Source organism: Leucopleurus acutus, assembly GCF_964270905.1.
Source record: "Leucopleurus acutus genome assembly, chromosome: 1".
Taxonomy (NCBI): Eukaryota; Metazoa; Chordata; class Mammalia; order Artiodactyla; family Delphinidae; genus Leucopleurus; species Leucopleurus acutus.
The window spans coordinates 200,170,430-200,314,608 of record NC_139142.1 but is presented as its reverse complement, the minus strand read 5'-3'; the positions used below and the strand labels follow the sequence as shown (position 1 = coordinate 200,314,608).

The 144,179-nt window shown below is 41.7% G+C and overlaps 1 protein-coding gene across 4 annotated transcripts; it reads right to left on the bottom strand.

Moving 5' to 3' along the window:
• Positions 1-48,136: 48,136 nt before the first annotated feature.
• Positions 48,137-142,289, bottom strand: EPC1 (enhancer of polycomb homolog 1). Of its 4 annotated transcripts, XM_082841355.1 has the most exons (15): positions 114,774-115,172; positions 76,536-76,695; positions 65,755-65,900; positions 65,143-65,349; positions 64,619-64,767; positions 63,553-63,712; positions 62,372-62,548; positions 62,195-62,284; positions 61,965-62,113; positions 60,024-60,376; positions 52,101-52,219; positions 51,934-52,020; positions 50,956-51,097; positions 50,483-50,846; positions 48,137-48,472 (listed from the first exon to the last, which is right to left on the bottom strand). In XM_082841355.1, the coding sequence occupies exons 1-15, from the start codon at positions 114,924-114,926 to the stop codon at positions 48,400-48,402; spliced, it is 2,529 nt and encodes an 842-aa protein (XP_082697481.1). In that variant the 5' UTR covers positions 114,927-115,172; the 3' UTR covers positions 48,137-48,399. The 4 variants fall into 4 exon arrangements, with proteins under 4 accessions (XP_082697481.1, XP_082697479.1, XP_082697478.1 ...); XM_082841353.1 differs by lacking the exons at positions 51,934-52,020; positions 114,774-115,172 and adding an exon at positions 142,044-142,289; XM_082841352.1 differs by lacking the exon at positions 51,934-52,020.
• Positions 142,290-144,179: the final 1,890 nt, after the last annotated feature.

Here is a 144,179-nt window from a genome sequence, read left to right as displayed (position 1 = left end):
AACATGGTTAATCATTAGAGAAATGTAAATCAAAACTACAATGAGGTATCACCTCACACCGGTCAGAACGGCCATCATCAAAAAATCTACAAACAATAAATGCTGGAGAGGGTGTGGAGAAAAGGGAACCCTCTTGCACTCTTGGTGGGAATGTAAATTTGTACAACCACTATGGAGAACAGTATGGAGGGCCCTTAAGAAAACTAAAAATAGAGCTACCATATGATCCAGCAATCCCACTCCTGGGCATATATCCTGAAAAGACAAAAACTCTAATGTGAATATTATATCACTTATATGTGGAATCTAAAACAACTCATACAAATAACTTATTTAAAAAATAGAAATAGACTCACAGACATAGAAAACAAACTTATGGTTGGTTACCAAAGGGGAAAGGGGAGGGGAAGGATAAATTAGGAGTTTGGGATTAACAGACACACACTACCATATAAAATAGATAAACAACAAGGACCTACTGTATAGCACAGGGAACTATACTCAATATCTTGTAATAACCTATAATGGAAAAGAATCTGAAAAAGAATATATATATATATATATATATATATATATATATATATATATATAACTGAATCACTGTTCTGTATACCTGAAACTAACACAACGTTGTAAATCAACTATACTTTTAAAAAAGAAGTACTAAGAGTGTAAATTGTGATGATGATGTAGCAGTAACCATCATACATGGCACTTTATTTTTTCAAAGTCCTGAGGTATTATAGCATTCCCCTCCTTCTTTAACCCCAGGAAGAATCAGCCCCGTCTTATGTGTCCTAAGAGGACATATCTCTAGCTGGGAGGAAGGAGCGAGGGCACTGAAGTTAAATGAGGTCCTGAGTTTGCATCCTGACTGTCACTGAGCAGTTGTGGGGCCCTGAGCAAAATATTTCATCCTCTGAGCCTTGGTTTAATTATTTGTAAATATAATCATAAAATTTATCTGAAAGAGTCATCCTGAGGACTATATGAGATCTCAAGTGAGAAGTTAAGCTTTCAGCAAATACTTGGTGGGAGAATTAACTACACTGTCATAATTCATGGGTCACATGCCTCAACAGCAGTGTAACCTTCCTGTCAGTGATGGAACAGATCTCACTCATCTGTGTACACCCGGCACCCCGCCAGAGCCCCACCCATTACAGTGCTGAATAAATGTTACTGAATAAATGAATGAATAAGTCATGTAGCTTATGTTGCTTCTAGGACCACTGGGCTGACCAGTGTTGTCAAGAGCTCTGCTGGGCTGGAGGGGCTCTTCCCTGGCGGTCCAGTGGTTAGGATTCCAGGCTTCCACTGCAGCGAGCTCGGGGTCCATCCCTGGTCGGGGAACTAAGGTCCCGCATGAGAGAGCTCTGCTGAGCTGGAGAGAGCTGGAGAGAGCTGGACTGCCAGGTGTCTTTTGGAGCAACCGATTAGGACTGAAAGTAACAGTGAAAGTCAGAGTCAAGGCTTTGATTAATCGCTGCCATAGTAGAAGCAGGAGGCTGGGTTGGAGAGTGAGCTGGGGCCGCCTGTTCCATCTTCCCCTGAACAGCACCAAGCAAGGGTCAAGATTAGCAGCACAGGGCTTCCCTGGTGGCGCGGTGGTTGAGAGTCCGCCTGCCGATGCAGGGGACGCGGGTTCGTGCCCCAGTCCGGGAAGATCCCGCATGCCGCGGAGCGGCTGGGCCCGTGAGCCATGGCCGCTGAGCCTGCACGTCCGGAGCCTGTGCTCCGCAAAGGGAGAGGCCACAACAGTGAGAGGCCCACGTACTGCAAAAATAAATAAATAAATAAAAATTAAAAAGCGCAGAGTGTGAGGACCCATCCTGCCCCTCCTCCTCATGCCCGCACTACCACCTGGTAACCACTCCCTTGGTCAGTAGGTCTGGGGACCCTGGGGACAGGCTGTTGCCAAGCCCAGTGTACACGTTCATGAGTGTAGCTCAAAGTTCATTTTAAGCTTGTGGGTTAGGAAGGCACTGGGACTCTTTCTCTGATGTCAGGACGCTTTGTGATGGTATCTTTATCCCTTCTGTCTGTGTGATCTCAGTGGAAAGCTTTCAGGTCCAAGAACTAGGGTTGCCAGGTAAAATACAGGCTACCCTGTTAAACTGCAATTTCAGATTAAAGAACAAGTAATTTTTTAGTATGCCCCAAATACTGCATGGGACATACTTATACTAAAAACTAATAGATATTTTAAAGTCTGCCAACCCTATAAGTGGCAGACATTAAAAATTAGAGTTTTCCAGAGCAAGCAGTACTGACCAGGAAATTATGAGGTGGTGAGGTAGATTTGATCTGGCCTCCCTTTTCTGGGACCAGTGCCCTTTTGATACCAAATCTGGTATCAGGAAAGGACCTCATATCAAGTATTCACACTTCACTGGGAACTGTCAGCAGGCGTGTCTGCCTCTTCAATGTTCTAATGTGGAGCGAAGGACACTGCCTCCTGTTAAAAGTGAAGTGGGGCATCACTGAGCAGGGGGTGATAGATCTTCGGTCTGAGTTCCTTCCCAAGGCAGCAGGTGGGGGGAAGACGTGGACTTTCAGAGTCAGATGGTCTTCAGATCCTGGCCTGTTGCTTCCTGCTTTACGATTTGCAGTCAGTTACTTCTCAGTGCATTTATTCTCACCTATAGTACATTTACCTTCAGGGTTATCGTGACGATTGATTGAGTCTATACATGTGAAGTATCTGGCACATAGTAGATGCTCAGTAAATATTATTTATCTTTTTTTCCCCCTGAGCTCTGACCCTGTAGCCATGTGCTTATTCTATGTACTGGCAAAGATGACCATGTCTATCTGAGGCCATCTGTAGGTACCTATCTAAAATGCTAACCTGGAATGTTATTCAGCCATAAAAAAGAACAAAATAATGCCATTGACAGCAACCTGGAAGGACCTAGAGATCGTCATACTGAGTGAAGTAAGTCAGACAGAGAAAGACAAATATCATATGATATCATTTATACGTGGAATCTAAAAAAATGGTACAAATGAACTTATTTACAAGACAGAAATAGAGTCACAGATGTAGAAAACAAACTTATGGTTACCGAGGGGATGGGGGGGAGGGATAAATTGGGAGATTGGGATTGACATATACACACTACTCTATATAAAATACATAACTAATAAGGATCTACTGTATAGCACAGGGAACTCTTACTCAATACTCTGCAATGCCGTATATGGGAAAAGAATCTAAAAAAGAGTGGATATATGTATATGTATACCGGATCCACTTTGTTGTACAGCAGAAATTAACACAACATTGTAAATCAACTATACTCCAATAAAAATTAAAAAAAATAATAAAAAGCTAACGTGGGGGGCTTCCCTGGTGGCGCAGTGGTTGAGAGTCCGCCTGCTGATGCAGGGGACACGGGTTCGTGCCCCGGTCCGGGAAGATCCCGCATGCCGCGGAGCAACTAAGCCCACGTGCCACAACTACTGAAGCTGGTGCACCTAGAGCCCATGCTCCGCAACAAAAGAAGCCACCGCAATGAGAAGCCCACGCACCGCAACAAAGAGTAGCCCCCGCTCGCCGCAACGAAAGCCCGCGAGTAGCAATGAAGACCCAACGCAGCCATAAATAAATAAATACATAAGTAAATAAATAAATTTTTAAAAAAGAAAAGAAATATTATCTTTTTCAAAAATAAATGGTAACCTGTAGGGTTAAAGACCACGTATAGAATTACATAAAAGGGACCACTCTTCCCCAAATAATACATTTCTACAAACCATCTATTGGACACTTACTATAAGAACGGTAGAAAACACTTATAAAGGACATATTATGTGCTTAGGATGGTTCTAGATGCTTCACACACATTAACTCATTGGATACCCAAAACAGCTCTATGAGGAGATGCTATTGCTATCATTTGCACCCCATTTTGGATGAGGAAACTGAAAGGTCGAGTCACTAACTCTACTCACCTGCCTAGTAAATGGTAGAGACAGATTTTTGATGCAGGTAATTGGAACGAGCATTCCCACCATGAGCTACCTCTTTCTACTGCTTTCTGTGGGCCAGATCTCTGATCCACGTCCCTTCTCTCATTTAAAACCCATGAAGCAGAGGTTCCTAAAATCTTTCCCAATTTACAGTTTGACCAGCTGCTGGTTAGTGGCAGAGCCCATCTCTGAGAACAATCAAGAAGATGGTACGTATGTATTCAGAACCCTTGGAATCTTAATATTGTTATATCTGATACTGTTGAATTGTGGATGTTTCATCCTAGAGATGGTGAACCTCCCAGAACTGACACAGTTAGGTGCTCTCATGTGTCAGGACATCGTCTGTTCAAGAACGTTCCCCTGGGGCCTCAGAAAACCTCCATCCAACCCCTGGGAAGGGCTGCCTTTCTGGGCTTTTCTCTGACGCCTTCTTCTCAGAACACAGGGTGATCAGCTGTGTGCCCAGAAATAGGATCCCAGGACAGAGGTTTTGTCCAAATCCTCTGATGCAGCACTCTGGTTTTTTTTTTGGTGACAAGTGAATCAGGTTTCCATTAAAAACACTGATGCCGAGAGAGAGGAAAAAAAAAACCTCCGACATCATTTTGGAGGGTGATTCTTTGTCTGAATTCTGGAACCCGGAATGGAAAATTGGCAGCTCGGCCTGAAAGATGAGAGTGTGTCAGGCAGCTGCAAGGCTAGGAGATAAAAACCACAAAACGGGGAGCAACTCGCTTAATCTGAACTTGGATGGGTGGGTGGAGGAGGGGTGGCAAGAAGTAAGCGCCACGTTAGAATCCAGGTCTCAGCCTCCCAGGGTGGTAATCGTGTTGCCTAATCATGACATCACTCAAGTCATTCTCACGCCTTTGGCCCACTTTGGAAATTACTTAGCAATGGGCGCTGAAGCCAAGTTGGAAAGAAATTACCGTATGACTCAGACAGTTCATCTCTGTTTTGATAACAACAGCAAATCATTGGAACTTAGCTTCTATTTGGTATGAAAATATCCTAATGCATCGCAAAGTGTTCCTGAATCTACCCCCTGCCTCTAGAAAGTGCCAGTTGTGTACAGGTGAAAAAGCAGATTCGCGTGCATTGGGGGAGAATAGCTAGGATTCCGCTTCAGCAGAAAGCCTTGGGGAGGAAGCTGAGAATGCAGCCTCTGGCATCAGATCCGCATTTGAATATGGGCTCTCCACCCCAGTGCCCTCCTCTGCAGGTGGCAATAATCATATGACCCACTTCGAAGGGCTGCTGGAGTGATCCAACGAGATGAAAATTTCTGGCTCGGTAGGCATACAGAAAAGGCAGGCAATCGTTATTTATACTTCTGTTTGCAAACACATAGTTCAGAGCCAAAAAAAAAAAAAAACCAACCCCAAAAAAACAAAAAAGAAGAGGAAGTCGTTGATCCTGCCGGTTATAATTTCATGCGGGTAGGGGGGTTTATAGCTACCTCTTCACAATGAAGCCCTGAACACCTGGGAGTTTCTGGAAAGCGTGTCGAACCCTCCAGCCAAGTCATTTAATAGGAGTATTGTATACCCGGCCTCCCCTTAGAGGCTGTGGGATCTACGGTCCAGGGGCATCTTCTTTCTCTGATACAAGTAACTGTGAGATGCAAGAATTAAACTCACACCAGGTGGCCGTCACCGTGTTTCCTCCAGTGACACAGGCTCACATCACTCCACCCTCTCCCCTCTGCTCTCTTCCTTTTATTGTTATTTCTCTGCCTGTTTATCCATCTGACTTGGCTCTCAGCTTTGTGTTATCTGAAGACTGGTCCATGAAGCAAAAACAGTTTCCTATGGTTTTCACCTTGTCTTTCCTCTAACCAGAAATTAAATCATTCACCTTTATTGTCTGCCTACAACTTGCTTGGGTTTCTGAATTCCAAAAGAGAATTCACAAAAATCCTTCAAAGCTCCAAGGAACTCTTTTGACTCTTATCTCAAATACCTCCCTGAGAGCTGGATGGGTTCCTGTCCTGGGCCTGAAGGACCTTTGACCTGGAGCCATTTGCCAGCCCTGCTGCTTCCTTTCCCATTTCTGATATTTACCCTCCTACCTCTTTTGTGCCCTGTTTTATGTCTTTTGTGGTCTTTCTCTCTGCGATACTATGATTTCTAAAAATATATATATTTGGTCATTCAGAGGACAAAAATATGTTTTTCATCTATGTTTGGTCTTCGGCCACAGTTCCTAGTTTACAGCTCCTCAAACCCTTGGAATTTCCTGTGTTGAGAGTGATAAACGTGTCATGTGAATGAGGTGATGTTTAGAAGCATCTAAGTGGGGACTTGTTGCCAGGAGAACCAACCCTGTGATTAGACGGTTGGAACTTTCCCTGATTTCCAGGGAGGGGAGAGGGGCTGGAGGTTGAATCAATCACCAGTGGCCAATGATTTAGTCAATTATGACTAATGTAATGATGCCTCCATTAAAAAAAAAAACACACAACAAAACCCAAAGACAGTTTTCTGGCTCTTATTTTTTGGAGAGCTTCCACATGGGGAAATCAGAGCACCTCCACGTGCCACCGTGCTGGCCTCACACTCCACCAGGACAGGAGCTCTTTTGTTCAGGACCTCACCCTATGGATCTCTTCATCTGGCTGTTGACTAGTATCCTTCAACATCCTTTTATAATAAATCAGTAATCTAGGCAGTAAATGGGTTTTCCTGAGTTCCGTGAGCCATTCTAGCAAATTAATTGAACCCAAAGAGGGGGTCGGGGGAACCTCTGATTTATAACCAGTGAGTTAGAAGTACAGGTAACAACCCAAGCTTGCGACAGCATCTGTAATAGAGGGTGGTCCTGTGGGACTGAGCCCCTTACCTGTGAAATCCGATTCTGTCCCAGGGTAGATGGTGTCAGAATTGAGTTGCATTCTCAGACAAGCTGCTGGCATCCACGAATTGCTTGCTGGTGTGGGTAAGCCTCCAGACACACGGAATTAGGTCCAGGAACCCTATTTACTCTCCTTTCAAAACCTTACCATCCCCTCACTTCTATAATCCCTGTAAGACAACTGGATACTCTGTAGTGGACATCTAATATATTTGCCACCCAGCATTTCTCCCTTCTGCTAACAGCATTTCCCTCCCATTTGGTGGGTGGGGAAGGGGAGGGGCAGGCTGTCAGTCACAATAGCCCACCTCCTGACCACAGTAATGGGCCCAGGATGGGCATGTGAAAGGACAGGTCAGACACGGTCCTTTCCTGGGGTGTTGCATTTATGTAGATAAATAGATAGGTAGATAGGTAGATGGGTAGGTAGATAGACAGGTAGGTAGGTAGCTAGATCGATTAGATAGATTAGATAGATAGATAGATAGAGATGGCTAACTAGATAGGTAGATAGAGACAGATGATAGATAGGTATAGATAGGTAGATAGAGATAGATGATAGATAGATATAGATAGGTAGATAGATAGGTATAGATGGCTAGCTAGATAGGTAGATAGATAGATAGATATAGATGGCTAGCTAGATAGAGATAGAGATAGATGATAGACAGAGATAGATGATAGATAGAGATAGATGATAGATAGACAGATATAGATAGGTAGATAGATAGAGATGACAGAGATAAATGATAGAGATAGATGATAGATATATAGATAGAGATAGGTAGATAGATAGGTAAAGATAATAGATAGATAGAGAGAGAGAGAGAGAGAGAGAGAGAGAGACACAGACAGACAGACAGACAGACAGACCGAACCCCTTGTCTCTTGGATCCACAGCTCTAAGATGGTTACTCTTTAGTCATGTCCCTTGAAGGAAGGCTGGCTACTACAGGATAAAATGAGACCACTTCACAGAGAGAAGAAAAACTAAGATGAAGTTATGTGAGCTAGTAAATTTCTGGTTTGCTTAAACTGGCTGGATTCAGATTTCTGTCACTTACAGCCCCAAAAGTCCTGATTAAGATATAACCTTCTCACGAATTTGAGCTATTTGTAGTGAGGTGGATGGACCTAGAGTCTGTCATACAGAGTGAAGTAAGTCAGAAAGAGAAAAACAAATACCGTATGCTAACACATATATATGGAATCTAAAGAAAAAAAAAAAGGTTCTGATGAACCTAGGGGCAGGACAGGAATAAAGATGCAGACATAGAGAATGGACTTGAGGACACAGGGAGGGAGAAGGGTAAGCTGGGATGAAATGAGAGAGTAGCATTGACATATATACACTACCAAATGTAAAATAGATAGCTAGTGGGAAGCAGCTGCATAGCACATGGAGATCAGTTCGGTGCTTTGTGACCACCTAGAGGGGTGGGATAGGGAGGGTGGGAGGGAGACACAAGAGGGAGGGGATATGGGGATATATGTATACATATAGCTGATTCACTTTGTTATACAGCAGAAACTAACACAACATTGTAAAGCAATTATACTCCAATAAAATGTTAAAAAAAGATATAACCTTCTCATTTTTAAGAATGTCTACTGCCTTCCATTCATATGTTATCATGATGTCCTATATTCACTTTGTAAAAAAACTTTTAATTTCGAAATACAGTCTGTCCTTGAACAACATGGGTTTGAACTGCACAGGTCCAATGATATGCAGTTTTTTTCAATAGTAAGTACAGTACTACCCTTTCCACAGTTAGTTGAATCTGAGGATGTGGAACCCCAAATATTGAGGGCCAATGATTGGATTTGATTATCCATGGATTTTGGTGTCTGCAGCAGGTACTGGAACCAATCTCCCATAGATACCGAAGGGCAACTATAATTATACATTCACGGGAAGTTGTAAAGATAGTACAAGGAAGTCTGTGTACCCTTCACCCAGTTTTCCTCAATGGTTACATCTTCTGTAGCTATAGTGCAATACAATACAATATCAAACCCAGAGTATTTATGTTATTGTAATGTGCATGTGTGTGGTCCTGTGTCATTTTACCACGTGTAGACTCATATCATCACTGCAATCAAGATATAGAAGTATTTAATCACTACAAAAGTCTCTCTTGTGCTACTCCTTTATATGCATAACTTATCACAGTCTACTGATATCAAGATTTACCCAGTTTGAGTGAAGTGTACAAACTTCACCTCCCTTTACTTCCCTTTACTCTTCCCCATTATAGAATTGTCTTGAATATTTCCACTACATACACTGAGAATCATATCAGACAGTGTTATATTTCTTGCTTCAATTGTCAAACAAAATTTAGAAAATTCCAGAGGAGAAGGAAAGTCTATGATATGTACCCATATTTTTACTCTTTCTGTTCTCTGTACTCTTTTCTTTCCTGATGTTCCAATATTCTATCACTTCCTGTTTAGAGAACTTTCTTTAGCCCTGCTTTTGGAGCAGTTCTGCTAGTTTAAAATTTTCTTAGTTTTCTTTCACTTGAGAATGTCTTGATTTCCCTTTCATTCCTGAAGGGACTTTTCACTGGATATAGAATTCTGGGTTGACGGTTCTTTTCTGTCAGCACCTGAAAAGTATGGTACCACTTTCTCCCAGCTTCCATGCTTTCTGGTGAGAAATCTGCTGTTACTCCGTTTGTTTCTCTCTTATAGGTAAGGTGTTGCTCTCTCTCCTTGCTCTCACATTTTTCCCCTTGTCTTTAGTTTTCGGAAGTTTGACTGTAATGTGTCTTGGTGTGGGTTTCTTTGAGTTTTTCCTATTTGGGATCTCTCAAATTCTTGAATCTGTCAGTTTATGTCTTTTGCCAAATTTGAGGATATTTCAGCCATTATTTCTTTAAATATTTTTCTAGCCTCATCCTTTTCCTCCTCTCCTGGGACTTGCTTGACATAAATCTTTTGGTGTTTTCCCACAGGTCCTTGAGGCTCTGTTCATTTTTTCTCTCTCTGGTGTTCAGATTGGGTAATTTCCGTTGTTTTACCTTCCGGTTCACTGATTCTTACCTCTGTCCCTGAATTCTTCTGTTGAGCCCATTCAATGAGGTTTTCATTTTGGTAATTGTGGTTTTGGTTCTAAAATTTCCAGTTTATTCTTCATTATAGCTTCTATTTCTTTACTCAGACTATTTTTCATTTATTTGGGGCATGTTTGTAATTGCTCTTTGAAGCATATTTATGATGGCTGTTTTAAAATCTTTATCAGATAATTCTAACATCTGTGTAAAGCTGGTATTGGCCTGTTGATTGTCTTTTCTCATCCAAGTCGAGATATTCCTGGTTCTTGGTATGATGAGTGATTCTCCACTGAAGCCTTGACATTTTAGGTATTATGATGGGAAACTCTGGATCTTATTTGTGTGTGTGTGTGTGTATATATATTTTTTTCTAAGATTCCACACATAAGTGATATCATATGATATTTGTCTTTCTCTTTCTGACTTACTTCACTTAGTATGACAATCTCTAGGTCCATCCATGTTGCTGCAAATGGCATTATTTCATTCTTTTCTTTTTTTATGGCTGAGTAATATTGGATCTTATTTAAATCTTCTGTTTTAGCAGGCCTCTCTGACACTGCCCTGGGGTTGAAGTTCAGGTTTTCCACTGTTTCTCCCCTGACACCTGGGGGAGAGGGGATCCCTGTTACTGTAGAGCAGGAGTGGGAGTTTAGGCCCCTGCTAGTCCTCCCTGATACCACCCTGGGTGGGAGGCACAGGGATGCCTTGTTACTCTCCCTGTGTGTCCCCTAATGAGACCAGGACGGGTGACCTCATTACCTCTGGGCAGGGGTGAAAGTTTTGACTCTCTGATGGGCTTCCTCTGACACCACCCCAGAAGGTGTCTCATTACCCCAAACCCGGGAAGGGTAGTAGTCTAGGCTCCCCACTCAGCCTTTGCTGGTGGGAGTGAAGGTGAAACCACAGTTTCCTCTGTGGTGTTTGGCTGGAATTGAGTGGTCACGTTCTGCAAGCTTTCCGTCTTGCCAGGCTGCCCCCTCTTCTGTTTCACTTCTACTGATTGATCTGTTCAAGTTACCTATTTCTTCTTGATTTGGTTTTGGTGGGCTCTATGTTTCTAGAAAGTTGTCCATTTCTTCTAGGTTGTCGAATTTGTTAGCTCTAGCCTCCTCTTTTCATTCAGGACTCCTCCGTGAGCAGGGACTATCTCCCCCAGGCTCCTTTTTCAGGACCTTTCCCCCATCAGCTTCCCATGAGCCATTGCAGCAGATGGTTAAGGCCCCAAGCTCTACCTTTTCAAAGGCACCTAGAGTTTTCCACATCTTAATGTGTAGTCATTCTGGGGACACTTGGAGAGACGGCAGGTCAGCTGACCGAGTGATGAGGGTCATGCAGGCAGCCAGCTACCTTATTGGGCACAAGACTGAGCCCAGATGTGACCTTCATTCTCTGATTTTGTGGCTAGTTCTTTTAATTGGTAGCTAAATGTAAGCAGTGCCTTTTTTTTTTTTCTAATGTGGATAGTACAAAAAGCATTTGGGATAAACAACAAGGTCCTACTGTAGAGCACAGGGAACTATATTCAATATGCTATGATAAACCATAATGAAAAGAATATGAAAAAGAATGTATATATGTGTATAACCAATTCACTTTGCTGTACAGCAGTAATTAACACAACACTGTAATTCAACTATACTTCAATAAAACAAATTTTCAACAAAAGGCATTTGAAGGGCTGTAAGCTGTTATACGGTCTGTAATTTACTTCTAAGTACTTCAGCAAAGGTGGTGTGTGTGTGTGTGTGTGTGTGTGTGTGTGTGAATTTTGATCTTCACCATTCTTTTTTCTCTTAAAGATTTTTTTTTTTGCGGTACGCGGGCCTCTCACTGTTGTGGCCTCTCCCGTTGCAGAGCACAGGCTCTGGACGCGCAGGCCCAGCGGCCCTGGCTCACGGGCCCAGCCGCTTCGCGGCATGTGGGATCTTCCCGGACTGGGACACGAACCCGCGTCCCCTGCATCGGCAGGTGGACTCTCAACCACTGCACCACCAGGGAAGCCCTCTTAAAGATTTTTTTGATGTGGACTATTTTTAAAGTCCTTATTGCATTTATTACAATATTGCTTCTGGTTTTTTTTTTTTTTTTTTTTATGTTTTGTTTTTTTGGCCACGAGGCATGTGGGATCTTAGCTCCCCAACCAGGGGTCAAACCCGCACCCCCTGCATTGGAAGGCAAAGTCCTAACCACTGGACCACCAGGGAAGTCCCTGATCTTCACCATTCTTAACTGGGGTTTCAATTGAGGGGTGTTTATTTAGCTTGAAAGACTAATCAGAAGCCCATATTCCAGAGAGGAAATCTCTAGCCTTTCAGTTAGCTTTCTCTCTGATCACGGTGGGGCTTGGATAATTAGCATAATAGGTTTTATAACTGACTTGAATTTGGTGAAATGACTGGGGTGAAGCCACGAGGAACGGCTTCCAGCATCGTGGCCTTGCTGGGACCCTCCTGCCCCTGCAAGCCTGTTGCTGCGTACTTTGGAACAGAGCCCCAGGTTCCAGACGCAGTCCTGTGTCCAGGCTTCCAGACACCCGGTCCTGACCACGTCTGCCGAATCCTCCTGCTAGGATATCATGGAGCCCACCTTAGGCAAACTTCTCATGCAAGGTCCTGGATGGAATGTCTCAGAAAACAGAGCTGCCATTTCATGGAACTCACAGAACAGGCTCCACGACCAGGATTTGCCAGCTCGCTAGTAAATATTTGTAGGTGTGACAGTTCTCTGAGACTTGCCTTTGTTTTAACCACCTGCTTGATAGATAATGGTGTTATGGAACAAACGCACCTACCTCTGCCTTTGTGTGATGACCCACAACCATGAATCCTTACAAGGGCCTGATGGTTATGAATGGCCAATTTGTCTCAGGTAGGTCACAACAGAAACAATCTCAAAAATGTTTCTTCTTTTTCTTTTTTTTTTTTTGGCCACACACGCAGCTGGTAGGATCTTAGTTCCCCGATCAGGGATTGAACCCGGGCCCTCAGCAGTGAAAGCGCAGAGTCCTAAGCACAGGACCACCAGGGAATTCCCCAAAATGTTTCTTCTAGACTTGCCCACCCTCCAACAGAGCTGGATCAGCCCTGAGGGAACCTCCTGGAAAAGAGGAGATGCTACAGCCAGCATCAGCTCCCCAGAGGTGCCCAACCCCACCCCACCCCAGAGAACCTAAACCTGCAACTGCAACGCTGGCCCGTGGGCTTCCTGGGAAAGAACACAAGGCCACTTGTGTGTGGTCATCTATCCCGATGACCAGAAAAAGCAGAAACTGGAACAAAATTTCAAAAGAGTTCGCACCACACTTTTGGGAACATACAGGACATCAAGGACCTTAACTGGGTTCAAAAGCAATTCCCAGGAGTTTGGGGTTGGTAGATGCAAACTATTAAATTTAGAATGGATAAACAACAAGGTCCTACTGTAGAACACAGGGAACTATACCCCGTCTCCTGGGATAAACTATAATGGAAAAGAATATTAAAAAAAGAATGCCTAGGGCTTCCCTGGTGGCACAGCGGTTGAGAGGCCGCCTGCCGATGCAGGGGACACGGGTTCGTGCCCCCATCCGGGAAGATCCCACATACCGCAGAGCGGCTGGGACTGTGAGCCATGGCCGCTGAGCCTGCCTGTCCGGAGCCTGTGCTCCACAACGGGAGAGGCCACAACAGTGAGAGGCCCGCGTGCCACACACACACAAAAAAAGAATGTCTATATATGTATCACTGAGTCACTTTGCTGTACAGCAGAAATTGCCACAACATTGTAAATCAACTACACTTCAATTCAAGAAAAAACAAACAATTCCTGGGTTTGCTCGGCGGGGCCCGGGCTTGGGTAGGTGGAGGGATGGTAGAATGAATACGGTTTAATGAAATTTGAAGAAAAATGTGGGTCAACCTACTTCTCTAATAGTATAATAAGGAAGATACTTTGTGTGCTTCTCATGTGCCAGGAATTGTGCCGAGCTCCGAAATGGATTATTTAATTCAATCCTCCCAACAAATGAAGGAGGTGTGTGCCATTTTCTTCTCTCTTGATAGAGGATAAAACTGAGTGGGTTTGGGCTTCCCTGGTGGCGCAGTGCTTGAGAGTCCGTCTGCCGATGCAGGGGACACGGCTTCGTGCCCCGGGTCCGGGAAGATCCCACATGCCGCGGAGCGGCTGGGCCCGTGAGCCATGGCCGCTGAGCCTGCGCGTCCGGAGCCTGTGCTCCGCAACGGGAGAGGCCACAACGGTGAGAGGCCCGCGTAACGCAAAAAAAAAAAAAAAACTGAGTGGGTTCGTCCATTGCCTAGTCACAGAGACGGCAAGTGCGGGAATCAGGACTCAGACTCAGGAGCGTCTGATCCCGGAGCCCAGGCTCCCAGTTCCGGCTTCTGAAAGAATTGAAGCCACGGGTATTCAGAGGGCGGAGTAAGCTGAGTCCTTGGAGACTTTCACCAGCAAAACCACACAGAATCTTGTCTAAAACCTGCGACTGTGCTGTTTCATCAAGTATCTGAGTCGCAGGGAATGAGGGTGTGGCGAGGGTCCCGGCTGTTGGTGAATCGACGGCATCTGTGCGGCCTCTTCTCTTCCCGCTGTGTGTTTTAGGGGTGGGCTGGGGCAGGGTGTGGAGCCTCTTGAAAACTGGGCGGCTGGGGAGGGCGGTGCTCCAGGAGCGTTTGCTCACCCTTCTCAGGTGAGAGCAGGAGCAATGTCCGGCCCGAAGCCAATTCCCAAGAGAGGAGCAGAGAGAGGAAGACCAGAGAGACAGACCCTGAGCGGCAGGGACAGCCGTGAATGGAAGGGTGTTAAGGAAGGACAGCTTTGCCCGCAAGGTGAAGCTTGATGGTCTTGCTTTAACGGTCAGCAGTTAACACCTGGCCGTATTTTGGTCCTCCCCAAGCCGGCCTCTGCTGCACCTTGACCACTTCTCCTTCAGTTGCACCCCTGCTCAGCCCGGCCATGAAGCATGACGTATGTTGCTCTCGACAAGGTCAGCAAAGACTGGATTGGGTACCCCAGACTCTTTGCCCATCTCTTGCCTGCACTCAGTAGTTAGCACTGTAGTGTTAGTTTAAACCTGTGGCTTGATATGGTCCTGCAATCCCATTCCTGGGCATATACCTGGAGAAAACTCTAATTTGAAAAGATAATGCCCCCCAATGTTCAAAGCAGCACTATTTACAGTAGCCAAGACATGGAAGCAACTTAAGTGTCCATCAACAGATGAATGGATAAAGAAGATGTGGTACATGTATACAATGGAATATTACTCAGCCATAAAAAAGAATGAAATAATGCCATTCGCAGCAACATGGAAGGACCTAGAGACGATCATACTAAGTGAAGTGAGTCAGACAAATACCAAATGATATCACTGATATGTGGAATCTAAAATATGATACAAATGACCTTATTTACAAAACAGAAATAGACTCACGGACATAGAAAACAAACTTATGGTTACCAAAGGGGAAAGCGGGGGAGGGATAAATTAGGAGTTTGGGATTAGCAGATACAAACTGCTATATATAAAATAGATAAATAGCAAGGTCATACCACAGGGGAACTATAGTATGTACAGGGAACTATATTCAATATCCTGTAATAAACCATAATGGAAAAGAACATGAAAAGAATCACTTTGCTGTACACCAGAAACTAACACAACATTGTAAATCAACTGTACTTCAATTAGAAAAACCCATGTGGCTTGGATGGCTTTGCTGGTATTTGCAATGTCATCTCCAATTATGGAATGAAATACTTCAAGTTTTTATTGTCAGTGGAGTGGATGGAAGAGCAACACATGGGGAGAGGAGACGGGGATTCCTTCCCAGGTTAGAGACAGTCTAGGTCATGAAGCAGGGGGCAGCCCATTTGTCGAGGCAGGGGTGTATTCAGCAGGCATACTCTGTAGGCACAAGAACCACAGGGAACGCTGCAGGCAAACACAGGGATGAAGACCGTCTCCTTGGAGGCCACATCTTGTCTCTGAGCATCAACACAGCCCCAAGCCCCAGAGCCTCTCCCGTGATGTGCGCACATCGAACAGTCTCCTGGCCACAGCTGGCGGGCACCTCCTGCCCCAGGGGAACGGGAGGGGCCAGAGACTGGTGCAGAAAAAGAATGTGATCTGTACTTAACTACAGAGCTGCTGACTGACAGTCCTCATAGAAACCAACCAGAGCCACCCAACGATAGGGAGGCTTAACACGTAAATGTTATTATAAGCCGCTGATCACAGCAGAGAAGAGACAAAAAGAAAACCCGAGACGTGGTCACACTGACAAGTGTTAGTCTCTGGGCTTTGGTGTTGGTGGTAGATCCTCTTAGAGTTAGATCTATCTCTGGGCAATCGGGCGTTTTGTTCCAGGGAAATTTACTGAGTTTCTTGTTTGCATTAAGTTAGTACGTGGGATGCAAAGTTACCAACAAAGTCTTTGACCCCAAGGAACATACTGTCTAGTCGGGGAGACAAAACACATGCCTACTGTAGAATTTAAGGTAGAATTAGGTAGAATTAGGTAGAATTTAAGACTTGGGGCATTTAAGGATTAAGAAGAGAAAAGATTTAATTTAATTTATTTAAATTAAAAAGATTTAATTTAATTTAATTAGGTAGAATTTAAATTAGGTAGAATTTAAGACTTGGGGCATTTAAGGATTAAGAAGAGAAAAGATGGTAGTCAGGAAAGGCTTCAGGGAAGAGGTGAGGTTTCCACTGAGCCTTGAAGATGAACACGCTTTTAACAGAAAGAGGTGGGCGAAGCCAAAGGAGTAGGCTGAGAAAATATGTGGAAGAAGGTAAAGTGAGCAGTTTAGTCTGATTCACAGAAAGAAGGAGAAACCCCGAAAAGGCAGTTGGGGGGCAGGTCACAAAGAGGCTGAAAGCCAAGCAGTGGAATCAGTGCTTTGTTCTTCAGGCTTTCTCAGGCACCCCACAGTCGACCCTCAGTGGGGAGATCGAAGAGGAAGAGAGAAGCAGGGGTTGGGCGGCCCAGTAGGGAAGCCATGGTCAAAGTCTACCTGTGGACCCTGGACTCACCTGGCTCTACTGAGAGGAAGTGATGGATGTGAGAGAACCGTCGCAGAGCCAGTAGGTCTTGCCAACTGACTGGATACGGGCAGCAAGGAGTGAGCCCCAAATCATTCAAATTTGAGAGCTTTTGCAACTGCTGTTGGAATTGACGCCTGGGCAAAAGCATACGTATGGCAGAAGGCGCTCTCGTGTGGGGGTATTGAGAAGAAGGGAGGAGTTCAGATGGGCTGTAAACCCAGGGGCTGCTTAGGCATCTAATGACAGCCCTCCAAGGCTGGTGCTGGGGAGCAACTCAGAGGTGACCCTGGGGATGGAAGTCCCACCCACACTCCACCACTGTCCCCAGAGAGGAAGCCCCCCAGGTCAGGCCCCTGGACCCCCCCAACTGAAGGGGGAAGCCAAGACCAGGCTTGTGTAATCACAGCCCCTCAGCAGAGACCCCCGCCTACCTGTCCAGCGTGGGGACCCCGAGGGCAGTTGGACCACCGTCCCAGCTCCGCCCGATGACCTTGCCTGCTGCCCCCAAAGCGCTGGGGATGGGGTCCCAGAGAGCACAGGGGCGCATGCTCCCTGCAGGGGGATGCAGACAGAGGGATGGGTTCCAGAGAGAGCCCGGCACCAGACAAGCCTCACCAAGCTGGGAATCGCCCCTTGAAAGATGAGAGTTGAAGGAAGAGACCACAGAGGGGAATGTCCACAGGAAACGAGGAAGGAGGGTTAGGGAAAGGCCTGGGGGACACAGCTGGAGAAAAACAGAAGGAAGAACTCAAGGATGCAGGAAAGGAGAGGGGGATGGAGAGAGAGCAGAGCGGGGACAGCCGGCCGAGAAGGGAGAGCCTGTAAGAAAAGTGGGAGCATCAGCTCTTTTTTAAAAAAATTTTTTAAGATTTCTTTTTGATGTGAACCACTTTTTTTTTTTTAGTCTTTTATTGAATTTGTTACAATATTGCTTCTGTTTTATGTTTTGGTTTTTTGGTCACGAGGCATGTGGGATCTTAGCTCCCCAACCAGGGATCCAACCTGCATCCCCTGCACTGGAAGGCGAAGGCTTAACCACTGGACCGCCAGGGACATCCCGGAGCGTCAACTTTTGAAAGAATGTGGAGAATTCAAGGGGAAATATGACCCAGAGGGAGGATTTGGGTGACCCCAAGGTCTCCTTCAAGGGAACAGCTTCCAGGAAGCGGGAAGGGAGATGGGCTTTAGAAGATTAGGAAGCGAGCCGGTGAGGATGCAGTGCGTGCAGTAAGTCCGGGTGGAGCCAGCACACCAAGTGGTTGCAGCTGACGGACAGACAGGACCCGTGTGGAGACGGGCTTGCGGGCCTGTTAGCCGGGTGCTGAGGGACAGGAGCCCCTCGGAGGAGACCTGAGGGTTCAGGATGGAGGGGACACTCCCGCCGGGTCCCGAGAGGGGACAGCACGTGACCGTGGCCAGATTCTGCCTCATGCGAGGCGCAGGAGGGAGGGACGGGACTGGGCGGTGTCTGGGGAGGAGGGGGGAGGCCCACTGTGGTTTGAGTTTCCCCCCAAACAGGCCCTGAGACGAGGATCCGGGTGCAGTGACCGGCCGGAGGGCCGCTGTGGGCAACGTGGTCGCCCTACTGCTGGGGACGCTGCAGAGGCTGTGGGCCACGGACCTCCCGCCCCCAGGGCTGGGGGAGGTGGTGTGTTTATCCGCCATCGCCCCCCCCCCCCCCCGCCATGCGCTGAGGGTCCCTGCTGGGCTTTAACTCTGAGGCAAGGCTCGCAGGGAAGCCCTGTCGGAGGGAACTTGTATGTAAGGGACCCCTGGGGTTTGCGGATCGTGTGCGCGCGTGTGTGCGCGTGAGTGTGAGATGGGGAGGTCCCGCCAGGGTCGGGAAAGGGAATCTGAGAGCCTGGTGTTGGGCACACCCGTGGGCCGGAGGGAAGCACAGAGCTCGGCACAGATGTGGCCCTGGGGGAACCTGCCGGGCTGGTCTGCGGGGATGGTCCCCACGTGCCCAGGGAACCAGCCCGAAAATGTACCGGCTGGTGAGAAGGGAGCGAGGGACTCGGGAAACAGGCAGATCATCAATCATGATCAGATTTCATTTCCGGCTTCCTGGAAGGCACCTGATTTGGGGGGAAATTGGGATCGAGGAAGGTTCTGTTTTATTTATTTTATTATTATCTTTTGGGGGGGTTACTTTTTTTTTTGAAGAGTAGTGTCATGTTCACAGCCAAACGGAGAGGAAGGTGAAGAGATTTCCCACGTGCCACCTGCGCCACAATCAACATCACTCACCTGCAGGCACATTTTTTTGTTACTAAGGATGAACCTACACTGAACATCACCGTCACCCAAAGTCCATAGTTTCCATTAGGGTTCATGCTTGGTGTTGTACACTCTGTGGGTTTGGACAAATGTATGATGACACATACCCACCATTATAGCATCACATAGAGCATTTTCACTGCCCTCAAAGTCCCCTGTGCTGCACCGATTCATCCCTGCCCCACCAAACCCTGGCAACCCTGAACTTTCTACTGTTGCCATAGTTTCTTCTCTCCCAGGAACATCATATAGTTGGAATCATATAGGATAGAGCCTTTTCCGACTGGCTTCTTTCACTTAATAATATGAATTTAAGGTTCCTGAGGGGAGATCTTTTTCACTTTGAAATATCGAAAAGAGGAACCTGTGGGAATTTCCTGGCCATCCAGTGATTAGGACTCTACCCTCTCATGGCCAAGGGCCTGGGTTCCATCCCTGGTCGGGGAACTAAAATCCCACAAGCCGCGTGCATGGCCAAAAAACAGAGGAACCTAAGAAAAGCTAGGATCCACAATCATATTGCTTCTGGTCAATGAAAACCTCAGAGTGTATCATCGAGTATTCACCTGTGAGACTTGGGAAGCAGACGACCAAACATCATGATGTAAAGAGCCTGCCTGGCTCAGCATCACACGTGGTTTACCTTTAAGGGTTCCAGCGGCGTTCCCTGCATCAAGAATACCTTCCCGGGCTTCCCTGGTGGCACAGTGGTTGAGAATCCGCCTGCCAATGCAGGGGACATGGGTTCGAGCCCTGCTCGGAGAAGATCCAACATGCCACGGAGCAACTAAGCCCGCACACCACAACTACTGAGCCTGTGCTCTAGAGCCCGCGAGCCACAACGACTGAGCCCATGCGCCACAACTACTGAAGCCCACGAGCCTAGAGCCCGTGCTCCACAACGAGAAGCCACCGCAATGAGAAGCCCGCGCACCGCAACGAAGAGTAGCCCCCGCTCGTCGCAACTAGATAAAGCCCACGCACAGCAACGAAAACGCAACGCAGCCAAAAATAAATAAATTAATTAATAAATTAAATAATTAAATAAGAAAAAAGAATACCTTCCCAACGTGGGGTGACCCACACCAGCCTGTCAGGGAACTGCAGGACGAGGAACCCAAATGGTTGCTAGGAGAGAAGCCCTTGGTGGGTAGAAAGATGCCAGCTGGAAACTTCACATCCACAGACTCAGCTACTGCTCAGGCAGCCCCTGCAGGGCTGGGGGCAGGGGCACAAGAGGAGTTAGTTCTCCCACTGTGGCCACAAGGCCACAGAAATGGTGTTCCAGGGCCCAGCCCAGGACAGGCCGGCCTCCTCACTGCCAATCACTTACTAACCTAACCCTGGGGGGTGGGGGCAGGCACCTGGTTGTACTTGAAGGATTATCTGATTACAAGCAATTCCTATCTAGGTCTGAGTTGAGGCACCTGCTGAAATCCACATGACATAAGATGAGAATCGCCTACATTTCTCTGAAATCCACCACGTACAGGAGTGCAGTATCTAACATGCTGTTCTATGCTACTCTGTGCGGTACTTTGTAATCCTATCAAAGAAATCTGGTTAATTTAACACGATGTATTGTCTAATTGGGAAAATGCTGTCTCCTTCATTTCATGTGGTTCCTGTCAAGGTGATTCTAGAATCAATATCTTATTTCCCCAGCTCCTGAGGTTAAACTAATTGACTTTGTTTTCCTGGATTTTTTTTCTCCTTCTTTCCTTTAATTTGCCCTTTTCAAACACCTTTTTTAAAAATCTATGCTCCAAAAAAACTTAGTCAAAGGGATTTATGATCCTGGCTTCCAGGATGGACGTTTGCCAGGTCCATTACAGTTTTACCCCTAAAGATTCCAAATCCATCAATAAATAATCAAGATGCAGCAGAACCCTGTTACTGTACCAGGGAGAGAGGCCCAGGATAGAAGTTCCATCCCAGCTCTTACCATCCCAGGGGAGGCTGTGTGGATTACAGGGCAGGACGTGAAGCTGGAGGCCCAGAGGCAGGAACCACTGATAAGTTGTGGTACCTTGGAGTTAAGTTAACCTCAGGGTTTCATTCTCTACCTGTAAAATGAGAAAACTAGATTAAATCATCTCAAATATCTATATCTCTAAAGTAGCTAAATATACAATAGGGAGGTAGACTGTGATGTAATTTCTGGTTTTGATTTGGAAGGAGAAGGCTACAGTAATAGTGACTTTAGGAAAAAAATTCCCCAGAAATCTGTCCTGAAAAATAAGCACTGTTCCCTCTGATGAAAGGCTCGTCATTTGAGCATCTGCTGGAAATGTGAGTAGGTCAGGGAAGAAATGACTTTCAGCTAAAGGTTTATCAAGAGGAAAACCCACACCTGTCTTGCTTAGGCTCAAGGGAGGAGAGTAAAGGATGCAATCATATATGATGTGGTCTCTACCTCAAGAAGCTTATTTTAGGGGCTTCCCTGGTGGCACAGTGGTTGAGAATCCGCTTGCCAATGCAGGGGACACGGGTTCGAGCCCTGCTCGGGGAAGATCCCACATGCTGCGGAGCAACTAAATCCATGCGCCACAACTACTGAAGCCTGCACGCCTAGAGCCCACTTGCCGCAACTACTGAGCCCGCGTGCTGCAACTACTGAAGCCCGTGTGCTTAGAGCCCGTTCTCCGCAACAGGAGAAGCCACCGCAATGAGAAGCCCGCGCACCACAACAAAGAGTAGCCCGCGCTCGTCACAACTAGAGAAAGCCTGCCCACAGCAATGACACCCAATGCAGCCAAAAATAAATAAATAAATTTGTATTAAAAAAGAAGCTTATTATAGAACCATCATTCATCATCATCACCAACATCATCAACATCATAGCTACCCTTTGGGAAGTTCTTATGTTCCAGACAATGTTTATATCTGTCAATTCATTTAATTTACATGGTCATGGAAAAAGGTTCTCGCATCTGCGAGTCTTTGAACTCCCTAATTCTGTATCCCTCTCTTACTTTTTCTCTCTTCTACTTACATATAAATTTACAAGAAGTTTCTCTTTCGCTTTTCATCCTCTGCTCATGAAGACAAGTTACAGCAGTGACATAGTCATAACAAAGAAGACTGGGGGAGACTGGAAGATGTAAAGAAATGAACTGCTTATCGCAATGCTTGGCGAAACTTAGGCCCTTAAAATGTTTTAGTTCCCTTTCTTTTTCTTACAACTGGTTTGGCTGTGTCTGCACTAATCATTCATGCCACTAGATGGCAGACTTTTGGCCTAAAACCTACTCTGACGAATTCATACCTTAAAAGATTTCTTGGGTTCTCCCTACCTGTAATACATGGTGGCTTTTAATGTGCTGAAGTAATATAAATCTATTTGTTTGTGTCCCAAATAATGGCAAACGTAAATATGTGGGCAGCAAAGAGCTTTTAGGTGGGAAAACTGTCTAAAGCTATGCCCCAGCCAGTACCAGGCATATAACTCTGCACGGGAGGAGTGATCACTGTTTACTGAATGTTAAATGTCTGTTTATCTCACAATGTCTTCAGCATTAACTGGTGACAATGCTTATTTCAGGTTTAAGAGCTAACCGTATTTGCAGGAATATATATATATATATATATATATTTTTTTTTTTTTTAGGAAAATATTCTTTGAAGTAATTATGCTGGGGAGACTGCTGACCTCAGATCACTCAGTTACGCTTCTCCTGATGCAAGAAGGGCCATCAGTAGTTCTTGGAGTCACACTGTGCTTTGGTTAAGGGTAACCTGAAACAGTTACATTTGTAAGCTGAAGCTAAGATGCCTTTGGTGCCCTTAGAACCATGATGGATGCCCTCATATCATGGGGATTTTCCCAGCCTTCTTTGTGGCAGCCCAGTAGTCCCACCTTGTGGGCTATGGAGGGAGAGGCAAGAGGCAGGTTATTTATTTATTTTTTTTGCGGTACGCGGGCCTCTCACTGCTGTGGCCTCTCCCGTTGCAGAGCACAGGCTCCGGACGCGCAGGCTCAGCGGCCGTGGCTCACGGGCCCAGCCGCTCCGTGGCATGTGGGATCTTCCCGGACCGGGGCACGAACCCGTGTCCCCCGCATCGGCAGGCGGACTCTCAACCACTGCGCCACCAGGGAAGCCCCAGAGGCAGGTTCTTTAGCAGGAGGCCTGTTTACCTGGAAACAAGACCAATATTCAGAGAGTAATCCTGCCCTTGGTGGGCTTGGGCTAAATCCGGTCATAGTGGATCTGTACTTAGTTCTATAGACAGTTTTAGTGGTGATCTCTTTTTATTATTAATTTTTATTGGAGTATGGCTGCTTTACACTGTTGTGTTGGCCTCCACTGCACAACAGAAATGAATCAGCCAGACACATACCGATATCCCCTCCCGTTTGGACTTCCCTCCCATGTAGGTCACCACAGTGCATTAGGTAGCGTTCCCTGTGCTCTACAGTATGTTCCCATCAGTTGTGTACTTGATACACAGTATCAATAGTGTATAGGTGTCAATCCCAGTCTCCCAATTCCTCCCTCCCACCCCCCTTCCCCCTTGGTATCCATACGTTTGTTCTCTGCGTCTGTGTCTCTATTTCTTATAGAGAGTTTTAAATGGGCTTCTCAGTGGGGACCAAAAGCCAGAATTGCTGGCTCATGTCTACCCGCGTCCCCCAGGCCTGACCCAACAATCTTCAGCTCTCTGCAGGAGCATACAGTAGTGCATTGGGATGATTTAGAGCATCTCGGGGACTCCCCTGGTGGTCTGGTGGTTAAGACTCCACGCTTTCACTGCCGGGGGCCCGGGTGGGATCCCTGGTCAGGAAACTAAGATCCCACAAACCAAGAGATGGGTCCAAGAAAAAAAAAAAAAAAAGATTCTTTAGGTGTTCAATGTGTGATCGCCAGTCTGGAAACGTGGTAGAAATGCACCAGGTCCCACTGAATCAGATACTTTGCAGGTAGGGTACAGCAACCCGTGTTTTTACAAGTCCTCTAGGGAATTCTGATGCCCTGGAAAGTTTGAGAACTGCTGTGTTCCATTTTGAGAATGGAGTTGAACTGTAGCGGAGGGAACAGGCCAAGGCTCTAGCTGCTGCCCTGGGAGCGTGCTGTTTCCACCCCTCGCTGCAAGGCCACGTCCCTGCGTTGAGGGCAAGGCTGCCTCTTTGAGAGCTAAGATGCGGGGAAACACGGATGTGGGCTGGTAGGATTCCACTAGCATAAGAGGCAGACATGGAGCCAAGAGTTACCTTATTGCCCTAAACCTGGCAGCTTCTGGTGGAGAGGAACGAGGGCAGAGACACCTCGAGCCAGTCCCACGTGAGGCTCCCATGCACGGAGACCCAGTCGCAACCCATCCAGAGATAGACCCCTTCCTGCCCTGCCCTTAGAGTGGGGGGTTGGCTGATGATGCTGTTTGGTTTTCCGGATTTCAAGAGCTAAATCTGACTTTAAAATGTGACCTCCGTGGTAAACACGCTTTAAAAGGCAGCTGTTGTCTATTTCTGTTTTGGTAAATCAAAAACAGAATTGATCTTCTTATCCCGCAGAAATGCAAGAGGGTGGAAACAGCTGTTCTGTGTTGGCCTTAAAAAAGCGCTGGTCCTCGTAAAGGGCTGCACAGCTGTGGGGTTTGCTGGCTCAGCTCTTAAACCTGCTCCTGTCCTGCTTTTCCGTGGACATATGCCACCGTTTGTGGGATAAAAGTGAACGTGGACGAAGGCCACAGGAAAGCGTGGAGGCACAGGGCAGGGATGAGAAAGATAGAGCAAACGAGCGACTGAGGCGGGCGCACCATTAACAAGAAGGTGGGAGAGACCTGTGTGCCCCGGGCGGGGCTTCTCGCGCTCTGACGTGCACCCCAGCCACCGGGGAGCCTGTCAAAGTACAGATTCTGATTCTGTGGGTCTCGGGGGAGCCCCAGAGCCTGCACTTCTAATAAGCACCTTGATGGGGTTAATGCTGCTGGTCCGAGGGCTGCACGAGACCAGGCACGCTCTAAAGATGTCAAGTGCATGTGATGAGGTTGCCCTCTAGCGATAATCCCGCGCAAGGCCACTTGAACAGAGAACCAGGTCAACCAAGGTGTTGCTTTTTTTTAAAATTAAGATTGTTAAAACAACAAGGTCCTACTGTATAGCACAGAGAACTATATTCAATATCCTATGATAAACCATAATGGAAGAGAGTATAAAAAAGGGGGACTTCCCTGGTAGTCCAGTGGTTAAGACTCTGCACTCCTAATGCAGGGGGCCCGGGAACTAGATCCCGTATGCATGCTGCAACTAAAGATCCCATGTGCCACAACTAAGACCCGGCGCAGCCAAATAAATAAATAAATTTATTTTTTAAACAAACAATGTGTCTATCTATCTATCTAATCTATCTATCAATATATATAACTGAATCACTTTGCTGGACAGCAGTAATTAACACAACACTGTAAATCAACTATACTTCAATAAATATATATATATAAAAGATTGTTACCACCAAATTAATTAGAAATTTACTCAACTTTACAGAAAAAGAATCAACGTCAATCTTGTTGCTATTTACATTACTTCAAACTCCCCTTTACCGTGTAAATGGAGAATCATTCACTCTCAATCTTCTGCCAGTTTTCAAGACTGGGAATGCTGGAGCCAACTCTATCCCACATTCACCTTTGTCCAAATGGTCACCACGACTTCCAGTAATACTGTTGCCATCAAACTGTTTCTTGAAAAACATTCTGCAGCTCTCCTTAGACACAGCGTGAAGTTCAAACGCCACAGTCTGGTATCAGCCTTGACAGCACAGCTCTAATCCTCTCCAGCCTCATTGGAGTTGGATTGTTACACACACATCATAATTTTACAGTGCTCTCTTTAGTGTGTATATCCCGTACAAATTTATTCTATTATCACGGAGCACCATGCCTGCCAGGTGCCAGGGGCTGTAGGGCTGGGGCCACAGGATCTTGCCATCAAGTAATTTACTTTTTTTTTTTTTTGGTCACGCCCTGCGGCATATGGGGATCTCAGTTCCCTGGACCAGCGATAGAACCTGCGTCCCCTGTAGTGGAAGCGCAGAGTCTTAACCGCTGGACCACCAGGGAAGCCCCTGCATTTTTTTTTATTCTACTCTTTTTCATGTACTATTGGTTTATAGAAACACTCCTAGGCATTGACACAGTCCATTGTGTAACTACATATAGTGTTTGGAATGTTTTGATGTTATTAATGTGCTGTTATGTACACATATCTTTTCTTTTAGTTTTTTAAATTGAAGTATAGTTAATTTACAATGTTGTGTTAGTTTCAAGTGTACAGCAAAGTTCAGTTATACATATGTATTTATATTCTTTTTCAGATGCTTTTGCATTATAGGTTATTACAAGATACTGAATATAGTCCCCTGTGCTATACAGTAGGTCCTTGTTGTTTGTCTATTTTATATATAGTAGTGTGTATAAGTTAATCCCAAACTGCTAATTTATATCTCTCCTCTTCCCGTTATCCCCTTTGATAACCGTAAGTTTGTTTTCTATGTCTGTGGGTCTATTTCTGTTTTGTGAATAAGTTCACTTGTATTTTTTTTTTTTTTTTTTTTTTTGCGGTACATGGGCCTCTCACTGTTGTGGCCTCTCCCGTTGCGGAGCACAGGCTCCGGACACGCAGGCTCAGCGGCCATGGCTCACGGGCCCAGCCGCTCCGCGGCATGTGGGATCTTCCCGGACCGGGGCACGAACCCGTGTCCCCTGCATTGGCAGACAGCAGACTCTCAACCACTGCGCCACCAGGGAAGCCCTGTATCATTTTTTTAAGATTCCACATGTAAGTGATATCACATGATATTTGTCTTTGTCTGATTTACTTCACTTAATATGATAATCTCTAGGTCTATCCATGTTGCTGCAAATGGCATTATTTCATTCTTTTTTTTAATGGCTGAGTAGTATTCCATTGTATATATGTACCACATCTTCTTTACCCATTCATCTGTTGATGGACACTTAGGTTGCTTCCATGTCTTGGCTCTTGTGAATAGTGCTGCTATGAACATAGGGGTGCATGTGTCTTTTTGAAGTATAGTTTTGTCCAGGTATATGCCCAGGAGTGGGATTGCTGGATCATATGGTAATTCTATTTTTAGTTTTTTAAGGAACCTCCATACTGTTCTCCATAGTGGCTGCACCAATTTACATTCCCACCCACAGTGTAGGAGGGAATTTCTTTTCTTCACACCCTCTCTGGCATTTATTATTTGTAGACTTTTTAATGATGGCCATTCTGACCCGTGTGAGGTGCTACCTCATTGTTACACATATCTATTTGAGGAGGAGAAGGGTAGGGGAGAATCTATCTTTTTAGTCTATATACCCTGAAATAGAATCATTGAGTTAAGTTATAGTGAGTTTCATAGCTTATTACATATTGACCGATTTCCTTTCAGAGAATGAAAATATTTCCAGGTTACCCGCAAATTAGTTATACTAGTTTTCATGCAGTACCTACTTCACTGGGTTTTAAAATATTTTTGTTACCCTGATAGATACATTTAGGGCTACCACTGGCCTATCGGTGCCTTTGTGCAAATTAGGAGAAAACAGCCTTATAGACATATCTTTTCTTAAAAAAACTGAAGTATGGTTAATTTACAGTTTATTTGTTAGTTTCAGATGTACAGCAAAGTGATTCAGCTTTATATATATGTATGTATATATATATTCAATTATATATGTATTCTTTTTCAGATTCTTTTCCATTATAGGTTACTATAAGGTATTGAATATAATTCCCTGTGCTGTACAGTAGGTCCTTGTTGTTTATCTATGTTATATATAGTAGTGTGTATATGTTCATCCCCAGAGGCACACTTTTGTGTGAGAAAAAGATGCATTTCCTGTGGATGGATGCAGCCCCATGACAGGGAACAGGATTAGTGGTGGGAGCCTGGGCTAGACTTCAGCTCGCTTCTCCCATCTTCAAAGTGCACAGCTTGACTCTTCATCTGTGGGGCTGTGCGTTTATTTAACAAACATTTTGAATCTCTGCTAAAATAAGTAAAATCATGACCTTAATGCAAATATATAAAAACACATTTCAAAGATTTTTTCCAATTCATTAATTAATGAAGAATCCGGGAAGATGTTAATAATGGCTCCAGGAGCATTTGCAGAGTGGGGCACTTACAGGCAACTTAATAAAGGATTTTTAGGATGAAATTGCTGGGTTAGATTAAAAACTGTTTAATATGCTACAGGGCAATAGACGGGAACTCGTGGTTATCTCTTCCACCAGATTATTTGCATGACTACCAGACCTCTTTAGGTTAACCTTTAAAGAGTTGCAAAACAACCCAATCAATAGAAAGAAAATCAAAGGGCAAACCTAACGCTGCATTGAAAGAACACCCAGAAATCTCTTTTGTCTGTTTCCAAGTTTTGCATAAATATTCTGACAGTTTCCCTCACTTGTAATCAGAAATAATCGCCAAAGATTGTTTTCCATCCGAGAAAGCTGGTCTCATTAGATTTGCTTGGCTTAATTATTTACGTGCGTGTAGCGAGAAAATTAATTACCTGTCAGGCCAACTTGAGTTTACTCTGCAACCCAGAACCATACACTACTGGGCAACTACCACTCCTAAGACACTCTACATACCAGATTTCACCAGCAACACCTATTTAGACCTGACTGAATCAGAATCGTTCTCAAATAGAGCACTCTGGATATGATCCTGATCGCACAAGTGAGCTTTACATTATTTTCTGCTAAAAAGGAGGACAAATTATTATTAAACCTATACAAATAATGATAGTGTAAAAAGAGGTGATACAGTAAAAGTGTTTTCTGAATTCTGAGCGGTGAGTGAGAATCAGATACCATTAAAAATGTACAAAAGTTTGGAAAAGTTTGTACATTAAAAATGTACAAATGGGGCTTCCCTGGTGGCGCGGTGGTTGAGAATCTGCCTGCCAATGCAGGGGACACGGGTTTGAGCCTTGGTCTGGGAAGATCCCACATGCCGCGGAGCGGCTGGGCCTGTGAGCCATGGTTGCTGAGCCTGCGCGTCCGGAGCCTGTGCTCCGCAACGGGAGAGGCCACAGCAGTGAGGGGCCCGTGTACGGCAAAAAAAAAAAAAAAAAAAAAAAGAATTGGCCACGTGTTCCAAGAAGAAAACTTGATTTTATTCTCCATATGCAAGCTGCTGTCACAGTCACTGGTTTTGCCAGTGTTTATTATGCGTTCTGTTTTGCTTCGATTGGCATAATTTCATGCTACATTAGCCCTATGAGGAAGATTCATGGCGAATGATATCCAGCAGTTTCAATTAGCAAAGATGCCAGGTGTGTGGTGTTGGAAAATTGTAATGGGAAGATTCTAACCTTGTTCACAGAGCACTCTCATTGCCCAAAACATTATTTTAACATCTGTTCAAGTCACATTCATTAGCAGGCATTTGCAGTATTGTGAATGGAATACTGATTTCCAAAGACAAGGCAATCAACAGTTGCCTGATTTGGAAACCAAACAGTTCCTGTTATTTTGCATGACAGTGGCATCCTGTGGCTGTGAAGAATGCTGTTCTGCTTTGACTAAGAGAAAGCGGCACTGACTGCAGGAGTCTCTAGAAATCTGGTAGGTTTGTGGGAAGGGCTGGAGAGGGCCTTCCCTTGCCCTGCATCTCCCAGCCGCCACGGAGCCAGCTTTTCCACTGGCCCAGCGCGCCATCTGCCCACCCTCTCCTCGTTCTGCCCTGGTGTGGCCGCATCAGTTCCCACGTGGGCTGTTACACAGCTGCCTGCCACTCCTGCTTCTAGCCTCGTTCCCTCCAGTGGTTTCTCCACATGGCTCCTGCCTGAGTGAGCTTTCTAACATGCAGATTGTTTTACGTCCCAGAACAGAATCGTTCAGCGGCTCTCCGCTAGCCACAATGAGGCAACCGGAAATGTGGCGCTTGGCACGCTAGGTCCTCAGGGTTCCTTCCTGCGAAGCCTCTTCCCCTCTGTCCCCGTCCAGAAACTTCATTTCTTCTAGTCACCTTTCTGCTCAATTGCTTTCCTCCTGAAAGAGTTCCAGACCCCCCGGCAGACCACTTCCCCTGTGCTCCTATAGCACTTTGTAATGTCAACCAAAAAAATAACGCGGGAGGCTGCAAATCAGAAGAGTTTCCTGGGAATCTTAAGAACTGCAATTCGGAAGACAGATCCGGGTAACCCCAAGAGTGTTCTGGGGAAGCGAAAGAGTCAGGAGCTTATAAAGGCAAAAAGCCGCAAAGTTGTTAAAAGTTGCCTGACAATAATTGTGATGGACTGTGACGTAAGTCAAAAAATACATTGTCCTTAAGGAATCACAAGTTGTTTTAGGGCAGGTGTCTGATAAATACGAAGACTGTCATGAGTTATTATTTTAGGGTAAGTGTCTGATAAGTTGATAGGTTGTCGGGTTTCTGGCAGATGTTCTGGATGACCTCACCAGGTCAAAAGGTCAGATTCCATCCATCCTGAGACACGCACAGGTCACGTTTTCTCGATGGCCTCCTGGCTCCGCCTTAGAGAGCTCTCTTGCCCATACTCACTCCATTTGTACTTTCCTTTCAGAGTACATAGTCCATAATAAGAAATAAAGCATTGTGACGTCACTAGTTGTTTAGTATCTCTCTCTCCACTAAAACGAAAGCCTCTTGAAAGCAGAGGCAATCTCCTTCATTTTCATCTTTGAATTCCCATGGCCTGGCATGCTACGGGCAGGCAATATCTATTTGTTGGGTCAACTTTAAATTGTAAATAAATAGTATAAATGTATAAGTTCACCATAATTTAACTAAAAACATAAGGTAAAATGTTTAAAAAATAGTAGCTACCTTTCATTGTGTGTTTACTATTAGCAGGCACTTGGGTAAATACTTTTTATTTGTTTATTTATTTTTTCATATTAAAAAATATTTATTATTATTTTTGGCTGCATTGGTTCTTCATTGCTGCACGTGGGCTTTCTCTAGTTGCGGCGAGCGGGGGCTACTCTTTGTTGCGGTGCGCGGGCTTCCCATTGCGGCGGCTTCTCTTGTTGCGGAGCACGGGCTCTAGGCGCACAGGCTTCAGTAGCTGTGGCACGTAGGCTCAGTACTTGTGGCTCACAGGCCTTAGAGCGCAGGCTCAGTAGTTGTGGCGCACGGGCTTCGTTGCTCCAAGGCACGTGGGATCTTGCTGGACTAGGGCTCGAACCCGTGTCCCCTGCATTGGCAGGTGGATTCTTCACCACTGCGCCACCAGGGGAGTCCCAATACTTTTTATTTTGTTTTGTCAGTGTTTCCCAATTTTCAATGTATACATTTTTTAAATTTGACTCATGTTTACTAATATAAATGTATTTTAAAAGAAAAATGTGTATGACTACCACATGTGAAAAAATAGCATCACTTGCCATAAACAAACAAAGAAATAAGCCACGTAATATAAGCAGACGTGTATTTAATCAATTTGTCAAAATGTTCTCCAATGAGAAGAAGAAAAGTGTTTAAGATCAGTCAGGAAATAAATATTCAGCTCAGTTTCTCATAGCTTAAGAAAAAAGTATGAGGATCTGCAGTAATGTTTCAGTTTTGATGTGAACTTGCACCAAGAATTCTCATTCACGTGCATTCATAGTTTGAGAGGTGATTACATATAATTACTCTTTTGACAGTTCCTAACAAAAGTGATGAAAGCGAGTTTTGTTCAACAAATTTTAGTTAAAAGAAGCCACATGAAGAGATTGCCAAAATTTGTACTTGTGTAGAGTTATTTGGTCATGACGCCCAAAGTGATGGAAAACACATTCCTTATTCACCTGAGGCTGCCAAGGGGACTGGAAAAACACTTGTGAGAATCTCTTTTTATTAAGTTGTTAGAGTCTCTTTTTAGTTCAAAATTTTCTCAGCAAGATCTGAGATTTGAACTTGGGCTGAGTTCAAAACCAATGTGGTCAACTAACAAGAGGAATCAAGCACACCATAGTCAGAGTGCCCCTCCCTGGGTCCAGTTTTCAGGCCATTGTGTACACCTTGCCTCACCTGTGGACCACTGCTTCGTAGGAATCAATTCAAGTTGTTCAGATGAGCAGATGTATCTGCAGGTTATGGTGATCTGCAAAGTCATCCAATCATGCATATTAACTCAGAGGAAAAAAAGGTATCTTTCAGAATGACTTTCTCTTTTTGATTTGGATGGACACTGGGAAAACCCAAAAGCTTCAATGTGAACCAGTACCTGTTTGGAGTCACTGCCCATCTCTACACAAAGCTAAAAATAAAAGTTGACAATTCAGTTAAAATGGACAAATTTAACCATTTAAACATCTTGATTAAATATCTAAGTACTTCTCTTTACCACCAGACATTTGAGGGCTTCTCTGTGTTTCTCTTAGTGCATAGATTTTAGATTGTAATTCTGGAATGATAGCTTGAATAGATGGAACAAGTCCTCTTGGCTTTAGCTCTATCTGGGTTTAACATGTGGTCACTGACATAACAGTTCTCCTAGTGAACTGGACCCACTGTGGTACACTCTCACACTTGTAAAGAATTATGGCAAAAAAAGACAGTTATTGAACATTTGAAATATATTCTGTGTGACAGGCAGAATCATGACCCTCCAAAGATGTCCTAATGCTAACCTCCAGAACCTGTGAATATGTTACCTTATATGGATAAAGGGATTTTGCAGATGTGATTAAGGTTAAAGACCTTAAAATGGGAGATTAAACTGGATTATCTGAATGAACGTAATCTAATTCCATGAGCTCTTAAACGTTGAGACCCTGGGGAGACCTTCAAGATAGCACAGGAGTGACACGTGGAGATCACCTTCCTCCCCACAAATACATCGGAAATACATCTACATGTGGAACAACTCCTACGGAACACCTACTGAACGCTGGCAGAAGACCTCAGACCTCCCAAAAGGCAAGAAACTCCCCACGTACCTGGGTAGGGCAAAACAAAAAAGAAAAAACAGAGACAGAAGGATAGGGACGGGCCCAGCACCAGTGGGAGGGAGCTGTGAAGGAGGAAAGGTTTCCACACAATAGGAAGCCCCTTCGAGGACGGGGACTGCGGGTGACGGAGTGGGGAGCTTTGGAGCCGTGGAGGAGAGCACAGCAACAGGGGTGCGGAGGGCAAAGCGGGGAGATTCCCACACAGAGGATCGGTGCCGACCGGCTCTCACCAGCCCGAGAGGCTTGTCTGCTCCCCCGCCGGGGCGGGCGGGGCTGCGAGCTGAGGCTCAGTTGGAGCGCAGGGAGAGGACTGGCTGCATGAACACAGCCTGAAGGGGCTAGTGCGCCACTGCGAGCCAGGAGGGAGTCCGGCAACAAGCCAAAAGGAGAGATCACTAACAAAGTATAAAAAATAAAATAAAGTTAGAAAAATAAAGATTTATTAGGAAAAATAAAAATATAAAAGAATCAACAACAATGAATCAACAAGGTAAAATAGAACCCCAATCTAAAAGAGGAAAAAAGAAAGGGGAAAAAAAAAAAAACAAGCCCTGGCTATGGGGGTGGAGCTTAGGCAGGGGTGGAACTTAGGCAGGGGTGGGGTTTAAGGTAGGGCAGGACCTAGGCTGGTGGGGGGGTGATGTTTGAGCGTGGGGTGGGGCCTCTGCTTAGGACCTGCGTGGAAGGGGAGTGGCAATGTAAGTTGAATACAGGGAGGGGGATTATAGTGGTCATGTCGAAACAATCTACCATAAGACACATCTTTTTCCTTTGTACTAATACATAATGTGGGGGTGAGTCTTTGAAGCCATGTGAATCCTGTTTCTCAACTTTTTACTTGATGGTTTTAGCATCCACTGATATCACACTGGGAGTTACAAAGTGGTGATTTTCTATTTTATCATTTCTTCTACCTTTATTAGCTGGATGTCAGTAAAGAAAAAAGAAAAATTCTTCGTTTCCCTCTCTTTTCTGTATCTCTTTTGTGACTATCACGATGGATTCCTGGACCTTTAAAGTTCAATAGATTATAATCCATAACTTTAACTTTTTCTTCTTTTTTCTTTCTTTCTTTATCTTTTCTTTTTCTCAGATTGTTTCAGATTTGATTTGCGGGATCTCCTTCAAACTGACTTCTATGTCCCTTTGACATTATCTCATTTGAGGTTTTATGTTACCTTGTTTATGTTACCTTGGACTTTCCCTGACTTGGGTTTTGGAATCAGCTGGAGAATTCCAAAGATCCCGAATTATTTCCAATGGGCAATGGTATAGAAACCAAGAGCTAGACATTAGATATGTTCAATGTTCTGAAATTTTGTTGTTTTTAGACCCTTTCTGTGGACAGAGCTGGGAAATAACACACACACAATCGTGCATTTATACTGATATACCATTCAAACCTGACAGACAGGGTTCTCCTCCTTCACTTTTGCCATTTCATATCCAGGTACATGAGGGAGTTTAGTCTGTGACAAAGATAGCACCTCAATCAGTGAGGAAAATATGGTTCATTCCATACATTGTTTGGGGGACATTTGGGTATCCGTTTGAAAACAAATCCCTACGTAAAGCAAGTTCCAGAAGAGTTGGTAAAATGAGTATAAAAATATTAGAAAAATTGTTGGAGAAAAAATGTAGAATCTTGGGGACGGAAAGCACTTTTCCAGAAAGATGAAACCCATAAGACAAAAAGGAAAGGCTGACAGGCCTGAGGGTGAAACATCCTGCACAATATTCCTGTCAGTGAAAGAAGTGGCGTCACTGGGTTGCACTCCTCCTGAGTTTCCAGCTTTGAGAGACGTTGTCACGTTGTCTTCTAAATAAGAAGTGCGTGTTTCCATTTTAAAATGAACAAAGGGACTTCCCTGATGGTCCAGTGGTTATGACTCTGCCTTCCAATGCAGGAGGTGCAGGTTTGATCCCTGGTGGGGGCACTAAGATCCCACATGGCTCACGGCCAAAAAACCAAGACATAAAACAGAAGCAGGGCTTCCCTGGTGGCGCAGTGGTTGAGAGTTCACCTGCCGATGCAGGGTACACGGGTTCGTGCCCCAGTCTGGGAAGATCCCACATGCCGCGGAGCGGCTGGGCCCATGAGCCATGGCCGCTGAGCCTGCGCGTCCGGAGACTGCGCTCCGCAACGGAAGAGGCCACAGCAGTGAGAGGCCCGCATACCGCAAAAAAAAAAAAAAACCAGAAGCAATATTGTAAGAAATTCAATAAAGACTTTTAAAAAAATGAACAACAACAACATCAAGTAACTAGCTGCCTTCTTGAGGGCCTTGAAGGAAGGTCAGGGACCAGAGGTTAGACCCCAAACAACTACGAAGCACTAGAGATGCTCAACACATTTCAGAGAGAGAAGGATAAAATTCTCCCATTATGATTCTGCCAGGGTCAGCCCTGGGTTGAGGTGACATGATGGGGCCTTGGAACCACATGTCAACATGTGCCCATCCTCAGGAGTCTAAGGACATATGTGCCCATCCTCAGGAGTCTAAGGACATATAGCAGTTTCTCAGTAGAATAACCACAGAATTACCATTTGATCCAGCAGTTCCACTTCTGGGTATACACAGAAAGAACTGAAAGCAGAGACTAAAAACAGATTCCTGTACACAGTGTTCATTATTCACAATAGCCGAAAGATGGGAAAAACCCAAATGTCCCTCAACAGATGAATAAATAGGACTTCCCTGGTGGGGCAGTGGTTAAGAATCCACCTGCCAATGCAGGGGACACAGGTTCAAGCCCTGGTCCGGGAAGATCTGCATGCTGTGGAGCAGCTAAGCCTGTGTGCCACAACTACTGAGCCCACATGCCACAACTACAGAAGCCTGCGTGCCACAACTATTGAAGCCCATGCACCTAGAGCCCGTGCTCCTCAACAAGAGAAGCCACCGCAATGAGAAGCCCACGCACTGCAACAAAGAGTAGCCCCTGCTCGCCGCAACTAGAGAAAGCCCGTGCACAGCAACAAAGACCCAATGCGGCCAAAAATAAATAAATATTTTTAAAAAGATGAATAAATAAACTAAATGTGGTATATACATACAATGGAATGTTATTTGAGCTTAAAAAGGAATGAAATTTTGATACATGCTATAACATGGGTGAACCTTGAGGACATTATACTAAGCAAAATAAACTAGACACAAAAGGACAAATACTGTCTGATCCCTCTTTCATGATGTTATGGACTGAACTGAGTCCTCCCACCGTTCTCGTGTTGAAGCTCCAACCCCCAATCTGACTGTATTTGGAGATGAGGCCTTGATGAAGGTAATTAAGGTTAAATGAGGGGGAAAATAAGAAAAAACGGGACTCCCTTGGTGGTCCAGTGGTTAAGACTCCATGCTCCCAATGCAGAGGGCATGGGTTCAATACCTGGTCAGGGAACTAAGATCCTGCATGCTGCATGGCGTGGCCTTAAAAAAAAAAAGTTAAATGAGGTAATAAGGGTGGGGCCCTAATCCAATAAGATTAGTGTTCTTATAAGACACCAGATAGTTCTCTCTCTCTCTCCTTCTCTCTCTCCTTCCCTCTCCCACTCCTTACCAGGTGTGGACATAGTGAGAAGGTGGCCATCTGCACGTCAGGAAGACAGCCCTCACTAGAACCATCCTGGCACCCTGATCTCAGACTTCCAGCCTCCAGAGCCATGAGAAAATCAATGTCTGTTGTATAAGCCATCCAGTCTGTGGTCATTTGTTATGGTGGCCTGAGCTGACAAAGACATATGGGGTATCTAGGTAGTCAAATTCATAGAGATAGAGAGTAGAACAGTGGTTACCAGGGGCTGGGGGGAGGGGAAGTGGGAGTTCTCATTTGATTGGTACAGAGTTTCAGTTTAGGAAGATGAAGAAGTTCTGGAGCTGTGTAGTGGTGATGGTTGCATAACAATGTGAATGTACTTCATGCCACTGAACTATATGCTTAAAAAAATAATTAAAATGGTAAATTTTATTATGTATATTTTGCCACAATTAAAAAAGTAAAAATTTTTTAAAATAAGAGGAAAATCTCCAACAACCTTAACAACTAAAGAAGCTCAGGGGCCTCTTGTGGCCTTTCTGAAACCCTGATTCTGCGTGATCATCCAAGGCCAAGGTGCCATCTCTCCCACGGCCATGGACACAGCGAAGGTGCCCCCTACTAGGGCCTTTGGAAGGCACACAGTTCAGCAGAAAACAAACTGGAGAACCGTTTAAGTTCTTTCTGAATGGGCTCTGGAGCTCCACTGTCACTGAACTGAAAAGCCTTTTTCCCAAGAGGGAAAGAAAAATGAAGAAGAAAACTATGTTCGCAGCTGGAGCCTGAATTAGCAGTTTTGTCTCCAAAGACCGGAAGGCACCTGGTCCCAGCAGACTTTCTATTGAATTTTATATGCCTTTCAAAAATAGGCTCATTCTGAGCTGACAGGCAAGATTTCATTCTGTTTGGTTGTCTCACGCAATTTTATCTAAGTTCAAGCCACCGCACAACACTTTATTTATTTTTTAGCGGGGAGAAGGCTACACAAAATTACTGTCATAGCTTTCCTAGATTGAGTTGTAGTTTTGAGAACTCAGGAAGCTTAGAACAGAGCAAAGCCCATGGTATCAGGGTATCAGAGAACACAGCAGTCAGGGGTACAACAGACCAACACTGAAAACCAGGGAAACCTGCTTCTCTGAGCAGGTTCTGTGTCAGGCAATATCTGCATGTTCTCAGAGCTTGTTGGAAATGCAGGACCTTCCACCCAGACCCACTGAATCAGAATGTGCATTTTAACAATTCCCTAGGAGTGCGTGTTAAAGTTTGAGAAGCACTGCTCCTCAGAGGGTGCTCTTCAGACGCCCCTCAGCCAACCTGCCTGGGAATATTTATTAAAACTGCATCTTCCATATACCTGGACAAAACTCTAATTCGAAAAGATCCATGCACCCCAATGTTCACAGCAGCACTGTTCACAATAGCCAAGACATGGAAGCAACCTAAATGTCCATTGACAGAGGAATGGATAAAGAAGATGTGGCGCATATATACAATGGAATATTACTCAGCCATAAAAAAGAATGAAATAATGCCATCTGCAGCCACATGGATGGACCTAGAGATGATCACACTAAGCGAAGTAAGTCAGATACAGACAAATATCATGTGATATCACTTATATGTGGAGTCTAAAATACAACACAAATGAACATATCTACAAAACAGAAACAGACTCACAGACACAGAGAACAGCCTTGTGGTCCCCAAGGGGGAGTGGGGTGGGGGAGGGATGGGCTGGGAGTTTGGGATGAGCAGATGCAAACTAGTATATACAGGATGGATAAACAACAAGGTCCTACTGTATCGCAAGGGGAACTATATTCAGTATCCTGTGATAAACCATAACGGAAAAGAATATGAAAAAGCGTGTGTATATATAAGTATAACCAAGTCACTTTGCTGTACAGCAGAAATTAACACAATGTTGTAAATCAACTAGACTCTAATTAAAAAAAAATTTTTTTTTAAATGCTCCTTTTTGGATCCTGCCCAAGAACTAGGAGGATTACCTCTTATGATTCTTAGGCAAAGCGGTGTGAGAACTGTTGCTGTAGTTCTCCCTCAAAAGCAGCCCAGCCCTCCCCTTTGGGAACGGGGTTCTAGAATGTGAGGTCTCCTGATGGGGGGAGGGGGGAGGGAGAAGTGAAACTGTGCAGGCGGGATTCTAGGTGCCGCTGACTCTACTCACCCGGTTTGGATGGTTTTTGTTTGTTTGTTTGGTTTTTGCGGTACGCGGGCCTCTCACCGCTGCGGCCTCTCCGGTTGCGGAGCACAGGCTCCGGACGCACAGGCTCAGCGGCCATGGCTCACGGGCCCAGCCGCTCCGCCGCATGTGGGATCTTCCCGGACCGGGGCACGAACCCGCGTCCCCTGCATCGGCAGGCGGACTCTCAACCACTGCGCCACCAGGGAAGCCCCAGACATTTTTCAGATGTCATCAGTTGCCTCACGAATATCCTTTTCCTGGACCAGGATCCATCCAGGAGCACATATCATACTTAATTGTCCTGCCCCTTCAGTTTCCTTTGATCAGGGACAGAGTCAATGAGAGCCTTTCAGTGACAGGTGGCTCTGACAGCATTAACAACCCGCTTGAATTTCTTGCTCATCTTTGAATTCACGTGGTGCTCAAACATCAGTGTTCATAAGAAACACCTGGGGAGCTGGTTTAGCACGTTCACTCCAAGAGAAACTGAATCTGTAGGGCTTGGGTGGCGTTTGGGAATGTGCATTTTTTAAAAAGTATTTATTTAGGCTGTGTGGGGTCTTTAGTTGCAGCATGCAAACTCTTAGTTGCAGCATGCATGTGGGATCTAGTTCCCTGACCAGAGATTGAACCCGGACCCCTGCATTGGGAGCGAGAATCTTACCCACTGGACCACCAGGGAAGTCCCGGGAATGTGATTTTTTATCAGCGTACTGGGAACTATGATGCAGGCAGTCGGATGGAGGACCAGACTCTGAGAAACATGCCCAGGTGAGGGTGACACGGCTTCAGTTAACACTTGCAGTGCAATCCTCCTTCTACAAGGACAAGCTGCCTCTATTTCTTAAAAACATTTTCTGAAGCGTTACATTGCCTCAGCACATTCCTAGAGACAGTGTAGACCTGCGTCCCACCACTGCCCCCATTCATAACACAAGTGCCAGAGCAGCAGGTCGCCCTGTTCTGCGCTTGGTGTTGTCACCTTTCCTTTCCCGCGTCTTCTGGGCAGTTGGGGGTTTGCTCTTTTGCAAAGTTTGCCACAAGGGGGCACCAGTGACTTCCTCCTAGTGCTAATATAATTATAGTGCTCGTCAAAGTTGCCAAATTAGCAAACAAGTAGCAAGTCTTTGAAGAAAGAGTCATAGGACACCTTATCAGCCGGACTTTACCACCTATGTCCTCAACGATCTGGATCTTTTTGCCTTTGGTGGCATTAGGGTGAATCCAGAACCACTTGCTTTGGGCTGTCTCTCTGCTGATAATAGAGAGATCTATTTGCATAGAGTTGGGTGTGCAGGCTTGGTCCCGTTTGCAGGGGTTTGATCTGGGCTGTCCTGCGCAGCAAGGCCACTGTGAGCAATGCAGCAGTTGTGTAGAGGCTGAGACACACAACTGCAGGCTCGACACACTCTCCCCATCAGGTCCTTGTGATCTTTTTCTTTTTACATCCCTTTCCCCTGGGGCCAGTGGCAGAAGCAAAGCTCTTCACACGTCTCGACACTCACCCTCATTATCCCGAGAACTGTGCCAGTGGTGAGTTTATCGTTCAGTGGCAGACAGGACTGAGACCAACATCTATGCTGAGCCTAGTGGTGGCTGGTACATGTTCAGCAACCAGCACTCCAAACAAACAAACAATTTTTAGTGTTTCCCAGTTTCTGCGGGGGTAAATTCTCCCATCATGGCCGATTCCAAGCTATCAACGAGATATCATTGAACGCCGAGTTGGGAAGTGATGTGCAGAGGCCCAGCTGTACATAGTATGTCTACCTCATAAACACAGTAGAAGTAAGCTCAAGAGTGTAAACTGGATAGAGCAAAGTAACTAGGAAATGACGAGGTCTGTTTATTATCTTTGATTTAAAAAAATTTTTGTGATAAAACATGATATAAAATTTACCATCTTAACCATTTATTTCAGTAGCGTTAAGTATATTTACATTGCTGTGCAAGCCCCAGAACTGTTCTCATCTTGTAAAACCCAGTCTCTGTACCCATTGAAGAATATCTCCCCATGTCTCCCTTCCCCCAGCCCCTGACAACCACCATTCTATTTTGTTTCTATGAGTTTGACTACTTCGGATACTTTATGTAAGTGGAATCATACCGTTATTTGTCTTTCTGTGGCAGGTTTATTTCACTTAGCATAATGTCCTCAAGATTCATCCATGTTGTAGCATATGACAGGATTTCCTACTTTCTAAAGGCTGAATAGTATTTCACTGTATGTCTATAGTATGTCTTCTTTATCCATTCTTCTGTCGATGAACACTGGGTAGTTTCCACCTCTTGGTTATTGTGAATAATGCTGCTGTAAATGTGGGTGTACAAAGAGCTCTTCTAGACTCTGCTTTCAATTTCTTATACATATGTGCCCAGAAGCAGAATTGCTGGGTCATATGGTAGTTCTGTGTTTAGTCTTTGGAGGGACTATCACACTGTTCTTTAGCATTTGAACCACTTTACATCCCCACCAACAGTACACAAGGGTTCAAATTCCTCTGTGTCCTCACCAACACTTGTTATTTTCTGTTTTTTTCTTTTTTTTTTTAAGAGTCATTATCCTAATGGGTATGAGATGGTAGCATCTCATTCTGGTTTCGGTTTGCGTGTCTCTAATGGTTATAGGCATGTTGAGCATCTTTTCATACGCGTGGGGTTATTTGTAATCTTCTTTGGAGAAATGTCTATTCAAATCATTTACCCATTTTTTTATTGGATTATTTTGTTGTTAAGTTATAGGAGTTCTCTATATATTCTTTTATTTAAAAAATACTTTTTAATTGAAGTATAGTTGATTTACAATGTTGTGTTAGTTTCAGGTGTACAGCAAGGTGATTCAGTTATACATATATCCATTCTTTTTCAGATTCTTTTCCCATATAGGTTATTACAAAATATTGAGTAGAGTTCCCTGTGCTACACAGTAGGTCCTTGTTATTTATGTATTTTATATATAGTAGTGTGTATATGTTACTTCCAAATTCCTGACTTATCCCTCCGCCCCACACCTTGTCTCTTTGGTAACCACAAGTTTGTTTCCTATGTCTGTGAGTCTGTTTGTTTTGTAAATAAGTTTGTTTGTATCAGTTTTTTAGATTCCGCATATAACTGATCTCGTATGATATTTGTCTTTCTCTGTCTGGCTTATTTCACTTAGTACGATAATCTCCAGGTCCACCTATGTTGCTGCAAATGGCATTATTTCATTCTTTTTTATGGCAGAGTAGTATTCCATTGTATATATACCACATCTTCTTTATTCATTCATCTGTTGATGGACATATAGGTTGTTTCCATGTCTTGGCTATTGTAAATAGTGTTGCAATGGACATTGGGGTGCATGTATCTTTTTGAATTATGGTTTTCTCCAGATATATGCCCAGGAGTGGGATTGCTGGATCACAGAGCTTTGTGGTAAGCTTTAAAATCAGGAAATGTGAGACCTCTAACTTTGTTCAAGATAGTTTTGGCTCTTCAGGGTTCCTTGAGATTCTGTATGAATTTTAGGATGGATTTTTTCTATTTCTGCAAAAACTGCCATTGGGATTTTGATAGGGATTGCTTTGAATCTGTAGGTTGTTTGGGGTTGAACTGACATCTTAACAATATTAAGTCTTCCAATCCATGAACACAGGCTCTCTTTCCATTTATTGATGTCTTTATTTCAGCAACGTTTTGTAGTTTTCAGTGTACGTCTTTCATTTCCTTATGTTTATTCCTAAGTATTGTATTCTTTTTGATGCTATTGTAAATGGAATTTTTTTTCAATTTCCTTTTCAGATTGTTCATTGTCAGTGTATAAAAACACTATTTATTTTTGTGTTTTGATCTTGTATCATGCAACTTTGCTACTTTTGTGTATTAGTTCCAACAGGTGTTTTTGAGAAATCTTTAGGGGTTTCTCTATGTAAGGTCATGTCATCTGTTACAGAGATAGTTTTACTATTTCTTTTCCAATTTGCATGCCTTTTATTTCTTTTTCTTGCTTAATTGCTCTGGCCAGGACTTCCAGTACTATGTTGAATAGGAGTGGTGAAAGCAGGCATCCTTGTTTTGTTTCTGATCTTAGAGGAAAAGCTTTCAGTCTTTCACCACTGAGTACGATGTTTGCTCTGAGGTTGTCCTATAGGCCTTTATCATGTTGAGATAGTTTTCTTCTATTCGTAGTTTGTTGAGTGTTTGTATCATGAAAAAGTGTCCCATTTTGTCAAATGCTTTTTCTGCATCAGTTGAGATGATCATGTGTGTTTCTTCCATCATTCTGTTAACGTGGTGCATTATACTGATTGACTTTTGTATGTTAAACCCTCATTGCATTTCAGGTCACTTGGCCATAGTGTATAATTCTTTTAATGTGCTATTGAATTCTGTTTGCTCATCTTTTGTTGAAGATTTTGCATTAATATTCATCAGGGATATTGTTCTGTAGTTTTCCTTTTTTGTATCATTATCTTTGTATAATTTATTTACTTGTAAGTTTATATAATTTACTTTCTAATAATGGCTGTTTAACAAACAGTTCATAAAATTCCTGAAAATTTAACAGTTGATTCTCATGAGTCAATGTGAGCTGGCTCCAGCATATTACTGTCCTGACTTTTCATGTGTCTTTTCCTTTTGCAATTTAGGCCACAGTAAATTGAGAGACTTACTTAATTTCTCAAAATAATAGGAAGGGCAAGAAACGAAGGGTACCTCTGCGTGTCAACTTATTTGGCAAAAAATGAAAACAAAAAACAAAACCCCAGAACAAGTATTAAGCTGTGAGTTATTTTCCCAGTTCCCACCTGACTGCATCATCTTGACAAAATGAAATTTAATTCTTTTTAGGGACAGGGACTACATTCTTTATCTTTTTTTTTTTTTAAACATTGGCCTGAGTGAGTACTGTACTTGCATGGTCTCATTTAAATCTCCCAACAATGTAGGTGCTATTATTTTCCTCGTTTTAGAGATTAAGGCACTGGGAGAGGTTAAGTAACTTACACAACGTCACACAGTTAGGCGTACAACCAGAATTTGAACTAGAGCTGCCTGGGCTTCGTTTGTCATCTGAACACACATTGGCACATGCTAGGATATATGGTGCCCCATCTGACCCTTGGTTGCTGATACAGAACTGTGTCCCTTGTCCTCTGGTGCTGACTCTCTACAGCTCTGGCTCCATCTAAGTAAGCTCTATCCACACCTCCTTAGAAGCATGGGGTAAATTTCAGCTGCTTTACAATGCCACTCCTGGACTATGAGAAACTATGTAGTTATCTCAGGCATTAGTCACCTAGATATGCCACACAGTCATTTTTGATTCTTACTGGTCATAATGTTGTATCACTTGTATATGTTGTTGCAACTGACTTGCTAAAAAATGTTAAGCATTTTTTGTGTCAATGTTCACGAGGCACATTAACCTGTAGTTTTCTTTTGTTGTAGATTTTTTTGTTTTTAAATCTTTCTTCTGGAGAGAGCTTTGGTAATTTGTGTCTTTTAAGGGATTTTTCCATTTCACCTAAGTTGTCAAATTTATTGGCATATAATTTTTAATATTTCCTTGTATTTGAATTTCAGTAGAATCTGTAGTAATGTTTCCTCTTATACTCCTGATATTGGTAAATTGTATCTTCTTTTTATTCTAATTTGTCTGGCTAGAGGTTTATCAATCTTATTGATCTACTCGGAGAACCAGCTTTTGGTTTCATTGGTTTTCTCTGTTTCACTTTTTAAATTTTCCTTCCATTCTGATGTTCATCATTTCCTTTCTTCGGCTGTAGGTTTAATTTGCACTTCTTATTCTAGTTTTGTAAGGAGGTAGAAGTTTAGGTTATTGAATTTATTTCTTAATTTTTGGTATTAATTTCCTTCAAGTGCTGATTTAGCTACATCTCACAACTGTTGATATGTATACTTCCATTTTCCATAGTTTTCGGTGTCCATAGTTCAAAATATGTTCTAATGCCCCTTTTGATTTCTGCTTTGACCCATATGATATTTAGAAGTTTGTTATTAGGTTCCAAATATTTAAGGGCTTTCTAGATCTTTCTGTTAATAATACTAACTTAATTCTAGTCAGAGCAAATACACTGTATGATTTAAATCCTTTTAAATTTATTGAGGTTTGCTTTATGGCTCACAGTATGGTGTACCTTGCTAAACATTTCATGTGCATTTGAAGCAAATGCGTATTCTGCATTTGTTGGATAGAATGTTCTAAAAATGTCAATTAGGGCAACTTAGTTGATAACGTGGTTCAAGCCCTCACTGATTTTCTGTCTACTTGTTCTATCAAGTATTGGAAAGGGGATACTGAAACCTCTAATTTTAATTGCATATTTGCCTATTTCTCCTTTTAATTCCATCACTTTTGTTTTACGTATATTTGAATTTCTGTAATTAGATGAATGTTTAAGAATGTTATGTCTTCTTAATGAAGTGATCCTTCTATCATTATGAAATGACCTTTTAAAATTCCTGGTAATATTCTTTGCTCCGAAATGTACTGTCTGATATTAATATAGCCACTCTAGATTCTGATGAGTGTTAATATGGTATATCCTTCTCCATCCTTTTACTTTTGTCCTATTTGTGCCTTTAGATTTGCAGTGGGTTTCTTGAAGGCAGTATATATAGACGGGTTTTTCTTTTTTTATACCATCTGACAATCTTTGCCTTTCACTTGGGTTGTTTAGACCATTAGCATTTAATATTATTATTGATGTGGCTGGGTTTAAATCTACCATGTTCATGTTTGTTTTCTATTAACTGTCCTCCGTTTCCTTTTTCTTCTTTTTCTGTTTTCTTTTGGGTCAATAGAATATTTTTTATGATTTTACTTTATTTTCTTTCCTGCTTATTAGCCATACCTCCTTTTTGTGATTTTAGTGGTTGCTTTAGGACTTAAGTATACATCCTTAACTTAGCACAGTCTACCTTCAAGGGATATTATACCATTCTGAGTGTAGGATCAGGCCCCTAGGCCCTCTTCCTTCCCTGACTTTTGTGCTACTGTTCTATGTTCCTTCTCCTTGTGTTATAATGCCATAATACACTATTATTATTTTTGCTTCAAAAAGCTGATTATCTTTTAAAGACTTAAAAGATCACGAAAAGAGTTTTAATGCGTACACATATATTTACCATTTCTGATGGTCTTTGTGTGCACCCAGATCTCTGATACCATTTTCATCTGCTTCAAGGACATCCTTTAATTTCTGGTATCGGACGTCTGCTTGTGATGAATTGTCAGATTTTGTATGTATGAAGAAATATTTCACCTTCGTTTTTGAAAAACAATGTTGCTAGGTTTAGAATTCTAGGTTGAGAGTTTTTTTGTTCAGTAAGGATATTGCTCCACTGCCTTTCAGCTTGCATGTCTTCCAGTGAACATCTGCCGTCACTCTTATTTTTCTCTGTAATACGTCTTTTTAAAAATTAGTTATTTTAAAGATTTTTCTCTTTATCACTGACATTTAGCAATTTGATTACATGCGTTAACAAGTTTTCTTCGTGTCTGTGCTTGTGGTTCTTTGATTTCCTGAGGTCTGTGGCTTGTCTTCATCACATTTGGAGAAACTTTGGTCCTTTACTGTATTCTGAACACCTAAGCCAGAGTGAGCCTGTTCTGACCACATCACTCCTCTGCTCCAGAATCCTAAGTCCTTAAAGTCACCTATCAGGCCCGCCACGAGCAGCCTCCCCGATGCCCTCTGACCTACCTTACCTACTCCTCTCCTCTTTGCCTGTGCGCCAGAGCCACACTGCTGTTCCTTCAGCAAACCAGGCACACCCCGACCCTTGTATGTATGCTCTCCACCCACCCTTCCCCATCATCTCTGTGGGAGCTTCTCTGCCCACCCTACCGGAAACGGCAACCTCCACCCCATCCTGGCACTGCTTCTCCCCTCTCCTTGCTTTACTTCCCCCCCCAAATACTTACCTTAATACAATTTAAATTTTACATATTCATCTTGTTTTTATCACTCAATGAAATTATAAATTCCATGAAGGCAGGAAATTTTTTCACTGTAGTAGGACCTAAAACAGTCCCAAGCATACTGGGTAATCATTCAATAAATAATTGTCGAAAAAAATGAACTGGAAAGCAATTGCTCACGTTCCCATGACCGGCCCTGCCCCCGCCTTTACTGAATGATTTTAATTAAAGTCACACAAAAGTTCTTGGGTTGAAAAGAAAAGCAAACGACCACTACACATTAGTTTGTCAACATGTAATGCCCTGGGTTTATTTTGTGAGAATTCTATCACAATTTTTCCAGGTGGGATTAAAAACCTTAAGGATAATGTATGCCATTGGACTGGGCATTCAGACTTCGGTACTGACAAAGCACTAGTAGTAGTCTGTTAAGTACCATTCTCTTCACAGAAGAGAGGTCAAATATTTCCAAAGGAAGGCACCCGATATTTGTGGTTCTGGCCTCGCAGCCTTCTGGAGAATCTTAGAAGGAAAAAAGCTGGCTGGCTGTTTGTAGAAACTGGAATGATGATACACGTACAGCAATTACTGCATTCTTCTCCCTTATATCCTTTTTGTAAGAACAAGTAAAGAATGAAGTCTTTGAAACAATTCGACAATAAAAAAGTACATTTTTTTTCTTGTGCTAAAAAAAGGGCAAGACAACATAAACTCCAGTTGTAAGGACTCCATTTGCATACTTGATTTAACACTTTCTGGTGTGGAAGGAAATGGGACTACTGGGCTGTTTGCAGAGCAGCAACATAACATTAGTGCTTTAAGTACCAGAAACTGCCCACAGCTCTGTGGGCAGGTGGGGATGGGAAGATTCAAGAGACTTCATTTTTAGCTCGTTACTTGTCCTAATGATAGTAGACCAGGAAGATCCCCATTTAACAGTACATTCCCCATTTTTTAAAAACTGATGCCTTTTTTTTTTTTGTAAAATTCTGTATGTATGTCACCATTTTTTTTCACATGATACACAGAAAACTCAGGGACCCAGAGGGGAACCAAGTTATGTTATACCATTTACAAAATACCAAGGAGTCCACAGCTACCTAACACATTTACTACAGCACAGGAACCAATGAAGGTACAGTGTACAAAACTGTAAACACGGCACAATAAATAGATAAAACAGCAGGTTCTGCACCATGCACATGATGTGATGACACCTCATCTCTACACACTCTCACATCTCACACTCTTTGTTGCAATTTATTTCCCTCCCCCCCACCCCCAAGTGCAAAGCATCACAAATGGACATCTCTGTATTCAAGTAACATATATACAGGGTATTACAAATATGCAGTACTGTACAGATAACTGCTGTATTCTTAATTTACAGATGCTGATTTTTTTCCCTATTAACAGTAAGAAAAGAAAAATTGAAGCATGAGAGATGAGCATTGCTGTCAAGTCCCCACAGCTGCCACAGAAACGCATGTGCTGCATTCCATCATCCCTTGCATTCAAAATGCTACTGATGCATAGCACCTAATCAAGTCCCCAGGCTGCGGCTCCATCCCGAGGAAGCTACGTCACCTCCATCGCTACTGTATTGTCTGCTATGTTGTTTAGTGCTGGCTTTTCTGATTCGTGATTTTCCCTGTTGAAAAAAGTTCAATGAATTACTTATCTGCAATCAATCTAACAAATCAAGAGGATCTTCCTAATAAAAAGTTTAAATGTTTTTAATAACAGAAAGAGATCTGACTCTTTTGGGACAGGATAGCAAGTAGAGGAATATGAACTTTTACGGTTTATTATTAGGAACACACAACCGGAAGTCAGGCTTGTGTCCGCTGCACATTCCATGGTCAGCTACATTACCAACAAACCTGTAGTAGCACCCAAGCAACCCAGATGTTACAACACATAAAGAATAACCAAGCTTCAGTTTATAGTTTCAATCTCTTCCTCTATTAAACCTTTCCTAAGAGTTTTAAAAAGGAACAATGTGAGTGAAGGTCATTTATGTCAGGACTTTTAAGTCCGAGTTTTTTCTCTACATGGAGCTGAGCAATCAGAAGACCAGGGTCCCCGCTGCCCCTGCCCCTCGACTGCCGCCGACGTGCTCTGGGAGCTCAGTTCCTCCTCTGGGTCTCAGTTCTTACTTCCTTACTTACTTTACCTACTTACTTACTTATTTACTTTTTTTTACAGCAGGTTCTTATTAGTCATCCATTTTATACACATCAGTGTATACATGTCAGTCCCAATCGCCCAATTCATCACACCACCATCCCCACCCCCCCGCGGCTTTCCCCGCTTGGTGTCCATACGTTTGTTCTCTACATGTGTCTCAATTTCTGCCCTGCAAACTCAGTTCCCTCATCTTTAAACAGAGGGGCTAAAGTAAGTGATGCGAACGTTTCCCTTACACTTTGAGTCTCCCGTGGTTATATAATTCTGTCGTGATGAAAACCACGTATTATATACTTAAGTAAGAGCTATAGTTGTTTGGCTAGCTATGACTAGACCCAGAATATTAAGAATGGATAAGCACTGAGCAGATGTGACTACCACATAAGTTCAGAAGCAGAAGGGATGCACGGGTCCAGAAACCAATAGCTGCAGTCTGTTGCTACGAAGCCTGCTCCTGCCCTAGGCAACCGCCAGCTGAGGAAGTCTACGCGTCAGAGCGGCAGCCAAGACGCCTCACAGTCCGGCCGCCAACCACTCCAACCTCTACCACTAATCTTCCCAAATCTCTAGACAAACTAGGTTACTTGGTAACCTCTGAAGCACATACGTATTTCCCCAACTCTTTTCTTCCTCCCTTCTGCCCAGCCAAGATGAAATCTGATTTTTTTTTTTTGGTAGAACATTCCCAGAATATCCCTGGTGTTAAAAATATCTCTTATATGGAAATTACAGCCACACTCTATACGTGCTAATTTGACAAGCATATTATATTTTGTGATACCTCTAGAACAATTTTTAGCTATTACTTACAATTAATATTATTTAACTTTTCACACTTTTATGCTCATCTTCTAACTCAACTGAAAACTCCTGTCTTTCTCTTTTTGTTTCCCCTCAAGTAGACAGCAAGATTTTAATTCCCGTTAATATTTAAAACAGAATAGAGCCAGAGCAAACATTCTAAACTGTCTACTGAAACCTAAGAAAACAAGTTAGCATAGAAAATAACGGTCTGATTAAAAGTTGACCCGGCATGAAAACTGTAACCCTTCACATTATTTACATTATTAAGAGAGGCTTAATTATTGTACTAGCCATGGCGGGTTTTATCACTTCTATGTGACAAGCTGTGGAAGAAATCATAAGCAAGAGAAACATTCTAAAGAGAACTCCTTCGATCCAAAGGTGAAATAAAGAGTGAGACTATTATAAGCTCTTATTATACTAAGTCATGTCCCAATCATACATGCAATATTCACTATACTCCCTTGAAAGTTCAAATTCTCAGCAATACTGAATTACAACATTTATCTGTTTAGTTCTTACATAAATAAGGAATTCTCATCTATACATTTTTAATGTATATAAGGAAAAGAGCAAAAAACACAAAGAAATAAGTAGAGAGCAATGCCAGAGAATTTAAGTCAGATTTCATATTTTTCAAACACTTTGGGTTTAAATAACTACTCACCGTGGAACTGCATCTACAGAGGATGAAGACGGGACCTTGGAAACTTGACAGTTTGCTGCGGCAGCCAGCTTTAAGGCAGACGATGGGACAGCACTTAAAGTCCTAGGTATGTGTCGTGCGTTTATGGGGGCAAGAGAGTTTACAGTGGCGACTGATGAAGGTACAGTTAATCGGATGTTGTTCCCAATCAGAACCTGAGTTGTTGCAGAACTGGCAGCAGTCACTGGGTGACTCGGTGCACTGTGGGAACCCGCCGTCTGCGTCGCGTTCGCAGGCTGTAGCAAAGCTGGCCCTGCCGTCGACGGACTCGTGTGGACAAGTGCCGGGGGTGCAGTACTACTGAGGTGTAAGCCCTTGTATACTCCTACGGAAAAGGAAAGAAGCAGCTGAGTAACCGCAACTCTGCTCCTTGTTTACTACAGACATACGTTACAAACACTATCAAAACACCTTAAACGTCTTTATCCTTTTACCTGAGGCTGGAAGGACGCCATTCACCCCGATTCCAAGCACCACATCCTCCTTCATCTTGAATCCCATCAGTTGTTCTGATGTCACCAAAGCAGAAGCAGCAAATTGAGCACTGGCAGAATCCAAAGTCTTGGAAACAAAACCCTAAAAAGAAAATACAACACAAATCTAATCAGCATCACTTAGTCTCAAATTATTATTAAAGCTACACAGGTTACCAAAATCAGTCTGAATATAAATGAAAGTTGCAAACCACTGAAATAGCTTCATCTCTCTGACAGGCATAAATTGGATTAATGTTCAAATCATCTTATAACTCAAGGATTATGAATTTTGATCTTCTTATGTGACAATATATAATATGGAATTACCAAAATAAACCTTTTATAAGGTGGAAACAGTAAACCTCCAACACAAAGTGTTGGACACGAAATATGCTAGTAAAACATTTCAGTGATTTGCAATGAATGAGTCAATGAATGAATCAATTCATATAATCTGAATAAGTAAGTATGTAAAACTTCCTTCATCTAACTTACACATACATATATACACGTGACCAAAGGCACCTTCGGGACAGTAAGATAACTATCCCTTTGGAACAGAAGGAACAAAACATCACATTCTAACTCAGCCTAGAAATTAAGAAGCGTCTTGAATTTTTTTTAATGAATTTTTCCTCTAAGATGCTTAGAGACACGAATCTCAGCCTTTAGTTAAGCCTTAAATATGTTTAAGTGGCAAACATTTATCATGCTTTAAGTTCATAAGTGATTTAATAGTAAAAGAGGTTATTTTAGCATAAATTTTAATAATAATTAAAACTCTCCACATAGAGAGCTGGGTGGGGTTGTATATTAAAGAGGTACATTCACAGACTACAGGTCAGACTTGAAGACAGGGTCTTCATCTCATCTGACTATGCTTTTTCGTTTTACTTTTTAAAATAGGTAGCAGAGGGCAACAGCTTCTATACTCACCTGGAACGTTCTTTCTAAACCCTGTACAGAATGGCTATGATGTAGATTCAGGTGAAAGCCACTTTCCTGCTGGTTAGATGCAAGGCTCTATGACAACAGTTGGTAATTAGAGATGAACTCTGGTGGGAAACCATGAGGGATAATCATAAGACAGACAAATCCCTCACCTGTGACGTGGTGGTGGAGGAATTACTACTTGCTTGCTGTTGCTGAATTTGTGCAAGCTGCTGTTTCTGCATGAGTGCCAGCTGCTGCTGATGTTGCTGGTATTGTTCGGCTGTAAATGCTGAACATAAAATGAGAAAACACTTTATAAAAAGGCACAGCTATCGCACGCATCACATAGTACACTAAAACAAACTTTAGCATTTAAGAAAAAATTTGCGCAGAATTAAAGCGTTTTAGCATCCTGTTAAAGATCACTTCCAAATGAAAATTTCAGCATTTTTATAACCACACTTAACGAGAGTGGCTTGAGTTTAAAGAAAAACAAAATGAAACTTTCCGAGCTGCACATAGGAAAGAGAAGTGCTCACTTCCCAAGTTTCAAAACCATTACTTTTTGTAAGCTGTGACACTTGTGCTAGACAGTGTAAAAGGTAATACCAGCTTTTTTCATCCGCATTATTTGAAATTCAACTTTGCACTGAGCTTGAGAAGAAATCTGATAATCACCATTTAGTTTCTAGTTTATTCATACTACTGTCCCAATGCATTCAGATGATCCCTAGCAGTTCTGTGTAGAAATACTAATTGTTCTACATATTTTCTAATTTTAGTCATTACAAAAATTTCCTTCATATGAAATATAAGGTTGTTGGTTTATTACTTTTTTTTTTTTAAAAGAACCCATCCTTTAAGTTTAACAGGAAGAAAAGAGGCTCCAAAGGTTAATTAATTTTCCCCACCCAATTAACCCACCTGGAAAAAATCCAGTCAATAAGAACGGAGATGTTTATGTTGGTTTACTGTACAGAATGATGTCTGAGGAAAGACACTGTGTTATGCTACTTATGTTTGTCTATGGAGAGCTCAGTTCTAAAAAAAACAAACAAAAAAATGTTCATTTATTACTCCCCCAAAAAGTGTGTGCAGTTTTTAAAAAGGAAACCTTTTTCTTTTTCTTTTTCCTTTTTTTTTTGCCAATTTAAAAAAAAGAAAAAAAAAAAAGCACATACAATCACAACATCTGACTTTAAGGCTTCTTTTAAGAAGCCTGTGATGGTTGCGTAAGAACTATTTAAAACAGAAAAAAAAGGGTTATCATGCATCCCTGGGTACTAGGGAATCTATAAATCATGCATATTTCCTCAATCTAAAGTTTAATGTTTTCAAAATACTGTCAGCTAATTTGTTGTCTTTAGTTAAAGACATTTTGAAAATTTCTTTAGAATATTACTTTATCAAGTTTTGCAATTTTCACTTATAACTCATAAGAATCTTTATCCCCCAGGATACAGCTTCTGCCTAGGACACCTACAAAATGCTTAGATAGATGTTAAGTAGAAATTCTACCACGTTTTGAACGAATCAGAAAACTGTGAAATAATGTTTAAGAAAACCTCAGAAGTTATTAGTATTTACACAGGCTTTTATACTTATGCTGAACTAATTTCTTGGGTTACAAAGGCAAAAAATAATTTCTTGTTGGAAAAATTCTACTTTTCATTTTCTTATTTTGGGTGTTACAAATCTGTTTAGTTGATATATGTCCTTTGATGAGTTTCTCTTCCTACTATGTTTGTAATTCTCAGATCTGAATTCTACCGGAAAAAGCTTTTATTGATAATAGGATAATCCCTAAATATTGACATAAACTTTCTGTCAATGTGACCATTTCCATATAACAGAAACGTGTTAAACCAGAACTTGGAAAAAAAAAAAAAAAAGCTGCCCTGAAAGAGTGATTATAATTAAAATAATATCTCTATGTTGAAAAAAATCCATAAAAGCAACTGTTTAAAACTAAAGATCCTTAATTTATTAGATAGGTTCGCTAATATGTTTTTGTGATTTCTACTTTAATTTCCTAAGCTTGAGTGCGTTGCCTAAATCTTGAATTTCCTGGTAGGAGATAATTAATAAACTTAAAAAAAGAAGAAGAAGAAAAAAAAGGACCATTTCTGGAAGGTCACGTCATTACACATCTAGAAAACAATAATTTAGCATTCACTGTAAAGATCTATATACAAAACTCCATTTATATGAATGAAAATATTCTTTTGCAGAATTCTGCTGGTATTTGTTTTAATTTAAACATTGGCAATATTAAATTGGAAATCGATTTGAATAAAGGTTCCAAATATTTTTTCCCTATTTAAATCAACATTTCAGTCCTCAGTCTCTGAGGGTTTTGTGAATTTCACTTTTTTTTTTAACAACTGTTAACTTCCTCCAAATACAGATTTAGAAATAAAAATGCAACTGACATTTTAGATCACTAACGCTCATTGAGATTTTGGATCCCTATGTTAGCCTATTTCTTACATATCTCTATACTCCAGAGTCTAGTTATAAAAATTTCCCCTGGACATTTTGGATAGATGCTCTAGAAGAAATGCACAGAGTAACATAAGCTAGAAGTGATGGTAATAAAAACCATGGGTCTAGGGGCCAAGAGATCTTGATTTTTCTTTCATTCTCAGCTCTGTCATAACTGGCTAAGTTCACCTGAGCAAGTTATTTAATCGTTTGGGGCTCAGTATGTTCATTTGAAATACACGAGATTAAATTAGGTCATCATTAAAGTCCTTTTCAAGCCATGAGATGCTAAGATTTTATACTTCTTCTGAGAAATAAAATTCCAATCCAAAAGGCTGTATGAATGAGTAGGAAAGCTTGGACAAAGGTAAGGCAGTAAATTTGGGCAAATAAAATCTGAGCTGGGTTTTGCACTATTACTTAACACAGGAAACTGAGCAAAGTCTAACCAAATGCTAAGTGGAAATAAACAAAAATGAGCATATTTCCCTGTATCTCTATCAAGGTAAAGTTTTTAGGTTGTATGTCTACCTCCAGATATTGTGTGGTAGTCAAGTTTGCAATTCACATAAAGATGGACAAGGTGGTTTTGTGGACAGATCACCAGACCTAGAATCAGAATCATTTCAAAGGACCAAAAAATTTTAGATCAGGAGGGATTCTTGGTGACTTCCTTCTATAATCTCACACTAGAGATGAAGAAACTTTCATCCGAGGTCACAAAGATAGTTAGCAGTGGAAGGGGAAACAAAACTACCCCCAAACCAATGAGATTTTAAATATAAAAAGAAATAGACAAAAGTTTGTTTTAGATTTAATATGATTTACAAAAAATAATCAAACTTTTTATGTACCAACAGTGTGCACCATGCTTTAAAAGAAATCTCATCTATAGAGCATCTGACAGACAGGGGTCTAGGGAGCGGAGCAGAGTCACGGGAGGGACAAGATTAAAAGCTGAGAACAGGGAAGGAGCACGACAGGACTTCAAATACCTGGAGGACACTATGATGTGGGAGAGCAAGAAAACGTACTCAGTGTGCTTCCAAGGGCAAACAGGACCTGCGGATTTAAATTTAAGGAGGCAGCTTTTGCTCGATATATGGACAAACTTTCTAAACAAGACTCCCAACTGCAGAATAACCTGATCTAGAAAGTTGCTGCATTTTAATCTGTCCCTAGAGGTGCCGAGGCAGAGGCCAGAAACCACCGCTCTGTGGGTAGCTTCTAACAATCGTCTGGGGTAGGAATTTAGATGAAATAATCTAAAACTTTACGAGTCCACGTCCTATGCAAGGACCTATCATGTAGTAGGTACACCAGCGCCAGGAATGGCCTAGTGCTCAGCCTGCTGGCCTTTAAGTCACACTCCTGTAGCTGGAGCAGATCAATGGAATGACTGGGGGTGGCAGGGCTGTGGGGGGAGGGAGGTGACAGGTACTTAGGAAAAGTAAACAATTTGAAAATTCAGTTTGAGAAGATGGATTCTAGATTACCAAAATGTATATTTTGTTAAAAAAAAAAAAAACGACAAACCCAAACACCTGCTTTAAAAGATACTCCTCAATTAGAAATTTCTCTGAGCAGTACACAGGTAGAAAATTATTTTAATACAGGAGAGAAGGGTAACTATAAAGAAATAAACATAAACTGAAATGACTCCAGACAGAGTACGACCGCCTCATCAGTAAGCCTGAACTGACAGACTGGAGGTTCGTGAGCACGTATCAGTTACCTAAAACAGCCAATCTGAAAACAAAAGTTTGCTGTAAGTCATATGACGGCAAAACACGACCAAACCTGAATTCATTTGGCTGCAAACATCTTGAACATGAGGTTATTTGTGGTCAAACTTTCCACTGAGTGTGACTATTCTCGCACTTCACTACACGACTGTAGACCTATTAATGTATTTCACTATGGGTGTTACTCCAGAATCTGCTGAGGAAGTAATTCTGAGTTTTGAAACACGTCCAGGTAAGGATAAGGTCCCACAAATCTACAAAATCTAACAATGAAAATATTCAGTGTTCAAATCTAGAGTTCCTTTTTTACCGTAATATTAAAATTTTATGCTAACTAATAAGGACCTGCTGTAGAGCACAGGGAACTCTTCTCAAGACTCTGTAATGACCTATATGGGAAAAGAATCTAAAAAAGAATAGATAGGGGCTTCCCTGGTGGCGCAGTGGTTGAGAGTCCGCCTGCCGATGCAGGGGACGCGGGTTCGTGCCCCGGTCCGGGAAGATCCCACATGCCGCGGAGCGGCTGGGCCCGTGAGCCATGGCCGCTGAGCCTGCGCGTCCGGAGCCTGTGCTCCGCAACGGGAGAGGCCACGGCGGTGAGAGGCCCGCGTACCGCAAAAAAAAAAAAAAAAAAAAAAAAAAGAGTAGATATATGTATAACTGAGTCACTTTGCTGTACAGCAGAAACTAACACAACATTGTTAATCAACTATACACTCCAATAAAAATGTTTTAAAAATTTATGCTACAAATAGAAGTAAACCACACTGCTGAGTAAGCTACAGATGTTGAGACTTATTAGAACCTATCATTCTTGCTCCAATTTCTTATTGACTTACGAAAATAATCCAAATCTATACTGTAGATATGGGAGTTTGGGAAAATGACTTAAAATGCTGATGAAATTTCACTGGGAACTAGGAATTCAAATCCTGAACATATAATGGTTTTAAAATCACTTTTCTGGAAAAAAAAAAAAATCACTTTTCTGTTTTCAGTCTTTCTGAATTACAGAGTCCTTCCTAATTATGAAAAAGGTATTAATTCTGAATCTGATATCCCCTCAAACACATGCAAATGAATACTTAGTCACTGAACAAACACTAAGCTTTCAAAGATTTTTTTAATAAAGTTTTATTTTTCTTTTCTCTTTTGGCTGCACCGCCCAGCTTGTGGGATTTTACTTCCCGGAGCAGGGATTGAACCCAGGCCCTCGGCAGGGAGAGAGTGCAAAGTCCTAACCACTGAACCACCTGGGAATTCCCCAAAGATATTTTTGTAGATTAAAAAAAATAGAAAAATGTATTTGGAAACTGTCCAAATCACATATTAACTAAAGATTATTTAAAATACACAATTTATCCTTACGTACTAAAATCCAGTCCTAAAAATTCTAACACTTGTCATTCTGCTGTACAGTACCCAGAGGCCCAAGCACTCTAGCACTGACTAACCAGGCTACTGGTCTGACTTCACAACTCTGCAAAATGGTCAAGACAGGGAAGCAAGCAAAAAAGACTCCAAGCGGCAGCTGACACAGAGGCTACGAAAGCTGGCGTGTTAGAACTCAGGCCTTTACCAAAAACATGGCTCCTGACGGCCTCATTAGAATTTCCTATTTCAAAGTGAGAACAGGCCCTTATAGAGGCTTATTTAGAAAAGGGACAATCAGTCCAGAGGGCATCACTATGTCACAGCATACACATAAATATTAATATTTAAAACAATGATAGAATAATCAAAAATGGCTAAATCAAAACCCACATATTTGGCTTAGGCGGCAGGCAAGTATATCAGCTGACTCGTAGGTCATATAATGACTGGTTAAGTTCTAAAGTCAGTGTGGTAAAAATTAAGCCTTAAAAATTCCTTTAGCGTGTACCACGACGGGTCCATCTCCTCCTTTCAACAAGCCCGACACAGCCGCGTTTCCTTTGGCATCATGCTAGATCAGAGTTTCTGTGGCTGAATGCCAGACGGAGCAGTTTGGTTTGTATCTGGGGGCTACACCAAATGAAAAAAAAAATCTTTAAAACTACAATTACATCGACAAGATGAGATGCTTAACAGAGCGAGGCAGCAATGCAGGCACTGACGCTGCAAGAGGAATAGTAATAGACTCATTTCTCCCGCTCCCAGCGTGGCTCACTCTTTTAGTTCAACTCTATTTAGAATCCTGTATAATATCTGAACTGCTAAAATTTTAATTTTTTCCCCAGGGGCCTATAGCTGAATTCCCTTAAGTTAAAGCTACACATGATATGAGTCCACTGTTACAAACTTTATAGAGCACAAAGAGAAAAGCTTTAGGTTTCTGGAATATCCACAAACATGAAAGAATGAAGCACTACCCTAAAGCAACCTGCAGGTATCTATTCTCTAACTGTACAGGAAGATCTAGTAAAATTTAGGGGAAAATTGAAAACAATTAGATGCAACAGGAAAAAATTGATAAACCCATTTAATTTTATCACATATACAGGGGAAGGAAATGATTAAAAAGAAAATTATACGGTTATTAAAGATTTTTTTCAGCTATACTTTTGGTAATACTACTGTTCCATGTTCACCTTTTAATATTCTTTGGCAAACACAAATCAAGTAAGTTTTACAGTATCAATGCTTACTTAGGTAGTATGGCAAAACAATTTACATTAAAAAAAAATCACTGTAAGAGCCTTAGGATAGTTATATGACTTTATTTTAAGAGGTGGAGAAGACGAGGAATTGACAGAACAAGCCAATTTTCTATGTCTAGTCTCAAAAGAATTTTAAACAACTGAAAAATCTTTATCAGGAAAACATATTACAAGTTTATACTATTAAAATCTCTACACTCACACCAATATATGTCCTCCTTCATACTGAAAAATTCTTCATTTTGATTTTTAAGACTATAAAAGCAGAGAGAAACTGACTCTTCATGATATAGACTCTGAAATTAATGGGATTATAAATAATCTGTTAGGTAGGCCTCAGACTAAGTTAGATTATCTTCTACTTGATTTCTGAAATGTTATTATTTTTCTTATGAGCTGAACGACTTCCGCTCCGCAGAAGTACTTTATTTCTAACCACAAAGTAAATTAGTTTATGGAACCTTCTCTGAAGGTCTTCAAGAATAAGAAGCACATTTTCATATTTATTAGGTTTAACTGTAGCCTTACCAGATAATTAGGGGGACAGAATAAACATCTTTATAAAAATCTGTATGACAATTTTAACAGTGAATTTCTGTAATCTACAAGCCTCAAACAACAGATATTTGCTTTAAAACAGAAAACTAAACTTTGAAGAATATTTTAAGTAGATGGCATTTATTTTAGACACATTTCACAATGTAGGCCTAATGCTAAAGTAGGTATTACCTGAAAATGTTTCCAAAATTATTAAAATAATCCTTACACAAACGTTGTTCTTTGAAAAATTAGCTTCCCTCTTACAAGTTATTCTGAATGAATGTGTAAGCACAGAAAACTTGTATATCTATCGACTTGCTGGCTTACTTTAAAGCAGTCTAAGTAAAAGACCAGAAAAGTGTCCAAATATAAAACACTATCAACTTATGGTCCTTTTTTTTATTATTTGAAACATAATAGTTGGGTCTTGGTTGGCAGTTCACAAAGTATATCCAGGAAACAAATGTCATATATTAAATAGCAGTAAACATCTTACGTATGTGGAAATGTTTAAATGAAGACACACGTACAATCAGGACTCAAATAAATACTTAAACCTTGATTTTTAAAAAGTTCTATTTTAAGAGAAAAGGACTTTTAGCTGTAAGTATAATAGACCACATATTCCAAAAACTGATGAACCCGGTGCTTCTACAGAAACGCACGTCGTAACGAATGAACATACCAAAGTGCGCTGAACCACTGCCGCTTTTACTCTGCGCAGAGGCGCTGCATGTCTGGGTCCCGGGCTGTGCTGCTCCTGTTCGACTTACACTCCGATACCATTTTCTACAGGAGACTCCATCACTGTCACTGTCACGTAGGGATGGTGTCCGAGGCCTAAAATGCCGCCATCTACATGATTTGATATTGACTAGTATCTGACTGAGGTCTTTAGAGAAAGATTTGTCCGAGGTATTTGTTTCTGAGGTATTGGCAATCTGATTGACTGGAGAATGTTGTGGTGAGGAAAGCATTTCCAAATCCAGATGGCGAAACATGCTGTCATAGTCCGAGTGAGCTCTGTCCAGTAAGACCCTGTTAAAAATAAGGCACAAACAGACATGTAAAACAGCTACTCCCCCAAGTCCCCCAAAGCCACCTCATACTGAATATTTAAGAGCTATAAATTTGATTATTTCGTTATTTGGCTCTATGGGCTAAAATCTCAATTACTGTTAAGGTTCTTTCACTTTATAATGATTCGATTAAAGAAGAAAGTAATCCGCCTTAAAGAATAAGGTACACCACCCATCTTACAACAGCTGGAGTCTTCTAGCAGTTCTACATTTGGCTTTACTGCATACAAGCGAATTTGATTGTTCACTTCCATTATAAAGCACCAAAACATTCATGAAATATTGCTAACATATCTGTTCTTTATTTAAGCAAAAACTTCATTTTTTTTTTTTTTTTTGGAGGGGGTGGGTAGGAGAAAAGCAGTACAAGGTATGTGATCTTTGGATATTTTATGCTATTAAAATTTTTTATAGACAAAATATTTGAAGCTACCACTCGAGAGGATATATTTTCATTTTATTTATATAAACCTTATAAATGATTCCATCTTAGGATGTTAACACTGACTCATGCTAGTATCAAATAAAACATTGCCAATGTAGAGAATTTTCACTACTATGATGTCAACATAATGATGGGGTTGAAAAAGCGCTTAATAAAATGTATTTTAGTGACTGGATAATTCTAAACTAACGGTGAAGTGATAATAACTGCAATCAAGATTCAAAAATGAGAGCTTCCCTGGTGGCGCAGTGGTTGAGTCCGCCTGCCAATGCAGGGGATGCGGGTTTGTGCCCCGGTCCGGGAAGATCCCACATGCCGCGGAGCAGCTGGGCCCATGAGCCATGGCCGCTGAGCCTGTGCGTCCGGAGCCTGTGCTCCGCAACGGGAGAGGCCACAACCATGAGAGGCCCGCGTACCGCAAAAAAAAAAACCAAAAAACAAACAAACAAAAAAAGACTCAAAAATGAAAGAAATGTGTATAAGTCATTAACTGACTGTAAATTATACCCTTAGCTTTCTTCCTCAAAGCACCTTGATGATTTACCTGTTTTGCCTTTTAATTTTTTTTCACTAATATTATACGAGTGCCTTTCTTTTCCTTTGCTTTCATGTGTTCTGCAACTCCTCCCCCCTCCCACACACAACTTCACACATAAAGGCACCCAGAGTATGAAGGGCTCTATCAGGTCTAAACAAAGATCAGGTCCTGCATGGGCCCTGGAGCCTTTCCACTGGCGAGTTAACTCAGTGTACCAGTTATATGACACTTCTGAGCTTATTTAATCCTTTTTCTCAATATCTCTCAGAACTCCTAAAATGATTTTTTGTAATCCTGATTTACACTTGCCTTCATCTATCTCGGAGGCTTTCGATCTTGGGAAGAAAAGCAGATCCGTTAGGGAACCATTAGTTATGCATTAAAAGCTACGGTTGTATAAGAAACAGGTAACAAAGTGGTGAAGTATCTCAGTCAAAAAAATCAGTTAAGAATAGCAGACAGGAACAAAACGAGCTCTTTAGAAGGACCACCTCACTTTAAGCTTTAGATCCCATTGCCCACCATCTAAAACATCCCTCTGCTAGGAACACAGAAGCGCCTTACCTTCCACCGCGCCCAACCCGTCTTCGTGCAAATCCGATACACCTCTGGGGCACGGTCAGGGTGGTCAAGCAGTAGCGGTATCGCACATCCCCTAATCCTCCGTCGCTAGGACTAGTCCAAGGCCAGTTGCCAGTTTGGTCTAAGTGAGGCTTAAACAGAAAACTCTGGATTAGTTTTTTGTCGGCTCCAGGTGAACAGTCTGTTACTTAAAAAGAGAGCCCGAAACTTACAGCATAGTACTGACAGCCTGCCTTCCTACGGAAAGCAAAAGGACCATCGGGGTCATTCTCTTCCTCAGCTTCCGAAGAGCCAGACAGAACCTTTAAATAAAAGGAAGTGCGTCAGAACATGTGCCTTCCCACATTCCTCGTGCGTGTTCATGAGAAATCGGAAATGCTTACACTGACCTGGGAGAGAGGCTCTTCGTCCGAGCTGGGAAAGTCATACTGGTTCAGGTCTTTAGCGCTGAAGCCAGGCAGCGCGGCGGGGCCGGCCTGCTGAGGAGTGGCGGCAGCAGACGAAGGTAAGACTTTGGGCTTCTTTTCATATTTACGCTTAGGTCGGATAAGCTCGGCCTTATCTTGCTGCAATACAGTCATGAATTACACACTAGAAACCATGTTCAACAAAGTGAAAGTTTGGGGGGAGTTTTAAAAATAAGTTTACTGCTAAAATGAAGGCATTCCCACTCATAAGAGATACAAGACCCTTAACATTTTGTCATCTTCTATTGTAAAGTCTTAGAGGTTGGTCTCTGTGAAAACAGGAATATGTTTCTACAACCTAAACATAATCATAATCAAGTAAAAGAAGAGAACAGAAGTTCTCCAGCTGCTGAAATCCTTGAACAACAATTAGTATCTACTGCTGGCTCCTGTATCTGTTTCTTAGTTTTCAATGAAAATTCTAGGGGAGCATTTTTAAAAAGGGATGTCTAGTCTTTATTCTAAAGAATTAACAAATCAATATTGGCAAAGTAATAATGAAACATATACCCAAAGCAAACTTCAGATAACTGTTAACATAGTGAAAAATAAATCCATAATGCTGAGATATTAAAAAAATAAAGAGTAGTAAGGACTTGCTAGCTAAACAATGAGAGAGAACTGCGAGCAGTTTTAGAGGATAAAGATATGAAATCATCAGGGAAACAACACGGGAATAAAACACAGAGGCAAGAGTGACAGAGCAATGAACACAGTGCATGTTAGAAATGTGTATGGCAGCTGAGGGCAGAGGCTAGGAGAGGTATGAATTTGAGGTACAGGCAACAGGCAAGAAAGATCAGAGGCAGAAATGATATTTGTTAGGAAGAAAAAGATTATGGCAGGTATCACGGCTGACATAAATATTTATACCAAGATTTATGCAGTTTATGGCATTACGGTTTTTAAAGAAAAGTTAATTATTAAACTATAAGGTATCTCTCTTTACAAGTTCTACTGCTATATCTAAAGGCCAGTCTTAAACCAAAAGCTGGCTTTCACGGTAGAGTTTATATACATATTTTTTCTTTTTCACTCTGAATCCAGTGATAAAATACCACTCAACATTATCAGCTACTACCGCCCACAGAAATTTTTATCACCTTATTAGCTTTAAACTCCTTCACGTCCATGGCTTCCTGGTGTTTGAACTGGCCGCTGTTGGTGAGGGGGACAACGGGGATGGAGTAAGCAGGTTTCATGGGCTGTCTCTGCGCCATGACCTCAGACACGATCTCGCCACTGTAGTCACCCAGACTATACCTGAAATGGCAAAGAAAGGAAGTTGAAAAAGTTAGTTCAGGAAGTACTCATCCTCGTGACGACTAATAACTAACTGAGCTATAACTATAAATCCTGATTAGACCTAAGGTAACATTACAGGTAAACTATTTGCTGAATGCTTATTAAAACTACAGATTACATAATTCCTATTGTTTCTTTCTTTTGCTTTTTGGCTTATAGCTTTATCTTGGCACCATTAATAGGTAACTGTGGGAAAGAAAACAAAGGTTTAAATTTTAACATAGCAATTTTGGTGAAAGATTTGGTGGAGATGTTGAAATTCATGCCTAAATGGTGCGGAGGAACTTTCTGCTAATTTGAGTTGCCTGTGCTATAAAACTAACTTTTCTGAAATGAATCACAATAAACTGATTAGTGGTTTTCTTTGGGAGTAGGGACTACGAAATAGGGGAGTGAGGCTTGAAGTTTTCACTGTGCTCCCTGCTAAAGGATTACCTGAGTGTTAAGATTATGGGCCTTGCCCTCTCCCCTTTTTATACTTCCCTGTTAAAAAGCTCAGTTAAGTGTTAAGAAAAAATTCAGTACCATCTAGTAAATAAAATAAAAGCTTTAGAAGTGACAAATGTTCTCTCCCTCACAGCCCTGCACACAACTCAAGTAAGGGCAAAAGAATATGATTCCAAAATGTAAATACCTGGCATAACTTAATAACTTAATTTTACTGAACCCAGTCACTTTAAAAGTGAAAATAAAGAGAGGAATGTATGTAAAAATATACAAAGCATACCACAGCACACATTTCAGTAGTCTCTATTATTAAAAGAATATATTTCTGGAGTTACAGATAATTGCTTAGGACATAAATTAACTCTACACAAAATTCTAATGGTACCACGCTGCTAATGCTATTAAAATATACTTTACCTCTTTTCCATAATTTCCAGTGTTAAGTGCAATAGCTCCCTTTTACTCTTTTCTCTTCTTTTTATCATCTCTAGAATAGTAACAGCCCGACTCAGATCTCGACGCAGCTTAAGCATTTTTTCGTAAGAGGCTTCATCATTTTTACGATTCTGTAAATGTGAATTCGCTTTGTTTAATGTCAACAAGCATTTCTGACTACTGGCATTCTGAGTAGAGCTAGTGATATATAAGAATATATATATTTGAAGGGTGAGATGAGAATTTAAAGACACTGAAATGGAACACGGATTACCAGGAAATCAATTTTGAATATGGTTTTTAATGGATTAACATTAAAATATATCATTAATAACTAATGAATTTTAAGGCTGACATTTTAAATTAATATTTTTCATTACAATATATAGAAAGTCTGTCTAAACACAAATTAAAAACACAGCCTTTGGATACTGAGATACTGATAATTATAAATAAATTTTCTTACATCAAAAACATTACTACAGAATTTCCCCAGGTTCTCTTACTTTTCGAGTCTGCATTTTTTCGGTACGTCTTCTAAAGGCCACGTAAGGGTCATTTGTGCTGGAGCCATCCCGCTTCTCTTGTTTCACTGCTGGGATGAGGGCCGGCCCTCGGCAGTCTCTTCTCCGTCTGACCCAGTGCTCGTGAACGTCCCTAATTAACTCATCGTCTTCTTTCAGCAGTAGTTTGGCTTCCTGCAGGCTGACTGGCTAAATGTAAAATCATTACGTCATTTTCACATAATACAAATAAAAGGCTCAAAAGTACCTGCAAATTTAAATGACAATAATCAAAACAACAGCAGTAACAACAGACATGCTGAGCACCTTGTACATGTCAGACCAAGAGCTAGATGCTGTATATAAATTATTTAATTTTTGCAACAATCCTGCAATGTTTATCCATCTATTTTACAGATGGGGAAAGAGAGGCACAGAGAAATTTAAACATGCTGAATATTACACAGGCCAGTAACGGGCAGAGATAAGACATGAACTCATGCTTGTCCGGAGCCTGCTTGCTTACCCTCTCCCCAGCATTACACTGTTTCCATATGGAAGAGAGATTTATATAGACATATACACACACTTAATATATACACAATGAAGCTGTACCTGCTGACCACTGCCTTTTTCTAGACGGTCAATCATCTCCTCAAACTGCAGTGGGCAGATGTCCATTTTCTTCTTCAGTTTATTCACAAAGACTTCATCTTCCGAATCCAGATCGTAATCGGGCTGCTCAGCATCCAAACTAAAAGCTGACAGAAGAAACCACAAGCAACCGTTTACTGTGTGAACACACGGGCAAAGCCTCTCGCGGGTGTCTGGACAATCTCTAAAGAAACAGGAAAGAGTTTTTAAAGACTGTGTTTTCAGACTCACAAACAATCTAAGCTTCCCACACTTAAAGTTTAAGAAAGAAGGGACTTCGCTCGTGGCGCAGCGGTTAAGAATCCGCCTGCCAATGCAGGGGACACGGGTTCAAGCACTGGTCCCGGAAGATCCCACGTGCCACAGAGCAGCTAAGACCGTGCGCCACAACTACTGAGCCCACGCGCCTGGAGCCCGTGCTCCGCAGCAAGAGAAGCCACCGCAATGAGAAGCCCGTGCACCGCAACGGAGAGTAGCCCCGCTCACCACAACTAGAGAAAGCCAGCGCACAGCAACAAAGACCCAATGCAGCCAAATTTAAATAAATAAACAAATAATTAAAAAAAAAAAAGCCTGTTCTAGATCACTCCCCTTTTTACTTTACAATCTTATTTGTTAAGCACTCGAAGTGCTTGATCTCCCAGAGAGGCAGCACTGTGTCTTATCCATCTCTGTACGTCAGTGCAGAGGCAGTAAACATGTTCATCTTGTACACCAACTCTGCACGCAGTACTCTACTGAAAAGCATTTGGATATTGACTCTATTCAAGTGGGAAAAAACCCTGAAAACATCTGCAGTCAGCGTGGTGACACCTGTGACAGGAACAAGGGGGGGACCCTGCCTGCCCCACATGTGCCATCCCTGCTTCAAGACTGACACAGTATCTGGCCCATAGGAACCCAACGAATATTTGTGCAACTATAACGTTATGCTTCATTTTCATTTTGACCTGTATCACACTTCTGTAACATTCCTAATTAAAATAAATGAATATTCAGATCCTTCATAAAAATCTCTATAAGTTACCCCCTCTGCACCCATGTTTCCTGCACCATCAGCCCTTCAGTGATTTTCCACCATCTAATTCTGTTTGCTGTTGCAATGTAAAAGAGATTTTGGAGATTCCCAAGTGGTTTAAAACTGTTGGATTAATGGGCTTCCCTGGTGGCGCAGTGGTTGAGAGTCCGCCTGCCGATGCAGGGGACACGGGTTCGTGCCCTGGTCCGGGAAGATCCCACATGCCGCGGAGCGGCTGGGCCCGTGAGCCATGGCCGCTGAGCCTGCGCGTCCGGAGCCTGTGCTCCGCAACGGGAGAGGCCACAGCAGTGAGGGGCCCGCGTACCGCAAAAAAAAAAAACAAAAACCAACTGTTGGATTAAACACGCTTGTTGTTTTGTCCCTAACCAAAAAAATCCACATCTGTGGAGTAACCACTAGCCACATATGACCAATTAGATTTAAATTAACTTAATGCAAAATTCAGTAGCCACATTTCAAGTGCTAAGTATTACATGTGGCTAGTGGTTACTGCTGTTACCAGATGCTGCAGATTATAAAAACATTTCCATCATCACTGAAAGTTCTATTAAAGAGGGCAATGCAGATAATCCAGAAAGCCAAACCGACAGGGCCCAACTATCAGTGTTCTGCCTACTTAAGGGTGTACTTTATACGTGTGTAGGGTCTCGTTCATACATTGCTTTGGCACCCTCCACTATAAAATTTATTTTTCTTTTAGAGCAAACCACATTTACAAAGCTTAATTATTCATAAAAACTAAACAAGCCTACCTAGTATCACCTTACTTACGCATTATCAAGATACACTTGACATACCCCTGGCATACCTTATATCATCAATGACAGGTCACATGCAACAAATTAAGGAGATGGGAAAGGAAGATTCCCGCCCTAGGGAGCTCTATGTCTTCGCCACTGAAGTTACCAAGTGCCTGAGAGGCTGCTCTTGCCTGTGCCAGAAGCTTTTCTTTAGTTAATGCAAACACATCTAAGACCTTCAAATATGAGGAGAACCAAATCTTGTTCAGATATAAAATATTAAAACCCTAGAGAAAAGCTAACATGTAAAAACTCACTTTAGGATTTCATTTGACCAAAAAACCACAGCCAATGATTGAAGTGTAATTTGGCTTCAGCCAAATGTCCAACTGACAGCTCAGCTGCAGCTGATAAAGATGTAACATATGGGGCTTCCCTGGTGGTGCAGTGGTTGAGAGTCCGCCTGCCGATGCAGGGGACATGGGTTCGTGCCCCGGTCCGGGAAGATCCCACATGCCGCGGAGCGGCTGGGCCCGTGAGCCATGGCCGCTGAGCCTGCATGTCCGGAGCCTGTGCTCCGCAATGGGAGAGGCCACAACAGTGAGAGGCCCGCGTACCGCCAAAAAAAAAAAAAAAAAAAGATGTAACATATGTATCGTGGTTCTAGAAACAGGAATATCTTCAAATTTCCTGGGCCATGTTACTGAGTGCAAAAAACAAGGTCTAAAGAGAAACAGGCAAATGAGTTGCCTCTTCTAATTGAGTTCTACCAATTACAGTGAGCCCTAGTTAGCCAATAATTGTTAACTGTGGGAGACATACAGTAGAAGCTGACTCTGTTTAAAACATTCTGCTAGAGATAAACCCAGATATGTATACGGGTAAACAAAATACAGTATTCTATAGAGATGGAGGAGAAAATTCTATAGAAAATAAACCTAATAAAAAGAACACAACAGTACACGTAAATTGATTAGATTATTTTAAAGGAGATACAAAGTGGTACAAACCACTGTGCTTAGAGTCCAGTAGTAAAGGTGAAATGCATATAAAAGTCTATGTAACAAATGCCATATTACAGCTCATACTAAGTGTGCACAGGTAGGTATGTCCATAACTCCAAGCAGCATTTTTAAATTACAGGAAGCAAATAGTGAAAGGGTATTTGGGTCCCCAAAATGGCACAAAACGTAGACTGGGAACAGAATTGAACTCCTGATGGAAAAGAAGGCACAGTATTCGAGGCTGAGGAGAAACCTCCCACAGCAGGGAGGGCACACAGGTTTCCGCTCAAGCACTAGCTCCCCGTGACTGGTAACAGCTACTTGCAAAGACCCTGGAATAAATTCCGGGCAGCAGAAAAGACCATCGTAATAGTGGTATTTACTGTGCGGTGGTAGGTATTTGACATCCTTGCTTGGACCTAAGAAGACAAAAGCGATCACTGGCCAGCTAGATCATGAAATTCTTCAACTTCTTTATATTTATAAACTACTGAGTCACTTCTAGAATGTACCTGGGGACAGTAAACAGAGAATCCCAGATCTGAAAGATCTGAAATCCTACATATGAAGTCCTTTGTAGATAAAGTTCTGCTATATCTGCACGGTTGGTTGATGCTATAGATTTTATCTGTGAGACAGTAAAACCAGAAGAATCATGGGGAAAGGGAAGGAGAAAATGTGATCTTTCAGATTCAGGGCATAAAGAAAGGACACATCTGTTCTGAGAGGTAATAAACAGAAGGAGGCTCTATAAAGATCTGTTTTTAAAAAATCTTTTTATTTATAAATAAATTCAAACTTATAAAAGCCTCCAAATAAAAACAGCACAAGGGACACCTGCATATCCTTTACCCAGATTCACCTGCTGTTAAAATTGTACTCCATTTGCTTTGTCACTTGCGTGTGTGTGTCCTCTCCCCCTCCATGTGTACACACACACACACACCGCACACACCCCACACACATTATTTTGAGCCACCAGAGGGTAAATTACCTTCATAATGGCTCTTTCCTGCTAAATACTTCAGAGTGTGTTTCCACGTAATCACAGTACAGTCATCAACTTTATATTCCACTTTTGCCAGCTGATCCAATAATTCATAACATTTCCCACCACAGTACACGACCACTCTGGGATCAGGTATTATTTTTCCTGACGTCTCTTTAGCCTCCTTTACTTTGGAACATTTCCACAGCCTTTCGCTGTCTTTTAGGACACTGGTGATGTCTGTTTCAGGAGTATTACCATTCCCACTACTAGCAGGTTGCTCACTCTGTGTCTGTGGGATTTTCCCCACTGTGATTAGGTTATACTCTCTTAGCTGCCACACCACTCGACTTTATTCTTAGTCCTTCCCAGGGTCTCACACCTAGAGGCACATGATGTTCATCTGTTTCTCATAAGTGGTGATAACTGTGACCACCAGTCAAGGTATTGCCCCATTACCCCACCGTATAACTGCCGCCCCCACCTGCCGCCGTAACTAATGAGCAGTTTGTGGGGAGAGTTTAAGGCCATGGAAATGTCCTGACCCTCATGAGAATTTCCCCTTACAGAGAGCACACACTGGCGATTCTCGTGTGGCTCAATCTCGGTCGCACTTAGTGCGAAGATGATTCTCCAGCAGTCTCTTCGCACAGCACCGTTCAGCTCTTGACATTCTGTACTGTAAAACCACGAGACTACACTTCTGGTCATAGTAATAAGCCCCCATTTAGCACGGCTTATTACCAGTGTGGTGATAATGAACTCCTACTTTTTCCATGTTTATAAGTCGTTCACTGTACCCAATTATTTCACTGCTTAAAATGTCCCTAAATTAGCCAGTGGAATATGCCTCTGCCATTTTTGTGAGTTCTTAATTTCTGGCATAACAAGATGTTCCAGGTTTATCTTGTACTTACCCTGCCCCAGCCCTGGGATCAGCCATTTCTCTGCATATTCTTGGCCCTAGTTAGCAGGGAACAGATCAGGGAATAGGTGCTAGGTGTGCTTATTGCTACTGAGTATTTTTTGCTTCTTGGCTCTACCAGTGGACAGAACCGGAAATGCACAGATCTGTATCTATACACACACATATATACATATTCAAATATACACCAACACTGCCTGATAAAAAAAGATTTCCTTTGAGGATTAACAGGAGAGAACCTTGAGACCCGAGTGCAAAGGGGAAGGGGGAGAGAGAATTGTTCCTGCCTATCCTGGTCAGAACTGTTTTTGTCCTTTCTGCCAGTATGAATAGGAAAGGAGAAGTCCTAGCTGTACAATCTAGAAGGCTTCCAGATCACCAATCAAAAGAGAAACAGCATTAAGACCCTGTGGAGCAGGAGATGTTGAATAGCACTCTGAAATAGTTTAGAAAAGTAACCACAGTTTGGAACTATAAGAAGGGGATGATGGTTTTAATACAAGTTTCTTCCTTTACAGCTCTGATAGGAGAAAATTATGCTCTCTTTCCTAAGCCTGTTAAAAGACAAGGAAAACGTTGAGATTTTCCAAATAAATGTTCAATGAAATGTTAGCAGATAACATGTAATGAATATATTTTGAAAATGCTGGATTAAAAGAAACTTTCTTTTTTAACTGCGAGATTCCCAGAGCCTATAAGTAATATGCATTGTAACTCTGGGGGTGGAAGGAGAATATAACAGGCAATAATTCTCAAACGTGTTTATCATTACTTTTTTAGGCAATACTAATTATCATCTTTAAAACTCCAAGGAGCAGTTTGTGTAAATTAGTTTAAGAGTTTTACAAAATAGAAATTATGAGAATTGAAATGAACCGGTCTACATACATAATTCAAGGCAATGTACCCTTCATAAGCAACTTCTTAGACCACCTGGCATTCAAGATTCAATTTTAACTTTGCAGAAATTTACAGTATAACTAGCCTTTTCTTGTGTATTGTAGTATACTAAAAGCCAATACCAATTTTTAAAGAATTAACATCAATTTTACACAATTTCTTCCAGAAAATAAGAGGGAACACTTCCCAACTTGTTTTATGAGGCCAGTATTACCCTGATACCAAAACCTGACAAGGCAGAGCACACACACACAAACACAAAAGACTACCGGCCAATATCTTTCATGAATTTAGATGCAAAACTCCTTAATAAAATCCCACCTAACAATGTATGAAAAAAATAATACACCACAGCCAAGTGGGATTTATTCCAGGTATGCAAGGCTGGTTCAATATTTGAAAACCAACCAATACAACCTATCATATCAAAGGCTAAAGAAGGAAAAAAAAAAATCACATGGCCTTATCAATGTCAATGTCAATGCAGAAAAAGCATTTGCATTGTCATTCTGCAATGTCATTGCAGAAAAAGCATTTGACAAATTCAACAGTCATGATACAAACTCCCAGTACCCTAGGAATACAGGGGAACTTCCTCAATCTCATAGAAGCAACTACAAAAAGAAACCACCCTACAGGTGACATAATACTTAATGGTGAAAGACTAAATTCCTTCCCTCTAAGATCAGGAACAAGGCAAGGATGTCTGCTCTCGCCATTCTTATTTTAAAATCATATTCAAGTTCTAACCACTATACTAAGGCAAGAAAGCAATTAAAGACATACAGGTTGGAAAGGAAAAACAAAACCATTTCTATTTGCAGACTACGACATGATTTTCCATTCAGAAAATCCCAAAGAATCTGCAAACATCTCCAAGAACTAATATGTAATTTCAGTTAAGGCCACAGGACATAAGCTCAACATACAATTAAGCTGCATTTCTGTATACAATGAAAAAGTGGAAACCAAAATCAAAAGTGCAATACCATTTTCAATTGTTCCAAAGAAAACAGGTATAAATCTAAAAAGAAGTACTAAAAAACCATGGCTCTCTATGATGAAAATTAAAAAGTCTCAACTTTATAAAAGAAATCAAAGAAGACCTAAATACTTGGAGGGTCACACAGTGGTCGTGGGCTGGAAGACTCAACACAGGAAAGATGTCAGCTCTCCCTACAATGATCTATAGGGTTAAGTGCAATTTCTATCAAAACCTCAACAGGTTTCTTTGCAGATACAAACTTATTGTAATATTTACAGGGAAAAGCCCTAGAATACCCAAAACAATCTTGAAGCAGAAAAATAAAGGAGGAAGTACTCTCCCTGATGTTAAGGATTATCATAGAGCTGCAGTAATCAGGACAGTGGTACTGTCTCGGGATAAACACAGAAATCAGTGGAATAGTGGATGAACAGAAGCCAGAAATAGAGACTCATCAACATGCATAATTAATTTCTTGCCAAGAAGCAAAAGCAATCACTGGAGGAGGGATCACTTTTTCAATAAATGGTGCTGGAACAATTAGATACCCAGAATGGAGGCAGGGGGAACACCATGACCTAAACCTCACACTCAAAATTCATCACATACTTAAACGTAAAAGGAAGGGACTTCCCTGGTGGTGCAGTGGTTAAGAATCCGCCTGCCAATGCAGGGGACACGGGTTCGAGCCCTGGTCTGGGAAGATCCCACATGCCAAGGAGCAACTAACCCGTGAGCCACAACTACTGAGCCTGTGCTCTAGAGCCCACGAGCCACAACTACTGAGCCCACGTGCCGCAACTACTGAAGCTCGCGCACCTAGAGCCCATGCTCCGCAACAAGAGAAGCCACCGCAGTGAGAAGCCTACGCACCGCAACGAAGAGTAGCCCCCGCTCGCTGCAACTAGACAAAGAGTAGCCCCCACTCGCTGCAACTAAACGAAGACCCAACGCAGCCAAAAACAAATAAATTTATTAAATAAAAAAAAAATGTAAAATGTAAAACTGTGAAACTTCCAGAACAGGTCATACGACAAAATCTTTGGACCCCAGGCAAAACAAAGAGTATTCTTAGAGTTGATACCAAAATCATGAACTGTAAGAGGAAAATTGGTAAATGGATCTCATCAAAATTAAAAACTTCTGCTCTGTGAAAATCTGTTAAGAGAATGAAAAGACAAATTATATACTGGGAGAAAATATTTCCAGATCACATATGACAAAGGCATGTGTCTAGAATATATAAACAAAACAAAATCCTCAAAACTCAACATTAAAATAAACAATCTAATTAGAAAATGGGCAAAAGACCTGTGCGATGATTTCACCAAATAGGATATATAGATGGCAAACACATGAGAAGACGTTTAACATGTTAGCCATTCAGAGAAACACAAATTTAAAGTACAATGAGAGGGCTTCCCTGGTGGCGCAGTGGTTGAGAGTTCGCCTGCCGATGCAGGGGACACGGGTTCGTGCCCTGGTCCGGGAAGATCCCACATGCCGCGGAGCGGCTGGGCCCGTGAGCCATGGCTGCTGAGCCTGCGCGTCCGGAGCCTGTGCTCCACAACGGGAGAGGCCACAACAGTGAGAGGCCCGCGTACCGCAAAAAAAAAAAAAAAAAAAAAAAGTACAATGAGATATCACTGCACACCTATTAGAATGGCTAAAATTAAAAAGTGATAACCTCAAATGCTGGCAAGGATACAGGAGAAACTGGATCACACATACACTGCTGATGATAATGTAAAACAGTACCTCCACTCTGGGATACAGTGTAGACGTTCTTGTCAAACTAAAAATGTATGACCCAGCAACTACTCTTAAGGTAATTAAGCCAGAGAAATAAAAATTTATGTTCACTCAAAAATCTGTACATGAACACTCATAGCAGCTTTATTTGAAATATCAATAGTTAAAATCTGGAAACTACCCAAATGTCTTTCAGTGGGTGAGCAGTGAAACATGCAGTGCACATGGATCACGGAAGACTGCTCAGCAAGAGGAAAGAAGGACTACTGATACATGCAACAGCTTGGATGAACGTCAAGGAGGCTATGCTAAGAGGAAAAAGTCAGTCTCAAAAGGATATATACTGCATGATTTCATCTATGTTACCTTCATCAACAAACATAATTACAGAGATGGAGAACAGACTAGTGGTTGCCGGGGCTAGGGGTGCATTTAAAGGAGCAACAAGATGGAGTCTTGGGGTGATGGTACAATTATCTTAATTGTGGTGGTGATTATACAAGGCTTCACATGTTCTGTGAATCTATAATCATCCAAGACAAAATGTTAAAAGAAATCCAAAGGCAGCTAACACTAATTTATCTGTCTTTATTAACATTCCAATGTAATACATCTTTCCAAATTTGTACCGATGCAAAAAAATTTTTCCCAAAATAATTCACAATTCTGCTCCCATTTTATTACTATTATTTGATTACAATGTCAACAAAGTCAATTCCTTTTTAAATACAGTCCCTTTTGACTCTTCTGACCACAATTTAATCCATGAGCTACGAATAAAATGTGGTTTGTGAATTTTGGTCATCAATAAGCAACTATTTGTAAAACATGCATTCAAATTTTTTTTTCTGATAGTAATGATAATGTAAATTGATTAATGTAATTTTATCTTGCTCAGTGCTGCTTCAACCTAAAAGCCTGTATTCGTGAGATAATACAGCCTGTGGCTGTGGAATGCAGTGTGGCTCTAGTTCACGTGTAGAGGAAGGATCAGTTCTGGTACTTTCACACTGACGTGATTTTCCAGAGAACTAATTTTTAGGTCCTAATATTGGTCAAAATTGTTTAGAATGTCTGTGTCTGACATGTTATTAAACGTGTGAGTGGGCAAGAAAACACATGCTGCGTGTTTGGTTCACTTCAAAGTAGCCTTTAATAAATTGGAAAAATTTCTTTTTTTTCTAAAGGAAGTCAGGAAAATTAGGTACAAGTTAGAGGTAAAGATGAAAAAACATTACAAGTTAAAACTATCAAATGCCAATACAGAACTGATAAGAGTCAATACAGGCATTATGTCTACTTTTAGTTTTCATATTCAAGAACAGTTAAAAAAAAAATGCTTAGAATCCAGGACAGGAACTAGATCATCTGGAGAGAGGTTAAATGAGTCAGAAAAGTAGTTAATAAGCTGGAAACTGGTTAAAGCTAGTTTCTCTATGTCCGTAGAAAGAACAATAAGAACAAAACAGATTTATATTGTCCTGAGAAAAAGTTGAAACAGGCCCCTGGAAAAACCTCTTGATCATAAAGGTCAGCAAGACCACAATGAAAGCTGTAGCAATTTTACCTTAGTAACCTTTCAATTATCTGTTTAAGTTGTCCACTATGTGGGGACTGAGTGAATGAAATGTATTTGCCTAAGTCTACAAGCTCTCAGCTGTTCATCATCAAATGTGATTAGCTATCAAAGGATCATTACCAATGAAGAGCCTATCAGTACCAAGTGAGACAAGTTACCAATTAAAAATGCTATATTTATAAAAATTAGGGGAATTCTCTGGCAGTCAGGTGGTAAGGACTCAGCACTTTCACTGCCAAGGGTCTGGGTTCGATCCCTGGTTAGGGAACTAAGATCCCACAAGCCGCGCAGCTCGGCCAAAAAAGAAAAAACGAAAAATATTAGTAGAAACACAGACGGGGTTGGCAGACTACAGCCCGTAGGCCAATACTGGGTTGCCATCTGTTTTAGTCAATACAGTTTTATCAGAACACAGAGTAAAATAGCTGTGACAGAGACTGAATGACCCGCAAAGCCTGAAATACTTACAGAAAAGGTTTGCTGACCTCTGACTTCTATTAAGAAATTCTTTAAGGCAATTAACATTACTATTTCTGAAGAGTAAGAAAATGATCTCTGCATCTAAGGTATATTCTTTATCCTACTCATCTACAGTAGCATAAGGTCCCATATTGAGATGAAGCCAAAAATCTGGGATGAAAATGCTATCTTTTCTGTCAGGCAGAGAGCTCAAGCACAATTATAAAAGGTGAAAATGGGCTCTAATAACTCTCAAGCTGATTCTGGTCAGTGAAGTGGGTACTGAAAATGGCCCCGAACTGATAAAAACCTGCCGAGAGTTACAGAAGAAGAGAATGCACAGTACAGTTACCAGAAGAGGAATTACTTACGCTGTATGTGAATGAGCTGCTTTGGCATCCTGAATTCCCCGGGGTAAATGGACTCATAGTAAGCGATGTTGCTTTCTGCCTCCGGGACTGGAATGACCATGTTGTCCCTCTTCTCGCCATACACCTGCTGTGCCGAGATAGCCCGCTGAAGATGGTGTTCCTAAAAAGAGGGAAAAAGAGGTAAGTTACGTATTAAAAAACTAGCAAACAGAACATGTAGCCTCATGAAGAGGTTTTCATTTGTTTTTAAAATAGAGGAATTTTAGTAGCCTTGCAAGGAGGCTAACAATACAGTTGTGGTAAAAACATTTTGAATAGAAACAAGAGTTTGTCAGATACACTGTATATTTCCTCAATTTTTAATTTTTATTTATTTATTTTTTTTTTTGTGGTACGCGGGCCTCTCACTGTTGCGGCCTCTCCCGTTGCGGAGCACAGGCTCCGGACGCACAGGCTCAGCGGCCATGGCTCACGGGCCCAGCCGCTCTGCGGCATGTGGGATCTTCCCGGACCGGGGCACGAACCCGCGTCCCCTGCATCGGCAGGCGGACTCTCAACCACTGCGCCACCAGGGAAGCCCTATTTCCTCAATTTAAGAAAAGGTACTACACCGAAATTGAGAGTTAAATTATACAAAAGATTCCAAAAACTGACTAAAACTGTTATTAAAGTTTGCATTTTATAGGGACTTCCCTGGTGGTGCAGTGGTTAAGAATCCGCCCGCCAATGCAGGGGACACGGGTTCGAGCCCTGGTCCGGGAAGATCCCACATGCCTCGGACCAACTAAGCCCGTGCAGCACGACTACTGAGCCTGCGCTCTAGAACGTGCGAGCCACAACTCCTGAGCCCACGTGCCACAACTACCGAAGCCCGCGTGCCTAGAGCCCACGCTCCGCAACAAGAGAAGCCACCGCAGTGAGAAGCCTGCGCACCGCAACCAAGAGTAGGCCCCGCTCGCCGCAACTAGAGAAAGCCCGTGCACAGCAACGAAGACTCACCGCAGCCAAAAATAATACATAAATTTATTTTTAAAAAAGAAGTTTGCATTCTACAGATGAGACTGTTTTAAAAAGAGGGTTAAAACATTCGAACGTACTGTATGACGAAAGCAGGCTTTGTATAAAAAATATTTTATCGATTCTAATTGCTTATTCATACAGTGTTTCATAAATGTCATACAAATCAACTAATATGATCATTCCAAAGAAGGGTACAGATTATTGTCTCCATTTTTCATTCACGAAGCTGACACAGATTCAAACCTGGTCTGTGTTTTGAGTAATAACCTTTCTTCTGAATTTCCGGAGCCCTTTTTGAACGGTAGTAAAGTATAGGGATTGAAGGCAAAGGCTCCAGAGGTTGTGACTCCTGGCAAGACACTTCATTCTTCTAAATCTGTTTCCTCCAGGAAAAGAAAAATAGAATCTTCCACGGATGGCTGGAGATTTAAGTAAGCTAAATGTGCATTAAATGTTTAGTACAATGCTTGGCAGTTACAGGTGCTCAAAATAAGCTTTGGTTGAGGTGCCACACAGATTTTCACCAGCTGCCACAGAAATATCTGTTCTCACCCACCCCATCATCATTGAATTTTGATAAACATTTCATTAAATTTAAGCTAGTTTTTAAAATACTGTATATAAAATACAAGTTGAAGGATGAAAAGCATTCCAACAGTATGAAAACAAAAAATTCCAGTCTTCATACGTAGCCTCTGTCAATGTTACATATACGTATATATCAATTCACACCTAGGATTCTGCTGCGCAACATACAGAGCTTTATCCCTAGGGCTTTGGTCCCTTGACATACCTCGGAGATTTTTCCATACTGATACTTTCACTACCATTTTTGCAACAGCTGCATTGTATTCCACTATGTGGATGTACCGTAACTTATTTAACCAGACACGAACTGATAGGGAAAAAACCCTGGAAGCAACTTAAATGCCTATATCCTTCTCCCTGAATGCTGCAAAAACCAATCCTGTACTACTATATGTATGAGACACCTTTGTGAGCCCGTGAAAGCATCTGTAGGACGAGAGACGGAAGCGCTCAAAGGGTATATGAAGTTACAGCACATATTCCTACCACTCCTTGCAGTAACTCCTTAACATCTCTTTTCAATTTTAAAATGACCCATTTTATTTTAGGTTAATTTCTTTACAAGGAGTTTTTCTTCCCTTACGTGTTGCTGTTTGTTCATTTTCAAAAGTGCTGCTTTTCTTTTTCTCATTGATGTTTAAATATGTGGATTATTTTCCTTTTCAGTATTAAGGAAATTAGCCCCCATGTAATAAAACTGACAACTGTTTTCCTGAAGTTTGACTTCTGATTTTGTTTAGAGGATTTTTTCCACGCAGGAAAGTTCTATTAGTCAAATTTATTAACCTTTTCCTTTATGATTCTGTCATCCTTAGTAACAGGTATAAATCGTATAGTCACAAACTAGGGTGTGTAAACAAAACCTTTCATTTTTATAACTCAACTTATCTTTGATTCAGGCTGCCTTGTGGCTCCTGGGAGCTGGTAGAAACTAAGTGTGGGGGGGGGAGGGGTGACTCCGAACAGCCTATGGGCGTGTGTACTGGCCCTTGTGCCCTCTGACACAGGGTGCTTCTGAGCCCCAGGGGGGGAATCAATCACAGGTGTACTCTTCTCCTCTCAGATACCCTCAAAGAGCAAGAGAAATTTTCTGTGACCTATGCCCCCTACTTACATCAAACTCAAGGAGGGAGCGGGGGAGCGAGGCACACTATTCTTCATTTGCATTTTGTCCTTAATCCATTAGCATTTCTCTGTGTAGGTGAACATGTGAGAGACGGTTTATTTTTTTGTATATGGAGAGACAGCAAGCCATCTCGAAGGGTATAGGAAAGTCATGCATAAAATCACCTATTCCCGGGCTTCCCTGGTGGCGCAGTGGTTGAGAGTCCGCCTGCCGATGCAGGGGACGCGGGTTCGTGCCCCGGTCCGGGAAGATCCCACATGCCGCGGAGCGGCTGGGCCCGTGAGCCATGGCCGCTGGGCCTGTGTGTCCGGAGCCTGTGCTCCGCAACGGGAGAGACCACAACAGTGAGAGGCCCGCGTAGCGCAAAAAAAAAAAAAAAAAAAAAATCACCTATTCCCTATTTTAATGACTAAAAATGTGCCTTTCTCAGAATTCCACTTGCACTTGGGAGTATTTCCAAGTTCTTTTGCCCTCCTGTACTCAACTGCCTCCTCTGCTAGTATTTAACGTGTTTTTCAAAGTGCAGCCGCAGACATTTTATTATCTAGTGCTGACTAGTTACTAAATTCACTCCTCATGATTCTTTTTCAGAAATTTCCTGGCTATTTCATTCATTTCTCTAGATGAACCACAATGAAAATTACTTTCTAGGTGTGAAAGGGGACCACTAAGGCTTTAGATTTCTTATAGGCACTGTAGTGTGGTGGTTAAGAACATGATTTGTAATCAGGAGCGCTCTGGATTTGAAGGTTGGCTCCACGGTTTACTAGCTCCATGACTTTGGGACTCGGGACAAGATATTCATACCAGCAAGTTTTATTACCTATAAATGTATACTGTGTACCTACCATATGGGATTGTGGTTAAGATAAAATGGCTGAGACACACTACCTACCTAAAACATGGTAGCAAATGTGTACCTTTCATTACCAGAGAAGCTGAAGATTTACCATATGCTTGTTACCATTCCTATTCTTCCTAGTGTTAACAGCATTCTGTAGAAAGACTTCCTTATCTTTATATCCATTTTCCTAGAATCATGAAATCAAGCTTTTTATCAATATTATAGTAAATACTGCTTTAAAAAAATCTTCCATGTGTTTTTTTGTTTTACAAAATATTCGACAAAATTTCCTCATAAGGAACGTAAGGAGCCAAGATATGTACAATATACAACAAATATGTTCTTCTAAGCCTTAAAAATCACTCAACAACTGGTGTGTAACTATAACCTTAAACATTCCTATTTACTGTAGCCCTGTGTATGTACAAAGACTCGAGGATGGGAAGGAGACCACACACAGGTGCCGGTGTGGCTGGAGCACAGGGGGTGAGAGTGCAAAGGGGGTCAGGGTCAAATCATGCAGGGACATGGGGCATGTTACGGACTTGTCCTTGTACTAAGAGCAACAGTGGCTGAAGGATTTTAAAGATCAGCCTGGCTGCTGTCTAGAAAACGGACCATATTCTAGAAAATGGAACATGCATAGCCTTTAAATGGTTCAGAATAATATTTAATGAAATGGAAAAACCCATCAATTTATTAAGTAAAAAGACAGATCTGAAAATTGTATGTTCAGGATATTTGTATTTAATCTTTTTTAAAAGCAAAAGACATAATTGAACACACACAAATATAGGAAAAAGTCTAAAAGTAGCTGAACACGTAACAATCCTTCTCTCTATGCTCCTTTATTCTTCTCACTGCTTTATTTTTCCAAAGCTCTTACAGTCCTCTGACATGTCATATCCTTGGTTTGTTTACTGTTGTCACCCCTTCCTCCCCCCCGCAATCTAAGCATCGTGAGGGCAGGGATTTTTGTCTATTTTGTTCACTGCTAAATAACCACCCGAAAACAGTGCCGAGTACAAAGCATGGTGCTTAAATATCTGTTGAATGAATATGTATGTAGGTATCTGTGTATGTACACACACACACATACCACACAGATGCAAGCAGGCACACATATGTGTCAAGTTTCAAAGTATGTACACCAGTTAACAGATCACCTCCTGGTGATATAATTTTGAAATACTCTTCTATAATTTTATTTCCCTTATTTTCTAAAATTCTTTGTAATTCTTTTTGACAAAAAATATTTGAGTACATCTCACTACATGATTTTCTAAAACAAAGGTAATTTCTGAAAGACACAATTTATTTAGTTCAGTAAAACCCTTCCCATTTAAGTCAAGTTTAGTTCCAGAGTAAAACATTACACTTGCAGCTTTCCAGGTAAAGAACGTATTTTTAAAACCCCAAACTATATACATCTACTTCCAAGAAAAAAACATTAAATTATATTAAAGTAACATTAAATTATAAGTGAAAATGAAATTTTTGCTTTGAGTAGGAAGCTGTGAAATGGTGAAGCCAAGTAATACATGAAATAAATTAGAATAAGATGAGCTATGAATTCAAGTCAATAATTACTTATTGAATGCCTTGACTAAATAACTAAGATGATCCGATCCTAAATTACAATTATATAAAATGCCAGATGTTCCTGGAAGATAATATCTGTCAATGAAACTTCTAAATACATCTACTTGCAGCACTGAATAAGCCAGCCTTCCCAAACTGTGTTCACTGGAATACTTAATTTCAAATTATCAATAGGTAGTCCAATAATGAGTTTGACAGTTAAAAAAAAAATAACGTTGGATTTTTAAACTTTTGGAATGAAAGCTTTTAACACGGCAATGTAAACTGTGGTTGCTCATGACAGAGGGTTCAGTCATTCCAAATCTATGACCACAGAATCATTTTTTCAGAAAGTATCCATTAATAGCTCATGGAGAACTTTTGTGATGCAGCTTGGGAAATGCTGGTATAGGACAACAACTGGAGATACAGGGCAGAACAGCTGGGCTTAAGCTTCTCATTAATTAACTTAGTCCATATTTACTGACTGCCCACTATGTGCCTCTCCTGGGAACACAATGGTAAATAAAATAGCACGGTTCCTGACACTGTAGTAGGGAGGACAGACACTAATAAAACAGCCCTAAAAATAAACTGTAAAGTGTGATAAGTGCTGTGAAGGAAAAGAACAATGTGTTAATGGGAAATATAAATAGGAAAGGGATTTCAAGGACAGTATCACTTTCACTAGTGCCAAGTCACATTTAAGCTAGAACAGGAGTTAAAAGATTATTTTAAGAAAAGGAAGTAGCTGTGTGTGAAGACCACTTACTAGCCTGACACCCTGGGAGGGTAAAGTTTCTTTATATCATAGAATATTTATAATAACTAGGTTCAGGTGCAATTTAAGAGTTAATCATCAAAACACCAGGATCAATTCCCATTTTTCATAAAATAACAAAGGTATACCCTCTCGAATCTAATCTTACAGGGAACAAAGTAAATACTATTAAATAATCTAAAGAATTTTAAGATAGTCAACCTTACAAAAAATGGAATCAGATGAATCGTAACTTACGATTAAGCAAATTACTTTAAAAGCCTCTTGCGCTGCAAGTAATGATAATGTTTTCTATACAGAGCAATGTGAACAATAAAGAAGAGGATCAGAAAAGACTGAACGATGATCTTCAGAAAGTTCAGAGGCACACTTTCGTGTCCCCATGAACCCTGCAATTGCAGGCTCCAAATATTCACTTTTGTTACTTCAGCCCACCTGGCGCACTGGAAGAGCGTGGGCTTTACAGACAGAGACCCAGGCAGGAAGCTTAGCTTCCTCCTCAGACCCTAAGTCCAGCAAGTCACTCTGCTACTTATTTTTATTATTTGTTTTATATACATATCTCCTTTTTTTTTTTACCCGTCTTTCCCTCTTTTCTTTCCAGCACTTAATGTTTTTTCTTTTACTTTCCCCTTTGTTATTTTTGCTTACCCCTAGAAAATTTCTGCCTTTTCAGGTGGTAACGGTCTCTTTGATAAAAACATTGGTAATTAATGCAAAATGGTTAACTGGTTATAAACAGGGCACATCACAAATTTGAGAAGTCAGAAAATATCATTTTTATTGATTAAGAGTGACATTAGGTATCGGTTAGGTAAGACCCATCTGAAAGGACAGTACTGTGTCTTAAACATCTGTTGTGTGCCTTTGCTCACACAGATGGACCATACGCCAGCCCCACTCCCAAGGAAATTCCCACTTGTTCTTCAAAGTCTGGTTTAAAATGATCTTTCTTTTTGTCTTGTTTATAGTTTCCTTTGCTGTGTAAAAGCTTTTAAGTTTCATTAGGTCCCATTTGTTTATTTTTGTTTTTATTCCCATTTCTCTAGGAGGTGGGTCAAAAAAGATCTTGCTGTGGTTTATGTCAAAAAGTGTTTGTCCTATGTTTTCCTCTAAGAGTTTGATAGTGTCTGGCCTTACATTTAGGTCTTTACTCCATTTGGAGTTTATTTTTGTGTCTGGTGTTAGGGAGTGCTCTAGTTTCATTCTTTTATAGGCAGTGGTCCAGCTTCCCAGCCCCACTTATGGAAGAGGCTGTCTTTTCTCCCGTGTATGCTCTTGCCTCCTCTGCCATCACCATCATTAATCGTTAGAGGAATGCACATCAAAACCACAATAAGGCCATTATCAGAAAACCTACAAACAATAAATGCTGGAGAGGGTGTGGAGAAGAGGGAATGTAATTGCAGTGCAATTCCCACTTGCACTGCAGGTGGGAATGTAAACCGATACAGCCACTATGGAGAACAGTATGAAGGTTCCTTAAAAAACTAAAAATAGAACTACCATACGACCCAGCAATCCCACTACTGAGCATATACCCTGAGGAAACCATAATTCAAAAAGACACATGCACACGCCACAACTACTGAAGCCCACGTGCCTAGAGCCCGTGCTCCACAAGAGAAGCCACCGCAATGAGAAGCCCGCGAACCGCAACGAAGAGCAGCCCCTGCTCGCCGCTACTAGAGAAAGCCCGTGAGCAGCAATGAAGACCCAATGCAGCTAAAAATAAATAAATTAATTAAAAAAAAAAAAGAAATGCTAAAGGAAGTTCTTCAGATGGAAGGGAAACAATAGCAGATGGAAACAGATTTATCAGGAGAGAACAAATTATGGGTAAATATAAAAGATTGTTTCCCTTTTCTTAAAAGGCATGTGACTGTTGAAAGCAACAATATAACAATAAATTGTGGGTTTGTAAAAAAAAAAAAAAGACACATGCACCCCAATGTTCACTGCAGCTCTCTTTACAATAGCCAGGACATGGAAGCAACCTAAGTGTCCATCGACAGATGAATGAATAAAGAAGATGTGGCACATATATACAAAGGAATATTACTCAGCCATAAAAAGAAATGAAATTGAGTTATTTGTAGTGAGGTGGATGGACCCAGAGACTGTCATACAGAGTGAAGTAAGTCAGAAAGAGAAAAACAAATACACTATGCTAACACGTATATATGGAATCTAAAAAAAAATGGTTCTGAAGAACCTAGGGGCAGGACAAGAATAAAGAGACAGACACAGAAAATGGACTTGAGGACATGGGGTTGGAGGGCAAAGCTGGGGCGAAGTGAGAGTGGCATGTACCTATATACACTACTGAACGTAAAATAGTCGGCTGGTGGGAAGCAGCTGCATAGCACAGGGAGATCAGCTTGGTGCTTTGTGTCGACCTAGAGGGGTGGCATAGGGAGGGTGGGAGGGAGGGGATACGGGGATATATGTATGCATATGGCTGATTCACTTTGCCATAGAAACTTTGCCAACAGAAACTAACTTTGCCAACAGAAACTAACATAGCATTGTGAAGTAATTATACTCCAATAAAGATCTATTAAAAAAAATAAAATAAAACGATCTGCCCTCTGCTTCCCCTATCTGTGCTTTTACAGCACTACATCCTCTACTTAAGAAATCGTGCTGTAATCATTTATTTGTCTACATACTGATCTCCAAAATGTTAAGCTCCTTAAGATTAGACGCTATGTCTAACTAACCTTTATCTTTTCCTTTAAAAGATGTATTCTCTTGTAGTATGGGGACTCTAAATTCTTTTAAGGATGAGGGATAAACAAGATTATCTTTGTAATCTACTTAGCAGCTAGAACTATATTTTCCTTTATTGCAGGTACCCAGTATTTTAAAAAATATCATTATAGAAAAATAAGGATAAGACTAAATTGAATGAAAAAAATGAAAAAGGTATTTCTACCTGCTCTATAGTAAGTTCTAATAAATATTACCAAACCAGAAAGAGTTATTCAAGGTTATACTAGGCAAATTCCTAAACAAAGATTAAATTATATCAACTTATTCATTAAGTATATTTATTTAAGAAAATAATGGCCTTAATGGTCAGCCATAACAACAATTAAGACCACATTTAGACCTTTTGGGTTACTGAATTAAAAACAGGTTATTGAAAGCAACAATATTGTATAAGATTTCTTATGGGTAAATAAGTGATGACTAATTTGTAAAAAGCCACCTAAGAAGTTACTGAACCCCTGCTCATTTATGCACGGAGGGCTAGACTCCACTGCTACCACAACAGAAGGGCTGAGCCGCATCACTTTCTCGGCTGCTTCCTGACGACTTTCCTGAGAACCAGACAGCCATGCCTATTCAGGAACAGTGCTCCAGCAAGGGCTCCCAGGTTCTGCATCCGAACACCCAGCTCTTGCCTGGCTCATTACGACAGCCTTCTGACTGGTTTCCCTGCTTCCATTTCTGTCTGTCTTCATGCAATAATCAGAGTAATCTGTTAATATACAAGTCAGACCATGCCATTCTTCCGTTAGAACATTCCAATTATTTCCCACCTCACTCAGAATAAAAGCCAAAGTTCTTAAAACTGCTTACAAGGTCCAACAGGATGTGCACATTCCCCTTCCTCGTTGTGCCCAGGCAACCCTTACTTCCATTCTGCTCTTGTCATACTAGATTCCTTGCTCTCTGTCAAACTCAGAATGGCTTGCGCTTCCTCACTTTCTTCAAATCTTGGTTCAAAAGTCCCCTTTGCAGACAGAGCATTCTTCACCAGCTCTTCTACTCTACGGTCCCCAGAATGGCTACAACTGAGAAGGCTGACCACACCGAACAACTCTGAGGATGAGGAACAACTCCAACTCTCACACACGGTTAGTGAGAAAAAGGGGCGGCGGATCTCATGAAACCAGACATACACGTTGCACACGGCCCAGCAATCCCACTCCTAGGTATTTACCTAGGAGAAATGAGGATGCAAGCCCACAAAAGGACCTGAATGAGAATGTTCATACGGTTTTATTATTCGTAATAGCCCCAAAGTGGAAACAGCCCGAACGTCCATCATCAGGACTGGTGCACAAACTGCGGTTTGGTGACACAACGGAGGACCACCCAGCAACGCAGCGGAACAAACCACCTACACATGGCATGACACGGGCAAGTCCCCAAAACACTGGGGTGAGGGAAAATAGCTCTGCACAAGACAGTCCACACTCTGAGTCCATTTATGTGACGTTTCAAAACAAGCAACATTAATCTATGGTAAAAAAAAAAAAAAAGAAAGAAAAACAGAAGCTGCTTCTGAGGCCTGGGGGCAAGGATTGACTGGAATGGGAATGAAAGAATTTTCTGGGATGATGGTAAAGTTCCATATCTTGTTGGGGGATGGGTTAGACAAGTAGGCGAATTTGTCAAAATCCAGCTAATATACACCAAGTATTTGTGAATTTCTTTGCATGTAAATTTTACCTCAGAAGAAAAAAAAACAGCAAATAAATGCTGAACTCTAATTAATGATATGTATGCTGAAGTATTTAGGGAAACATGCACTGATGTCTGTAATTTACTTAGAAATGCATCAAAACAAGAAGGATTGATGGATGCAGAGATGAACAGATGTGTGATAAAGCAAAGTAGAGTGAAATGTTAATGGTGGAGTCTAGCCACGGGGTACATGGGTGGTCACTATAAAATGCTTGCAACCTCACAGTACGTTTGAAATTTTTCATAGTAAAATGTTGTAAAAAATATGGAATCTCTCCCCCTCAACCCTGTTCTATCCCACTACCCTGCTTTATTTTCCTGGGTAGCACTTACCTCCTCACAGACTACTGAATTTACTTATTGTTTTGTTCATTGTCTGTCTCTTCTCCCCAGAATGTAAGATGCACGAAGGAGAGGAATTCTTTTTTGCTTTGTCTACCCCAGATCCAGTATTGTGCCTAACACATACAAGTATACAATAAATGTTTGTTGAATAAATGTGCCAGTGAAACTACAACAATTTTTTTTTTTTTTTTTTTTTTTGCGGTACGCGGGCCTCTCACTGCTGTGGCCTCTCCCGCTGCACAGCACAGGCTCCGGACGCGCAGGCTCAGCGGCCATGGCTCACGGGCCCAGCCTCTCCGCGGCATGTGGGATCTTCCCGGACCGGGGCACGAACCCGTGTCCCCTGCCTCGGCAGGCGGACTCTCAGCCACTCAGCCACCAGGGAAGCCCTACAACAGTTATTTAAGGTCCACAAACTGTTCTGGTTTGGAATGGACTTCCTTAAAAGAAAATACGATTAAATTTCATAAAAGCAAAAAATAAAAAAAGACAAACGCATTTTGCTTTTGTGCTTAAAATACTCGGGGTAAACACTTAAAATAGCTGAAGACAGATTAGACTACTTGGCAAGAAAAAGAGCAGTTCGATACTTATATTTTCTACAAGAAATAAATGGTAAAAGATTCTATTACTCTCTACTCCTCTCACTTAAAGCTCAGTACTCTGAAATTACTTTTACTTCTAGACTATAAAACAGTAAAGGAAGACCTTTGCTAAGGTATGGGTAAAACTGTCCAGTCTTCTTGTTTCTCGTCAGTGTGAAGTATTTGTCAATTTGGTACTTATAACATATTCAGGACTTAAAGTTGCTAAGAAGCACAGGAAAGGCAACCCTAGGCAAAATTCAGTTTACTTTTTTACTTTTTTTTTTTTTTTTTTTTTTTGGCGGTATGCGGGCCTCTCACTGCTGTGGTCTCTCCCGTTGCGGAGCACAGGCTCCGGACGCGCAGGCTCAGCGGCCATGGCTCACGGGCGCAGCGGCTCCGCGGCATGTGGGATCTTCCCGGACTGGGGCACGAACCCGTGTCCCCTGCATCGGCAGGCGGACTCTCAACCACTGCGCCACCAGGGAAGCCCTTCAGTTTAATTTTGATGCTCACCTTCTCATGTCCCTTATTTGTACCCCTGACATCCCTTTGGACGTGGGCTGTTAGTGCTGTGCTTATTAAGAGTCTGCCTGCCCAGTGTGATGTTTGGCAATGTGAAAGGGAAGGGACTGAAATTAGTTTCTTTCTACTCTCATAAAATTACAATCTAATCAGAATGTTTCCCTAAAAATTAAAGTTAAAACAGCTCAAAAAGCTCTTGTTTCTGTTTATAATCTTTATGCTGAGGATTTCTGCACCTCCAATGTACCCCAGAGAGCTAGTCATCTGCCGTTATTTAATACCTTTTAACCCATGCAGTCAAATAAAATACAAACATGTTTCTCATTTTGGGGGGTTAGACCCTAAAGCAACAGCACTGAATAAACTGAACATCTAATTTAAACTTATCGAAAACTAAACATGTTTCTATAGGCTAATACAAACAAATGCTATACCAAGTCTTAGTCCTTAGCCCTGCACATACTCACTCTTGCAATTTCATCCACTATCATGGCTTTAACTACCATTTGCACGCTGATGACACAATTCAAAATCTTACTCTCTAGCACAGATTTCTGTTGAACATTAGGCACATGTAGAAAGACCTCTTACTCTATGTTCCACTGACATATCTCGTGTTAACATCAACGTCCCCATCTGCCGACTCCCCAAACCTGTTCCTCCTCGTGTCTTACCAATTTCGGCGAATCGCACCATCATACATCCAGTCGCCCAGTCAGAAGCCTTGATTTTTCCAGCTCCCTTTTGCTTCCTACGTCCCCATTTCCAAATCAGGCACCAGATCTTATAAACTTCTCCTTCATGTCTAGAAATTATTCAGTGCTTTCTCATCCCACTGTCACATCCAGGCTGCAGCTAGCCTTCTCACCTCTAGCGTCACACTATTCTCCACTTCCCTTCTGTAGCTACCGTCAGTGGTCTTCCTCAAAAAGTATGGGGAATTCCCTGGCGGTCCAGCGGTTAAGACTCTGAGACTCCACTGCAGGGGGCACGCGTTTGATCCCTGGTCAGGGAACTAAGATCCTGCAAGCCACATGGTATGGCCAAAAAAAAAAGTCTGATCACGATACTCTCACACTTAATCCTTGGCTCTCTACTGCCTTTACGATCCTGGCGTGGCAAAATGGGGTCCTTGATGGTCGAGCGCTAGCTAATTCTGCCAGTCCACCACCATACCACTTTCTACCCTGAACTTCACACGCCAGCCACAGGGAGCACCTAGTGGCACCTTCTAATAATATCTACATGTGAGGCTGCTCCCTGTGTTTTAAGTCCATCTAAACCTCTCTCATTTCTTTCTAATTCTACTAGCATGTCTACCCCTCTTTTAGAAAGTCTTTGATGACAGTTACAGGAGACTATCACAGTGGTAGTAACACAGAAAACAGGTACAGCTGATTTTTAAATTGTCTGTTCAATTAAGATCTTTATGAAACTGGAAACCAAACAACTCTGAATCCAGAAAGAATATTTCCTGACAGTGGTTTCACCCCTTAACTACCTGTCTCACACATACCAGAAGGGACAGGGTACAGCAGGTAGGAAAGAACACCAAGACAAAGAACAAACTCAGTAAGAAGATACTTTAAAAACACATTCATCTTGGATAAAATGTTAATCTTCGTGGAAGAAATGACTTCGGGAAGTCTTTTTTAGCTTTGGGTTATAAAGCCTTAGGCTTTACTACTATGCCTACTAATTCGTATTTCCAGAACTAAAATAATAGCTGACATTTGCGAAGCATTTATTACATGCCAGGCCTGAGCTTCACATTCTTATTTCATTTTTTCATTTAAAGCTCATAAATAGACAGACAGATAAAGAGATGGCAACTACCTCCCCTATTTCACAGATAATAAACTTGCCTATGTTCATACCGTTAGCTGGACTCGAACCCAGCTGTGACTTGAGTATAAGCTCTTAACAACTTTACTACATCGACTTTCAAAAGGATGTAGATTCCCCACAGATTACTTACTAATTCAAGGGAAAACTAGCAACGATACAGTGGAGACACTGGGCCACACCTTGACTGGGTGATCAAAATGAACATTACCGGGGCTTCCCTGGTGGCGCAGTGGTTGAGAGTCCGCCTGCCGATGCAGGGGACGCAGGTTCGTGCCCCGGTCCGGGAAGATCCCACATGCCGCGGAGCGGCTGGGCCCCGTGAGCCATGGCCGCTGAGCCTGCGCTCCGCAACAGGAGAGGCCACAACAGTGAGAGGCCCACGTACCACAAAAAAAAAAAAAAAAAAAAAAAAAAAAGAACATTACCAATGAGGGGCAGAGAGATATATGTGCCTCTGAATGTGATGCCATGAGAATATAACATCATTTATATAATGTGCTAGCTGGTAATGCAACACCTGAATGTAACCGAGAAAACATGAGACAAACCCAAAATGGGATCACCCTATTCAAAAAAAATCAAAGGGACTCTAATCTTTAAAAATGTCCACATCATAAAAGATGAAACACTTGCTGAAATATTTAGGGGTAAAGGGCCATGATATAGGCAACTAATCTCAAATGGTTTGGAAAAAAAATACATGCGTGTGCATGTGTATGTATGACAGAATGGGTGTATGGAAAAACAAACAAAGCAAATGGGACACGATGGTAACAATCAGTATACATGGGTGTACTCCCCTTTTTCTTGCAACTTTTCTGTAAGTTTGAAATTATTTCCAAATACAGCTGACTACCCTTGAACAACTCGGGGGCTAGGAGCATAGACCCTGCCCCCCCCCGTCAGTCGAATATCTGAGTACAACTTTACAGTGGGCTCCCTGCATCTGCGGTTCTGCATCCATGGATCCAACCAACCACGGATCTGTAGTGGTGTAGTCTTTTTTGGGCCACTCGGCACGGCATGTGGGATCACAGTTCTCTGACCAGGGATCGAACCCGTGCCCCCTGCAATGGGAGTGCAGAGTCGTAACAACTGGACCGCCAGGGAAGGCCTGTAGTGGTGTAGTTTTTATAGAAAAAAATCCATGTATAAGTGGATCTGCACAGTGCAAACCTATGTTGTTCAAGGGTCAACTGTAATAGTTGTTTTCTTTAAGCTAAGAGCAGAACGAAATGGTGAGGGGGGAAATAGTAGACTGTATACTCAAGAGCAAGAGATGTAAATTCTTCTTCCAGAATTGCTAAGTAACTGCATGATCTCCTAAGTCAGTGAGACCAGAGAGCCTCAGAATACCGTCTTCTGAATATAGTTCTAGGGACATAATTAGCTGTTCTATGAGGAGTTCTGTGATTAAATAATTTTGGAAAACGCACAGACAGTAACAGACAACGTTGAACAGTTTCTTTACAGAAGCATCCTCAGTGGTTTTGCATTTGCTGAAATGCACCATGATTTTCCAAATGAGTAATATAGAAGTCAACATTTCCTAATTATGTACTGACCACTGTTAGTGTGATTTATATAAATGTTTGGTGGGACCAAGCCTTTAATTTTCAGTATTAAAAAGTAAGGTTGAGGGGTGGTGGTGGGATGAACTGGGAGATTGGGATTGACATGTATACACTAATATGTATAAAACAGCTAACTAATAAGAACCTGCTATAGAAAAATAAATAAAATAAAATTCAAAAAACAGAAAGAGTAAGGCAAACATTAAAATAAAGTTGCAGTTAAACAGTGGTACAGGAAACACTTTCTTCTACAATAACAGACTTTATCCGTTTGGAGAAATATAACCTCCTGACTCCACTGTTCAACTCATAGTGAGGTAAGTTTACTAAATTTATTTTTAAAAAGGAGGGCTGTATTACGATGTAAGACTATGAAATCTCTGGCAATAGGTCTCCCTCGTACGGACAATAATACAGACTAGGGTTTGGCAAGCTGTTGCCAGCGAGGCAAATCTGGCCCACCACCTGTTTCTGTAAACACTTTATTAGAACACAGCCGCACGTGCTCATTTACATATTGCCCGCGGCTGCTTTGCTCCATAACAGCAGAAGAGCTGTGACAGAGACTGTAAGGCCTGCAAAGCCTAAAATATTTACTATCTGACTGTCCACAGAAAGTCCGCAGACTCTTCATGCAGATACAGTTATTTACGCTCTGTTTAATGCTTGAGATTCAGCAGTCTGGCGGATCACTGGCACACACAGAGCACGCTCTGCTATTTACACGATGAACACGACAAAAGAGGGAAGCTCATTAAGTAAAAAAAAAAATCACTATATTAGACCCTACATTAGACACTTAATCTTCATTCTGAAGGTGTATTATCATAATACCTATTTTGCAGGGAAAGTGAAGCTCAGTAAGGTAAGTCACTTGTCCGAGTGGTGGAAGTAGGATTTGGCTTGAGGTCTGACTCCAGAACCCCATGGTCTTTCTACTGTAGTTTAATTCCTCCTTCTTGCCTTCTTTTGCCTTTCCCATGAATGGCTGAGCTCTGGTTGGTACTCAGGGGAGGACTCAGAATACTAAGAGAGAAGCAGAAAGGACTTTAAACAGCTGAAGAAATGACTGACACCATCGTGGGTACAAGGAGCGTGGGGAAGCTACAACCAGGTAAGTTAAGGAAGTAAGGGCAGATTTCCTCACTTCTCTTGCAGGATTCTCTTCTGAGTACTTTACTAGATGACAGCTCATAAAGCTTAACTGCTGACAACACCCAGGCACCTGGATATGCAGGATGGAGCGGAGGAAGATTACGTCACAGGAGAGCCTAGGCCAGGTACATATGCTCCCCTGTGCAACTAACTACTCTTAATCGCCCACAAAGACGGAGGTTCATAGTAAAGGGTAAAGTAGAGTCTTCTCTAGTAAGTATTGTTTTATCTTGCTGTATGGGCAATAGAAAAAGCATTAAAATTTGTTATTTCTTCCCCTGGACTTCCAACACTTTTGCTTACTGTATCTTCGACACCACATACACCAAATGCGGAGCCAAAATAATCTTCTTTTTATAGAAATAATTAGTAACATGAGTTTCCCTCAAAGAAGGGAATCAGCTTTTAGTTAAAAGGAAATTATGAAGGACTCACTTGGCTTTAGAAGTACTTTATTTAGGTACTATTATATAATCTACTATAAAAATAGTCAGAGGATACCAAATGATTTACCACTCCAGAGAGCGAAGGACTCTGTGATGAACTAAGAAGGCTGAAATAAAGTCACACGTTTAGACTACACTGCACCATCCCCTGTTATTCTATCAAAAATAACAGATTTACCTATTGTAGTTTCCTACCAGTCAATGTAGCAATCAAGACTCGGCTGTTGATACACTTTTATTAATACTCTGTTTTACCCATCAAAAATGTAAAACTTTAAATAGACTCACAGACATAGAAAACAAACTTATGGTTACCAAAGGGGATAGCGGAGAGGGGAGAGAGATAAATTAGGAGTTTGGGATTAACATATACACACTACTATACATAAACAACAAGGTCCTACTGTATAGCACAGGGAATTATATTTAGTATCTTGTAATAACCTGTAATAAAAATGAATCTGAAAAAGTATATGCATTATATATATATATAAAACAGAATCACTTTACTGTATACCTGAAACTAAGACAACACTGTAAATTAACTATACTTCAACTTAAAAAATGGTTAAAAAAAACATATGTAAAACTACTTTAGGGCTTGTAGGAATGCTAAGATTTGTCCAAGTTTAAGGTAATTGTGGAAAATACTATAACATGGTTAGTACGGGAAGAAGTGATAGTTCATATGTTGTACTTATTATTCACTTAGGACCAAAGCTAAAAATAATCTTACAAAATTTCCTTCCTTTTCTTAACTGAAATCAAGTCCCCTGGTTTTACCAAAACCATAAAACTCCTGTGTAATTTCTGAAGTTGTGTCTTCTAGAGTGGCTAAAAAATAGAAGGGGCTCTGATAATCTCAAAACTTTTTTGTTTAATAATGTTTGTTTCCCTCACTTAAACTCACTCCTCCTTTATTTAAAGGAACAAACACATTGATAGACGAAAATAAATATTTCATAATTTCAAGTGATTTTGATTAATTTAATGTTATTTTCTTATATAAAACATACTGTACAGAAAAAAAAATTGACTTTATTAGAATACGCTCTCGGGATTCCCTGGCGGTCCAGTGGTTCGGACTCAGTGCTTTCACTGCTGGAGGGGGCCCTGGTTCAGTCCCTGGTCAGGGAACTGGGATCCTGCAAGGCACACGGCACAGCCCAAAAAAGAAAAAAAAAAAGGAAAGAATACTCTATCAAAAAAAAAAAAAGACATATAAGAAGTCATACTATTTAAGAGCACGCATTTTTCTATGTCAGAAACCTGGATTAGAATCCCAATCCTGCCCTTTACTAATTGTGACTTAACATCTGTAAATTCTAATTTCCTTATTAGTGAAATGAGGTAACTGCCATTATAAGGATAAAATGAGATAAGACATGGAGAGAAACCTCTTAACACAGAACCCAGCACCCACTTATTAGCTCTTTGTACTATAAATAATGAAACCAATTTAACCTTTTTTCCTACTAGTAAAGGGCAGAAAAAGCTACCTACCTGATCAGGTTGCACTGAGGATTAAATGAAGTTATATCCATAAAGCCCTGGGGTATTATTATTGTTAACAGGCAAATTATAATAACAACTTAAATTATTAATAGAAATTATTTTACTGTAGCTATATACATGAATCAATTAATAAGACGAATTCCAAATTTACCGTGTGTGTGTGTGTGTGTGTGTGTGTGTGTGTGTGTGTGTTTAAACCCTATAAAGGCAAATTAACTGCTGAAGTTACACCTCTGTCTTCACAAATGTCTTCTAAACATGAGAAGCCAGCACACCGACAAAAATGCAGGGAGTTATAGGATGTAATTTACAATAAATACCCTCTTTTCTTCATCTTCAAAGGTGAACACTGAACGTGTAATAGACAGCCTTTAGTTTTGGTCCCCAAATCGTTTCTGGCCTCCTGTAGGTGCTGGGGCTAGGTGACTAATGCTGGCCATTGAGCTATGAGTCAAAGCGACTCACGTTACTTCTGGACCAGAGTATTTAACTGCTGGTGGAAGATGCAAAGTTTTCAAAGCGCTCCTCCCACCTGTCACCATGTTTGAGACCTCTGCTGCATTGGCTTGGTTGCCCAGCTGATCCATGATAAACAAACAAGACACAAACAAGAACTAAACTTTTGAGACTGTCTGTAATCACTCATCATAACCTGGCTATCCTGACTGACATAAACTGGTCCCAGAAGTGGGGTACTATTATAACACAAAGACTAAAATACATGCCATTAGCTTGGGGGTCAGGCAGCAAGGAAACTTCTCAAGAGGCTGAAAGGGTGGCATTCCATAGTAGGTAGTACAAAATATTTGGTAAAAGTCAGTTATCATGATCGTGGAAAGATCATGTAATTAATAAACTTGTAGCTCTAGAAGAGGTTAAAAAACCTGGACATTAAAATGGTGTGTTGGTTGCTTTGTTTGATATTACAAGAAAGAAACAAATTTTAAAAATTGACTAGTTTGTAAGCAGGAATAAAAGAGAAGAGGCCAAATATTTGAGGATTTGCAGTGCTTGAAAAGTGCTTCTCAACTCAACCCGTAAATTAACAAATCAAGAAGGCCTTTGACTAACAAAGCCCTTCACAGCCTGCTCCTTTCCTGTAGAAGCTAGGAGACCTGAGGGTACTTTTAAATCAATCTGGGCTGTTGATTTTTGCTTGTTTGTTGGCAGCACAACATTGTAGGCTTGTAACGTGGTTCCGTTTAGCTCAGTGTGCAAGATGGCCTGTCCTCTCAAACCAAGGTATGGCCCGGATACCCACGGTTAAAACACACGAATGGATTAGAGTCTCAGAGCAGAGACCCAGATAAAACTGGACACACAGTTAAGTGCTTTCAGTTGAACAAAATGCTCAGAGAAAAAAGAGAGACAGAGACAGATACTAGGATGCAGCTCTTCCAGCAAAAGCTAACAGGCTTCTGGGATTAGCATTTAGGAGACAGACAGCTGTAAAGAACTGAGAGGACAGGCCATCTTGCACACTGAGCTAAACAGAACCACGTTACAAGCCTACAATGTTGTGCTGCCAACAAGCAAGCAAAAATCAACAGCCCAGATTGATTTACAAGTACCCTCAGGTCTCCTAGCTTCTATAGGAAGGGAGCAGGCTGTGAAGGGCTTTGGCCCCCAATACCTACTTCAGATGAGGCTAAGAAGATGATGGAAAGAAAGGAAGCATCTCCTGGGTATCAATGCCAAGAGCCACACAAACCAGTGGACTGGGAGCCCCTCCAGGAGCCTGCACTTGGTACCTACTTAAGAATATTCCTCACATCCAGGGAAAGGAGACCCTTATAAAGCCAGCCTGGTGGGAGTCTTGAGTTGCTATGCATCAGGAACTGCTGTTTCCATTGTCCAAAGGGGAGCATTACTGCGTTGATCAGGCCTCTGTTTTTCCAAAGTAAACTGGATAGGGGGCGGGGGGGGGGGGGGCAGATAATATTTTCACTCACAGATCTCCAGGTCAAGGGGAAGCACATCCAAACCTGATCTAGGGAAATATGTGTATCACCTGGAAATCCTAATATTCCAAGCTTGATGCTGTCTAGCTGGTCTCTTTCAGGCTGGGTTCACTGTGGGGGAGATGAGTACACTTTGTCTGTGGGAACGACAGTGATGCAAATCTCTGGTTGACCAGAAGGGCAGGTCTGTCATTAACTGCTGTTTGCCAAATGTTTTTGTTCTTTGCCATCTGGTCATTATGGCAGAATTGTATCTCCTGGTCAAAGATACGGTTAGGTGGAGCCATGTAACTTGCTCTGGCCAATGAGTTGATGAAACCCTCGTGTCTGGCTTCTGGCCAGAGCATGTGAGTAACTGATACAAGACAGGAGACCTCCCAGAGCTCTTCCCTCTAGTATAGTGCCCAGCAAGGTTCAGAATGGAGGCTGTCCTGTCAGCTGGGTCCTGGAATGGGGGCACATAAAACAGAACCCCCAAATCAACCCAGGCGACAGTGCAGTTAGAAGCCAATCTTTGTTATAATGCCACTAAGGTTTCACGGCTGTGTGTTCACAGTACAACCCTGCCTACCCTGTCTGATAAATGGAGGGAAACCCTTAACGCCACTGAACACGTGAGTCAGAGGCAAACTTACAGATCAACTATGTCAGGTTCCTTCTACAACTGATAAACATGAGGTCTACCATTAAGTGACTTGTCTGATCACAGAGTGATCACATGGTACAAGAATTTGATGGAACCATCATTATCCTCATGGAATTCTAAATTACAGAGTGAGTTATGTTCTAATCTCTAAACACAGTTCTGGGATAGACTGAACTAGAAACATATGAATAAATTAGCAATAGGCCAATCCAGTCATTCACTCAACAAGTAATGGTGGCATTAAGCTCCAATGCTGAAAGGTACTGGGAGCTCCGAGTCATGCGGTAAAGACTAATCAAACATCTCCATAAATGGACCGGAAGCTCACAAAAGTAAATTGCTAAGAATGATACTATGGGAGCATGTAACCGACCTATCTTAATGGGTAGATATCTCAGCAAGTGACCCTGAGAGGAGATGTGAGGGATCACTGGGAGAGTACTAAGCCAACCCGCAGGGGAGTAACGTTTTGGTACATGGGATAAATGAGGAATGATCCTGTTGCTGGAGGGAACCTGAAGGCTTTGGAGGAACAAAACGGAGGCAGGGGCCAGATTACGTAAGGCCTCACAGATAAGCCACTTGAAGAGCAGTGGAAACCCTTTACAGGTCTTTTGCAGGAAGTGACACAATGAGATTTCAGTTTTCAAAGGACCCCTGGTTGTGCTAAGAATATCAGGGAAGCAGCAACTGTACTCTTGGGAAGACCTGTTAGGAAGGTACTGAAATCTAGGCAAGAGATGTTAGTACCCTGAATTAGGGAAGTGCCACTGAAGATGATAACGTGTGAACTATTTAGGGAATTAAATACCACTACACTGGAATTTTTATTCAAGATATTTTAAACTCTTGCTAGCCTCTCTGAACTTTTATCGTAGTTCTCTAATTTCTCCACTCTGATTCACAGTAAACCCAAATACATTAAACTGAGTGAAAGGACAGCATGACACCAACATGATATGGCTGGCAAACACATTTATATCACAAGATACCTCTCCAACAGACCCCAGAAACACTTTAAAAAGATACACATAGTATATTCCATTGCTTCCCACATGGTAAGGCAGGCTACTTACTGAAAACTTTCTAGACCAGGATCTTAGAAATCACAGATTTTAAAAGTTCAAATGTAAGATTTATTCCAGGAAGGACTTAAAATGGCTGGGCCCAGAAATTAAGGGACATTATAGTTTTAAAATTGGCCTCTGGCTAGTGATACAATGTATAAGGCACCCCTGAGAAACAGTTTTAGATATGAATAAGAGTTAAGGTTCAACTGAGAAATTTTACATGGAAAAAAATCAGCCCTAAAAATAGAAAGATGAGGAAAAAAAAAAGTTAATCCTGCCACAAGCATTTCTTTCTTCTGTCCATCTTCAAAAAAACAGAACAAAAATGTTTCATCACTACAAAAAGATAGGAAGAATTTCTGAGGTATATTCCACAAAATCACAGCATAAAAGTTCAGACGATATATAAAGTAGAACTCAACAGATGTTCTAAAGTGGTGCACAGAAAATCTCAAGACAAAGGAATCAAGGAACGTATTTTTATGGAATTGATTCTGATATTTCCCGGTAGACAGAAAAAAAGATGGCTTTTATTTCATTGGAATTGCATTACAAAGGAAAAATTCACTAAGGCAAAAAAAGTTCATACAGAATTTTCACAAATAGTGTCAAGATACCACTATGATAGATGAAAAGGAAAATTCAAAGACAGTGATAAAAACATAACTGCAACCAAAATTTTGGTTTTCAAGCCACTTTCAGATCAGAGAGAAAGAATTTTAATGTAAAAAATTACCTTTAATGTAAAAATCTTTAATGTAACAATGTTAATGTAAAAACTTTCAGTAAAATAACTGATTTTGATTTTTGCATGATTCTACCTATATTTACTTCAAATGGGGGGGGGCGAAAAAAGAGATGACTTTTCAGGAACTCAACGTTAGAAGTTGGCTTACACAGTTTTGTTAGACTCTGAGTGATAACGTACAAATTTACCCAAAGTAAAAACAGACATTTCTGATCTTTACAACCAGGACTTAAAACGACTGCCTCAGATTATGGTTTATTTACCATATGAAGTCTAAGCTCCTTAAAGGAAAAGACATGTCTGTGGACCCTATAATACTTAGTTAGCATTATACTTTGTAAGTGTAAGTTTACAAATATTTGACACATCAACACCATATAAAATAAGTGCTTTTAGCAGAGCATTTCACAAAACTTACCACTGGAAAGGCCAAGACATTTTCTCTGGCTTAAAATTTTGGGTTATTAGAATGTCTCATGGCCCTCGCGATCGCAGAGAAACACATGCAAAGCCACAGCTTAAGTCCTACTTTTACCAGCCTGCTCCAAAAGCTCAAAGGCAGGTAAAGCAGGTAACTGACCACCATTTTAGAGTGCAGATAATCATAAAGTACCTAGATTTTTCCAGAACTATATAAACACTGATTAAAGAAACATCTGTGCCAGAACAGTGTTAAGTTTCTGAGATACAACACTGCTTCTGCTTTCAGAGGGCTTCAAGTGCAGTGGAAGCAACAATCATATAACTGAATTTGTTCTCTAAAACTCCCGGTGATGTCACTCGGGGAGGCTAAGTCAAGAAGGGCTTCAGAAAAGCTGACTAAACATGGCGCCCGGAAAGGCACGTGGGGTCAGGGGGGTGGAGCGAGCACGCACGGACAGGGGAGCTACGAGAGCTGAGAGGGCGTGGAGCCCGCCTTACCGAGCAGCGGGCTCCCGGCGGGCGGCCAGGCTCCAAGCGATGCAGGCACCTTCCCCTGGTGCTCACAGCCTGGGGCGGCCCTCCCGCACGTACCAGGGCTGGCCTGTGTGACCCAGGGCTGTGGCACAGGTGATGGCGGCCACGCCCAGGGCACTCCCGTGTCGGGCGGGCGCGCACCTGCTCCTGGCTGGCCTGCTGGGGGGGGCGGGGTGCAGGTGTCAGGCTGTATGGACACACGGGAGGGAGTCACAGAGAGGCCCAGTGATGGCTGCAACGCCAACAGCTTCTGCCGACAAGAGCCACCCGGTAAAGTCGCTCCCAGATTCCGGATCCTCAGAAGCCGGGATCAGTGTTTGCGGTCGTGAGCGGCGCAACTCTGGATAAGCTGTCACGCAGCAACGGACAACGCGCACATACGTGAGTACGGAGAGTCCTCACTGAATAACACAACCCTAAGCTGTTGGAATGGTCTGGCACTGGGCCCCGGTTTCTGAGGACACTGTCAGCGAAGAAGCTGTTAGTAAAAGCCCTGCGGTGTTTCACAAGGTGAGGTGAACGTTACTGGAAACCAGAGGAAGGGGTATCCCCGTCAGGAAGGAGCAGACGGTTTACTGACACCGACCCCGTCAGGTGTGTGAAAAGTGGGCAATCTGCCTAATGAACTGGGTGACTTAGCTAAGGAGGCTTTCCACCAGAGAGCTGCAAGTGCTGCCCTGTTCTTCTGCCATATATGGTAAAAAATGAGAAGATGAAATGAAGAACCGTTATAGAGGAGCCAGGACGCGAAGGTCTGGACGATTTGCAGTCTCACCAGACTGAAGACGGTGCTCAAATTCAGGAATGGATTCTGACCCAAGATCAAATCCAGGGCTCTGACAGACAAACACGGCCTAAAAACTACGCTGAGGGAGTGACTAGGAAGTCCTCTGTAAGACCTCAGAAAGATCCAAGATGGTGTCTCAGAGTACTCTTCCGTCAGACCAAAGGCTGCTACACAGAACTATGTGCTTCAAAGATTCTCTCACTCAAACAATAAGGCTGTGAGGAAGCTTAAGGGCGTTGTCTCAGCAGGAGCTCGAGGTAGTAAAAGGCTTACCTCAAAGAGGTTCATGGGCATGGCTTTTGGCTAATGGAATAAAATTAAATAGAAGACCAATACAACGCATGGAAGACCCACAACGTTTTTAAAAGAATTATATAGACAGAAACATTACCAGCTTGAACTAATGGAGATAAGAGACAATACAAAATGAGAAGAGGCCTTCAAAGTCCTAAAAACAAGTTAAGGGCTTTGCTGGCAGGAAGCAAGTTAAGAAAACCCAGTAGCAAACAGGTTAGGCTCTACCTTCGTGAAAAAGGAAGGGTGAACCAAATGCCCAAAGGGCAAAACTGACAGCTTGCGTGAATTATACCCAGGAGTTGACACTCAGCCAAGGAATGACCATCATTTGCCTGGCGGGATTTCAGAAATGCTATGGACCAAGAACTCCCCTTGAATAGGAACGTTTTATAGCAGTTATCCCAAGCCTGACCCAATACTGTATACTGGTGGTGGCAGAGGGTGGGAGCAGATGTCTCTTTAGCTTCACAGGTTGAGAGGAATTTGTACCTGAGAAGCTATACGTAATGAACTACATTTGAGACGCCTCAGCTGTACCTGAAACCAATCGGGATGAGATCCTTACGCTGTAACGGGAGGAGACTTTTGGGGGCTTTGGGAGGGAGGGAGAGTATTCTGCATGTGGTCAACTGTGGTAGCCAGCCTCCAATGATCCCTGTCTCCTGGCATGCACAGCCGTGTGAGGCGCCCCCTACACTTACCAGGGTTGGTTTGTGTGACCAACAGCAAGAGATAGAAGTGACGACGTGTAACTTCCAAAACTAGGTCACAGAAGACTGTGTGTTCTCTCTCTCTTTTGGACCCATTCCTCTGGGGGAAGCCTGCTGCAGCCCTACTGGGCTGCTGTCCCAACAGCTTTACTGGGACTCTGTGAAAGATCCGGGGCCAGTATCACCCACATAAGCTGCTCCTAAGGTTCCTAGCCCTCAGAAACCGTGTGAGAAAGTTAAGTGTTCGTTGTTTCAAGCTACTAAGTTTGGGAGTAATCTGTTATGCAGCAACAAACAACGAATACAGGGCTGAAGGAGGGGAAAGGGGAAAGACTGGGGATGGAGGCAGCGGTCAGATCCTGCAGGGCCCAGGGAACCCCACTGAAAGGTTTTTGCATTTTATTCTATCAGAAAAAGGAGCAACTTAAGAATTTTAGATAGCAAAATAACAACCAGACTCAAAAATATCATCCTGACAACTTTGAGGGGGGTGTAAAATTGAAAACTAGAGTACAGAGACTGGTTAAAAAGCAATTATAAACCTTTCAGAATTAGAGCACATCCTAATCTTTTAACAGAAATTCTCAGACCCAAACGCACGGATGTACGTGAAAGAGCAGCCTCCAGAACTAAAAATCTGTACAGCACAGAGAACTATATGCAATATCCTATGATAAACCATAACGGGAAAGAATATATTTTAAAAAATGTGTGTGTGTACGTGTGTGTATATATATATTTATGTATATACACATACGCACACACACATATATATAACTGAATTGCTTTGCTGTACAGCAGAAATTAACACAACGTTGTAAATCGACTATACTTCAATAAAAAAATGGATTAAAAACGTTTAAACATTTTTTAAAAACAGAACCAAAAATCACTAAAATGTACAGAACCTGTTAAAAAGTACAGAAAATGTTTTTTTCCAGCAAATTCTTTGAAACACATTTCATACATTTGAGGCTGGGAAACCAAGCATGTATTTAAGTTGAGAAAATAATCCATTTGAGTTGACTTCCTTGACACGACTTAAGACCTTGCTTTTTGATACCTTGCTTATTATCTCACATTCTGACATAAATACAACTAGATACGTATAAAAACCATACCCACTCACTATCAAAACACTCCATATCAAAAATCATTTGCTATGATGGAAATCTGTTGAAATTTTAAAATCCTACCTAAAAAACACATTTCCATCCTTCAAGGACAAAAATTAAACTAAAATAATAAGTAAAAAAGATCCAAGCACTTACTATAAGTAAAGCACCATGCTATACACTTTACACAGGCTCATTTCATTCTCATACCACACTTAGAGAGACCTGGGGTAAATGTAAGTAACACAGACCACAACTTAGCTCGTGTTTTGAACCCAGCAGAACAGCTGTTTTCAACCCTGTCAGACCCAATGCTCCCTTTTTTCAAATTACTCCACTCTTCTACTTATGCACGTTTTAATATAATCAATCCAAGGATCTAACTGCAAAACCAAGTGGAAATTAAAGGAAAGTAAGTTATAATAAAATACTATGTGTTTCAACATGTAAATAATTGGGATATGTACCCAGGAAGACAAAACGAAGTAACTACAGAAGCTTAGATGTCTACAGAGAGCTAAAAAACCAGACTTTTTGCAGGCCTGTACTACTGTTGACTCAAATACCACTAACAGTGTTGATAAAGTTATTACTATTTCCAAAACGGTAACAGTGACTGCAAAAGTTCTCTACAACATAAAGTACAACATTCCCTTACTTTATATACAGTTGCAGCCCTGGAAATTTTAGCGTATACCAAAACTACACAAAAAAACACTTTACAAGTAAAATGGAATTAGGTTCTTGACTCAGATAATCTGTAAATGGAAATCTCACCAACTGGGATGTTCTGCGGGACAGTCAAAAAGTCAAACAGGCAATTCTTTGTTTTGCCGGGCTGTGCTCTGCGTGGTGGCACTTGCATTGTTTCTGTCCCCCAAAGCACCTCCCCCAAACCTGTGACAATCAAACCCCCCCCATTTTCCAGAATGTTCTGAGGGTGAGCGACTGGTGCAGTGTTGAGAAGCACTGCAGAGGAGGGAGAGTTCTCAGGCGCTCAGTAACAACCGTAAAGGCCCATTTCCTGGGTCCTGAAACAGGCGCACTGTACAAAAGCTCTTCTCTGTACAGATTATTACACACCTGAGCGGCAGGAGTGACAAGCCTCGGAGTTCATCGGGCCAGTGTCTGTCTGGTGGGGCCGCCCCTCCTTTGGGCTCTCCCCCCGTCCCCAGCGGCAGGAAGGGATTCTGAACCATCTGTGCATCTGAGGTTGGCCGGATAAATCCCATCGTTCTTCACACCCATTACCAGAGTTCACAACTTGACAGCATCACTCTAGCTCTTACTACCACTCTGACCCAACGTCCCCTAATCTGACCCAATCTTCTGGTCTTCCCCCCCTCCCCCACACTTCCACTCTGTTCTCTAGAATAAGACGTATCAGTAAACTCCTCTCCACAGTCTCAGCCTCTTTCAACGTTCCCTCATCCCCTTGCTCTATTTTAAGCCTGGCAGTGTCTTCCAGAAGCAGCACTCCCGGAGCCCTTCCAAGGAGAAGCTGTGTATCTTCCCACATCCCACACACTTACAGACGGGCTAAGTGTCCTCCTTGCCCGCCACTGCCAGGCCACACCATTCCTCTCCACTGTCCTTTCAGAAACCCTAACCCCTCAGCTATTCACACCCTCACTCCCTCTCCCCGGAGCTGCCATATCCACTTCTGTTGCTCAGGCAGAGCTCACGGCCGTCTTCTCAACTATTCCCACACCTTCGGCATCACCCTGAGTAACGACGTCTACGTGGACGATACACCGCTGAAATCGAAACTCAAGCATCTCACTCTTTAACTGGCACCCTCTCTGGCTCAGGCTCCCCTGTTCCAGCACGGCACCCCTCCCCCGCAGAGCCATCCTGGTGTGTCCGACCACTTCCCCGGTCCACACCAGCTCCCTGAGGCCTTCCTTTCCCTGCTTAACCAGTTTGGATCCAGGTCTATCATGATCATCTACCTCACACATACTTTTAATGCCCTCATCCCTCTTTCCCCCCTTTGTACTTGCTGGGCAAACCTCAACCCTAGAAAGACCTTATTATATACCTGCTTTATTCTTGAACTCAAGTTGAATGCTTGCATTCAACTGCCCAAGTGAGCAGACTGGTCTCACTTAAAATGATCACAAGCCCTGAGCCCCCAGCTAGCCCATCAGTCCTGTTACACTTCTCTAGTAGGTGAGCTTCCCACACATACCTTCGTCTCAAGGCCCCCCCCCCCTTGCTCTCAGGTGATGACATCACCTCATACTGCATACAGGCAATAGAATCATAGAATAAATACCCCACCCTCCCATTGCCAACTCTACCACTGGTCATATCATATCCTTCCTTACTTCTAAAAAGGAAAAAGTACTTCTGCTTAAATCAGTGACCAAGCCCTCCATGAAAGCAATCCAGGAAAAGATAGGAAACAGTTTTTAGGAACAAAGTCCTCGAGTAGGAGAGGAAATAGGTTATTTCATCCTTTTTAATGACATCATTCCAACGATTACACTAGTTCTAGTAACTTATTTATTTATAATAGCCATTTTAACATTTTTGTCTGCTAACTCTATTACCTGGGTTATTTCTACATCTCTCTCTGTTGATTAACTTTTCCCTTAGTTATTGGTTAGATTTTCCAGCATCTTTGCATACCTGGTGATTCTTTTTTAACTGGATGCCAAACACTAAGTTTTATGTCGTAGGATCTTTTAGTATTCCTCTAAACGCTGTGGGGCTTTACTCTGGGACACAGTTATCCGAAATTAGTTGGCTCCTTTTGAGGCCAGTGTTTAGTCTTTATTAGGGTAAGTCCAGAACAGTTTAGTCTAGAGCTAATTTGGTCCTACCACTAAGGAAATGACCCTCTGAGAACTCTTATCTGATGCCCTCTGCATTAGGAGGTCTTTCCACTCTGGTCACTGAGGACATAACATATTCCCAGCCCTGTGTGAGCTCCCAGAAATGTCCCTCCTACTTCTTTCCAGGTGCTTTCCCCCCCCAGACAGGCTCAGACCAGTTTTTGGCTAGAGACTCCAGGGGACCTCTCTGCAGACCTCGGTGCATCTCTGGTACCTAGCCCTGAAGCCACTGTAGCCTCCCCAAACTGAATTCTCTGCCTCTTCAACTCCAGGAGGCTGGCAGGCTCTATCTGGGGCCTCCCCTACCTGTGCCTGTAGCCTGGAAACTCTCTAGGTAGCGGCCTGGGCAATGGAGGACTCAGCTTTGCTTCCCTACTTTGCGTCTGCCTAAACTTTGTAACTAATTTTTAAAAGAAATGATTTGTTGATGCTCCCAATACCCCCCAGCTATTTTTTCAGTGCCTCTTCCCAGCACAACTATTCCAAGGAGTCATCTATACTTGCTCTGACCCTTTCATTTATCTTTCAGCATTTCTTCTATTCCACTCAGGCTTTCCTTCCCACCACGCTGTCAAAATAGGCCAATGGCACATATCTAATCAAATCAAACGGTCCCTCTCCCCTCACTCATCTTCTCCGTGGACGGACTTAACCAATGTCCTTCCTTCTTGAGACACCTTTACCCTCACTTTCTTCCTAATTCTCTAACAGCTCCTCCTCTTCTTGAGCCTCAATGAACAGCTTTAGAAACACCTGTAACCCAAAGACCTTCAAATTTATCGTAGAGCCCATGACTTCTGAATTGTGCACCTCTAGTGCAGATTGCTCTAATGCTTACATTCTTGCGTACCCAGCTAAACACAAATGAGTAAGAGGCACTTCAAACTGAGTAATAAATCCATCCTTTATAAACCCTCCCTCCCCCAAATTTCCCTACATCAGGAAGCAGGGGCCTAATCACCCATCCACCCAGCTGCTCAAGGTAAAGATCAGGGATTAATCCCTGATTCTTTCTCTCCGTCTAGTACATTCTAATCTGTCAGCCAAGTTCTGTTGGTCCTACCCGCAAACTATACCTCCAGTTTATCCATTTCTCTTCTTCCCTACCACCACCCTAGTTACAGCCACTCTTGCCCGGTACGACTCTTTCTGCACATGGTAGAGAGAATAACCTTGAAAAGACATAAATCGGATCATGTCACTGCCTTGCCTGAAACTCTCTAAAGGCTTGTTACTTCACCTCAAAACTACCCCAGCTCCGTGCAGTAGCCTGCAATACCTCACCAGATACAGGCCCCTGACTGGGTCCTCTGGGTCCTCGTACTGCTCAACCCTCTTCGCTGCCCTCCGGCCACACTGGCCTCTGTCCCTCACCTGGGCTCCCTGCATCTGCAGTCTCTCTGCCTGGCACGTTCTCCATGCAAGCCTTCGCAGGGCTGGCTCCTCCCACTTCAAGTTTCAGAGCCAGCGTTCCTTGACCCTCTGCACAAAGAAATCTCTATCCTCCTCCTGCCACCTGAAATTCTATACTGTCTTGATCCACCGCCACTTTCATTCATTCGCTTTTTGTCTCTGTTTTCCCATTAGAATTCAGTCATTCAACTAAACAAATACTGAACACTTACTATGTGCCAGGCACTATTTCAGGTGCTGAAAAAACACCAGTGAACAAAGCAAACAAAAAGTCCTGCCCTCATAGAGCCTAGGTGCTAGAATGTGAGCTCCATGAACAAGGGAGCTGTTTGCGGACTGTCGGATCCACAGAGCCCACAGGAGGCCTTAGTTCACTGTAAGTGCACAATAAATATTTGCTACAAAAGTGAATGAAATTGGATTTATCTATATTTTCTTAGTCTTTGTACAATATACCTCAAAAATCTTCACTTAGCCATTAGAACAATGATCAAATTCTTGCTTTAGACTTCAAAACAGCCATATTTATATTTTGTTTCCCCTTCAGACTCTTATTATCTTATAGGTAAAGCACAAATTTGCAACCTTCAATACAATATTCTGATTCTAATTTCAAACTCTCATAACAGTAAATGCATTCTGTGACTACTGCAGCCCACTTATATTCTTTAAGTGCTTTAAAAAACACAAGCCTTCTAGACTAAACTGGAACCAATTATCCATGCACCCAGGTTACCTTTACCTCTGTGTAAACTGTGTTTATGTAGAGTGCAAATGAAGCCATCAACTAATTAAAGATGTAATGATTACTCTAAAAACACAGAAAATACATGAGTTAACAGACCTAAATGCACTGGTAACATAATATGCTCACTACTACAGGAAACTATCACAGCCCTACTTCATCTTGCAGTTAAGAAAATCCGGGTGTGTGAGAGCACGCAAGCACGCGTGTGCACCCACACACACGCGTGTGCACACACAGTCAGAAGCTGGTTGAGGTCTCAGGTCTAGTAACTCCCAACTTGATGTTCTTCCCAATTAATAATTACCTAAATTTAAAGACACAACGTTTCACAACTACATCATACAATCCTCTGAGGATAGACAACACATCTAACAAATTTATACCAGACAATCCTAAATACAAGGGATTGTACAAATGTAAGTAGTTTTGAACAGCAACAAAAAGCAAGGCCATCGTGAACATTCACTTAGTATTTGGTAATAATGAAATGCATGTGTACAGCATTTTCACGGATACCGTCTGATTCACTCCCTAGAGCTATACCTCCCTCATAAGGTAGGTCAGGAGAGCGTTGGCACAGGAAGAAACTAAAGTTCATCCAGTAAGCTTAACTGACTTGTCAAAGGCCACAAATGCCAAAGTACATTCTTCTCAGAGGATATACAACTGGTACTTGTGATTCTAAGATAATCAAAATAATTCATCCCAATATAGAAAGAAGATTTGAACCTTTAGTAAATCACCCACAGGATATTTCAAACCTCAGTTTACCTTTGCCCCTGGATTTACCCTAAGGCTGCATCATACTTCTTCAGCCAGCACTTGCTATACGGAAGGAAATTCAACCAAAATGATTTGCTTTAACAATGTGTTGCAAAACTCAGCAAACTGTCACCAGGCGTATCTGAAGCTGAACCAACTTCTTACGGATAACCTCCATGACAACAAATAATCGAAGAAGGGCTTTATCTTTTAAAGAACTGATTATATCCCTACTCATCAAAGAGACAACTAAGATCATGGGTCACAGTAGATTTATAAACAGCACGTTTGTTTTTGATTTTCATCTACCTACAGTGGGGCGCTGGTGGATGAAATTCAATTCATATATTTAAAGGTGAAAAGTTAAGTATCCACTCTGTTTAAAATACCGAAATTGCTCAAAATCATTAACTATTATCGGAGGCTTTAGTAAACTTGACCAAGATAATGGGCAGAAGTCAACAGTTAAGCTTCAAGTAATTCACTGAAAGTAGTTCTAGCAAGTTGTTTAAAACATCTGAATCACTTCTTTTCTCGGTGATTTCCCTGTAAATTGATTTATTCTTACAGAGGAGTTATTGTAACATATTAATATAAGTCACACTTCAAGGGTTCAAAAGCTTACTTTAAAAGTAAAAGACACTATCTAGTTCTGCCTATGTATTTATTTCATACTTTCATACTACTTTTGCACTTGGAGACTCAGAAGTCATTTTACTCCCAAATTACAATATAAAATTCTCATTTCCTTGTGGGTTGTCTTCTTCTAAGAAATAGAATCACAAACCATACCATCATTCCATTATATAAAATGCTACCCTCTACTTTAAAATTACGTTTTAACCAATTGCTGATAACAACTACCCTTAACTTTTCAGAAAAATGGAATCACATAGTCAGAATCCACACCTTCATCTCTTGCCATTATGTATGTACATAGATACACATACATCTTCCATCTGTTTCTCTCCCATTACTACTACTACAGACCACAATATGGTCGAATGCAATATATAGACTAAACTAAAACCTATACCTCCAGTTTATCCAAACCTAGTCTTAGATTCTATTAGGAATGCCTAGTTTAATATTTAATCCTACCCACAAATTCATGAACCTGTAAGCACAGGTTATTATTCTTTATTTACAAGATTTCAGCTCTCCTGTATTTAGATGGCACTTTTAATTAAGTCCTGTTGATTAACAGAAAGAAAAGGTAGTTCTGCATAAATTCCATTACAGATCACAAGCACCCACAAAACACCATTAGACACATAAGCCCATTAGTTTTCATTATTGTTTTATAAGAAAATGAAGTCTAAGTACAAATGGTACTAATCCAAAATCTTAAATATCAAACAGCACACCGAAACAAGAGCTAATATTAACACTTTAGGCACCAGGCCCTACAGCTTTCAAGAGGCTCCTTTTGTAGGTAAGAGCCCTCAGTCTTCCCGAGTTGCCGATTAATTTTTGCCTTTAATTTTTCTTCTCTGATTAAGTCTATGTAATAACTTCCATACTGATGAAACCAAAATGACTGCTGAAATTTCTAGAACAGCAAATCTTAACCTTGGGTTTTCTGCCTTTATCGATACCTTGAGAAACTCATGACAAACATGAATTTTCTCCCGAGAAAAATATACTGTCACAAAACTGTATATGCGTATCATGGGAATTCACTACTTCTAGCATCATTTCCACATAACCCTCAGAACCCAGCTGATACACTCAAAAATATCTTGGGCAGGATAGAAAGTTGGAACTAGACTTCATTATTGCTTCTCAATTATCTTTGACTTAAATTATTTGCTACTTAATGGAAAACCCCAAATATCCTCAATTCCTTTCTAATTCAAACTAGCTGTAAAAATTAAGCTTTGCTTCTAGTACAGGTGCGACTTCACATATTTCTTTTCACTTCCAATGCGGTGGACAGAATGGAGGAATCTAGATTAAGGACTAAGAAATCTTGGTTTACAAAATTTTAAAGGAAAGAAAGGATTCTTAGTTTCTGTCAGAAAAATCGGACTTTTAAACGTATCACTTAAAGTGATTTAAGCTTGTTTTTATAAAACAAACTAGATTTTTATCGTTTTGAAAATGTAGTGCTTAACCACTTTTCCTCTTAACAGAGATATGTACGTATTTCCACTTTAACCCCTAATTAAAAACAAAAAACACCTACCTGTCTACTTTATAAACTTGGTTTTCATAACGTTGTATACTGGCCACTAATGAAGGATACAGTTTGAACAGAGGAAAGACAGGGGTCTGGGACTATACGTCTGATTAGAACCCTATTAAAACCAGGTGTTGGACTGCGATGGCTGGGCCCTACACCCAACAGTCCCAAAGGTGGCTGCGTAGGGCAGTAACAAGGCGGTATCATCATTAAAGGCGGTATCATCATTAACGTTTTAATTACCGTCACACTTCCTTCTCTTCTCCTCGGCTGGAGAAGAGGTTAAGCCTCCACCCCTTACAGTATATGGAGTCACACACTCTGGCATCCCAATGAAAAAAGTTAAACTACTAGAGGAACCAAGCAGCTCCACTTTGTTGAGTATCACTTTAAAACCAACTTTTTCAGAATGTCTTTGCTGAAGTGAGAAGTAACCATAAAGGAAAACGTAAAGCTCCAATTATAACGAAAGCATTCGATTGTACTGATATCTTGGAAAAACTACCCTTTCATTTAAAGGTGAAACCATGGCACTAAGTAGTATATTTCAACATTTCTAACCTTAAAGTTAAGATTATAATCTTAAAATTAAAATGGTAAAAAATTATAATGGTGCAACCTCTGCACCCCCATGTGTTTAAATTAAGGGACTTATTTCATATTTAGAGCTGACATCCCATTGATTTCCCATGATCTGAAAATTACTTGTTATTCATTAAATCAAAGCCTTTATCAACTGTTACTTTTTGATACAGCAAGTTACAATGTATCACATTATACCGATTGAGACACTGAATCTCTAACATCTATTTGGCAGTCAAGTCCTTCAGTTTATTACAATCTGGAGTTATTTCTCAATCCTCATCAAAAAAGGACTAACAACTAAGTTCTAAAGTTGAGTATAATTCATGTTTGGAGGGGAGGAGGGGACTTCTACTGAAAGTTGTTTCTAAAAAATTAAGAGGCATGCCTAATTAAGGCAGTGCGTTCAGCTTAAATTAAAATTAAATGGGAATACTTTAATAAGTGTTATTTTCCCTATGTTTAGACCTAGCATTTCTGCCACGTTTACCACAGAAACAAAATATGGTAACAGTTAGCAGGTACAGTTCACATGACAATTTTCCAGATATATTTGATCATAAAATGCCTTCTTAGTGAGGTGACATATATACAATACTGTCCTCATCTAATTCTGCCCTATCTTTCATGATCAACATAGGATTACACATTTTCTAAACCAGACACTCAATTCAGGTTTCTAGATCGCTCCTGACCCTGACATGTCAATCGGAGGCATGAGTTCGCCTTTATAAGAAGCACATCATTCTTCAGCAAATTATCAAAAAGTTTCTTCTCCTCAGGCTAACCCGGAATTCAATTACCTTTAATTGTGCTTGGCATACATTTCAGCGCTAACATGCTACTTTCAATCCTATGATCTACAGAGCCTCCCCCCACCCCCACCCCCGGCCAGCACGAGCCGCAGGACTGGACAGCAGCTGTTTGCCTGGGACTGTTTACATTCTTCTGTTCAGTTCAGTGTCTATTCCTGAAGTCTATGTTTCACTGGTCATAGTTTTGGTTGGATGTGAAGTGAAACAAATTCTACACGGACGATGGGAAAAGTCAGTCTGAAGGGGGAAAAAAAACAATCCCTCAAAAATAGGGACTCAACATGTTAGAAAACAATGAACTACAAAATGTCAAAATCATTTCAGTGAACAGAAATGATCCGTAAAAACCTAATAAGCCTTGATACTTCAGTTGAGCTCAGCTCTGATTTCAGGTTGGGGCCCTTGGGACAGTCCAATGTGCTCCGAGGAGCAAGACTTCACTGAATTTCAAAGTGTACTGCAGGGTTATCTGTTCTTATCAAAGCTCTCCCCTTCCTCGGCTGCAAAACAGGAACTACCAATTAATTTCCAGGGCAGTGGTAACGACGACACCCCCACTTGAAAGTATTACCTGCAAAACTTGGAAGCAAAAATAAAACCAAAAGACGAGATTCTGCAGTCACAAGTACTTTAATTTTTAAAAACAAATCACTTATTTAAAAATAAACAAGCGGCACCATTCTACTCTGCCGCTGATACAAGTAAAACGTTGAGAGGTGGTGTCTCACAGGCAACGTGCTAAAGGTCAGGACCGCGCTGGACAATCTCAACTACTCCACACGCTAAGACGCTACTCTCGGAAGGAGCACGCGACGGTCACCACTATTTGACTTTGAAAGGTCAAACAACCCAAAGAGTTTAAACAGCTTTATTTTTCGAAATCGACATTACAGAGCAGGATTTCTGCATTTAGAAAATTCTTACAGCACCAAACAGAGGTATGACAGAACGATTTTCCACCACAAAACTGTAGCACCAATCCAGCGACTCCTCGACTTCCTGGAACTGTCAACACACTGCCCCCTGTTTAAGTGGCTGTACCTGAAAACCAAGGTATGCAATTCCTTAGGGTGAGAAGCCATCAAGTGACCCTGCCAAGGACCTGGGGGAACGAGGGGAAGAGCCTATTATCCGTGGGTCTGAGCCCAACTTCCACGACCAGGGAGAGCTGCCGCTGCGGTACGGCGTCCGGGAGCCGTCGACACTTACATGCCGAAGCCCACCCAACCGAAACACCTCCAGGTTAAGATTTCTAGGAAGGGGTTCACTTAACCTGAGTTCGGTGGCGGGTAAGAAAGCCCTCTTCCAACAGGTAGATCTGTTAACACCTGCTTACATGGGGTCCTTTCTCCCCTAGCTCGAGAAACCCAGCCATCGGGCGGACTCAGGTTTTATTAGGGAAGCAACTAATAACGTTACAGGCTCCAGAAGAGCCACATAGTACCCTCCCCAAAACCCGCAACATATTTCAAGGATCAAACGAAAAGTCAGGAGGAGGAGTCCGACCAGGTAGGACTGGGGAGGGATGCAAGTACAAGTCCCACAAAGAGGACGCAGCACCTAAGTCGGCTCCGGGCGGCTCGGGAGCCGCGACCTTCCGCGGCAGGGCTCCCGCCGCCCCCGCCCGGCCCCTTGGCGGCTCCACGTGGGCCGCGCCGGCCCCGCCAGCCTCCCCGGCCCCCGGGAGAGCACGGCCCCCAAGCGCCCGGAACCTGCGCTGCCGGCGCCGGCGGAGCGCGAAGGCCGAGCCGGCCCCAGAGCGCCACCCAGCGGCCCGCGGAGAGGCCTGCAGGCGGGGCCTCCGCGGCCCGGCCGCCGCACCCCGCGCCGCCCGCCCGCCCGCTCGCTCCCTCTCCGGATGCACAAGGCCCAGCCCAAGCGCTCCGACCACAAAATGGCTGCCGGCAGCCTCGTCACGTGACCCCTTTGTGCCTTGCGGGCGCCTGAACTCCGCGGGGCCCGGGTCCGAGGGGCCGGGGTCAGCGGGTGGCCCAACAGGAGGCCCCGCCGGGCCGCCGCGGCCGGGGGGAGAGGCCGGGGGCGGCGAGGTAAAGGCCCCGCCGGCGACGGGAGTCGGCGGCGGAGAGAAGATGGCGGCCATTTTGTGTGGGTCTGCGCTCCGCCGCCGCCGCCGCAGGCAGCGGAGGGAGCGGGGCCCGGCGGTGGGTCGGACAGGGGAGTTAACACGTACCGACTCCTCTTCCTTCTCCATTCCGGTGGGCATCTGCGGCACGGCCCGGTTTATCGAGGCGTATTCGTGCAGGTCGGGCAGATCCTCACAGCGGAAAACCGGCAGCGGCTTCGAGGCGTCTAGCGCCCGCGCCCGAAACGACAGTTTACTCATCTCAGGCGCAGCAGATACCTCTCCGCTCTGGGGAAACGGCCCCGGCCAGCGGGATCATGGAGAACCGGGGGTTCGGTCCCCACTCGCCCGCCGCTGCCGGGGACTGGAGGGGCGGAGCGCGGAGCCCGCCGTCCGGGCACTCAGAGCCGCCGGGAGGTGGGAGGCCGAACCGCTCCGCTCCTCTCTCGCTCGCTCTCCTCAATACGCCATGGCCAACATGGCGGACATTAAAACTCCACTGTGCGCTCTTCAGCCAACCCCAGCCATTCCCCACACTGCATCGCGCAGCGGCGCGGGCACGCGGGGGGGGGGGGCGCGGGCTCGAGGCCGGGCGCCGGCACGGAGCGCGCGTCCCGCCAACCCCCGGCGCCCGGCCCCGCTCCCCGCGCCGGGCCGCCCGGCCCCCGCCCCCACGGCCGCCAACAGGCCGGGCCGGGACGCGCGGGGCGCTCGGACGCCGGGGGCCACGGCCGACCTCCCCGCCCTGCGCGCCCGCTACCCGCCGCCCGCGCTCGCTCCCGCCCGGCGCCGTTGGCTGACAGGCGAGGGTGCAGGGAAGCGACCGCCCCTCGCGCGCCGGCCTGCGGCGCGGCGGCGGCGGCGGCGGCGGCGGCGGCCCGGGCACCTGTCACTGCCCGGCGGCCCGGCCCGGCAGTGGGAGAGCGGGCGCCCCCAGCCCGGGCCGGCGCGGCGCTTCAGGTCTTATGACGAAAATGCAGACGGCATTCGCGGCAGGATGCTACTTTGCCGGAACTTTTACCAGCCATTATCTTTACGTCTAATGAAACTCTGGATTGTATTTGGTGGGCTCCGCGTGGATCCTGTGTCAGTTCCCATCATTGCGCTCCGTGTAAACAGGAGGCGTCCTACGTTGCTCCAAAGTAGGGCTTTGGTGGGTTTTTTTTTTTTATCCTGCATTTTATTGACCCGCACTCTTTTATTGTCATCGAAGCAAAGAGAATAATTATTATTGGACACCGTAACCTTCAGGGAAAATTTTTTTTAAGCAAGACACTTCAAAATTTGAGAGCCGGATGATTTTTCTACACTGGAAGAAAATGCTGCTTCAACATAGCCATGGGTTGACACTTATCATTTGTCCTCTGAAAAACTTTATACAATTGAATTATATGAAGACCTATAATGCTCCTGTCAAACCAAAAAAAGAAGACTTAAAAAAAGAGGAAAAGATGTATTGTTAGAAGAGATTTAGATAGATGTGATGGCTACCATGTGGCTTATATTACACACGAAAATGAGTATCTAGAGAGCTCTTTGCAGTAGAATATTTTAAAAATCCGGAAGACTGTTGCGGTGGGTTTAATAGGTTTGACAGCAAATTTTCAAATACTTGCCAAGATACAAAAATGTCCTGTATCTCCACTTTTCTCCCCGGGGGATACCTAGTAAAAATGATCACTATTCTTAATTACTGAATTGGATGGGAACTGTTATTGGCTTAAGGCACAGAAACAAAGTGCTATCTTTCAGGCTGGCTTCGCTACCACCCTCTGGGGTGGGGAGAAAACGGATTGCAGGTCGCCAAAATTATCCTCAAACTCTAATACTGACAGCTCACCTCCCATGCAGCAGATGGACATTCATCTACATGTCCTATACTAAGACGATGCATTTATTCATTCAGTGAGCAAACATTTTTTGAGACTTCACGGCCCTCTAAGTATACTGCTAATTACTCAGCACCCACAGGACTCCCGGAGGAGATTACATGGTGGGAGCAGGACCGGCGGATGGCAACTGCCACACCTGGGGTAAGTGTGAGGGCGAGAGCTCAGGCTATTTGGAACCAGGCAGAATTGGCACCCAATCCGTGGGGAGTGACTGGCTCTAATGAAAGCATTCAGGAAAGGCTTTTTGGAGGAGATGATATCGGGGTAAAAAATGTGTAGGGTAAGTATGGGCCAAGGTTGCAAAAATGAAGAGGAGAAAGGTATCTTGGGCCAGGGGTGCAGCACGTGGGAAAACCCAGAGCCCTGAGTGGGTGTGTCACATTCTGGGATCCTCACCGCACCGTGGACCATGACACTTAATTAGCCAGGTTGAACAGTTCCGAAAACACTGGCTGGATATTAGTACAGTAGTCCTTGCCAGCCTGCTATATTAGATTTCTGAAAATCCTAGTAGTAGAATTCGGTTGATTGAGGAACCTAAGAACTAAAATAGAGTCTTAAGTCATGAGTGAACCACCAAGAAAGTGAATATATATATATATAACTTTCATTAAAATAAGAGCCAATTGATAACATTCTCCATATCCTACACAAGTAATAATGGGCACTATACGACTAAGTTCCTGTTCTCTAGAAATTCTAGACTCACCCTCCATGGCAGGTTCAGAGACATGCTTTCCAATTCAGCTTGCCTTTTGCAGGTGATCTGCCTGCCGAGAGACATTTTCTTTCTGCCACCGGTCCCCGTCCAGCTCAATGCCCTGGATTTCTGACTTGTAGGTCTTACTTGCTTCCCAAAGACCCACAGGCTGGAGTCCCAAGCCTCTTACATTCAGTTCACTTCCCTCCCTCCTATGGGGCAGGAGTGCAGCAATAAAGGCTCTGGTTTAATTTTCCTCAGCATCCTTTATCCAACCCAAAGGTCCCTTGCAAAAATGGCTAATCCTGCACTGCCTTTCACTTTTTCTATTCCCAACTCAAACTTCCCTTTTTTTCTAAGTACCCACAACAAGAATGAGATGACATTCGCCATGTTGCAAAAGATACGTACTAATGTAAAGCTGTATGTACTAGCCTTTCCCCAAAGGGAAGCTTTGGGTTGGGAAGGGACTTGCAGTATTGAAAACAGTTTTGATTCACGCCACAAATCTTTATTGAATAAGTAGGCAACACACAGTACCATCGTGGCGGGGATACAAATAAGATCCTGCTAAGGGGTCACCCCGTTAACAAAATGACCATGACCAGGCAGGATGGTGGCCTGCAGTGCTCTGGGAGTTCAGAAAGAAGGCAGTCAGTTCCAGGTGGGTTGATCAGACATTATGGGGAAGATAGCGTGTGATTCGGTTCTGAAGGATGGCTAATATTCCAACTGGTAACGGGAGTGAAATGGTAGAGGAAAAGGTCTTCATGGGAGAGGGCAACTCTATGGACAGAAAGCGGGGCAGAGGCTACTGCCAGGTGTGTGTGGAGATGAGAAGGTGGACTTGGCCAGGGTTCAGTAGGAGATGATAACAACACAGGTATAAGATAAAACTGGCAAGAACCTGGGTGGAGGGAGAAGGAGTAGAAAGGAAAGAGACATACGTTTTAACGGTAATAATAATCGCTTATAAGATCATCACCTTGCAACGTGATTCATTGCGATTGATCTCACATACAAAACGTCTGCTTAAACAACGACGAGAATATGTCAAATGCTAGAGCGCTGACGCTGCACTTTGCTATAGATGATAAACCTGAAATGCAGCTCTAGATATTAGTTCATGCCCAGTATGTGCCCAAGTCCCATTAAATGCTCTTTGAAATTGTTTCTAGGATTTGCCTCCTTATTTCCTTTCCCACTGTCTTCACCATCACCTCAGCTTTCATCACGTCCCACCTAGAAACAACCTCCAAGTCCAAGTCTCCTTGATTTCGCTCCTTCCTTCCTTCCTTCAATTTCGCTCCTTCCTTCCTTCGATGAAACTCCTACTTTATAGGCAACGGGGCTAATGCTCTCCTAACGGTGGCTGCTGGGAAGCAACGGTGGCTTGTTGAGGCTGTGGATCCCTGGGGATATGACGATACAGAACAGACTGCCCTTCAGGCATTCACGGTGCAGTGCAGGCCCCCACATCAGTGAACCTGAAGCCCCACTTCCATCTGTACCCTCCCTTCCCCAACTCACTGATTCATCTTGCTCATTAGATAGAGCCAGTTTTTTGCTTATTTTTTTTGGCATGGTTGTCGAGGCCTTATAATTTTGCCTCACTCTCTCCAACATCATTCCTCCTTACTGCTTAAGACAAAAAAGCTCTTCATTCTGGATTTTACATCTCATCACCAGCTTTAGAAATCGGCCAAGTCTTTCCTGTCTCCAGGTTTTTTCTTTATTCCTTTCTGTCTATTCTCTCTGTCCAGCTTCAGACCATCTACTTCTAGCTACTGAAATGCTACTTCACAGGCATGTTTTGAAGATCAAATGAAACAATCCATGTCAAGCATTCATATGGTCTCCGGTCCACAGTAAACATTCAATAGATGTAAGCTACTGCTGTTATCCTTCAAAATGCAACTCAGTGATCTTCCTTCATGAAATTTTGACGGCGTCACTTCTCTGGGTTCTAATTTCCTAATCTGAAGAATGAGTAAGTAGTTAGGTGAATTCAAACTAATTTTTAAGCCTTCGCCAATCTTTCTCATCTCTGAACTCCTATTAGAGTGTTCAATCAGCAAGAACGGTAACTACCACTTATCGAACATTTAGTATGTGCCAGGCAGCGCACAAGTACTTTTTTTTTTTTTTTTTTTTTTTTTTTTGTGGTGCGCGGGCCTCCCACTGCTGTGGCCTTTCCCGTTGCGGAGCACAGGCTCCAGACGCGCAGGCTCAGCGGCCATGGCTCACGGGCCCAGCCGCTCCGCGGCACGTGGGATCTTCCCGGACCGGGGCACGAACCCGTGTCCCCTGCATCGACAGGCGGACTCTCAACCACTGCGCCACCAGGGAAGCCCTGAAGTACATTTTAAGTGCATCATCTCACTTAATTTTCAATATCTATGAGGTGCCTCCTGTTAAGAGAAGTTGCAAGTTCTTCCTCTCAAAGCTGGTGAGAGGCAACGCTGAGACCAGAATCCCTGCGATCTGACTCCAGAGTGGAGCCCCAGAAACCAGATAATAAAGTGAAGTGAGGCATGAACTGGGAGTGAGCCGAGAGAGGGGCTTGGCAATCAGGGCAGGAGGCAGAGAGAAGGAAAGCGGGACGTGTCGGGCCACCGATTGCGTCGTTTCTGAGGGTGGGAGAGACGTGGGCATATTTGTTTGCTGACAGCAAAGAATCGTGTAAATGGATTAACTTTAGGACCGACTTCCTCTGAGGTTAAACTCTCAGAGAAGAATTCCAAAGAAGATAAACTCTCATTGATGGGCCAAAAGATTAAAAATAATAATCATAATAAATCCTGATACCAGTTTGGGTAGCAGGAGTCCAGATTCTTCCCTCCTTCAAGCATTCAACAAATATTTCCTGGATGGTTACAGACAGCTAGGCAAAGCCGTTTGTGCAGAAGAACAATGATAAACAAGACATGATCCCTGTAGCCTCACAGAGCTAAGAATAAAGTAAGATACCGCGCTTGTATTTACTTGGGAAACGTGCAGTTAATCTCTTCAAGACGTGTGATGCACAATGATCTCAACATTAAAAAAAAATGATACAGGGCTCTAATTGAGAGCATTGTGCAAAAGTACTAAATACATCTTCGCCTGCAGTAATCATTTTCCTTCACTTTCTTTTTATTTTCATAATAAGCTATAAAGAAATGGCATCAAATAATTCTTCCAAAATAACATTTAGGAAAATAAAAACTGGGAGCCCTTTATGATCTGTTGTATGTTAGAAAGTAAATGTTGAAATTGCGTTGCAGCATTTTTTTTTTTTTTTTTTTTTGCAGTACGCGGGCCTCTCACTGTTGTGGCCTCTCCCGTTGCGGAGCACAGGCTCCGGACGCGCAGGCTCAGCGGCCATGGCTCACGGGCTCTAGAGCGCAGGCTCAGTAGTTGTGGCTCACGGGCTCTAGAGCGCAGGCTCAGTAGTTGTGGTGCACCGGCTTAGTTGCTCCGCGGCATGTGGGATCTTCCCGGACCAGGGCTCGAACCCGTGTTCCCTGCATTGGCAGGCGGATTCTTAACCACTGCGCCACCAGGGAAGCCCTCGCCTTTTATTCTTTTAAGGTAGAGGCAGACTGTTTCTGGATATATTCTGAACTGTTTTCATTTTATACAAAACATAGTTCTTAAATAGTATGCACAGAATTCCATGCATAAATCAACTCTGTAGAGAAATCAGCAGTTCAGATATTGCTTCTGTGACCCCCATTAAATATGCTGCAACGGGGGCTTCCCTGGTGGCGCAGTGGTTGAGAGTCCGCCTGCCGATGCAGGGGACACGGGTTCGTGCCCGGTCCGGGAAGATCCCACATGCCGCGGAGTGGCTGGGCCCGTGAGCCATGGCCGCTGAGCCTGCGCGTCCGGAGGCTCATAATAAATATATATATGTGTTTATATAAATAAATATAAAAAATAAATATGTATTTGGTAGTATTTATCTAACCTGTATTTTGTTAAATTACTGTTTTTTTAATATACTTATTTATTTATTTTTGGCTGTGTTGGGTCTTTGTTGCTGCGCGCGGGCTTTCTCTAGTTGCGGCGAGCGGGGGCTACTCTTTGTTGCCGTGCGTGGGCTTCTCATTGCGGTGGCTTCTCGTCACTGAGCACCGGCTCTAGGTGCACGGGCTTCAGTAGTTGTGGTTCGTGGGCTCAGTAGTTGTGGCTTGGGGGCTCTAGAGCACAGGCTCAGTAGTTGTGGCGCACGGGCTTAGTTGCTCCGCGGCATGTGGGATCCTCCCGGACCAGGGCTCGAACCCGTGTCCCCTGCATTGGCAGGCGGATTCTTAACCACTGCGCCGCCAGGGAAGCCCCTTAAATTACTGTTGCCTTATTTAATCCAGTGACTGGCACTTACTGATAGACACTGTCTGTAGCCTACGTGTGGGTCCAATGTAAGGCGCAGAAGGACATAAACGAGAGGGAGGAGAGAGGGAAATGTAGGAACCTTTAGGTGCCCTACAGTCTTGAGCATATGAAACATACTACTTGAGTGTTACACAGATCAGTATGGTATAAATGGTACGTGAGTGGTGAAGGGATGAAACGTAGAGGAACAAGAAAAAAAGCTGTTTAATGAAGTCGAAATTTATGTTGAAAGGTTGAAGTCAAAGCTACCAGTGGGTGATGGACAAAGAAACGTTGACAGGGAGGAAGGCATTCAAGAGAGAGACTGCGTGAACTGCCTTTGCTCCTATGACCCAAGGAAGAAACTTACTGCTATACTCATCTGAAACGTAATATTAGCGAAATAAAACTTTTACTTTCACTACATGTATTCTTCTTTATGACAGTTTGAGTAACGTTGTGCCGATTGCCGAGATAAGCACTCCGGGTCCGGTTCCTCCTCTCTTCCAGAGATGCGAAGGGCAGGTGAATGGTTTCAAACCTGAGGAGTGTGGTTATGGGTGTGAAGAATGATTCATGGAATGAGGAGAAGGGGCTGGGGATGGAACAGTGGGGAACACCAACATCTAGAAGACAGCAGAGGCAGAAGGGCCAGGAGAAGAGCAGAGGAGGCTGGGAGAAGCCAGATGACTATTCAAGGCGGCGATCGATGAGGAGGTCCCTGGAGACGCAGCAATCCCGATTGCCACAGGACAACGTGGGCGGAAAACTGAAGGAGTCACGGGCTGAGTGGTGCCTGAAACGTGCTCATCAGTCATTTCCCAGGCAAGTCAAGCGAGGTCAAGTGCCTCATAAGTGCCTCCTTACGAGACTTTTCTAAGTACTCGCTCACAGGAGTGAGAGCACCCTGAAGGCAAGGAAATCAGCTTAGCCTCAGGACACAGCTAGGGACACATCAGCAGCACCGCGCCACCACGTGACCCATTAGAAGAGAATATATTGCGTTATTTCTCGAGTCCTCACAAAATCCTGGTGACAGGAGGAAGTGAACCACATCTTCCATCTTTAAAGTTGCAGAAATAGTAAACAAACGACCAACCTGACTTGTCGAAGTGAGTTACTGACAAGAGCATACGCCACACGCACATCTTAAAATTTCTTCTGAATTAGGTTTCCCAAACACTAGGCTCATTAGCTACAAGCAGCACAAGGACACTGTGGTAACACATATATCTGGATATATATTTTGGTGTTAATAGATTTATTCATTAGCCAGTTAACTTTTTGATGTTTTTATTCCCTCCAGTCTTTCTGGCTTTGTTTCTGTTTTTCACTTTCTTATTTTATAACATTGGAATAATACTGTCTATTATTTTGTGGTCCTCACTTCTCAGTGTAATTTGAGATAGTACCACCTCATTAAATATTCTTCCCAAATGTTAGCGTTTTTTTCAGAAGTATGTTTCATAAAACACTAATCCCAGAAGTTATGTTCTAAGATGAGAGTTCCATAAAGAGTTCCATATAAAACCAATAAGTGAGGGAAATACTGCCTATTATATCTTTCTCTTTAAAATACATACAGGCTCACAATGTATAGGCTCAAAGAAGTCCTGCAGAAATTTATTTACTTAGAACAGTATTTTCCAAAGTTATCTCACCTTGCAACCCCTTACCATGCATATACTATCAATTATTACCTTTAGTTTTATAAAAGCACACCTTGGGAAATTCTAACCTAGGCAATTCAAGGAAATAGAAGTTTTATCTGATCAAGTTATCTAATTACTTAAGAAGTCTCACATGTGAACTTTGAAAAAACAAAGTTCTTATAAACGTAAAAATGTATCTGTATTAACACTTCTTAAGATTTTTATCCTGGTAAAAACAGTGCAAATAAGACAGGCACTAGAACTGAGCAGGCTGCTATACTTTGGCAATATATTTGGCGTTTAATACTAAATTAACTAAAATGTTTATCTACATTTCCTTCCAAAAGTGTCTCCACTAAAAAGGGCATGTTGAACTTTGATTCAGAGAGGTTTATAAATTTAATTTAATTTAATTTTTTACTCTTACTTATGCTCTTGGAGCTGCAGTTTCTCCGTCCATAAGATAGGAATCATGAAACAATCTATCACCTATGTTGTTACATTGATTCAATGAAATCATTAATGCAAAGAATTTAGCAGGGACCTGACACAAAAGTCACGATCAACCCCCACGAGCTATTTTTTTTTGGCGGTACGCGGGCCTCTCACTGTTGTGGCCTCACCTGTTGCAGAGAACAGGCTCCGGACGCGCCGGCTCAGCGGCCATAGCTCACGCGCCCAGCCGCTCCGCGGCACTTGGGATCTTCCCGGACCGGGGCACGAACCCGTGTCCCCTGCATCGGCAGGCAGACTCTCAACTACTGCGCCACCAGGGAAGCCCGAGCTATTTTTTTAAGGATATTTTTTATTCTATTCCTTTGAATAGGTCATTCTACTTTTCTGAGCTTTATTTTTGTACATACAGTCTAAAACATAACATTCATTGTAAAGGCTTCAAAACTCTTAGCTAAGGAAACAAAACTAAGAAATCCTCAAATGAAACCAGAGACCGAGATACATATATAAACTAATCTATGTAAACTCTTACACTCATCTTTTTGTTTTGTTTCCGTTTCGGAGTTTTGTTTCCTATGTTGAAATCTACAAGGATCTCTGCTGTACCCCCTCCCCCCATTGCCAACTGATTCACCAGGCGGTTGCCCAGTGACTGCTTAATCTCCAAATCTGGTCAAGCCACCTCCCCAGGGGGTCAGGGCCTCTCTGCACAGGTTGCTACAGTTTCTCTCAGGGTGAGTGCTGTGTGAAAAAAGAGTCCAATGCTATGTAACATTTTGCATTCAAAGTAGCAACATAGTGTAGTGAGACACAGCATTATGTACTGGAAGGAACGCTGGCTTCCATGTTGGAAGATCCAGATGCTCATGTAAGGCCTACCATTTACCAGCAGCATGAGCCTATAGAAATGATTTCGTTACTGGACCTTGAGCTTCTTGTATGCCTGATCTAAGAGAACACTTTTTCTCCTCCCTCTTAGACCATTATGAAGAACAAATGAGATAGTATTGTGTGTTCATTGCAGCTCTATTTACAATAGCCAGGACATGGAAGCAACCTAAGTGTCCATCAACAGATGAATGAATAAAGAAGATGTGGCACATATATACAATGGACTATTACTCAGCCATAAAAAGAAACGAAATTGAGTTATTTGTAGTGAGGATGGACCTAGAGTCTGTCATACAGAGTGAAGTAAGTCAAAAAGAGTAAGACAAATACCGTATGCTAACACATATAAATGGAATCTAAGAAAAAAAAAAAAGGTCATGAAGAACCTAGGGGCAAGACAGGAATAAAGACACAGACCTACTAGAGAATGGACTTGAGGATATGGGGAGGGGGAAGGGTAAGCTGTGACAAAGTGAGAGAGTGGCATGGACATATATACACTACCAAATGTAAAACCGATAGCTAGTGGGAAGCAGCTGCATAGCACAGGGAGATCAGCTCCGTGCTTTGTGACCGCCTGGAGGGGTGGGGTAGGGAGGGTGGGAGGGAGGGAGATGCAAGAGGGAAGAGATATGGGGATATATGTATTTGTATAGCTGATTCACTTTGTTATAAAGCAGAAACTAACACACCATTGTAAAGCAATTATACTCCAATAAAGATGTTAAAAAAAAGAGATAGTATTGTGAAAAATCTTTGACAATTGCAAAATGCCATATAATAAGGAAGAATATGTTATTTAATTTCCATTTCACCATAGTTGGTTAGGAAGGGCATAGGTATATTTGCCCCCAAATAACACATTGAAACAGAACATCTGTCAGCTGTTCAAATCGTGCAGTTGATCACAGAAGATTTTATCGCTAGTCTAGGGCCCTTTAGACATTTTCTTAAATAGGAAATCTTCAAGACAACACCAAAATTCACCCACTTTATTATTTTTCAATAGTCTTTCTTTCACCACTTTTAATTTATCTTGCCATATTTTTTCAGTTATTCTAGAGAGAGTGTCTAGCGCAAGATAAAAATTTAGGAAATCTATGATAAGTTTGAATTATTTTGAGATAAAAAATGTACGTGTATTATATTTTTTATGGTTATCAATTTTTATAGTTTTCTCAAATTTTTCCTTATCTAAACCCACATTTAGAACAGAAAATAAAAATGTTTTCTTGACGTTGTTCACTAATTTACCTTTAAAGCAGCATTCAAGGTTTCTGGCAGATGACGATACGGAGATTTAAGAACAATTGTTAAAAGAGTGTAATATAGTGGTTAAAAGTGCTGGCTCCAGAGTCAGACACGATTTGGGTTTGAATCTCAACTCTGCTCTTTTCTAGCTCTGTGAACCTGTATAAAATTCTTAACTTCTACACTACACTGAGATAATGCATACTTCCAAGTATTGTTTGGAATAGACAAATAAGCCACATAAACAAAGTTACTGAGTTCTTACTTTGGCCCGTGTGCTTCATTTGCACGATCTCATTTAATCCTTACAAAATCTTACAATGGCTGCAGTTCCTGTCGTGATAGTAAGATTTCAATAAGCGTTGGATATTATTTCACAAAAAAACCTGAGTATTTTTCTTATAGACTAAGAAAAAGTTTCCAGTGGAGGGTGGAAAATTGGTTGCTCAGGTAGGGTGACCCAGGTCCAAATTACTTTCATTTTAACATAAACGCTGCATTGGGTTTACACTAGCTGTTTAGTCCTCCTTTCTCTTGAACAAAAACATTCAAAACCCAAACCTCAAAAAAAAGAAATGCTATCTAAATAAAAAAGTGTTCCCTCTTGAATAATTTTCCAAACCCCATCCTTTCTCATTCCCTTTACAAAAATACCAGTGCCTGTGTGCGCATGCATGCACACACACACTTTTTCACATCAGGCTTGTAGGGGACACTATTGCGTGTTTATCCAGCATCTCGTTACCCTCCTTCCATGTTTTTTGTTTGTTTGTTTGTTTGTTTGTTTGTTTTGCGGTACGCGGGCCTCTCACTGTTGTGGCCTCTCCTGTTGCGGAGCACAGGCTCCGGACGCGCAGGCTCAGCGGCCATGGCTCACGGGCCCAGCCGCTCCGCGGCATGTGGGATCTCCCCCGACCGGGGCACGAACCCGGGTGCCCTGCATTGGCAGGCGGACTCTCAACCACTGCGCCACCAGGGAAGCCCCTACCTTCCTTCCACCTTAAGAGAATTCTCTTTGCCTTTATTTTCTTGGGTTGTTCCATAACCTGTGCCTTTTTTGAATAACTAAACTTTCATGCTCTCCTTGAAAAACAATGATTCTTCAACATTAATTTTTAACAATATTCTATATAATAGTCTTTCTTAATTCCCCATGGGAATAAAAAAGCAAAACAATTTTAAGTATACAGGAAATAGTCTAATTTTATAATAATATTGTCTCCATTACGTGAGTTTTTAGGACTAGTTTTTAAAAGCAAAGAGCTTTTTAAGCCATGTTACATTTTTATAATTGAGTCATCAATGAATTAAAAAATAATTCACACTAGGCTATCTCATCTGTATTAAATATTTATTAGCATTTTACTTTAAAAGGTGTAGGTTCCAGGGGCTTCCCTGGTGGCGCAGTGGTTGAGAGTCCGCCTGCCGATGCAGAGGACATGGGTTCGTGGCCCGGTCCGGGAAGATCCCACATGCTGCGGAGCGGCTAGGCCCGTGAGCCATGACCGCTGAGCCTGCGCCTCCGGAGCCTGTGCTCCGCAACGGGAGAGGCCACAACAGTGGGAGGCTCGCGTACCGAAAAAAAAAAAAAAAGATGTAGGTTCCAATCCTGGCTTTGCCACCAACTAGCTGTGTGATCTTGATCTTAATTTCCCTGGACCTCAGTATCTTCAACTTTGAAAAAAAGGCCTAAGACTTACTGATCCCTTCCAATGCTTCCAACTCAAATTTTATGATTATCTCCCCATTGCTGTAGTTGGTCGAAAAAAATGGGGATACGTGAAATTTTCTAAATGTAAAACGCTAGGAAAAGAAAATTAAATTTGAGATATGTGATTTCCATGGAAACTATGCCTTCAGCATTTCCTGACTCTATGTTTACATAGTATAGAAGGCCCTTATGAAGGTTATGAGAGCTAATAAAGTCCTAGAAGATATGCCTTAGGGAGAATAATTTCAATGAGTGAGTCAAGATGTTATACTGTGTTAGTTGATAATTAGTAACACTTGATGATTAAACAAAAAGTTCTTAAAGAATGCTTAGTAGAAGTAGTCTTGCCATAACTGTGGTCAAATGTGATCTGAGAAATCCATGTAGCTTACAAATATATCATTAAAACTGGAAAATAAATATTCAGAATTAATATGGAAAGAAAGATACAAACTTCGAAACAAAAGCTGAAGCAGAAATGGTCAAAATAATTAAGTCTGGTAATAAAACGTCTGCAGTTAGTCTGATATTACCACTGGAAAAGTGCAGGGAATTTCTATGTAATAAAGCAAGTAATTAACACAATATTATTGTTCAAGCACTGAGAAAAAAATACCAGACAGCAACAATAACAACAATAATAGTAACAATTTAACCAACAACAATTTGAAAAGTATGATGAAAGTATGAAGAGTACGTTTAAATCTTACATCAAAAAACTAGGTTACGTTTTATATACTTTAATAAGTTTTCCTAACATTGTTTCATTTATGGGACTCCATCTCTGTGCAAGCATTGTATTATGAACCATGGGAGATACAAAGAAAAAGATGGCATTGTCCTTAATGAACTTAATTTGTGTAAAAACAAACAGGGTATGTCCTGTGTGAATATTCTGGAATACCCTGGTTTGAAAGGAACATTTACAATTATTTTATATCTTTATATTTTCAGATTTACAAATGATTGAAATAAAATATACTGGAAATGTTTCATAAATTTACTTTATAAACTGGTTTATTTTCATCTCTTTTCATGATATTTAAGAACTAATTTTTCAGGTTAACTATCTTAAACCGAAAGTTTATTCATCATTTCAGATTTTCCATAATGAAGTTGGAAATCAATATTCAACCATCATGGAATAGTCAACCATCAATTTATGTGACTATTCATCATGAAAAACTACAAATAACAAATGCTGGAGAGGGTGTGGAGAAAAGGGAACCCTCTTATGCTGTTGGTGGGAATGTAAATTGATACAGCCACTATGGAGAACAGTATGAAGGTTCCTTGAAAAACTGAAAATAGAACTACCATGCGACCCAGAAATCCCACTCCTGGGCATATATCCAGACAAAACTCTAATTCAAAAAGATACATGCACCCCTATGTTCATAGCAGCATTATTTACAATAGCCAAGACATGGAAACAACCTAAATGTCCATGGACAGATGAATGGATAAAGAAGATATGGTACATATATACAGTGGAATACTACTCATCCATAAAAAAGAACAAAATCATGCCATTTGCAGCAACATGGATGCAACTAGAGATTATCATACTAAGTGAAGTAAATCAGAAAGAGAAGACAAATACCATATGATATCACTTATATGTGGAATCTGAAATATGACACCAATGAACCTATCTTCGAAACAAACAGACTCACAGACATAGAGAACAGACTTGTGATTGCCAAAGGAGAGGGGGTCAGGAGAGGGATGGAGTGAGGTTGGGGTGAGCAGATGTAAGCTATTATATACAGAATGGATAAACAACAACACATACTATATAGCACAGAGAACTATACGCAATATCCTATGATAAACCATAATGGAAAGAATATTTTTAAAAGAATTTATGTATATATATATATATATATACATATATATATATATCTGAATCACTGCTGTACAGCAGAAATTAACACAACCTTGTAAAGTAAGTAATTTATGTATCTATTAAAGTGACCATGGTGTTATGGCAGTACATGGAAAGAAGCACCTACAGCAAAGGTGAAACGAGGGAGCAAAGAGCAGTACATGAGGAACCCACACAGGGATCACGACCTCCTAAACATCTATGATAGACAACGAGAGAATCACGAAGGAACAGAGAGAAGAAAGTTCCTCCCCAAGTGTGTGAAGCAGTGTGATACCACCTTCCTCACACACTTGAGAGAGAGAGAGAGAGAGTGAGTTTCTCTGTTGGGTGTAATGTAGCATTTGCAATGGTAAATTCCAGAGCTAAAAAGAAACTACCTGGAAATTTCCAATTTTCCACTCTTAACATCACTAACCATCCAAACTTTTAAAAAGTTTAGTAAGAGGTGAATTACGCCAGAAAAATCTTATGAAATTTAGTGTAGCTAATCTTGAATTTTAGATCTAAAGAATAAACAGTTTTAAAATAAAATTTCATAACATAAAAAACCAAAATTTGAAATTCCATATATTTGGTATGTCAAATAGAATGTGTACTTAAAATTTCTATTCATTGTTTAACTCAAATATTATTTTCAAGATTTCCCCCACTGTTTCACTAGTTCCTTTAACATAGTGTGGCTGAACAAGTGTGCTTCCAAAAAAGCACGAAATCTTAAAGAGTCAAATAAAGATGTGTTTCCAATTTAAATGTATACTTTTAAATTTTATACGAAATTTGAGTTCCCATACATTTGAAAGGAAATAATACATAGACAACCGTCTATTTTTATGGTCTCAAATGAAGAGTAATGTCATTCTGCCATTAGCTAGCCTGTTATTTTTCTTCTTTTCTCTTTACATTTCTATTCATTTAGGGAAAAAGAATACTCAGTTATTATCAATACAAGTAGCCTTATAGATACAAACTCATAATTGCCAAGAAATAGTAAACAAAAGCAAATAAATCCCTTATGCATTCTTTCAATTCTTCAGTGCTGCCCCCTGCTGCCCCCTGCTGCCCAGTGTTCACACTTAACTGAAAATTGTCCCAAACTTTCAACCTATTTTACTTCTCTTTACTTTTCCCACCAAAACTTATCTGGCCGGAGATCCAGACCACTGGAGTTTTCCTCTACCAGCCTAATGCGTAAACAGGTTTATATATCAAAGAAGTAGTTCCTCCCTATTTAACCCATCACCATTTTCTGGCCAGTTACAAGCACTTGAACTGATGTTTGATGGGCAATGACCACCATCCAGGTTCCCAAGTCCTCCCTGTGCTGTTTCCCAGCTACCATCATGGGTCTATCTCCCCCCAGTCTCTAGCCCCCAAGCATTACAGCTTACTGTCTACCCACACTGGCCTTCTAGCTGGTATTCCCAAGTGCCACAGTGTTTTCTCTCCTCCTTGCCTATGCACACACTGCTTTCTTTACCCGCATGTCTTCTCTCAATTTCTACATGTTGAAAGCCTACCCACCTTCCAAGGTTCTGGTCAAAAGTACCTGCTCCACGAGGTTTACCCCAATTCCCAGATCTTTCTCTTCTGTTCTCCCTTTAATCCTTTAAGGCCCTGCACAATATAGTTGTTGTTTTAATGTAGTAGAAGCTCAATAAGGATTTATTTAATGAGTGAAGAGCAGTTAGCAAAGGAATCTTAATTCTTGGAGAGGATAGCTGATTCACTGACTTTTTGTAGAGGACCTGGGGGAGGACAAAGGGAGCCTCTCTAATATTGCAACAACCTTACACCTGAATAGAGGGGTCTTTTTAATTCCCATCACACCAAGTAAGACTGATTTTGATCCCTAAAATCAGGAGTGACTGTGAAAAAGTGAACTTAAAGCGCACACTGAGTGCTTGTGTCATGTCAGGCACCATTCTAGGTGCTTTACATGCATGAACCCCACTGTAATCTCACAGCAGCCAGGGGAGTAAGTAATAGCACTTCGATTCATAGAAGAGAAAACTGGGGTTCTGCACAGTTGAGTAACTGGCCAAAGGTTACACACGTCGTAAAGGGCAGACCGAGGAACTCGGATTGGTCAAAGCTGTGTATTTAAAGTGTTCTCATAATGTCTTCAACAGAAATGTGTACGGAGAGACTTCCAGTCAGCTATCTGGAAGTTAAAAAAAACCTTGTCCATAGAATCGCCTTGGAAATTGTGACCACATAGTCAGATCAAAGCCATGAGAGAGACTCAGTGTCAGTTAAATCTGTTAATATCTGCAAGAGTTGACTGCCTACAAGACAGAATGTGAAAGAATGTAGGAGCCTGCAAGAATTCTTGATTTCTTGAATGTTCTATATTTGTTTAGACTAAAGTGAGCCTAATGATGCTATATGTACATTTTAATTTATTTTGTTTCTTGGTATTTTTATTATATGACTTGCTCTGAGCTGTATGCTATGGCATTTTGTTTTCTTGATTAAGAAAAGTAACATCAAGGGGGCTTCCCTGGTGGCGCAGTGGTTGAGAATCCGCCTGCCAATGCAGGGGACACGGGTTCGTGCCCCGGTCTGGGAAGATCCCACATGCCGCGGAGCGGCTGGGCCCGTCAGCCATGGCCGCTGAGCCTGTGTGTCCGGAGCCTGTGCTCCGCAACAGAAGAGACCACAACAGTGGGAGGTCCGCGTACCGCAAAAAAAAAAAAAAAAAAAAAAAAAAAAGGAAAAGTAACATCAACTAGTATAGGGTTTTTTGGGTTTTTGTGTTTTCCCCCCATAATAGGATAACCGGAGGTTTTTTTGGCCTTTTTCATTTACATCTTCCACTTTTTCATGCTACTTTATGAAGATAACCTGGGATGGGAGGGACTTCTATTTGAGTTCTTTGAGTGCTTGTAGCTTGCAGCAGTGATTAAGAGCAGGGGTTCCAAGGCAGACTGCCTGCCTTGCAACCTTGGCTCCGCTGTTCCCTAATTCTGTGGCTCTTGAGACAGTACTTCTCTAAGCCTCCATTTTCTTCTTCTCTGGAAACTGGGGGGACAGTAGTATTCACAGGGTTTTGAGGGTTACACAGCATAATTCACTTTAAGCCCTTAGCACACTGCCTGAAACACAGTAAAACTCAATAAATGGTAGCTATTATTTCTATTATTGTGATGATTGTTATTTTTCACAGGAATGGGTATAAGTAGCCAGCTCTTAAGTTTTCTCATAATTGTAATTGAATAGTTATAAGTAACGTCTGCCTTTTCTACTGAGCTACGTCTATTATCAAATTCCATTTTTGGCAGATGGGAAGTAAAACAAGATTGTCCCCATGGGGAGTGTTCTTATGTGGTGGGGGAAACTGAAATCCTTAAATCTGAAACATGTTTATTTGTATCTACAGAAGATAAAATTATTAAGAGAACTAAAAAAAACAAACAAACAAAAAAAGAATGTAGAAGCCTGCCAAGTTCAAAGGTCTCTAAGGGACAGTTATATATTCTAAAAGATTAAGAAATGCGAAATCCAAATATTTGTCAGTTGATGTAGCCACTTGTACGGGGACCAACGATTCTGACATGACTTGAAAAAAAAGGTAAAGATATGACTCAATATCTCAGGGAAGTAGACTTTGAGAATAGTTTTTTGTTTTTTTTGATACAGTGAACATAAATAAGGCTCATTGTGTCACATCAGTGTCTCAGACAAGGATCTAATTGTGTTCTAATCAAAATCTCTGCTCATCAAGAAACTTCAATTAGCTGAGAAGGCAGACAAAAAATAAACTTGAGAAGGCAACACCACAAATTGTTTGGTAGGATAACTCTTTTCTTAGTAGGTAAGAATCTTTTAACTTCAGAAAGATTTAGGATAAGTACAGAAATGTTTTCTTAGTCTATGTAATTTTTCTGTTTCAGAACATTTGACCTAATGGAGTAAGAGGTTAGCTTATTACACATTTAAGTAGAACTCCTACTAAGTTATATGAAGTATAAACATTAAAGAGAACTTAAGAATCAACATATTTAGAAGTTCAATTTATGAGACAGGTAAGACTTTCTTAACTTAAAAATGTCTGCTAAAGTACCAAAGTAGGCAATCAGATATAGTAAATGTATAAATGTATATAAAAAGTTGGGAGGTGTTTATATAAGTGAGACCAAAAGTCCTTCAATATACAAGACTATCTATAGTCTTTCAATATACAAGACTCACTCTTGAGAGCATCAAGTAACTTGTAACTGAAGACTAGCAGTTGATCCATTTTTCTTCCAACTAAAGTTGTTCATTAGGCAATCAGAATATGTTGACAGAACTGGCTGGACTGTCCAATTATTCTTTCAGTTTGAACCTTCCTCACTTCCTAGAAGATGGATGTAGCTTTTGAAAGATTGAGATGAGAAGTAGCAACACTATCTACTGACCACCCCAATTTTTGGTTTAGTGGCTCTCTTCCGTAGTGTCGCTCAGCAATTCTCAACCCTGGCTATGTAATATCGATAGAATCACGTGGACAGCTTTTGCAAAATACTTACGCCCAGATTCCACCCAGATCAGCTAGAACCTCTGAGGATGGGGTGCAGGCATTTTATTTTGGAGTTTCTGGTTGATTCTAAGTGCAGACAGAGTTGAGAACCACTGGTCTACATTGCGAGCCTACCGTGGTCTGAAGTTCCAAGAGAGCTTTCCACAACTATGGACGTTGCTGCAGACTGAACGTTTATTTCCTCCCCCACCCTCCAATTCATATATTGAAATCCTAGCCCCCGAGGTGATGGCATTTGGAGGTGGGGCCTTTGGGAGGTGATTAGGTCACGAGGGTGGAGCCTTCATGAATGGGATCGGTGCCCTTGTAAAAGAGACCCCAGAGAGCTCCTTCTCCCCTTCTGCCGTGCGAGGACACATCTATGAACCAGGAAGTGGACCCTCACCAGACACAGAATCTGCTGGCATCTTGATCTTGGACTTCCTAGCTTCCAGAACCGTGAGAGATAAATTTCGGTCATTTATAAGCCACCCAGTTTATGATATTCTGTGACGGCAACTTGAACGACTAAGACAGAAACATTCCACAAATCTGTTGTCCAATAACCACCAGCCAGGTGTGGCTACTGAATGTTTTATTTTAATTACTTCAAATTTAATTTTACATATAGCCACGTGTGGCTAGTGGCCACTATCCTGGACAGCACAGTTCTGGCAGTCCTGGCCATTTTAAATGATGTGTGTCTGTTATTACACAGGTGCTAAGTGACGCTTTTTGATACTGGACAAAACCAGTACAAAGCTGCCTCCTCGGGGTACTTCATCCCAGCTTCTGGCCAAGGCCTCCAGTGGATACAGGGATAACTCAACACTTACACAGGCTTCTGGAAATGTTAAGGACATTGAATTGGCTGACTGTTTTTTACTCATTTATGTGGAAGGTTTGTTTCTTGGACTTTATACTTTAATGAAAAATGAGCAAAAGCCTTCAGAACTAAATTATTTCTTTTTTTTTAATTAATTAATTAATTTATTTATTTTTGGCTGTGTTGTGGTGCGCGGGCTTCTCATTGCAGTGGCTTCTCTCCTTGCGGAGCACGGGTTTTAGGCGTGTGGGCTTCAGTAGTTAGAGCACGCAGGCTCAGTAGTTGTGGCGCACGGGCTTAGTTGTTCCGCAGCATGTGGGATCTTCCTGGACCAGGGATCGAACCCATGTCCCCTGCATTAGCAGGTGGATTCTTAAACACTGGGCCACCAGAGAAGTCCCTAACTTGTTTCTTATGTCTCAAAGCAGTGAAGCAATTACACTCTTGGAAAGGCCCTCTTGGCTCCTTGGCACGTGAGAGTGGTTTTCAGCTGGAGGTTGTGACCTCTGTCTTGGGAGGATGGAGGGTTTCCAGTGCATTGGGGCAGCGGCCTGAGTTTCAGAGCTAAATATAGGTCATTGGCATGACGGTCTCTCTTTCTCAGTCTCATCAAAACTGTGTCCTTTTAATGAAAGTGGGGCTTTAGTGGCTGGTGGGATAAAATCTTGAGAAAAACCATCAAAATGCCACAGATACACAAGTCTTTTTCAGATGTAACTTGCTACCGAGTACAACTAAGTTCTATTTTTACTTGGTTTTAAAAATAATTGGTAAATTATGGACTAATTTTTTTTGAAGTTAAAAACACACACATATATGAATTGATGGAAAAATAAGTCTCAGATGTGTTGTTCATGCTGAGGATAAGAGGAATCCTCCTTCAAGTCATCGCTCAGCTCTCAAGCAGGATATCCTGACCACCTATTCATCCTGCATATGTATTTATTCATATATTCGCCATTTATGAAATGACATCCTTTACAGTTTGGCATATTTCAAGCTAGAATATTTACCATGGCAGGTACCATCTGATCCTCTAGAGCAGTGTCTCAAAGGGTGGTCTCTGGACTGAAAGCATCGGCAGCACCTGGGGGCTGGCAACTTCTCAGGCCCCACCCCAGACCCACTGATCCAGGAACCCCAGGTGTGGGCCCAGACACCTGTGTTTTAGGTGATTCCGGTGCACACTCAAGTTTGAGGTACACTGAATCCCCCAAAAATATCCCAAAGGGGAAAACTTCCATACATCCCAAAGATGGAAACATTTTGTACATAAAATTGACCTTGTAAGTTGTGAAATAGGAGCCAGTATTCTCTTTCAACCTAGCGCTATGAATCATGAATTTACCCACTTCAACAAAGCCTCACTGACTCTCTACTCTCTGATCTTTTTTTCCCTATAGAAATGCAACTTCTAAAAGAATTTCAGAGATGTTCCTGAAGAGATGAGATGCAGTGCATGTGCCTTCTGCAAATTCAGTACAAAAATTCAGATATGTACAACTGATAAATTAGGTAAGCACTACTCATCTTAAGAAAAGATTATTAGATTTATAAAATTAGTCACTAGAGGATTCATTTAAACAGGGGTATCATACAGTGCATTTAAAATACGCCAATTTACAGAACATAAATTCACAAGTATCCAGTGTGACAGTATAGAAGAATAGGTAGTTATACAGGCTATGATTTCAGACTTTCCAGGTTCAAACTCCACCTTTTTCACTTACTGTGTAACCTGGGCCAAACCTCTCTAAGCCTCAGTTTCCTCATTTGTGAAATGGGTATAATAATTATCCTATCCCCAAAGTTTGTGTGAGGATTTAAGGAGATATTTAATAAAGGTAGCATTTAACCTAGAGGCTGGGACATAGTAAGCTCTAATTAAATGTTTATTTTTTTCTAAATTAGCTGTACCCATGAGCAGTCTGCTCTCTATGAAAACAGATATTCATGTTTTATCATTGAAGAATGTTTTTACAAAGCCATTAAAGTTTATACAAAGCAAATGGGAGCTAGCCACATTGAGCACTGGCTACTCAGCAGGTGTTCACCTTTCCAAAAGATCCTCCCTAGCTAAACCGATTAAGGTAACTTCAATCTCCCGGTCAGTGAAGGGTTTAGGTATGAGCATTTCCTACAAACCTGGCCAAAGAACTGTAAGAAGCAGTGTGCTGTGGGCCTCTGGGAAAGAATTTCTTCCCTTCTAAAAAGATACATAAGAGAAACTCTCCTCCCTCTGGAAATTGTAATATCAGGATATGATGCTTGGAGCTGCAGCAGCCATCTTGTGACTATGAGGAAAGACACTGCTGACATTACGGCAATGTAAAAGAATAGAACCTACCAAGGAACTTGATAACATTGTTGAGCTATTGAACCCAACCTAGAACTGGCTTGCCTCCTGATTATTAATTTAGTTGAAATAATAAATCTCCTCATTTTTTCACACCATTATCAGTAGGATCCTATGTTAGTACAAAAGCAAACTATATGATATAATACATTTAGTATCTTAATTGGCTGTGTGACAAACTAATTTGGTGACTTTATTCTGGAGGTGATCTTAAACCACACGTAGAGATTTAATGAAGAGTTCCTTCCCTTCCAATTCATCTATATATAACAGCAGTCTTACTTTCCTGCTCCATATCTGATGTACTTAACTAATTACCGATTAGCTAAATGTCTAATTATATTACCTTCATAAATTAAAATACAAAAGGTTATTATAAAAATTTCTGTTACATAAATATCATTAAAATTTTCAGGTTTCAAAATAAAAATAAATATCTTAATTCTGATGTAATCCTTCAACACTATAATTGTATTTCCCTGCTTCATCTCACCATTTTTATTGACATTGACATTTATTTCATGACAAGGAGTGCAAAATGTACAAAATGAGGCTTCACCACGTTAAAAAAAAAAGTTTTCATTAAATGGACCTCACAAGGACACATCCAAAATTCCTACAACCAGAGTGATCCCCGTCTCCTTTCTTCTCAAGTGAATAAGTTAATATTTTATTTCTCACTTTGCAATAGGAATTTGCATTAGCTAACCAGCTATTTATATAGCATCTGTTTGGGCTATATCTAAAATCTGAGGGCTATCTTCCCCTCACTGTGTCCCAAATAATGGTCCTTTAGTAGAAGGACAGAAGGACACTTGTTAAATCCTATATAAATAGATTAAAAAAATTTTTTTTAAGTTTTTACCCCAGAAATCTTACTTTGCCTTTATTCTCAGATGGGAACCTCCCACATCCAAGATCTTAGATTTAAGTATCTTTAAAATGTTGAACCACATTGGACTGTAAACTCCCTGAGAGCAGGGATCCTTGCCTCTTTGTCTTAATATTGTATCTCAGCCCTTTAGCATCATAGCACATAATAGGAAGAAAAACTAGAACAAACAAACCCCCAGAAGAAAAAAATGCTGAATAAATCAAGTATAAAGGATACTCCTTTCATCTTTTTCTTCAAGAAATCATTATCTTTGCTTTACTTTCCCTTCAGAGTCTCCATTTGAGAATCTTTTGGGAAAGATAAAAAACAAAGTCATAACACAAACACCCATTTGGTCTCTTATTTTCTTTCCCCGTCTCTTCCTTTGCAAAACATGTAATGATATGTCCAAGAAGTAGCACAGGTAAGTACGCACAAAAAGAGGGTGGAATTAGAAATATATACAGTTTCAGGTCTCTATTGAACTTGGTTTTCAGAGGGCAAAATTTTTAGCTATCTTTCCTTCTTTTAAAAAAGTTTATTCCAAGGTGTATTAGATTGGTTCTGGCTAATTGATATTTTCAGCATTTTATGATGTCATCTTGATATCACTGCAAATGTTTCTTCACTTTGTCACTTCATCTTCCCTAATAGGTTTGCTAACCTGAAAATTTCCCCAATCTTTAGCAATACTAATGCATACAAATTAATAAATTAGGAAATTATGTTGGTTCACTAAATGAAGTCTTAATAAAATTTTCAGTTTATTTCCATTATTGACCAAGCTCATAATTTCAAGTTCGTAATTCTGAGGTTTATTGTTTGGAATTTGATTTACAGATTTTCCGTGTCTTTGGCATTATTTATTTCTTATTTCTGCAAACTGTTTTTTGGCCATTTCACTACTCATTGACCCCTCCCCCTCCCTCAGAGGGATGGGCAGGGTGAAAAAAATGATAACGATATTTTAACATAGTCAATTTTGCTACTTGCTACTATCTCTGATAAAAAGGTGTGCAAGAAAAAAATAAGTGTGTAATTGTTGACTGAAATGACATTTCAAGATTAAAAAAAAATTCTTTATTGTTCATGATCTAGCAACTGTTACTATGAAAAACTGAGTTAGTTCCCTGTACACCAAATTTAATAAATAAAGATTTTTTTCTGATAAAACATAGTTTATTATAATCATTCTAATCATAATCTCACCAAACTCAAACTAAATGCCTACAAAATGTTGTCAATAAAAAAAAAAAAAAAAAATTAACGTCCAAAGAATGAAGAGCTAAAATGAAGCCCAAGGTGGATTTAAAAATGGAGAATAATATAAAACAATGAGTTGTTTTTGCCTCATAGATTTAAACCTCCTTATTTAGTGATGTAAGAGTCACAGATAGAAGAATATCTTTAACGCAAATATCTATGGGTGATTTTAAAAAGTGAAGATGTAACTATAATGGTTACTCATAATCAATGATGTAATAGTCAATGATATAGGAGAACAAAGAACATTGCATAGCTACATATGGACTTCACAGCATCAGTCTGTTTTTAAAAGAGGGGCTACATTATATAAACATTTTTAGTGTTCACAAATTAAAATGAAAAACGTCACCAGCTGAATAACAGAATATTTTAGCAATAAACATATTGGGCAGTATATTTTATTCAGTAGATTAACTTCGGGGAACTAAACTCCAGCACAATCAAGGGGTTAGATAATATATTTACACCTGCAGTATTCCATTCTATAAATAATCTATAACGTCAAAACCAGTCTGGATGGCGGCATTTAAATTTTATGAAGAGATAAAATGTTACAGTGAACATTTTCAAATTTTTATAGCAGAGTATAAACAAAATATAGGCATAATATATAAATATTTTTGAAGTTCAAGGAAAGGGTCCTACACAGATAAATAAATTATAGGGACACAGAAATTAGAAATACTATTCCTAGTCATTTTCACACATTCTTTTACTTCAAAATTTTAATGATTAGTGAAATGAGCATTTACATATTTCAAAGTGAATAACAACACTTAATAATAACTCCAGAAATTTTTACTCAAGAAATCATCTCTACAATCATATGAAAAGGTGGTTTAGGATACTATTTCAGTTTTTTTGTTTGTTTTATTTGGCAAAATGATGTGTTTTTAGGTACAATGACTGATTTCTCCCACTTTCTTTTTCAATTAAGGACATACTTACTATCTTCATAAACAACTAAAATGTTCACAGAGACCAGTACAAACTATGTCATATCATAATATACATTTTTGTTCTTGGGAGGCTTTGGGCCTAAATCCCATATTCTCTAATCAGATAACTCCCAATAAGAACAAAGATGGAAAAGATTTACCCTGCATTTAGATATACAAATACCAATATTTTTAAAGTTAAAAGCAGTTGTATCCATATTCTTAAAAAAATTATCCTATTCCAAAATATTTGCTCTTTTTAAAGCAAGGATGTACATAAATCCAACTGAAGTATCACTTCAAAATAAAACAAACAACAATGTAGGCATTCTTATATGTCAAACTCCTAGAAAATTCCCAGGAGAAACTTAGAATAGTTATTTAAGAAATTCCTAGGTTCAAAATGAAATTCAACTTTTACAACGTTCAGTGAGTTAAAACGCAAAACGTTTTGTTCAATGGAAGACATTAGCAATGGATGATATTGTAATAGAAGGAAAATGCAAAATGTTACTGAGGAAAGAGAGGGCAAGCTGACAGCTTACTATCGAAAATTTAACGTTTTGTTCAATGGAAGACATTAGCAATGGATGATATTGTAATAGAAGGAAAATGCAAAATGTTACTGAGGAAAGAGAGGGCAAGCTGACAGCTTACTATCGAAAATTTAACGTTTTGTTCAATGGAAGACATTAGCAATGGATGATATTGTAATAGAAGGAAAATGCAAAATGTTACTGAGGAAAGAGAGGGCAAGCTGACAGCTTACTATCGAAAATTTTCTGATCTAGAGATAATCAGATCAGAAAAAACACAACTGCAAACTGCATGCTCGGCCCTGCTGCTCCCCGGACGGGCTGTGACGACGTGTCTGTTCTCACCCTTCACAGTTCACAGAAAACATTAAACTAATACAATTGAATAATTTCTTCTGACCAAATTGAACTTTCTTTTAGGAAATAAAGGGAGAGGATAATAGATCAAATCTTGCCCCACCTCTTTTCTTTTTCCTCCTTTTTTCTTTTAGTGAAACTGACGTAAATTGTTGAGAGCTATACAGCGCCACCAGCACAGATCCATGCAAAACAAAAAAGATCGCCCACCGTGTGCAAAAAGAGAAAAAAAAATTAGAAAAATGCCCCAAATTACAAAATGTCTCCCAAATATACATTTTTGGAGAAAAAACAAGATAGATCTGCAAAGATTATCTAATGAGGAGCCTCAGAGAATTACTATCATGGAACACAAGTTTAGATCTGATCAGCAAATAAAAGATCCACTATTTAGTAACAGCCATAACTTAATATAAACCCGGTTATGTCAATCTCCACCTTCATTATACCAAGGGCAGCTTTTCTGTAGTTTGTATCCAAGTAATCCATCAGGAAAACCACAATAGGCCTGTTTCAAACCAAACTACATCCATAGTTCGCCTGCTAATCATTTAGTCCTGGACAAATTAGGTAATACATCATTTTTATAAGGAGGATATGCACATATTTGGCGTTACCAACATGCTGGCACAAAACAAGTCCATCTTGAAATAGCTGAGTTTCCCTTAGCTCACAGTAATTAAAGTATAATTTATATCATAAATATTTAGCTTTAGTCATGGGGTTAAAAAAAAAAAAAAACACTAATTTTTTTTTTCTTCTGGTAAAAATTAGCCAGACAAGATTAGCTGGAAATGTGCAGAGATCAAAGCTAAAGAAAAATACAAAGATTGGTTTTGTTAGAAGAAACACAATGAAAATCCTTCTTAGCTGGCGGCTCGTTCAAAGATGTAATGACATAAATGTTTAAAATTACAAACTTACCATCAGCGGAGGCGAAGAAGAAGCCAGTTCTGGAAAAAGAATTGTAACAATATAGGCTGGACACTTGTGTCCCTAGAAACAACAGCCTCCAGGCGGCACACGGATCTTCCAACATCTTCACAATATTGGGTAAATAAAAAGTCATACTTTCTTCCCTGATCGGTGGCTGCTCGCGGTGGCTTCTCAAGGATCTGTGGGCGTTTGGGAGAAATCGGAGAAATATCCGCGGAAGATTAAAAGCAGAGGAGGCCGAGGCAGCCTTAGAAGACTCTGGGGTTAACAACTTTGCGATGGCAAGCAGGCAGGCCCTGATTGGCTGGGAGGCCAGTGTCCCCCTCTCCTCCCGCCTCCTGCAGCTCGGAAAAAAATGCAGTGTGAGTGCCATTTTACACTGGGCTTTTAAACACACAGCCCCCCAAATGACAAAGTCTGAGCTCGCTATGAAGTGACACTGCAAAACAATAGCGCCCACGACCGCCCGTGAGCTCAGGAAAATGTCCCTTTGACGACCGGCAACGCTCTTATTTCTTGCATGTGGGTTTTTAGGGAATAGCATGCTTTTCTTAAGCAGATGGTCATTCACCGACATCGATGTCTAATTTGGATACCAATGTGGCCGGTGAAAAATGATTCCCATCAAACATTTTTTTTTTCCCCATTGGACGTCCTGAAGGTACCTAAGGAAGCCTTGCACAAAATTCATGTCGTCTGCAGCTTTAACTCCTTGGGAAAAAAAAAAAAATAGAACTGCTTAGCCACAACAACTTCCATTTGTAAAGAAAATAAAAATAAAATAATACTTTTTAGCGGCTACATTACAAACAATAGGCATACTTTTTTTTTTTTTTCCTTCTTAAAAATTGTTTCAGAAACGTCTGCCGGCTGATAGAATTCTACCAGTCTGCCTTACAAACAAAATGGCTGTGGTACTGAGTTTTTTTGGATCCTCCCACTGTGGCTCCTCCAGGCCTCCAGGAAGTGGTAAAAATCCAAAATAAATACAGTACTAAAAGTACATTGTCCAGGCTGAACTCCGGTGAAGCCTTGGGGGTCTGGGGCGGGGGGTGGGGTGGGGGGTGTCTTAGAAATGTGCTGCTTTTCATTAGTTCTTTTAAAAAACTGTTTTGAAACGCACATCAATCACTAGAGATTTACTTGACTGTAATTTGAACTTCCTGTTTTACATATTTATAAGGCCTTTCACCTATCTTGGCAGGCTTTCAAATTAAGTGGGCTGGGAAATTTGACGCTCTGTGTCTAGCAGCGAGCTGAGTCAGGTATTTGGTGGTTGCAACTGGGCTTTTAAATAAAAACGAAGTTGAAAACTTTAAAAAAGGATTAACGTTAAATGAACGTTAGGCTATGATTGATTGCAAATGTAAAGCCACAAAAGTCAGCAAATATGGAAATATGTCAAATACTGCATACATGTGTTAATTGAACACATTCGGTATAAAATTCTTTGCCAGCTAAATTTCTAGGGAGCCAAGGGTAGAACCGGGTTTAAAGAAATCGGCTGAAGAAAGGAGTGGGCAAGTGCCTGCATTCTACATATCCCTCCCCCGACCCCCCCACACACATACGCACACGCATGCACGCTCGGTCTGGTATCCCTATTCTCACCTGGCATTTAATAGGTAACATTCTTCTATTTGTAGTTTTTTAAGGAACGTCCATACTGTTCTCCATAGTGGCTGTATCAGTTTACATTCCCAGCAGCAGTGCAAGAGTGTTCCCTTTTCTCCACACCCTCTCCAGCATTTGTTGCTTGTAGATGTTTTTATGATGGCCATTCTGACTGGTGTGACATGATATCTCATTGTAGTTTTGATTTGCATTTCTCTAATGATTAATGATGTTGAGCATTCTTTCATGTGTTTGTTGGCAATCTGTATATCTTCTTTGGAGAAATGTCTGTTTAGGTCTTCTGCCCATTTTTGGATTGGGTTGTTTGTTTTTTTGTTATTGAGCAGCATGAGCGGCTTGTAAATTTTGGAGATTAATCCTTTGTCAGTTGCTTCATTTGCAAATATTTTCTCCCATTCTGAGGGTTGTCTTTTGGTCTTGTTTATGGTTTCCTTTGCTGTGCAAAAGCTTTGACCTTTCATTAGGTCCCATTTGTTTATTTTTGTTTTT

Coding starts and splice junctions, on each gene's coding strand:
- EPC1 (XM_082841355.1), bottom strand. CDS start 114,926: ATGAGTAAACTGTCGTTTCGGGCGCGGGCGCTAGACGCCTCGAAGCCG. Junction 60,377..61,964: donor CGGGTTGGGCGCGGTGGAAG/GTAAGGCGCTTC, acceptor TATTTTTAACAG/GGTCTTACTGGACAGAGCTC. Junction 48,473..50,482: donor TCTGTAGATGCAGTTCCACG/GTGAGTAGTTAT, acceptor TTTTTTCAACAG/GGAAAATCACGAATCAGAAA.